Consider the following 144,179-nt stretch of genomic DNA (forward strand, 5'->3'; position numbering starts at 1 on the left):
CTCCATCAACATATTTTGGGACTTCCGGATCTGGCATATTTCTCTGGATCAGTTCATAATCTGATTCCATGTCTTTGTATCTCCCTACCGGGCCAAGTTAATCAAACTTCTCACCAGTAGAGGGAACAAAGGCCTCCCGCACAAAAGGAGCAATTAACAGTGATTGACTCAGTTCCTGGGAAAGGAAGGGGTGAGGAGGAAATCTGCATCTGATAATTAACTTTTCACACTGCATCTGGGCTGTGACAGCCCAAGCCCACTAGAACAAAGGAAGGAGCCCTGATATCTGAAGCTAACACAGAAGGGGTTCGCCCTTGAAGTTTTGGTGGGAAGGGATGGTGCAGTGGTGTCAGCTGTGGTGTCGCTAAGACCTTCAGAGCAGCCCTTAACAGAGGAAATTTGAAGTCACCATCTTGGATTCTTCCAGAATGATATGCAGGATGGTTGGGACAGGGATAGAGGGATATTGTGGTATCATAGGACTGGCAGGGGTGCCTACCCCCTGAAACTTTCCACCCCCCACTTAAACCCCCTGCACAAGGGAGTGACAGTTGAGAACAGTGTGGACCTGGGAGGCAACAAGAATGGAAGGCTGTCCAGCTTGAAAAAGGAGCCACCTGATGTCCAGCAAAGATGGACCAAGGACTTTGACTTCAGCTGATACCCAGGACTAAAATGAGTCTCTCCACGACCAGTGGCACTCTCCCCCTTATGCCTTCAGAGACCAGTTGGAGGAAAGGACCTGGGCTCCTCTGACCCCTGGGTGCCCTTCAAAAGGCCTAGAGGCTCTGAGGACTGGGGATTGTGGCTAAGAGGATGTTTTGCTGGTTGGTTGGTGGAGGGGCTAAGCAGTTGATGCTCTCGTTGTTGTGTTTGAGAGGTGGTTGATTTCAAAATGATGTCTGTGATTGATCTAGATGTAGATGGAGGTTGTCCTTGACTCTAAAAAATGAAATAATGCTCCATCACCCACAGCTACATTTGCGTTGTTGAAAGGCTTGCATGCCTCTATGCTGGTGCTTTCCTTGCAGATGTGTGATGCTTCCAGTTGTCTGGAGCCTGGGTACTCTCAAACAATTTTTGAGGGGCTAAAACGTTTGGTCTGTGATGTGACCAAGGGCCGCATTAATGCCAAAAGGGTGTTGGGGAAACAAGTCTTATACATCTAATTGCTGAATTGAACAATGTGAAATTGGAACACCTGGGATTAATTCAGGCTTCCAAACATTGCCAAACTGTGTGATTCTAATCAATTGTTTTATTTCACTTTCCCTCTTTTTTTCATTATGACATATAAAAAGGCCTTGAAATATATCACTTTAGGATCTACATACTACAAAAAGTACTCCTTTGTTTGATTGACTAAACTGTGATATTGTTCAAAGAGTGCACATAACAGCTGACTTGCTTTTAAATATCTATTGGCTTCGTTTTCAGTGTGGGAGGGGAAAATATCTTAAAAACAGAATGTGATCCTAAAGATAAGCGGGCCAGGACTGCCTAGTTACTTCCTTTCTTTAACACCAACTAAACTTTGAATAAATGCTTGCCTGTTTATGTAACCTCTTATTGTTTGTGCTGAGTGGAGTAAACAGCAGCGCTGTGCTGCTTTTGACCAGTGGGGTGCATGTAAAGGTCCGCAGGGCAGCATGCAGCCCCTGGGCTGCACTTTGAGTATCAGTGTTTCAGAGTTTTTCTTGATCTCCTTTACAAAGCTGCTTAAAGGCAGTTCGGACTGGACTGTTCCCATAAGGCACAGGGTCAGACTGATTTGCATATAGCCATGTCTGAACTGGGGTGGCAGAGTGGGCTAAAGAACGGTGATGGATTAAACCCAGATCTTTTGACTGGGTGTGAGTGTTTGATTGATTCAGATGCTCCGTCCATCACCACCCCCTTTTGTACCGCTTTTGGCCGCCATAAGTGTGGCAGGGTATGCTCAGACGTGAGTCCCTTGCTCACTTTGTCACTGGATTCAAACAAGCCGGGCTGAAGACGGCTGGAATGCCAGAAACTGGTCCTCGGAAGCTTGTTTCTGGTCCAGGGAAGACATGGCTTGGCAGTTCGGGCTGGACTGTTCCCATGAGGCACAGGGTCAGACTGATTTGCATATAGCCATGTCTGAACTGGGGTGGCAGAGTGGGCTAAAGAACAGTGATGGATTAAACCCAGATCTTTTGACTGGGTGTGAGTGTTTGATTGATTCAGATGCTCCGTCCATCACCACCCCCTTTTATACCGCTTAAGAAATAAGGCACAGTACTTAACTTTCCCATGATTTGGGTACAGTGACGTAATGAAATTAGCTTCAGGAGCTCTCTGCACCCTGGTTATCGGGTTGTTTAGTGCCTGAAACTTAATGTTCATTCACAGGATGAATACTGCAATAGTGTTTAAAAGCTTAACCGGCATATCGAGTTTAGATGAATGAAAGTTCATAGCTTCAACGGCTGCCTGTAGTGTGTCCAAAAGAGTGGGCCAAGATTTCGGTTGATTTAAGTTTTCTTTTGCTCAGGTTTTAGAGCCTTTATCAGTGCTAATTACTTGCTCAATGCACGGATCAGGTGTGGACCCGAAAGCACTTAAATATGAGCCTGCAAGTAGCCTGCACATTTTGATTGTGGGCTTGATAGTTGGTAGAGTTGAGAGAAGTTTACTCCTCACTTATGAAGGGACTCTTAGGGCTGTTGGAGACCTTCTCTTGCTGTTTGTTTGCATGCAAGATTTGGGTGAAAATATAGTCATTATTTAACATTTCTATTAGGTATTATAATTTTTTCCCAACTCCATTATTTTAAATGGGAATTTGTTACAGTACCTGTGAGTGGCAATGTGTGTTGCTAGACTTGCTCCAAGTCTAGACTTGAGTAGACCACCTGCTGTTCAGTGACTTTTAGGGCGGAGATAACTTTAGGAGTGTAGTTTGTGAATGCCAATGGTCTTCCTGTTTTGTGAGCTGTGTTTGTATTTACATGCCCCTCCGGAACCTCCCTCTTGTCACTTTCTATACCCCTCATTTTCCTTCTCTAAAACACTCCCATTTAGTAGTAGATATTCACCATTTTCCAACCATTCCCCTTGTTATCTCCTAAATTAAATACTTAGTTGTAAATAAATATGTGCAGGGTTCTCTGCATACAAAGGACAGGTGAGGTGGAGCTCTCCCCATGTCGGATTGTGAATTGTATTTAGTAATAAATAAGTAGAACTACTTTTGTACTACTTTACCTACAACAAACAAATGTTTGTTAATCCCGCTCACCCCCTATATAAATGGGAACTTTAATACGACTACCATAACACAATGTCACTGTAGGCTCTATTTCTGAAGAGGCCTGGACATCACAATAATGACACACTATTCTTGACTTAAACTTAATTATCTTCTTGCACTATCTTTTTTTTACTTTAACTTCCCTATTATCTTTGTGGGAACTTGAAATAGTCACTCCCAATCTTTGTGCTTCTTCACACACTATGAGTTTTTTTTGGAATTCAACATGATTATTTTCACAGACTACCTGTGTTGCGACTCAAACATCTGTTCGCATTACCACTCTGGGGATTTGGCCATGATCATCTTCATATACTATCTATGTGAGACCTTGAATATTATCTTTACACACTATCTCAGTAGGAAATTGAACACCACTGTAGCCACACATTACGTAGAGGCTTAAATGGACCAATAATCACACATTATCTCTCTGGAGACGCGGGTATCATTATCTACATACACTGTCACTGTATGGATATGACCATGAGAGCCGCCATACACTATCTTGATTGGGATTTGAACACCATTGTAATCACACACTATTTGGACGCTTGAATTTGCCTATAATCACATGTTTTTTGTGTGGAGACTTAAACATTATCTTCACACACTATCTTTGTGGCGACTTGAACTTGATCATCTTCAAACACAATCACTGTGAGGTTTTGAACTTTCCTGTAATCACTCTATCTCTATGGGGACTTGAACTTCATTATGTACATGTATTTATATAGCGCAAACCGCCCACATCGCAGGCATCTAAGCGCTTGCTTAGGGAACCCTTCCTGGTATTCCCCTGTGAGATAACCCCGGCAGGGTATTCACAAGGTGAAAGCCAGGCATCCCGCCGCGAGGGGCCGTTGTGGAGATTAAGCAAGCTATTGCCCAGAGTCCCAGAGTGTGAACCCGTGAGTCGAGTAGGCACCGGAGCGAGAATTATCGAGTCCGTGGAATTATTGAGCCCAAGCCCCGTCGAGGGGGGAATTGAACCCTGGTCCAGGGCCGATCTCAGCTTCCGGGTCTGCCGCCTCTAACCCCTGAGCCACACTTCTCCACAATGTATCTGTGTGGAGACTTGGACATCATCTTCATGCACTAACTTTGTGGGAACATGATCATCATTACCTTCTCCCACCATCTCTGTTAGGTCTTGAACCTTCCTATAATCACACACTATCTCTGTGGGGACTTCAACCTCATTATCTTCACATGCAATCATCATAAGACTTGAAAATCTCTATAAACACACACTATGTATGTGCAGATGTGAACATGCCTATAATCATATAGTGTCCCTGTTTGAATGTGAACTTCATTACCATCATCTGTGTGGGGACTTAAAGGTTATATTTAAACACTATTACTGTAGGGACTTGAAGACTATATTATTTGCACACTATCTTTGTGGAAGCTCGAACATCCGAATAAACACACACTAACCTCCTGACAGCTTGTGCATCCCAGTAACCACACACTATGTCTGTGGGAACTTGAACATACCAATAACCACATTAATTGCAGAGAGATTTAAACATTATATTCACATATTATCATTAAAGCGACTTGAACCCGATGATCTTCACACACAATTCGTTTATGGTCTTAAACATTCCTATAGGAACTCCCTATCCCTGTGGGGACCTAAACTAAACACCCTTTACTTCACATGCAATCTTTTTATGACTTAACCATCCTTATTATCACAAGCTATGTAAGTGCACATTTGAAGATGCCTATAGTTCTAGTTTGAATATGAACATCTTTACCATCACACACTATGTGTGTAGGGACAAGAAGATTATATATAAACACTATGGCTGTGATGACTTGATCAACCACATAACCACACACTATCTTTGTGGGGACTTGACAATAACAGTCAATTCTGTATTTAATGTACTTGAAAAAGAAAGAAAACAGTTTACAAATGCTGTCCACTGATCTGATAATGTAGAAAGGGAGACTTCATACTGAATGCACAGATATGCACCTTAAGAAAAAGCAGACCAATACTAGTAGAAACCACATGTGACCACTGACACCGATGGACAATGCTTTGTTTTATGCTTCCTTGGACAGTGTGATTGTGATAAAGTGACCGAGTTGGGGGTTAGGAAATTGTGATGTTAAGATTACTGTAAAAGGCACATTTTATCCCTAATTGCAATTTGTGATCAATGCTAAATGGGAATATTGCCTAGGGAAATACAAAAACTGCAGGAATCAGCTGGTATCCAGTGAGGCATTATCTCCCTAAACAGGCATATTTTTCTAAGAATGGGAGGAAACAGCAATATTGCATATTTGCCCTCATTGCCATCTGCAAGATTCAGAATATTGCATTCTTCCAGCACAAATGTTGCCAGAATTCAGCTGGCAAAACATGTGACATTATATACCTCAGGGCCGGCGGAAATGTAGCCCACAGGGTAAAATTTAAAGCTGGGAGCAACCTCAGGTTTACAGTCAAATGACTGACCATTCTGAATGATGTTCTTAAAAGTTTTGCCGGTGGAATTTCCATTCAGCCATTTAGTAGATGTACATCTTCTCACAAATTAACAGATATAGAAAACTAATGCATCAGAGTTTTGTACACTAAAGTGGCAATCTTTGCGGGCGAGTAACCACTTTGGGGGAAGAGTCTTGTGAAATTACTGTTACTGCTCAGGTCGAATCTCAGACAACTTGGTGGTCCTGGAAATGTACTATCAAAGTGGGGCTACATTGTCAGTACCAACATAACATGTTTACCTAACATATTGGGAGTTAGGGATTCACTGTACATTATGAATGCAATACTCTGGTTTTAGCGAAAGTCATCACCCATTTCATGGCATTCTCACAGCTCAAACTCTAAACATATGTGGGGGATCTGATAATGCAGATGCTGTGGGCGAACCATCACCATCTTTGTCAGAGTTAGTACTGCGCTATGACAGACTATATGGCAAAGGTAGAGGTATCTCGGCCGCCAGGTTATCAGCATGTGCTCCATTTGATTCCAGCAAAAATAACAATTGATGGACAGAATGCAGAACAATGTCATACATTCACCCCAGTACAGAGATCTGGGCCTAAATCCATAGTTTTTTGCACTCCATTTGATTCCAGTGCATCGGTTGAAGCATGCCTCTGTTACACAAGCAGTGCTAGGAATTTTAGAAGAACTGAGCTTTTTAAATCGAATCCTAGCACTAACGCTATTTTTTAAGAGAGAGCCCTGCACTTTTCAAAGTGTTATACCGGACCAGTGTACCTCAACACCCGAATCAGCTTTTACACCACCAGCCGCCAGCTACGCTCCACCGACCATGCCCTCGCCACTGTCCCCCGCATCCGAAGATTGACCGCCGGCATCAGATCATTCTCCCACCTTGCTGCCAAGACATGGAACACCCTCCCCATCCGCCTATGGCAGACCCAAGACCTTCTGACCTTCAGAAGACTCCTCAAGACCTGGCTTTTCGAACAGTAGCAACATTCCCCTATCCCTCACAGGTATGTGGTGCACTTTACAAATGCCTTGATGGATTGATACCCAATAATAAAAAAGGTGAATGCATCAGTAACAGGTTTTAGCATAAATAGAGTAGCAAATCTGTTTTACAGCAACATGGCCAGAACAGAATAACAAAATGTTAATTGCTTCTTAATGAGAGAGAATCATCCTCCTTCGATACATCTACATAAGGGGAGTGACAATTTTGTAATTTATTTCATAAAATGTCATGATATTTAAGAAAGCCTTTGTGAAATTATGCTTTAATGATGATCTAAAGTTTACCATTATCTGACAGGATTTTTATTAAGTGGAAGTTGATTTTGCAGAGAAGTATGAATGCGATGGAGTCAATAGCGAGAAAGGCGGTGAAGTCGATGATGAGGGCTGACAAATGAGGCTCGCGGTCCGGGTGGTCTTCCTTGACTTCCTTCAAGAGTGCCTTGTATGTTTTGTATCATGTGCTGTAAATGCCCCGCCGAACTGTGATCAATCTCTAGAATTGTAGTTTGTTTAGATACAATAACTGCTAGTAGGTAGCAGCTCCTTTTGCATTTTGTTATTTCTAAACAGTTTAAATAACAGTTTTTTCTAGAACCCAATGTAATGGTATTCAGTTATCGACGTCAGAAGATAGAAGGCTGAGTTGGCCTTGCCGGAACTCAAACTGAACAAAACTACCATTCACTGCATAACTCACCCTTGTGCGTATAACTCAGTGACCCACTTTACCAGTAGTACCTGTTTGGTTAAATTCAAACCTTGGGGTTTCAGAGGTGCTTATAGCTAGCTATGCAGCAATGCCTTCACCTTTACAGACATTGAAAGATATCTTCATAGTTCATCTACTATAAATTTTTAGGCAGACACTTAAGATATGTTGAATACCCAGTAATTTGAAGTACATGTTTGTTCATTGCGGTTACTTCAAAAATGGTTTTGGGTTTGTCTGGATAACGTGAATACAGAAATGAAGTTGATGGATATAAATGCTCGTACACTTTACCACCTAAATATTTAGTTTAAAATATTGTGGGCAAATTATTGTCAAGACAAAGACATTAGAAGCCATAATATTGTCGCATCATCGGATTACCATTAGGATAAGTCTTAGGTAAGGTTTAGAATTAGGTTGAGGACAAGGGACAGCTTCACAGTCATTGCAAAGCTTAAGGTCAGGACTATACTTTCCTTCACGATGCTGCACTTAGGCTCCTAGGTTCAGAGCTAGGTTTAATGCTAGAGTTAGATTCAGGGTTACGTAATGTGGTTATATGTGGCTAGAAGGTCAAATTTGTCTTTGGTATGCACACTGGCAGCATAAGCTCTGATCACCCTGAAATGACTTTTACTTTAGTGTCCAAAAAGCAATCGAGAAATGTTAAGATTCATCCTGTAGTACATAGTTTACAGTAATGTTCACTTAAGTTTGCTCAAACAATACTAGGAGTGGCCTCTCTGCAATGGGAGACCTTAATATGGAAAAATACATATTTTCTAAAACAGATTTACAATTCTTAAAAAGTATTAGATCCATATTTTGTTTAGGAGTATTCACTGTCCTGGGTTGGTGCAGTTAAGCAGATGTGTTTGTCTATGTGAGAATTAGGCAGGTAGATTGAATGATGGGTGGCTACAGTAACAGGGCAAGTCTGCCTTTTGCAGGATTCTCTACCAATGGAGCGTCTAGCTGCTTGATTATCACTGCCATAGCAGCTTTAGTACCTGGTTAGGAGTTGTGTGTTAATAAGGAATCGGTTATTAGAGTAAGCACTAAATGTGGAGGAAACCTCCCCTTTGGTAGGTCCTCAACCATATCCACAATTTAGTGGATTGTATTCTACCGGTGATTTTCATCTAAGTTCAGTGCCTTCTCCAAACATTGGCGGATTTCCCACCATGACCCAACCCTAAATAAAACCATTATTTTCTATATTAAGGCTATATTTAATTTCCTGAAGAGATGAGTAGATTGTAGACCAGGAAAGTAATGGGAGATCCCAAACATTGTGATATACGCTTGATTCTTGGACTGTGGAGGGTTTTTGTCATCATAGGTATAAGCATGACAGATGCAAATTTGATGACAGATTTGCAACTGGTTCAATCTTTTCAAATAAAAGAACTTTAACTTCTATGTCATGTATGAATGTAAGAATGTGACTAATATTCCCATAGCTCACACCAAGCCCAAGAGCAGTGGAATGCCTGAACAGGACCAGAAAAAAGCATACAGTCAATAAGTAAGTGGAAAAGAAGCTGGGTTGTTGATGGTTAGGGCATTGTGATGTAGTGTTCTTAAAAGACGTGAGTCTTCAACTCTTCTCTAAATTAAAGCAGCGTTGGGGGAGTCCCGATGGATACACAGATTGTTGCTCCAGATTCTAGGTGCTGAGAAGGAAAAGGCCTAATGTATTGTCTTTTTTTCTTTTTTACAAATGTGATTGTGATCTTGCTAGAGGTATGCCAAGGTTCACCAGAGGTCATGAGCTTGTCTGCAGCATAAGGTTTGATGCTAATCATTAAGAGCAGCCAATGGGGTAGGTTCCATCAGGATGGGGATGATGTGTTCATATTTCTTTATGCCCTGGATGAGACATGCTGCATCAAGTAAACTCACCTAAGGGATGCCATTGTGGAGGTCTGGAGGCCATGCAGTATGGCACTACCACCATGAGACGTTGGTGTATGTGGCGTTGAACAGCAGTACTCAAGTCAATTTCTGGAAGAAATGGGTTAACATTTTATAAAAGAGAGGACTGGCATTAGATGGGCTTCGATTTTTTGGGAAATGTGTTTCCTGGGGGCGAGGTCGGTGTCTAGAGTAAATACAAGTCACTTCGCATTTGATGAAAGTTGCAGTTCGTAGCTGTCAATGTTCATGTCATTGAGTCAGGTTTGTGTTCTATTTTGTTTATTGTTCCTAGCAAATAACCTGAATTCTGTCTTGGTATAGTTGAGCTTTAGGTAGGCTCATTAATCCGGGTCTGGATGATGTGCAAGCAAAGTTTGAGGCATTGGATGTCTAAAGCAGAGGACTGACAAATAATGTTACCACTCAACTCTAAATGAGCCAATGTAGGGTAACTCAAGATCCTTTTTGTGAATTAATTGCTAGAAATAGAAAAATCCACAGGGGGAATTTCCAGATCCAGAGGGGTGGTATGGATAATGCATGAGAATATTAGTGTGAAGTATTCAGCTTTGCTGTTTCCATCATACTATCCATATGCTGTCAAGAAAATCAGCTGGTAGGTTCACCTAAAACATTAGTCCTATAAACAGCAGAAATGTGTGCATTCTCGCAGCTCTAAACCAGATATTTTGTGCAGATTTTCGTTTTTTAATTTTGGCTGATAATGGAAGAAAGTTATACGGCTACCTTTGGAAAATACGCAGCTGATTGTGGAAGCAGCTGCAGAATTACCGAAACATGATTCCAAAGATGGACTTAATCCCATTTACAGATTCTCTGCTGGTAGCCAATCACCAAGGTGCGTATGAACTGAGTCAAAAGAGAACATCGCATATGCGTCTTTGCTGCACTCAACAGCTTTTACCCCCTATGCTTATCCCCTTCATAAGAAAACCCAGCACAAAACATGAACAAAGGTCCTGTTTACAGCAGAGACAAAAAAAGAAAAAATCTAACAAGGTAAAATAACCATTCAAACAGAAATTATATTTATTTGAATTTTTAACATAAAAATGTAACTAGCAATCTAAAACCAGTGTAAAACAAAAGCATAGGTAAAGTAAAAGACCAATAGAAAAAATAAACCACATATCGAGCAACTGTAACGTAACAGACTGTGAAAGGTTTAAAAATAACAGGCCCTTATTGTGCAGCTTATTTATCACTAGTGTAAATGACTGACCTATGCCTCTAAATATATTATGTTATTTCATCTGTGCTAAAATTTAGTTTAAAACGACCTGATTCTTTTTAAAAGAATCCCCGAGGCACTAGCTAGTGTTTCTATCCTGTGCATAGCAAAATAAAAGCACGCCAGGACGTTTCCACTGCCAGCCAAAGAAGTGCAAATGCAGATATCTGCATAACACGGCTCCAAGTAGCAACCTTGGTGATGACAGCTCCAGGCCGTGACTCTTACAGACAGGGGGGGTGGGCTCTCCTGCAGCCTAATGCACACACCTTGGTGAAGGGAGCAGGAAGCCAGGAGTGAACAGCAGCAGGTGTGACTGGCTGAAGGCTGAAGATCTGACAAAGCGTGTTGGGGACTGTGCTCACTGCTTGAACTTGAAAAAAAGTATTGTTTTTAAGTGCAGCAAATGCAGAGCAGCATTATTCCTATGCAGGCCAGAGCAGCTGCTTTTGGAAGTTGTACCTTTGATAAAATCTGGGGCAATTACTTTTTCTCACTCTGCTTTAGAAAGAAAAAAACAGCCATCAATGTAATGCCCTTTGGTCAGGCAACCTCACGAGTTGATGAGAGCTAAGCACCCTGTACCAAGGCATGTATTAAACAGAACAGCAGAGTGACTTCACCGGCACAAGCACAGAAACTTGAATGCTTGTTTTGTTTTATTAAGGAAAAACCCTTTAAATTCATATTTTGGCTGCTAACCATCATTTTTCCCTTGAACATTTCAATCATCACCGTCTTCATTTGGGTCATATTGAGGTGGGATGCGCTTCTGAAAATGAATCGATCCCCTACTTGCAAAAAGCATCGGCTATTTATAAACAAGCATTGGTCTGGCCTAAAGGGGGTCATTTGGCTTTGCCAATCATTTTTAGCCATGTGCAAAAGGCTCAAAGTATAGGAAAAAAAGCTTTTTGACAAACCTAGTGTTGACTGCGTTATAGCTTCTTTTTTTACTTGCAGCTGTGCTGCAGTGTAGCCAGCGCTGTAGTATAATTTGTACTATACCTTCCCCTCAGATGTATAGTCTGGGGACCGCAATAGCACTCCTGACCTTTTAGTGTGGCCCCCTGTTCAATGCGGGCAAGCATTTATTTACAAGAAAATTGATGTGAAAGAAAGCAAGTAACTAGGGAGTCCTGCACTGTTAACTTTTTGGGCCACCTTCATTTTTAAAGCCATTCTGGAACATACTTGTAAAGAAAATTAGAAAAAGTGTCCTACAAATCTTTAAAATGTATGTTATTCACATGCAGAACTGTTTCATCATAGTAGTAGTACTGCACCAGACTAAATCAGTGCTAGTATTTTTAAGAACAGTTTTGATGCATGAATTTTGAAACCTTCATGCTTCCACCCACCCTGACTATTCCAATAGTAAACTGAGAGGCAAGTCAGTTATGTGCACCAATTGGATGGCCTGGGATGCTATTCTACAAGGACATTTTAGTAAAACTAAATGTTGTAGAAATTTTCGTACAGCGCACATTCTAAAGGTATTATTTCAAGATTGTATTATAAGTACTAATGAAGAACAAGCATCGGCAAAGCCTATAGGTTTTGTTTATGCAAAATATATTGTATTTGTCAATAATGTTTTTGCATATTGCAAATGACTATAATAAAGATGTGAAATAACAGAAAGAGCTGCCGAACTGGGGAACTGAGTTCATGTCTCAGTGTCAGCTTAACATTCTTTGATCCTGGTCAAATCATGTAATCTCTCCAGTGCCATAAAAAAGTGTCTTCGTGCAGGACACCTGGTGGTCATATAAAGGGCTGGAATACTTTAAGGAACTTATTAGTGTTTTTTAAAAAAAAGCTGCCCGTAGTGTGAAAAAGGATGATCCATACACTTTTAAGAGGGGGCCAGTATCCTAGGTGAGGAGAAGAGTAAGCCTGCGAAGGAGGAAGCCTGAGAGGGTATAGAGGATGGGTCAGGAAGAGCAGCGGCAGTAGAGAAGGCGGCGGGCGCACTGAGCCACAGGGAGCAATGCAATGGCAGACAGTTAGCAGGGAGCAGGGAGACAGCAGCCAGAGCTGGTTCCGAATTGGGGGTAGTAGTAAAATATGGCAATAATCGGTATTCAGTGGGTTTCCTAGGCTTCTTGGCCCTTGTTCCAGTGCACCTCTTGCACCATTCAAATCATTACACTAGTGCCCACAAGGTAATTGCACTTGTGAATGATTATTTATTAGTAAAATGTGTAATATTCAGTGCATACTGTCTTTCCTAGACCTTTTCCCATGTGTCACTGCACCTGCTGCACCATTAAAATCATGACCCCGGTGCCTGGAAGGGCAAATGACGAAATCGTGCATATGCAGTAATATATGTGTTCCGAAAAATATGCAATTGCAGATGGAATAAACATTTATTGTATAGCTAAACATAAACTCAAGAGGTTTAAAAAAAAGTACCTTCACAATTGAGTTTGGACTTAATGCCAGATCTGTTCCATGACAACATCTTTAATTTTACACGGTTCCACGGGAATACAAATTGTGTATGTCTTAGGGATTGCCTCCCCTCTACACTAGCCTCATTGGGGTTAATGTGTGATTCTCTAACTACAGATACACAAGAACAACCATCTCACCCTGCCAAGCTGAGCCTATTACTTTGGGTGACAACTCCTTTTTCCATCATGTACTACCAGCTCCAGCCTTTCCTCTAGCTAGTCCCTCTCGTCATTTTTTTTGGACAAGGGTGAACATGTAGGTGTATTTACCATAAAAGTTGCATTTATGTTGCCTTCTAGATGATTCTCCGGACTTAGTAGAGGGTTCCCTTGCATATGCCTTGTACGCTCCCTCAAGGGCTATTGTTCCTCCTGTGGGTTCATTCCCATTCTCCTGCCTGGTACCCCTAGAGAGTGAAGGACAAATGACTGTGTCCTAATACCCTCCTGGAAATGTCCTATACCATGTTTTACAAGGGTTCCTGATGCTAGACTCCATAGGGGCATAGGAGCTCTCCCTTGATAATGTGCCCCTAAAACTAGACTGCGTATAATCACTGGATGTAAAAGAAGATGTGTACTCCAGGAGTTTATTTAGACCCGTCACTAGGTCAAGCTGGTGTGAGGGGTACATCCCAGTACTGAACTCTGAACTCGTGACAGTCTGTGGTCCCTTGAAACCTATATGCCCCTTTACTTTTTCCATATGAGTTTATCATCTTAATTTTAACAGTGAGTGAACCCAATTTCCCTCTTAATAGGGAAACTTAATTAATTAATTTGTTTATGAATTCTTGGAGCTGACTTAATTCCCACTGGCATGTGCAAATAGTACCTACATTGTTGTTCCCAAATGCTCTCATAGCTCCTGCTACGGCAGAGCCGCATGTATCAACATTTTCAGTACAAACACTTAAATGTGCTAAAGGATAAAAAAAAATTGTGCATGCAATTTCTGGTGCCACAACTAGGCTCAGAGTATTCACCCCACTCTCATTAGTTGATGTATTGCCTGACAATGCAACAATAGGGTTGCATTCCCCAACATTGCTACCTTCAATATCTGCATGGGCCACAACTTTATTAGCCACAGAGGCTGGAAGCATAGAAGGAGCTTTCCCTAGTGCAGGCGGGTCAGAGGATTTTTCACTTTTTAAAATGTCCAGTATGTTTTGCCCTAAAGCAGTGGGTTTGTAGGAGTTCCTGCTGCTTAGTAAAGTCTCCACCTCTTCAATTAAGTTACCAATATTCAACACACAGTTCCTTGCTATATTGGGTACTTACAATTTGGCCTTGTTTATGGTTCCTTGGGGGCTCCTTTTAGCTTTCCTTTTACCAATGATACGAAAGATGCCTTACCCTGTAGTTTCCTGGGCTTGCCTGTCAGGAGAATGAGGTAGTCAGACCTTGAACACTGGATGGAGGCATAGGCAGTAGATGTTAATAGTGCTGTCCTGCCTCTTCCTGCCTCAGACGGGCCCGTCTGTGTCTGGTCTTTACCCAGGCCCAATCCTGGGGGTGCACCACACTATAGGATAAATCTGGCTTTTTTTAGCCCGTCAGATGATGGTGGGCCCTCCTCTTTCCCTGAGCAAACTGAGGGACGTAGTTCTACTCCAGTTGCAGGGCGGCAAAGCATCTCTGTGTGGTGTGCAGATACAGGGAAACTGCCAATAATCAACACACACTACTGGAGATCTCTGTCTTTTTTTGAGCGTTCCACCTTCTTGTTGCCCTTCCTCTTTACCTGAGGAAGCTAGGGGACCTAGTCCCACCTCTGCTGCAGGGCTGCAAAGATACTTAGAACAGCTATTTTCTACATGAAAGAGTTCTCCTTCATTGCAAAGTTATAAAATTGTGTAATGCCATTTCCTTCCTTGCACTAGGGCCCATGACACATTGCCTACCCTACTGCAGGCATCGTAGCATAAGAACAGGCGCGTAGATTCAGACCGGGGTGTTCGGGTTATTACACTCCCCCTAATACTTGTATTTTGTGAGAAATAGTTGGGTACAGGTGCTTTCAGTCTAGTATTAAGAGGAGTCTGCCGGATTTCACCAGTAATGTTTACACACACAGACTAAATCCGCACACCCACACACACATAACACAGAATGTTGAGAGGGGCTGGGGCAACATGGGCAGCAAAGGGAGGGAGTGAGTGGCCAGAAGGAATCACACAAACAACGGAGGGTGTAAGAGAGTGGCAGAGGTAAGCAAAAACATGGACATCAAACCAAGAAGGCTGGGTCTGGTGGATCAGTGGACTAATACATCCACTTCAGGGGCCTGTGTTCGACCTCATAGTCACAGGTTCAAATCCTTGCGGGTCCACTCAGCCTTTCGTCCAACTGAGGTAAATAAAATGAGTACCATTGGGTTGGGTAACAATAAACATCTGTTATTCAGGGCCAAGATACCCCGTTAGGGGTAAACGTGCGCTTTACAAATACACATGTTATGTTATGCAACAAAACTGTAATCAAGAGATGGAGAGAGCATGGAGCCAAGCAACACAGAGAAGGAAGGGACATTGAGGGAGAGGTACACAAGGGACCCATATGAAAAAGCCACACTCTACGAGTGTGCTTAAGCCAATAAGATAGGGTAAAGATACCTTCAAGGGATTTTAGTAAACAAAAAAGTTTTTAAGTCACTTACAGAATGAAATAATATGGGCTTACTGATTTGATCCCACTAATGCTGGTTATGCAACAACAGATATTTTATTGATTCAAGGCTGTCACTCACTGGTGATCAGTAGAAGGAGAGAGCAAAAAGAAATAAAATAAAAAGCGGGTGTATATAGAAAAGGTATGTATTTAATCTTTTTCAAATCAAATTAAAATATTAGCGGGTACATGATAGACAACAATGACGCAGAAGGGAAAATACATTAATCTATACAACCCTTGCTGCATCAATTGCTCAAGCTTTTGTACCTATTACAAAATCAATTATACATTCAATAGTAGATAAAGCCAAAGTCGACGTTTCGGTCTCTATTCTTTCGTGTAGGACACCATCCTCAGGACATGGAATTCATATCTTGAGTACCCTTATTCATATAAGTGCCTGGACCAGAGACTCAGTTGCCTCGCGCCGCAGATGATTAGTGGATTTGCGTATTTTCGTGTAGTAACCTTGTGGAAGCAAACACGTGTCCCAAAAGGGTAGATTAATTTGCACCGCAAGGGATGAAAAGATTCCCGTAGAGTTACCTGTCCAATAAATCACTTCCAGAGACCGCGGTTTGAAGAGGTCGTCTTTGCATTTGTTGCTGAAGTCAATATAGCGTGAGGACCGGCATTGACCCACTGAATCCAGAGCATACCACTTAATCGAGAAACACTGGCAAGAGGGCGCCGAGATACCTTCTAATTTGAAAGGGAGCCCTCCCCGATAAACGAGGACCTTTTAAAACCGCAAAAAAAATATATATTTTGTTGCGCAATAAGGTACATGTTGTGATAGTATCACTTCAATCTTTTATCCCTTTTCACATGGCAATGCTATTTTGGAATGGATATGACCTTAATAGTACTAGTTTAATACACAAATACAGCAAAAAGCAACAGAAAAATTACTTTTAAACATTTGCAAAGGGCATTCCACTGCGCAGGCCCTGTTTAAAAATGTTTTAGAAACTATTGGTCTAATTGCGCTAGAAACACATTTTCTTTTTTGGGGGGATCTTCAGCTTATGTACCAAATGATAGTTTATGTGGCAAATACGACAAATCTAGAATCATGCAGAAATTGCAGCAACATCACAAAATGATAGTGACCCTAGCCAAAGCACAGCACCAGTGTATAAAAGCAACTAGGCACACAGAACAAAGAATACAAAGATTTAAACGTAGATTCAGCTACAAATAAAAGCAGATGAACAGTATTTCGTAATACCTTTGTAATCATTAATAAACTTCACAGTGCAGATATTCTTGTCTTGTTTATTCTCAATATAATTATTTGCTTCATTCTCTGGGGACAATCTCTCCGCCCGAGTCTAGGAAAAAAATGAAAAACAAAACACGAAATTAGATTACATTTTAAACTTCAATTAAAAACACGCTTTAGCTACATATAAGTTTTCCTCAGCAAATTGTTTGCAACTGTTAATATTTGCAGGTATATTTTATAAAATGAATATATGCTGACATCTCAGCAACTAATTCCTGTTTTAGGCTCGAGCCAGCATTACAAATAACATTGAATTTAACATGGTATAACACTCACCATTGTAAAAGGAGAAGTTGGACTCGTCAATGTCAGATGGGCCTTTTCCTTCAAGACGGCTTCCAGAGATCCTCGAGTTTGGTTTATCCTGTAGCTTGTCCAGGTGATACTGGTTTACAAGTTAGAAGTGGTGTATTTATACACTGCAGGTCGCTAAGGTAGTTTCCCCACATTACCATTTAAAAGGTGAAGTGTTAGGTGTGATTGTCATGGTTCAGGTTGGATGTATGACGTTACAACGCAGGCTATTACAACGCCTGCCTTTACAACGCGGTTTTTACATCGCATACCTTTACAACGCATAGCGCTTAGAGGTTCTGGATAGTGAAAAGTTTAATTTTCTATTCCAACTCCAGTCCCCGTGGACACTAGGGAAGGTGTTGGATAGAAAATTAAACTTATTCCCTATCCTAGAGCGCCCCCAGCGCAATGCGTTGTAATGGTTTGCGTTGTAATGACCGCGTTGTAATGGTAGTGCGTTGTAAAAGTTTTGTTGTAAAGGTTGTATACCTTCAGGTTCACTGAAACAAAGAAGTGATCTTGACAGGAAGTGTGTAAGAATGGCCCTTTTATATCGGAAGCGGCATGCAAACTCACTCTTATAATTATTTGCTACGTTTTCACTGTGCTCGTGTAATGTAGCGAGGAACGTCCTAAAATAAAAGAGAAGGCTAGGATATCTGCAGAACGCTTGCTTTTTGTGAAAAAAGTAAAACCCGATTTCAAGACAAGCTTTCTTGAATTTAACACCGAACTCGCCTTTGGCGCAGACAGCCGCTTGACAAATACCCAAAACACATTATCGGTAAGGTTCCCTGTCTGCCTTTACTCTGCCATTGTAATGCAGCAATTGCTGCCTGCCTTTAAAATGCCAAACTACAACGCTGGCAAAATCCACCTGCTAACCTTTCCTGATCCTCACAATCCTCCCAGTACAACTAAAACTCGTTTCCTAAACTCTTAAAATAATAACATTAACTAAACCCAAATTGAAAGCTGGTCAAATATCACTAGAAACATACTGACACTTTCATTGTTTGAGGATTTAGGAGTTCTATAGAAATGTTATGACTAAAACATTTGACTTCACAATTCCATACGAAAGTAGACTCAGGACTGTGTGCTACAAGGAAGCAGCAGAATGCCCTACCTTCTTTGTATGAGTGTTTTGTTTGGAGGATCGGACTAATATATATAATATGTATGCATGTTTATATATAAAAAGGCATTTTGGTTTCAAATATATTGTGCACCATTTAATGAAGCGCACTAAACCTCAAAGTCAAATTGTACATGTGGTTAGAATTCAGCAACTGAAGTTTCATGCAACTTAGTCTAGGGAAAGTTAAAAGAGTAGGCATAAAATGATGTATTTTTCCATTTTATGGGAAAAGTTGCTCTGCACTACAGAAAGAAATGTGTTATAACATTTGAATGTATTATCTTATAGAACACAGAGGTCAAAGAGCCGTCATTATCTGAAGACAGTGGATCAGAATATAGCCCTTTGTCTGAAGACAGCATGTGTTCCTCTGATGATGTATTCACCACAGATGAAGAGGATGATCCAATTGAACAAAAGGACACAGTCATTAAAAAGTACAAAAGAGAGAATACTTTTGCTTGTGAATCACAAAATAATCGGATAGAACTGAATCAAATTTCTGTGAAAACATGCTAAAGCAGCAATGGAAAACGCAACTATGACAAAAAACATTACTGGTTTTTTTGTGAAAAAGGTTACACTAAAATTGCCAGACACTATGAACAAATGCATCACAAGGAGGCAGAGGTAGCAAAAATATGTAGTTACAAATCTGACTCAAAGGAGCGATTAACATTGTTACAAAGGTTGAGGAACCACGGAGATTTCCAATACAATTCTGAAATTTATAGAACTGGAGACGGATAACTAGTGACAAAGCGTCAGCACTGTGGGCGGACTACTGCAAACAATTATTTGCCATGTGCACATTGTCTTGCACTTTTTGTAAAAAAGAATTTGTGGAGACATGAAAGAAAATGCCTACAAAAGGTGGAAAATAAGAGTGCCGGAAAAAAAAGAGTTCAAGCAGAGGAAGCCTTTATATTACCCACTGGTCTGTTCCTAGAAAAGAGTATGTCAATTGTCATAAGCAAAATGGTAAATGATGGCATTTCAGCAATTGTGCGAAATGACCCTCTAATTGTAAACCTCAGTGAAAGGCTTTATTTACAAAAAGGTGAAGTTTCTCATCAACATGCAGATATCTATCTATTTAAACGAAAATGTCAATGTTCGTTTGTTCAAAATCATAAATCTCTGAAAGTTCTTCACTGATTGCTTTGAAATTTTGACACAACATTGGATTCGACTACGCGTGTATTTTTATATACACAACGTTGTATTCGAATACGCGTGTGACAAATACGCACGTGTTTTTAATCGAAAGCCCGAACAGGCACATAAAAATGTCAATGTTCGTTTGTTCAAAATCTTAATTCTCCGAACGCTCTTCACCGATTGCTTTGAAATTTTGACACAACGTTGGATTCAATTAAGCGCGTGTTTATATATACACAACGTTGGATTCAAATACGCGTGTGTCCAATACGTGCGTGTTTTTAATCGAAAGGCCCAACAGACCCTTTCGATTTGGTTGCTGCTCAACAAAAACAAGGGACGCATAGAGACAATAGTCTACACGTATTAGGATGGACAGTTGGTATCAGGATGGCAGACCGGGAAGTGGGTGGAGGGAGGGGAGAGGAGTTGGTTCACTTTGCAACATTAAGGAAGGACGCATAGAGACAGACAATAGTCTACATAAATTAGGATGGACAGTTGGTGTCAGGATGGCAGACCGGGAAGTGGGTGGAGGAAGGAGTTGGTTCACTTTGCAACATGTTTATATATACACAAAGTTGGATTTGAATACGCGCATGTACAATACACGCGTGGTTTTAATCGAAAGGCCGAACAGATCTTATCGATTTGCTTGCTACGCAACAACTACAAGGGACGCATACAGACAATAGTCACAAAAACATATTGTAGACCTGGCTGTTCGAGCAGTAGCGACCCCCCCTCCCCCCGCCCCCCCAGTGCCTTAAGAGCCTTACGGGTGAGTAGCGCGCTATACAAATCTTGTGATTGATTGATTGATACCCAAAAGCATTGTGAAATTAAATATATTAGAAACGTGTGCTTACTCTTTCTTTCTCTTCCATTTAACCAGACTGAGCCACAGCAATGCGTGACCGGGTACAGCTAGTAAGAAATAAAATGAGAGAACTAGTTTGACTGCTCCTGGAAGTACGTAAAAATGACAACACCATCACTTCTGTTAATGATTTTGTAAATCCCAAAAAGTTTAATGATGTAATTACAGCTGTTAAGTCAATGACTGGCTTCGACGAAGAGAAAAACGAATATACAGTTCCATCAACTGCAATAAAAGTACGGCATACGTTATTAAAGATCACTTCAATAATGGAGTGAATACATAGCTGCTGGCAGGTCCACCATCAGATCACCCTCTAAAAGCTTGATGGCCTCCGTATTTAGGACATCCCTTCTGATGCCATTCTCATTAGCATATTTCCTACCCAGGGTCAGCAGACTGAGCATGGCAGGTTAAGAGAGGAAAACTGCTTAAATATCCCCTATGTGCTGTGAGAGCATTTGGGCTGTGAGAGCTTGTCGGATGAAAATATAAAAGTTGCAAGCAGTCCTGACAGCTATGGTTTGGCAGATCACCTATGATTTTTTTGTTTCCAGAAGTAGTTCAATCAAATTTGACTTAAACAGCATTAGTTTAAAAAAATGCCGATTCATCAGAATTCTCCAAGTAGGGTGGGCGGGTCTAACTCAGCCAACACTACTTCCACCCTATGCCTTTATTTGCATTTGGTTTTATTTGCTTTAGGGGTTTGAGACAAGCCATATTGTGCTATTTTAACAAATCTGCCCTTGTGCCAAATCCTAGGGTGCTTATTGGCTTTTGTCGTTCACACACATTTTTTCATATCTTGGAAGGAGCATGTCCCTTTGTAGCATGAAACAATTTTTTTCCTGCACATGTTGCATGCTTTTTTAACATGCTAGACCGATAACATCATCAGCCAGTGACCTGCTGTAAATCTGACACCATTCAATTTATTGCTGAACACAGCTTTGGTATGGCTTTAGAGCACTACACACAAGATTGGTTAATCTAGGCTTATATGTTTAGTGAACCAACAGAAGCACCCTGAAGCAGAACATGGTTGTGGATGTTGCCCATTTTAGCACAAGGTCACATGCAATATTTTGTGAGAAGTAAATGCCATCAAAGTTAGACAATGTTCTATCCGTAAAGGGCCTTTCCAACATAATATATTCAGTGCAAGCAGAAATACATGTATTTAAATTATTTCTCTCTCTATGTGTTAGCCCAGCAGTGTATATTTAACTGAACATGCAACATATGTCAGAATTGTCAAACTCATGAGTGGCAAGATTTTATTAAGAGGTGTGGTGGAAATTTGCATACAATTCATCTAAATGATAATAAACTACAAAGCCCAAACTTAACTTGGTGAAAATATGGCACACATTAATCCACCCTCTAACTAATGTTGAACAACACTGGCATTAATCAATACAATGGTTAGATAAAGGTTCATGTCATATTAGTCAATGATATGTTACTAGTGTTAAGATATATGATTGTAAATATGAAAATGGGGTTTTCTTTCCATAGAGTGTTGGGCTCATGTCTTGAGTGGAGCTAGTGAACAGCTGTAAATTGGGAGATATGACCACTTTCAGCATATTTTTAGAAATCCTTCTTCTGATCTCAGCTTACTTACAAGACATTAGTACTGAAGATTTGTATTAACTTCTTACTATTTTCTATCACAGGGAAGAATGTAAGACAACCTTGGTCTCACACAGAAAAAGAAGCAGTTGAAACATCCATGTACGCATTCATAAAAGAAATGAAAGTTCCAGGGAAATCTGACTGCGAAAAATGCATTTCTGCATGCCCTCTACTAACAGGCTTTGGAAGAGATTGTAGAGCTGTGTAAAATTATATACACAATCGAATTGTTGCACTCAAAAGAAGACAGCATATGCTTTTTGGCCAGTAGAAGCCACTGGAATCATCTTGAGGAAAGATTTGTCTTAATGGCTTCTTTGTACTCTCTCCTTTTCATTAATGTACTTAATTATTTCAGTAAGTAGTTCTTATAGATAAAATGTGTAAGGCTTAAGTCAAAAGTTTTGATTATGTGATAATAAACTTAGTTTGACTGCATACGACTACCTCCATATAATTATTTCTATAGCATTTTTTAATATTTATAAATGTCACTGAAATACAAATTGTCAAACATATATTGTATGTCTTACTTGATTGTCTACAGCGTTGTTTCATGTTGATACGGCTATCAAGAGGATCACTGTTTTGCCTCCCAATTAGACCTTTGAGTCTTCCCCTTCTTATGCTAAAGCATTTTCTAACTCATTGAAAGCACATTCAGCACTGTTACTGAGGCAATTGCCCATGTATGAATCCATGTTTGTTGGGAAACAGGCAGTCTGGCAATAAAACAATCAAGCTGAAATAAATTATTTTCTATATGGGTGAAAATATATTGCCGCCAATTATCTTCCTATTACTAACTACTACTGTCTTGATCTTCCAATTACTTGATATGGTACAAACTATGGTCAGTTGAAAATATTTTTTTATGAGATGGCCAGTGTAAGGAAAATATAAACATGCTTAAACTCAGTAAACCAAGTTATTACATAAACATTACAGTATATATGGCATGTACTGAGATGCTTCAAAAACAGATTGTGAGTGCAATCCTAATCAACGCAGAAAAATTATGCAAAAGATAATTTGATTATTTAAATATGTTTTTGGCATTTGAAATAGAGCATTGAGATCACATAGGATACTATATGAATAACTCCCTATGTATTTAGAATATAGAACAGGTAACCAATAAATGTAATCATTATTATATGCGGATAACTTAAGCATTCTAATAAATAATAAATTCAAACTTATGAAAACAGATTTAAGATATGAATCCAGTTCACTTAGTAATCAAAACGGAATAATTCAGAAGATCCATGACTCATATAGGTACAAAATGTAATTTTCTTTTTAAATGTCTGTCCAACTTTCCTGATTAATTATTCCAAGACCTAGGTGGTTGGGATGCTTGGATTAAACAACCTTACCTAAGATGGCCTTAATGCAAACCAAACTCCTGCATCAGAATCTACCATAACACATAATAAATGAGTGGTCACCATCCTGATTGAATGAAAGTTTTAGAATAGGACTAATTCTTCTAGGATTCTTTGCAGCCTTCAAAGATCTTTCATCCCTTAACATTCACTGGAACTCATCACAATCTTTTTGCCTCGAACATATACATTAAAGTCAGAAATGGTTATCCTATACCTTAACAAAAACACAGAGACAATATTGAGTCCTGGGAGAATGTATAGTTGTACTGTGGGCTCATGACATCCCGATCGGTATATTTTTTATATTTTGTTCAACTTTTTCTACTATTTTGCACTTTAAATAGATGAATACATGATTTTATATGTTTGCACACCTTCCTGGTCTCTGATCCCTAGCGGTTGCTGCAGTCCCATGGTCGTCCAACTGTCCAACTTGTAATAGGGTGTTCTGACAGGCAGCGCCAGCACCACTAATTGCAGTCATAATTTGGCCTTAGTCATACTTAGACTCTTAGAAAGAATCCACCTAAGGAGTTTGTTGCTTTTGAAAATACCTCTTTTTGGAGATTTATTCATAAGGTGATGATTAGAAAATAATGATGACATAGGCATTTCAATTCAAACATATGAGTGTGAGATCAAACACAGATGAATTGTGGATGCATTAGTCCACTAAGTCACCAGACTAATTATATCTGTTTGGGGGCTTCAGCATAACTGTGATCACCTGCTATGCCAGTAGGATATGGACACAAATTTCATCACACACGTTCTCAGATTTTAACATTATTATAATCACACACTATCACTACAGGGTCTTGAACATCACTATAATATCATACTATCTCTGTTTGGACCTGAGCATCCCTATAGTTACACACTATATATGTGGGGACCGGTGTAACACTATATTCGCACACTATATTTGCGGGGACTTCAAAATCACTATAATCACATACTATCTCTATCTCTATGGGGACTTGAACATCACTATAATAACACACTATCTCTATGGGGACCTGGGTTTCCCTAAAGTCACACGCTGTTGAGCCACGGCCACTGAACCGTGTCTCCTCTGCCGTTGGGTGTTCAAGGCCACTGCCTGCCTCACTGCTAGTGCCTGTTTTGTGTGCGAGCCCTGTCTGTGTCTTGGTATTTGTGCCGTCATTGTCCTGGAATTTGTGCTTTTCATTTTTGTACTTGTCCATTTGTGCATACCATTTTGGTAACTGTCCCCGGTACTGTGCCTTCATTTTTGATTTTGTTATTGCCCCTGTGATTGTGCCTTCAACTTTTTGTGCCTCTCTCCCTGCTTGCTGGTTGCTCTAATACCGGTTTGGTGCCCAGTTTTCCCGCCTGCTACTGCCCAGTTTTCCCGCCTGCTACTGCCCCCGCGGCCCCTGCCAGTTTTCCAGCTCCCGCCTCCCAGCTGCGCTTCCCTCCCTATTTAATAGAGATATTTCCCCTTGTCGTGCCGCCCCTGGAATGGCATAATGTTTTGGTGCATTCCCAGGTTTACCATTTTTGCTAAATCTGGTGATGCCTCAAAAACCATGGGAGTTGCATGGGAACATCCATGCAATGCCTTCCCAGGAGTAACGCAATGCAGCAAATCGCAATTTGCGCTGCTCCAGATTTTTCTAACCACTCAAAGCCATGCAAAGTGACTTTCCATGGATTCAAAAATCTGACTTAGAAGTTTGTGTCATGCATGTACCATGTTGCACGGTGCAAACGCAATGCAACCTTCTCATAAATGTGCCCCATTTGCTTTTAACAGTGCCTTCTGTGCCAGACAAAAACATTTTGCAGGAAGTCTCTTTATCTCCATTGGTGACTGTCCTTATGCTCTGCATGTTCCTATCACATCCTTGTTTCTGCAATAGTCACTACTGGTGCTGCACACATTTTATTGTGTTCAGCATCTCATATTTGAGATGCTCCTGCCAAAATAAAAGTGTTTCCTGTATATTGTCCTGATTTTCTTGAAAATTATAGGTCTGCACTTCATTGAAGACAAAAATAATGCAACGCAGGAAAGCTTCCTTTTGCTGACGTTTTCTATTCAACCACTGCAGATAGACCCATAGGGGAGATCAACAGTCTCTTGGGGATATATGTACAAGAAAGTGGCAGAGTGGGGTGTTAGCTGTCATGGCATAAAGCCTCACTCTTCCACTTCAGAAATGCAAGGCAGCACCATAATTACGAGGATATGGTGCAGCCTGGTATTTCGCACTGTGCTTGCACTAAACTTAACATTGTAGCACCAACGCAGGCAGTCTTGCACAATAGTGCCAGGGTGTCTGCGTGCAGTGAGGATTGTTTATGTGTAGGAAGTTGTCCCTTCCTGCACATAAACAATCCTAAAATGCCATTTTGTCACCTATGTGTGCTGCTTTATGTAGCACACATGAAAGTAACAAAAGTACATTATTTTACTGATTGTTTATGTACAGGAAGGGGGACCTTCTTGTACATAACAATTCATGGCTGTTTGCTTTTTCCATGTGTGCTGCAGAAGGCAGCACACATGGAGAATGCAAAAACGAGGAGAAATGATGCATTTCTCCACGTTTTGCCAAGTTAAGACCAGGTTTTTTATAGTATTTATTTTGGCGCAGCCTCCTATGTACTCTGTCCTTGTACATAGGGGGCAGCGTCAAAATCAATGGGTGTTGTGGTGGAAGGCCCCCCAACACCCACTGCCCAACCCTTTCACACTAAAAATAGCATGAAAAGGGGCCTTATTTACATGGCAGCGTTAAGCCAGGTTAAGTGGCTTAACGCTGACTGGTAAAACAGGCTAAGCCCCTAACGCCACCACAACATCAGAAAAACTGATATTGTGGTGGCGATATTATTTTTGTTAACATTGTGAGAGCCTCCTGTATTTAGGCACATTCTGGGGTTTTTATTCCCCTTGAAAAAGAGAGCTGAAAGTCAGCCAAAGTGACTTTCGGTGCTCTTACATTATGAGCGTACCAGCTCAGTTCAGTGATAAAATTTGTAAGACTCTTGTATATGATTTGCCCTTCAAATAAAAAGACCGTCAATGCTAAGATAGTCTCTTGTAGGTGACATTGGCACTTTTTAGAATGTTTAAGCCTCCTTTAAGAATTTCTATGTTACACTCCAAATATGAACGGCTGAACAAATAGATCTTTCAACTTTGAGAAAGTTTCCCATGTTTCATCTGAGCACATTTTGAGAATGTGTCTTTCCATAAAAGGTGTGATGTACCACTGTCAACTTGATTTTTCTACTCTTGCACCAAAATAAAAATATATGTATACAGGTATTTATAGAGTGTGAGCCTGGTTAGATAGAAAGAGCTCCAAAAGCAGGTAGAAGGAATACTTTGAGAGAAATAAGAGCTTTGTGAGGAGAGGACCATTTCATTCTTGAATTATAGAGACAAAAATTATAAAGATGTACCAGTTCTTAAATCAATTTCTTTATTGTAATAATCCTAAAGTGTCGGAGCAAATCAGTATGGGGAGTTTATTGCAATCAGAAATACAGTTTTACTTTCTTAATGGGGACTAGAGTTGATACAATGGGGGCTACAAAAGAAAATGAGAACTCAGGGCCCGATGTAGGTAAATCCCATTTACCGATTTTGAAATACCGAATTTTACCGATTCGGTATTTCAAAATCGGTAAATGGGATGTAGGTCCCAACATCTGGATTTGTTACCGAATCCTTAACAATTCTTTAATTACCGATTCGGTAAATACCGAATCGGTAATGGCCATTCATTCCTATGGGCTTTGAAGCCCATAGGAATGATTAGGCATTACCGATTCGGTATTTACCCAATCGGTAATTAAAGAATTCACAAGGGTGCAGGGGGTGTCACTTTGACACCCTCTAGCACCCCCAAAACGGGCATGTGTGCAATGTGGCACACAGACATGCCCTAAGGGCACGTCTGTCTGTCACATGGCACATGTGTACATGCACAGATGTGCATGTACACAGGAATCGGTATTTTACCATGGATTTGTATTCCATGGTAAAATACCGATTCTGTAAGCCATGTGCCAATGGAAAATTGGTTACCCACATAGCATTTTCGGTAATTTTACCGAATCGGTAAATATTACCGAATCGGTAAAAATTACCGGTTCGGTAATTATTACCGAATCGGTACTTATTACCGATTCGGTAATAATAACGATTCGGTAAAATTACCGAATATGTGCACCTACATCTCCCTAGCCCTTTACCGATCGGAAACGGCCAAAAATCGGTATTTTCGGCCGATTCCGATCGGTAAAGGGCTACCTACATCTGGCCCTCAGATACTTGGATTTTTAAGGAAGTGTGAACCTTCCTAAATGAACACAGTTTAAATCAGTTAATGCTGCATTTGAAGTGGGATTCATGGATATGGGATAAATCTAGTCCATCTCTGTAAAGAGTGTAACGACCTAAAAAGTATTTTTCTGAATTAGATCTCACGTTTCCCATGGAACTATAGGAATTCCTCTGGGAAAGGTTTCCTTTTGTTTTAAGGACTTGAGGGGCTGTAGCTTTTGTACTTGGGCTCTGGAGTGCAAGTACTCCTAATGATTGGTCCTATAGGTACATCTTGTGGCTTGTAGATTCTGACAAATATACCCAGCTACACATGTTGTTTTGAATTCAAAGGCTTTATTGACATGGATATTGAACATTTAATAGTTTAGCATTATAATGAAGGCTTATGACTGGTAAAATTGTTTCTATTGAATTTAAAGGTGATGCAGGGTTGAGTTATGACAAATGGTTATTGTTCTTAATGTGGTGACCCCTGACAAACCCGGTAGGTCTGCCTTATTTAAAATGACACAGCCTTGTTTTGTGATATTGCATCTGGTATAGGTGGGGAGTATTGTGACTATGGGTTCAAGATCCACTAGGGGTATAATGTGAAATGAGGGTATCATCAAAGGCATTTTCATTGACCTAAATGTAAATGTTTTCACTTTAATGCATAGTATTTTTGTGTGTTTGTATATATGTATATGTGTATATATATATATATATATATATATATATATATATATATATATATATATATATATATATATATATATATATACAATATTTATTCAAACCGGCACTACAAAGCCCATAATGCTATGCGGAATGCACATGCGGCAGAGGATCAACAGGTGTGCCGTGGACAGCATTCATCAAGGGGAGTGACCAGAGTGCATTTCCACCATTAGCCCTGGAAGAAGAGGACATTCTCGAAACGCGTCAGCGTTTTGGTGGGATCTGTGAAAGGAGCAGGTTGGTGTTTTCCTTTCCGCTTAAATAAAGTGTTAGCTTGGAACACTACGGTGATGTTCGAGTGCTTTTCAATTGAACGACCAAACCAAGCACAAGCTTCATGTTATTGGCGGCGGTTGTGCCGTCGAAGAGCACCACTCCGAGAACCTGGGGGCCCCAGAGGTCCGCATTTGCGGGCTTCTGTGTGGGGAGTATCATCGAGGAATTGAGGAGGACATTTGCCTGCCGGAGCTCATTGGGGGCTCCGTAGTCAGCAAGACATTTGGCAGATTTATTTCAAACTGGCACTACAAGGCCCATAATGTTATGCGAAATGCACACGCGGCAGACCATCAACAGGTGTGCCGTGGACAGCATTCATCAAGGGGAGTGACCGGAGTGCATTTCCACCATTAGCCCTGGAAGAAGAGGACATTCTCGAAACGCATCAGCGTTTTGGTGGGATCTGTGAAAGGAGCAGGCTGGTGTTTTCCTTTCCGCTTAAATAAAGTGTTAGCTTGGAACACTACGGTGATGTTCGAGTGCTTTTCAATTGAACGACCAAACCAAGCACGAGCTTCATACATATATAGACGGACCACGTTGATTCAGCATCAGCAAGTTTTTATTCGATGCTCAGAGAGCAGCTAAATTACTGTTTGTTGTTAAGGAACTACTAGTGGCAGTATGTTTTCACTTTTCATTTGTCACATGACACATTACGTCACTGTGAGGGGGAGTTCCCTTCTAACACTGCATTTAAAAGGAGCATTCTGTCTTCTATGCATGGTGCAGCGTGATCAAGGGCATAATTTGCCAGAAACGCCGCGTAGCTGCTCTCTGTGCATCGAATAAAAACTTGCTGATGCTGAATCAACGTGGTCCATCTCCCTTTGTTTGCTGGCGTGCGAGGCTGTGCTGGGTCTGAGACGCCGAGAGATTTGAGGAGGAGTCACGTGGTGTATGTTCAACGGAGGTTGATTTGTCTCCGTAACGGACCCCTTCCCCGTGAAGTGGAAGCTGCCTTCAAATCTACTTTGTGAAATATATATATATATATATATATATATATATATATATATATATATATATATATATATATATATATATATATATATATATATATATATATATATATATATATATATATATATATATATATATATATATATATATATATATATATATATGAAGAAAGCGGTCCAAGTTCCAAACAGTACAGGAACCAGCGGTCGAGACCTCACAACACCTCACAACCAGCAAATCAGTAGAGCCTCAAAGAAGTAGATCCACAATGGAAAGCAGGGAAGACGTATTTTTAATAAGGATATATATATATATATATATATATATATATATATATATATATATATATATATATATATATATATTACCTACTGGCGGTCGCCAGTAGGTAGTTATAGTTAGGATAATTTTCAATGTTAAATCTCAACATTCTATTTTGAATAACTTTGGCGCCGGTTGACGAATCTGCCTGAAATTTTCAGGAAAATGGTCTCATGGCGGTCCGGTCCTTCCCTGAAAGTTTGGGGGGGATTCGTCAAGCGGGGGCCGAGATAAAAGGGGGGTCCCAAAACGCGTTTTCCCCATGTTAATTTCCATAGGGCGGTCGATTTCACTTTTAGCTCGAACGGCTGAATGGATTTCCACCAAACTTGGCAAAATTGTAGGGACTGGTAGCCCGATGTGCCTTTGCTATGTCTCAAGATATGTGCTCCAGTGGATTTTGAGTAATTTAGGTCCAAAAAAATATATATATCTATAGCAGCGCACAGGTGCGCGCACCGGAGTGCGCTCCAGGCGCGACACGCGAGGTGCGCATGGAAAGCTGATTGGCTCTCGGGTGTCTGTAAACATTCCAAACAGTCCAGAGCGGTCGCCATCTTGTGTCTCGGTAAAATCGAGACATAAGAGGTGGCTAAAACAAAGTGGGAACTGACCATAAGGCGTCAGGGATAGACCCCTTTGACCCCCTAGGTTTGATGTGGGGGCTATAAAAGGGCCCCGCGGGGCATTTAAAATATTTTTTTTTTTTTCTTTTTGCGCGGGGGAAGCGCTCGGTGCGCGCACCAGGTAGCGCACCGGGGAGCGTAAAATGAGGGAAAAAGATGACAGAGTTTTAAAAAAATGAAGTTTTCATTTAGAAATTGGAGGTAGTTCTTAAAAGAACTTTTTTTTTTCTTCTTTTTGTTGTTTTATATTTTTTTTGTGTTTTTGGAACTTTTTAAACTTTTTTTGGCTTTTCAAAACAGTTTTATATTTTTTTTGTATTTTTTAGGGGGAGAAACAAAAAAAGGGAATTGAAACTGGCTCAACTGGAGCAAAAAAACAAAAAACCCAAAAAATTATTTCTTTTTGGGGCACTTGTGATTATCACCTGCAAGGACGATGAGCTTAACACTTTGTTCCCCATAGGAGATAAGCTTGCCACAAGCCTTACAAGTAATTTTAAAATCAGCAAATCTTGGCTGAATGGAAGGCATCACCTCAGATGTTTCTGGTTGCGAGGAAGAGGGTTGTTTTCTTTGGGAGGGGGTCCTTGATGACTGGGGGAGGTTACTGGCCAGTTCCCGGAACTCTGCGCGAGAGTAGTTGTTTGGATGCTTTCTTGTCATGTGCCGAATCATGGTATAGTTACCAAAAGAATATTTCTTATTTGGGTTGCCCCGTGAAAGTTCATCATTGCAGATGAGGCAAGTGACTTTGGGCGCATTCACCTTTTTTTGCCCCTCTGGGATTGAAAAAAACTGCCAAATGAAGTGTGGTTTGGGTTTATAAGGTGTGTTTTCTTCAGGCAGCCATCTTCTTCTCCCCTCCTCCTCTTCCTCTTCCTCCTCCTCCTGTTCTTGACCACCAATATAATTTGGAGCTGGTCCTCTTGGTGGTGGTGGTGGTGGTGGTGGCTGAGATGCACCTGCTGCTGCTGCTACTGAAGCCATTTTAAAGTACAAAAAGGTACAGAGAGTTCCAAACAGATCTTCCTCAGTCAAAGGACAAAGTCAGAATAAGGAAAAAAGGTGGGGGCTTTCATCATTTGGAAAACAAAACTGTCCTGAACCAATGAGAAGTGTTATTTTCAGGTCACAAGACCAGGGGCTTCATCATTATGAAACTAAAACTGTTATGAACCAATGAAAAGTGTTATTTTCTGCTCACATGACCCGACGCGCTTACGCTACGCGCACGGGGGCGCGCAGCGTAAGCGCGTCGGAAGTTTACGTTTTGCGATCGTATTCGTTCGAGTACTTCCGGGTGCGCTTACGCCGTGCGTATCACGCGGTCGCGGCTACGCGATACGTCACGATCATGTTTTCGTTTGCGATATTGGCGCTCACGAGACGCTCCCCGGAGCGCGCCCGGGGGCGCTTTTCAGAAATACGCTTTTCGGGGCGCACTCCGGGGCGCGCTCTGGGAGCGCTCCCCCCAAAAATTAAAAAAAAAAAATGGGTTAATTGTAGAGACAGGTAGCCCTATTTTGAAGTGGTTTGTAAAAAAATTAACTTTATAAAAATATGTATTGTGCTACATTGGGCTTAATATATGTTAGAGCCAAAATGTAGCCCAAATGTAGCCCAAAGTAGCCCAATGAAGCCCAAAGATGGCCACCAGAGATCAAAAATTGTAAATGTAGCCCAAAATTCAACTAGATGTAGCACAACTGTAGCCCAATGACAGAATGTACCAGAGTGTTAAAAAGAACAACTAGAGTGCTAACAGTCTTATTTATAAAGTGAAACTTATAGTAAGGAATTAGCATTTAAAAAACCTATGAAATTCACTGAAAAAAACCATAGGTTTCACACCAGTTATAGTTAGGAATTAGCATTTAAAAAACCTATTAAATTCACTGAAAAAAACATAGGTTTCACACCAGTTATAGTTAGCTGGAAATTTTACTGATATAAAACCATTGAAATTCCCACGTTATAGTTAGTCGGACTCACTATAACTTGCGCGTGCAATGCACTGCTGATGACATCACATATTACATCACTCATGACATGGTCAGTGACATCACTCATGACATCACTGATGACACCATCCTTGTGACACAGTGACAGACCTCCTTTCAGTGTAATGTAACCCATGAAACACATATTCAAAAATAGAAACTAATATTTTCAAAAAAGTGGATATACCCATACCAGTTACAACAACCAATTCAGTAATACCACCATCTAATACACATCCACTCATGTGTATGTATATGGGTTATTAGATATTTTTATTAGTATCAGTATGAGTGTCTATATGGTTTGGTGGGGGTATTACTTAGCACATAGATGCATGAGTGACTGACTCTTTGTTTGTATGTGTTTTGAAGACAACATATGTACAGGACTGTATGGGTGGATGAGTGTCTATATGTGTTTGTTAGTGAGTGAATGACTGTCTCACTAGTGTCTTTATCAGTAACTACATATGTTTTAATCTAGTATATATGAATATTGATGTATATAAGTGAGTATATGTGAGAGTAAGAGATTGTAAGAGTTCCTGTTTAAATAAGTATGTGTTTCTATAAGTGATTGTTTAAGAGAATAAATATGTGTAATTTTAAATAGAAGTAAGGTGGAAGTGTGTGTATAACTCTATATTCAAATAAATGGATGTCCAATAGTTTATTTGCACGTGTGAATATGTGTGTGAGTAACTTTTGGATGAATGTCGGTGTGTAACAGGATGTATAGGTGTATCACTTCATATGATGAGTGAGTATATGTATGAGTGACTATATAGAACTGTTGGTGAATGAGTGGATGTGTATATAGATAGTGGAATTACTGAATTGCTTGTTGTAACTGATATAGGTATCTCCATTTTTTAAAAAATTTCAGTTTCTATTTTTGAATATGAGTCTCAAGGGTTACATTATAGTGAAAGGAGGTCTGTCACTATGTCACAAGGATGGTGTCATGAGTGATGTCACTGACCATGTCATGAGTGATGTAATATGTGATGTCATCAGCAGTGCATTGCACGCGCAAGTTATAGTGAGTCCGACTAACTATAACGTGGGAATTTCAATGGTTTTATATCAGTAAAATTTCCAGCTAACTATAACTGGTGTGAAACCTATGTTTTTTTCAGTGAATTTAATAGGTTTTTTAAATGCTAATTCCTAACTATAACTGGTGTGAAACCTATGGTTTTTTTCAGTGAATATATATATATTTATACAATGAAAGTACTTTTTCTTTTTATGATAAAAGACACTGACTGGACAATAAACTTGTTGCATGCCCGGGAATTTGTATTTTTTTATTTTTGTGGGGGAGTTTTATATAGCCCGAACTAGACCCGAAGATACCAGGTATCAGAGCGATTAACATAGCACCAGTTTCGTTACATGAGGACACATTCATATTTTTTGTTAGGCACAGGGAGATTAAGTGATTTGCCCAGAATCACAGTATGTTTAGCGTCGTTGTCTAGACTCGAATCTGGTTCCCCAGCTTCGACGTCGAACGCTCTAGCCATAAGACTACATGCTCTCCCCTAATTCCTAGCTCTAGGACTGCTCTGCCTCGCTACCTTGAGAGAGCCAAAATAGTGTACTAGGCTCCCAGAAAGAAGGCAGATTCATTTATGTTGTGATTAAGCCCATTCAGTTATGTTACTTGTTATTTTTACAAAACACTTTTACGACCGTTTTTTGGTGCTGTAGAAAATGCACAAGGCATTATCAAACAAACATATTAAACAAGTTCAATAAGATTAGTTAAAAAGCAAAGATTCAGTGTCATAGAAAAAGGGAAGAATGATGTGAGTGAGAGAAGTACTGGACGTATAATCAGTTCTATAGCTGCCAGAACTGACAAGGCCTGTCAACAAATGTTACCACTTTTCATAATGCCCATAAGGAGCTGACCAGTAGAGCACAGAGTGCACTATGGATGATGGAACTGAAAATTCGGGGCCACAATATACAGTGAGTTTCCTTGAATAGCCGGGTGGATAGTTACCCATACTCTCATGGAAGTGCCAGTGCAAGAGTTCCAAAATAGGTGAAATGTGGTCATGACAGTGAGAACCCTTTGTAAGCTGTGCTGAAGTATTCTGCATCAGTTGAAGTCATCTCTCGAATTCAGGCGGAAGACCCAGATAGCAAGAGTTGCCATAATCACGACAAAAGTGTACTGAGGCCAAAACAACCGGAGTGTGATAATCTGTGTCAATACAGGGCACATTCTTCTTCAGTAGTTTTAGTTGGCATAAACATGAACTGAACACTTTGGACATGTGATGTTCAAGAGAGAGATCAAATCTAAGTAGATACCCATATTGGAAACTGCTTTGGAAGAGGCTGGGGAGTCCCCATCACCTCAGACCTACTGGTGGAGTTGACACTTTTGCTATTTGTAATAATAATTAGCTTAGATTTTGCAAGGTTACATTTTTAAAATTCAGCCATTCAATGGTGTACTTTTCTTAGGATATTTAAAAGAAAGCTTTGCACTGAAGGTGAGTGCTCTTTGAGGCGGCCCCTAAAACCTTCCATCCCCATTCACTATATATCATCTGCGTGCATATAAAAATGTCTGCATTGTATGGAGGAGGTGGGTCAGTGGTGTCATATAGAAACAAAACACTTTGATGCTGGTTGTTCTCTTCCTTTTTTTCCTGAGATCTTTCCAAGTATCACAGTTTTATCCAGAGAATTTGGACTATTCACTATGAGTACAAACGATGGGAGGTTTAATCTGGCCATCTGTGGTACAAGTACAATTTATATACTAGTAAGGTAAACATTTGCAGAATGAAAGTTGGGAAACTGTTTGGGTGGCAAGGTTTTTCGTCAGTGCACCCCGTTTCAGGGCCACCATCCAGTACGAAAAAGTAAATGATTGTGTTATCTATTAATTAGAGAACAGGTTTTCGATGGATCCTGCTTTACTCTCCATGTAAATAGACATCAATGAGCAGATAAGATAACACCATCCTCAAGTGAGGCGAGGCGAATCTGGGCACTATACAACAGAGTTGTCACAATTGCAATAACAATTTGACTGTTCACCAAGGGCTGTGAGTACAACACAGTTTAATATCATAAACTATAAACATTTAAGGTACAAGTGGAGAAGTCAAAGTGTAGACACTACACATGCCACAATACAATATAAAATGGTAAATTAATGTAGTAGAGTATTACAACAGGGGCCCTTAGTTATGAACACTCTATAATGTTTGCCATTATGTAATGACCACAAATGTAGCACAATTAGGAAAGCAGAAAACACACTACCACAATAATGCAGTTACGAAGACATCTGTAAGAGCTTCAGCAGGGGCCAGCAATTTTGGTCCTAACCAGAAGGTAGCAGGCAACACTCAGCTCTGCATTTTGGAAGCACCAACAGTAGGCTCGTCCATCAGTATATGTTCAGCAAGTGACTGCAAATAGGTTGCTGGACTTGGCATCTGTGTTGGACATTGTGATGAGTTCTAGAGCTGCAGTTGCCACCCAAATGATAAATAGAGAAAAGATGCTGAAAGATGGGCCTGGGCTAAGAGCATAGCATTATATGGTGACGAAAAATATAGGAACTTGAATACTCCTAGTAGTACACATATAAGATGGGGTCATGCTGACCTTTAATGAGCAGAGAAACTAGCAAATGGAATATTAATACACCACTAAGAGTAAAATTGGAAAAACCAGGTCAATGCTTGGCATATAAAATTGCAGATCCGGAAAGTGTTGGCTAGAATAAATGTAAATGTGGGGTACTTGTAAAGCGCACTGTTACTCTAACCGAGTGTCCTGGCGCTGCAGACCGCTGGGGAACCCGTCCTGGCTTTCCCTGTCAGATGGTCCCATTCTGGGTGTCTCCAGGGTGAAACCAGGCATCCCTGGCGTCTGTGGGGGGCCGTTGTAGAGATGAGGCAAGCTTAATGCTCAGAGTTACCGAGTGTGTTCCCTGGTTAGAGTAGTCACTGAGGTGAGAATTACAGAGTCCGTTGACCCTGGTCCACAACCCTGCCGCGTCGGGAATTGAACCCTGGTCCCGGGCTGTTCTCTGCTTACAGGTCTGCCGCCTCTAAACAGTGAGCCACACCTCTCCACTACAGAAGGGCACTAACAGGTGCACACACTGGCATGACTCAAGTTAAAGTTTTGTATTAGATGCACTCCACAATATATAATAATTATAGTTAATTGGAAGGTCTGATGAATGAGGGCAGAACCTGGGGTCTAGTGGTGAGGTACCAGTTATGGTTTTCTTTTTTTTTGTACTATCGCTGATTTACATTAATATGTATAAAGGCCAACACTTTGGACGAGACGTATAATGATTGAAACAGTAAGGTATCCAAATGCCGAAGTATTTAACTGGCATGGATTGTGAATGGCGATAATTGTGCCTCATAATATAAGATGATAATGTTTATGCAAATTAAAAGCTAAAATGATTTAAGAGAAGCTTCTGCTTTTATGAGTAAGTTCAGGGAGTTTGGGAATGATCCACTACCTTTCGAAGTAAGTTCATTCTTCAAGTTCAAATGCTCCAGGCCATTGCCCTGTGGTAGAGTTTCACTCCTTTGAGTGGTTTCCAGGAAGAGCATCCTTGTAGAATGTCTTTCGGTGGTCGTGCCAGACTACCAGGTACTTCGTAAAGAGAGCTGCTCTGGTGGAAAACCGTGTGCAATCCCCCAGACATTTGAAACAAAGACAAAGCTGAGTAAGTGGGGGATGGGATTTTGCACTTGTAAAGAACACCCATCCTCCAACTTGCAAGCATAATGCTTCCACAAATAAATGTTCACAAAGGGATGTTAGCAGGTGCACCTAAAGTGTTTGCAAAGCATTTACCTTGTGCATAGGTACCAATGATCAATGTTGCTCATAATGTTGAGAACATCACACACATACAGAAATAAGAAACACAAATAAAAGCCACCAATGTCCCAAGCTTCAGCTTTTTATTTACATGGAAAGTCAGGAGGCAGCCCTGTTGGTGTAGCTACTGCTTCCCTAAAACTATGGCATACTGTCACCATCCAGGGCTCGGGGCATGGAAGCCACTCTTGGAAGTGGCAATGTGGTGAGACAGATAGTGGTCTCACTTCTCAGGGTGCACAGGATAAGGAGCATGACAAACTATTGACAAAAATCAAAAAGGCAAAGGAACTCTCAGGGACACAAGAAAATTACCAGAATGAAACAGCTGTACAGGTTGTCAGGGACACCCATCCTTTCTCAGTATCTATCTTATTGCATGAAGGCAGGGGGCATCTTTTCCTAGAGAAATCCACATAAAAGCTTCATTGCCTTTAGAACAGTACATTTGCCAGTTAACTGGATACATACAGAATTAATAAAGGTAAGTACTACATATGCACGATTAGCTACTTGTGAGCTGCAGTGCTTTGTTGAAAGTATTGACTAGTGTTGCATTAAAATGTGGGTAAGTTTCAGGTAAAAGTAAATAGGGTGAAAATAAGAACCCTACTTCCTCATACGAAGGGTCTACTTCTGAAATCACAGCCAGGTGTGGTCTAGAGTTTTTGCAAATCCAGGAGACTTGAAATTCTTTACTCTTTTGTGGGAAGGGTAAAAAATCCTGGAGAATCTGCTGTTGCCCTAATCATGAAGGCCAATAAAATCTGATACATCTTTCTCTTGTGCCATAATACACTGCAGATGCAGGAAAAGATCCAATACTGTACACCTGTCTAACATTAGGACGAATTGTCACCCATTTTGGGCATTCTCGGCTAACTTGACCAGCGTTCTCCTTGGATTCATTAACTAGTGCCCATTACCAGGAGCACTACCACAGGTTTTTTTTTGGAAAACATGGGGCATAATATCAAGGGGGTTTATCTCCGCTTTTTTGGCTTTAAAAGCCAAGAAAGCGGAGATAAAATTATCTCCCTATTACCTAGTTGTCGCTAACACCAGTTAGCGACAGCTAGTAGGAGATAGCGACCATCTTGGGCCCCCCTTTGCATGTCAGTGATATTTATCACTAATGACATGCAAAGTGGGCGTGCCAAGATGTTAGCGACTGCTATCTCCTATTACCAAATTTTGGAGATATTTGCGCTAAGCGCGAATATCTCCAAAAGCTAACACCTGCCCTGAGCAGTTCTTAGCCATGTTATCCAATGGGAGGTGGATAACATGGCTAAGAGCATTAGCTCGGTAATGCATGAATATCGCTGACTTTTCAGCAATATTCATGCATTGCAGCCAATTTTTGTCGCATTTGCAATAAACCTTGGTAATACCAAGGTTTATCTGCGATAAAAATCGCTGCAGCTCAGTGGTGAATTTTTGTCTCTTACCAAGCAATAGCGATAATTATCGCTATTGCTTGGTAATATGCCCCCATATTTTTATTGGTCAATTGCAAAAACAGCGTAGAGTTCTGCACACCAGAGTCCTCTGCTGGATCATACCATACATTATCACAGAAGCCGCTGACTTTCATAGGTTGCAGCTAGGAAAAGTACAAGAATACTCAATACAACCAACCCCCCGCCCCCCCCCCAACTCCCCTCACCCACTCCCGACCCCTCCAAGTCACACAATGTTCACACAGTCCTTGCCTCAGCCCGATGTATAGCAACAACTCGGCAGCACAATGACCCACACCTCCCCTGGCCCCTCCCCTACCCCGTTTCCCCATCTCCCTATGTTCATTCAGGTTTATCCTAGTGGACGAGCCTCCACAGCCACTGGCAGCTCTAACCACACGCACTACCAGTTTTGTATGTGGAATGCAACAATTGTGGAGGCAGAGGATGCAATGAGTACATTGGTACTTAAAACATTTTTTGAGCATGTAGAAATCCAATCACACAGGACCCCATCAATTTTGGCAGCTGGTGTATCCATATTTCTGACATATCATTTTTTGCCTCTGCCCCTGACAGCATTGTTTTTGCCTGTGTTCTAAGGGTCAGATGCTACCTACACATGTTTATCAATTACCCTCAGACATTATTATTTGTGGATATTCAGCAACCTTTGTTGGCAGACCACCCAGGAATGTCCACAACCTTGCCAGGAAGTAAATATAAACCCACACACAATCCTATCATACTGTGAAAACTCTGTGTGCAAATTCCTTTTGTAAAGGAAAAATCCCACAATGCTTGGTTCTATCTCTTTGGAAGGCTATTTGGCTTTCATAAATGCTGATACTTGCACACCTAAGGCGAATAACATAATATGTGAACAAATAGCTTAATGAATCAGGCCAATAGACTCTTTGAAATTTAGGGCAGACTTACGAATACCTGAGCTCATATAGAAGGAACTGACTCACAAACTTAGGGGCATATTATCAAGTGGGTTTATCTCCTCTTTTTTGGCTTTAAAAGCCAAGAAAGCGGAGATAAAATTATCTCCCTATTACCTAACTGCCGCTAACACCAGTTAGCGACAGATAGCAAGAGATAGCGACCATCTTGGGCCCCACTTTGCATGTCAGTGATATTTATCTCTAATGACATGCAAAGTGGGCGTGCCAAGATGTTAGCGACTGGAAACAGTGGCTAACATCGCTATCTCATATTACCAACTTTTGGAGATATTCGGGCTAATCGCAAATATCTCCAAAAGCTAACACCTGCCCTGAGCAGTTCTTAGCCATGTTATCCAATGGGAGGTGGATAACATGGCTAAGAGCATTAGCTCGGTAATGCATGAATATCACTGACTTTTCAGCGATATTCTTGAATTGCGGCCGATTTTTATCGCATTTGCGATAAACCTTGGTAATACCAAGTTTATCTGCGATAAAAATCGCCGCAGCTCAGCGGTAAATTTTTGTCTCTAACCAAGCAATAGCGACAATTATCGCTATTGCTTGCTAATATGCCCCTTAATTTTATAGTACGTTTGGTAGTACTGCTCAAGTACTACAAAATGCTATTCATACATCTATGTGCGGAGGCCTCCATTGCTGCCTCTCCTATTTCCTTTGTGAGCATGTGTCCACCATGGTGATGGAGACCTAGACACATGTATGTTTAGTAGTAAATGTAGAATGGACAAGGGAAAGTGGCTGGAAAATGAGGAGGTTTAAGTAATTTTGAGGAGGGGTTTATGGAAGGACATGCTAATGCATACACACCCACGAAAGAGTAAGGCCACAACTATTCACAAACTACACTTCTAAGGCTACTACGACTCTAATTATGTCAAATAAAGTGCAAATGTACTCCTGCCAAGCCCTAGAGTAAGACAAGCACCACACATGGCCTCCCACAGGTATTGCAACATACTCTCATATAAACCGATGTTGGCAGGGAAATAAAATGACACCTCACAGGAACTAATAATGAATGAATAAATTAATGAATATTGGAATTTGTAGAGCGCACTACTACTGCTAGAGTGTCCCGGCGCTGGTCCCAACTATTATTACATTGTCAAAATAATAAAACTATTTAGGCATTTAAATTATATATATAGATTTATTTATTTTATTGTTAACAAATTGAACAAATTATATATAATTATTAAATAACTACACTATTAATTTAAATGTTACCATTTTAAACAAATTATATGTAATTACTAGCTTACCCGTCGCACGTTGCTGCGATCTCAGAAGAAAGGAAATTTAAGGAAACTTGTTATGATAACATTTAATTTACATTGTGTCATTTTTATTGAAACTTATTCATTTTAATATGGAAATATTTTGAAGTGTTGTTTTAATTCTGTTTATTTATTCGAGTGCTTGTGGATACACGGTATTTTTTGTTTTTCCGTCTGGTGCGTACACGAATAAATCAGAAGGTTTTCCGACGCGTGAGCTGGCCACATACAATTGTCCATGTGAGAAGCACAGATTCTCCAAATCTAGTCCACACACTTGCAGCGATTGTCCTTGTGCTTTGTTGATGGTCATTGCAAAAGTGAGTTGCACCGTAAACTGTAAACGTTGAGTATTGGAAAGATTATGAGGGCCCTGGGGGGGGGGCGATATTTAACATTTTTTTTTTTTGCCACAAACCTTCGCGGGAGTGTACTCAACAACTTCCCAAAGTTTTATGCCTATCGGATGAATGGTGTAGTAATGCATAAAGGACAAACAGACATACTTTCGTTTTTATGTATATAAGGGAGTCTTTGTCTTCCTAAAGTTTACAATGTTCCCAGCAGGCAGAGGCGAGGCTTGTCTGTCTCCTGTAGAGATTGTCCTGAACTCGTGTGCAGCTTTAGGTGATGTCTGAGGAGAGTAGGGTTGTGAAGGATGGTGGTGGCATCCTTGCACTTGAGGGTATGGACGAGGAGGCTGCAGAGAGCTTTTAGATCAGGAACCAAGCACAGCAGTGTGATGAGTTTGCAGCTATCAGAAGCTGAGACTCCGTGTTACTTGTCTGAGAACGATTGGCACATGGAAAGATCACTAAATTCATGTTTTGAGCCCTTGGTGGAACAAGATCTTGATCCTGATGGGCACAGGCCCTCCCACCAGGATGTACCCCAGAAACCAGAAATGCACAAGCCTCCTCAATCAGCAGGAGAAACCTTCATCGACTTGACAGCTGATGCTCATATAGTTATTCCCAACAGCAGTGTAAATGATGCTCAGCAGGAACATAACAGTGGACTTATTTTTCTCACGTGGAATATTGATGGCCTGGATGAGTCAAACCTACAAGAAAGGGCTCCAATTTGGCACTATATAGCCCAGATTTCGTTTTTCTGCCTTGTCCACCTAGAGAAGAGAGCAATCACCTACACCATCATTCCAGGACAGAACATAGCTATTTTACTTCATCATGTTGAAGAAATGTAAGGTTAAGTCAAGAATTAACTCATTTCTATTCATTATCCATGATGAGAAACCCCTTTATGTTTCATACAAATGTATCTAGTAGCAACCTGTTTCTAATAGGTTCCAGTAATCATCAATGCATCGTAGTTACAATCATTTAGGAGACTATTTGGCTGGATCATGATACACCCATCTCAATGACAATATAACATAAAAGGGCTCTGGTCTTCGCTGCTTGCATAAACCCTCCCTCTTCCTTCAGAACAACAAATAACCAGAGTTTTTTTGTGATATTTCTTGGTCTACTACAATTATCTTGCATCCCCAAATCAAACTTCTTCCCCTAAACTAACTCCCCTCCCTACCCTCTCCACTGGCGTTTCACTTATGTACAAATTACTGTTTTATGCTCAAGGCTTCGTTTCACTGTTGTCTAGGGGAACATTGTGGGAACGCTCAGTCAGTGAAAGTGGCAATGCGTTGGGGTTGCTATTGGAAAGGCGGGATTTCTACTCTAGAACCAGAATAGCATTTTCTAGAATCCCGTCACAGGTCGACTAGACCTTTTTACCTGTCATAGAGTGTAGAAGGCAATCTGTCTTAACAGTGTAATATCAACTTGAACTATCCCCATTGCTTTGCCCAAAGAACCACTGACATAAGATCGAGTTTAAAGATTTATTATAAAGCCAAAAACAGTTGTGTATATAAACACCTCAGTAAAAGATTCAGAATCTGCTCTGCCTCTCCTTCGGGGTGCTGTCCCTAATACAAAACCCCACAATATGGACGACACGCCCTAAGAACGCCCCTCTCAAAGGTATTAACTTTCAGTAATTTCCATTACGACATCTTCATCCTTGTCCGTTGAAAAATGTCCTTGGGTCCCAGAGTCTTCTTCTCTTGAAGTTGCTTCCCTAAATTCCGCAGCCACTCCTCCATGTCTGGGACTACCATCCTAACGCTCATACACAATGGGCCCTTTTTCTACAATCTCTAGTTAACCTTGCACCTGCAAAAGAACGCACATAAATCAGCTCACAGTTCCATGCTACTTGCAATTAATTTTCTAAAGCAACCTTCTAGGAAAGACATTTCCATGATTTAATGTCGAGTGGAACATTCTCAGTCCGGCCTACACAATCTTTCTTCCCACCTGGGCCTCTGCACGTTTCTAGGTATCACATCCTAACATGAGCAATACATTTTCATTCATTAGGCCTTTATCATTATAGCAAAAATACATTTTCTAAACACATTTACTAACTTAAGCACTTCTATCTCGTTATATGAATACAATATTGAGTTTCTAGTCGAACATCTTAATACATTAATGAATTGGGTAAATACTTCACTGCAAACAATATTTCTAGATTAACATGGCATTAGTACTTTCAAAACACTCTACGTCACTCTATGTAACTTCTGGCACATTATTTCATAGCTCTACCTCACAATTAAACATGATTATAGTCCTTTATATATGTGGGTGCTGATTATTCATGAATATGGTGCACCCCTACAATTTCTAACTCAGTTTTGCGCTCTCTCAGTCGCCCCTTTGATGACCTGTATCATCACCACCAACCCAACATCTCTTAGGGTAAGGACCGAGCTACACAGAACTTGTTGCAAGGTTCCCTCGCTTGAGCATCTCCAATGCTCTTAAACTTCGATATTGATTGTCTTGCAAGTTCTCCATTCTCTGCTCTTGTACTCTCATCGATCTTGCCAACCTGTTTGACCTATACCATTTATACAGTTTCAGCAAGCCCCATAATCCAATCACACATGCCACTATGATGATAAGGGGTTTCAGTAAGTATCCAAGGAAACTCCTTCCCATGCTTGCAAACCAGTTCCCAACCTTTCCAAATCCCTTGCCGACCATTTCCCATGCATTCTCTTGCGTCAGATCCTCAATCTCGTAATGAATTGCAGTAATGTTACGTATATATTTCTTCAGATCCTTGGAATTATCTGGAATATATGTGCAACATTCCTGAACCTTTAAAAGTTTACAGACTCCGCCCTCTTTCGCCAGAAGGACGTCTAGAGCAAGACGGTTCTGCAAAACCATTGTCCTTATCGACAACGTCTCACCCTCAATCAACACCAATGACTTAGCTGTACTCATTGACAATTCATCCACCACAGTTGCCAACCGCCGTATCTTCACGTCATTCAAGATCACTCCCAACATTGGTATTGCAGCTCCAAACACATACCCCACTATCGCACCAGCACTCTCTCCTCGCTTTACCCTCGTCAAGTGTCCACCTTCCAAAAGAGCAAAGTCCTCGGTGTGATATATCTTAGGAAAAATAATCGCCAGGTAGCATGTCCCATACCACTTATCCGGCAACCTCACGTACGCATTTTTCCCACAGACAAAGTACACGGATCACTGACATAATATAGAATGACAAAATATAGACTTACCAAAATATAGTCACCAAAATATAGAATGCCAAAATATCGAATTCATATCTACAATCAGGTAAGTACAAAAATATCGAATCCAAAATATAGTCTGTAAAAAACTATAGTCAGTCAAAATATCGATTTTTTTAAATGTCTTAAAAGTAATTTAAAATTAATGAAATAATAAATATAATTAACTAAAACATACTTATAAATACTCAAATACCATTAAAATTAAGATATAATTAATTTAAGTTATTAATAAAAAATGTACAATATTTTACCGTAGGATAGCAGGAGGGTAACATTTAATATTACCACTCCAGTGAGTGCAACAGTAGGGAAAGCGTTGGATAGCGGAGGGGTAAAAAATACTATTCCCACTCCAGAGTGCAACAGTAGGGAAAGCGTTGGATAGCGTAGGGGTAAAAATTACTATTCCCACTCCAGAGAGTGCATCAGTAGGGAAAGCGTTGGATAGCGTAGGGGTAAAAAATACTATTCCCACTCCAGTGAGTGCAACAGTAGGGAAAGCATTGGATAGCGGGAGGGTAAAAAATACTATTCCCACTCCAGTGAGTGCAACAGTAGGGAAAGCGTTGGATAGCGTAGGGGTAAAAAATACTATTCCCTCTCCAGAGAGTGCAACAGTAGGGAAAGCGTTGGATAGCGTAGGGGTAAAAATTACTATTCCCACTCCAGAGAGTGCAGCAGTAGGGAAAGCGTTGGATAGCATAAGGGTAAAAATTACTATTCCCACTCCAGAGAGTGCAACAGTAGGGAAAGCGTTGGATAGCGGGAGGGTAAAAATTACTATTCCAACTCCAGAGCGTGCAACAGTAGGGAAAGCGTTGGATAGCGTAGGGGTTAGAATTACTATTCCCACTCCAGAGAGTGCAACAGTAGGGAAAGCGTTGGATATTGGAAGGGTAAAAATTACTATTTCCACTCCAGAGAGTACAACAGTAGGGAAAGCATTGGATAGCGTAGGGGTAAAAATTACTATTCCCACTCCAGAGAGTGCAACAGTAGGGAAAGCGTTTGATAGCGTAGGGGTAAAAAATACTATTCCCACTCCAGAGAGTGCAACAGTAGGGAAAGCGTTGGATAGCGGGAGTGTGAAAATTACTATTCCCACTCCAGATAGTGCAACAGTAGGGAAAGCTTTGGATAGCGTAGGGGTAAAAATTACTATTCCCACTCCAGAGAGTGCAACAGTAGAGAAAGCGTTGTATAGCGTAGGGGTATAAAATACTATTCCCACTCCAGAGAGTGCAACAGTAGGGAAAGCGCTGGATAGCGGGAGGGTGAAAATTACTATTCCCACTCCAGTGAGTTTAACAGTAGGGAAAGTAATGATTTAATATATTATTAAAAATAAATTAAATATCAATACCAATACAACATTAATTGAAATTAATAACCAATTTAATATTATGTAATAATTAATTAGAAATACAACTACATATTAGTTATTACAAATTAATAACCTATTCATAATTATTTAACAACTAATTATTTTCAATAACAAAAACTAATTCATAATAAAAATAATACCAATTAAAAATTAACAGTCAAATTAATTATCAATACACAAAAAGTATTTTTAAGAAGTAATTAATTACAATTACATTACTTCCCACCCTATTCCCCTATAAACCCACATCCCACTACAGAAAATACATTAATACAATTATCATAATTATCAAATATTTAATTAATACAAAATAATTACCAATTAATAAAAATTAATTGCCAATTAATAGAAATTAATTACCAATTAAAAATTAATTAACAATACATTTAAAATCAATACCAATAAATGAAAAAAATGATTTACTTAATTACAATTAAATTACTTCCCACCCTATTCCCCTATAAACCCACAAACCGCTACAGAAAATAAATTTAGAAAATTAACATAATTAACAATTAATCAATTAATACAAATTAATTGGCAATTAATAAAAATGAATTACCAATTAAAAAAATAACAATAAATTCCATATAAATACCAATAAATAAATAAAAATATTTAATTAATTACAATTAAATTACTTCCCACCCTATTCCCCTATAAACCCACAACCCGCTACAGAATTAAATTACGCAAAAATTAAATAACATAAAATTCATCACTTAAAATACATTAAACATACATTACAAAAATTAATATACACTTTTCACACATATACTAGTTCAAGTTCAAAACAACTTTATTTCGATTCATAACGAATCATAAAAAGCACATAGACAGAAATACATAATTAAGGGGTGCAATTACATTGGGTTGCAGTCACAGTTAAAATAGAGCAGTTAAAATATTTACAAAATGTTTTTAAAAAAAGCAGCAATTTTTCAGTAATTCCATAGGGTGTTGTCAAGACTATTAAATTATCTATTTCCAGAACGTTTTTTAATGCGGAAAGCAGCTACCAAGAAGTTAGCGACATTAAACATATTTAGTGGTGAGTCTAACTTTTTTAAGTAAAATAGGGCAGGCTTGATTTGGACGAACCCCTTGTTCTTAAGCAATGGGACAATATACTTTTTCCTGGGCAGATCATATATACCACAGAAGAACATAAAATGAGCAGTGTCCTGCAGAGAAAAACCGTCACATTTGCAGGCCGCTAAGTCCTCTGGCTTGGCCCATACCTTAGAGTCATTTAACAGAAAGTGAATCTGGTTAAGTCTTAGTTTGGTTAATAACCAGCAATGTAATGGAATAGACACTACTGTTAAATAAGGTTCAATGGCCGGTGTAGTTTTAGAAATATAGTGCTCCCTCACTGTGGGTTTCGCAAGCTCACAGCTCTCCCGCTCCATTTCTCTCACTTTTAAAAAAGTCGATTTGAACCATTCCAGGTCATTCTTAACGATGCCATGTGGTGTGTGGAAGAGATCTGGGCGGCCCAGGGAAGTTAGTGTTTTATTAATATATGCTAGCCACGGGATATTTTTCATATTGTCCAGGAGTAGGCAGTCTCTCATGATTGTGTGGTTCAGAGTTAAGTTGGAGTTCAGCCATGTTTTTAACCACATCAAGATAGGGGATTGTTTGATGATGTCACTGATGTACCCCTGGCCTAGTTCCATATGGACAGAGAAAGTGGCTGTTGATTGAGGTAATCCTAAAAGCATACGAAAAAATCTGTTCTCTTCCATCTGTATTGCTTCTATGTTGTTCGAGTAACCCCAGATGGAAGCCCCGTACCTTACTACTGATATTGATTTCGCTCTGTAGAGTGCCAGCATTGCTTCCGTGGGCTTACCACCCAGACGTTTTGAGAAGCCGACTATGGCTGCTGCTGTTCTTTTCATGGCATTGGTTTTGACGGATATTTGGGGTGTCCACGTACCCTTATCGTCGTATACTACCCCCAGGTAGGTAAAAGTTCTCACTTTGGAAATAGAAGTGTTAGCACAGTAGAAAGTCTTCAAATCCTTATTTTTTCTGCCGCCTACAGCCATAACATGGGACTTGTCTGAATTGATTTTTAGACCAAGGGAGGTCATAAAAGCATCGAAGGATGTCAATAGTCTTTGTAGCCCATGGGGGGTACGTGCCACGAGCACCGCGTCATCCGCGTAAAGGAGGACCGGGGTGGACAGTCCGCCAAAACGCGGGACGTCGAGTGTTGCCAGCTCCAGTGTAGATTCAAGGTGATTAATATAGAGTGTAAATAACATTGGGGCGAGAATACACCCCTGTCGCACCCCTCTGGTAGACTTGAATCCTGCTGTGCAGGCTCCTTCCTGCGTCATCCTGATGGATGCTTCTAGGTCCCGATGGGCCTCAGCCAGAAAATGAACCAAGGTAGGGTCCATCCCCAGTTCCAGGAGGATGTCCCACAGCCTGGACCTATTCACTAGGTCGAAGGCTGTGGACAGGTCCATGAACCCTAGGTAGATTGATCCGCTGGCTGCCATAGTGTACTTGCCTAGGATCAGATGTAAGTTGAGGCACTGGTCCTCCGTCCCTCTTCCCTTTCGAAACCCGTATTGGGCATTTGATAAGATGTTATTGCTGCCAGCCCACTCGTCAATCCTTGCCAGTATCACTTTCCCTAGGATTTTGAAAGACGAGTCGATAAGTGAGATGGGGCGGTAGCACCTCGGGTCTCCCCTCTGGCCTTTCTTGAAGATTGGAATGATGGTGGCGTGTGACCAGGAAACAGGCAAGCTATGTTTCATGGCGGCGTTGAAGACGTTGGTCAGGATGTTTGCCCAGAAAGAGACATTGGCCTTGAACATGTCGGCTGGAACGCCATCTGGGCCTGGCGCTTTCTTCCCTACTGTGTTGGTTATGGCCTTTTCAACTTCTTCCATGTTAAAGGAGAGTGCTGTCTTGGGGGAGTTAGATTTGAGGATAGTCGGTGTTTCGCATATTTGGTCACTCCCATAGATGATTTTGAAATGAGCTAACCAATCCTCCTCACTGATGTTGGCCTCTAGGATATCGTTAGCTTCTCCGGAAAACAAGGGATTGTTTATAATGGCCCAGAAGCTGGAACTGTCTCTTAAGGTGGCTTTTTCCATTAGTGAGGCCCAGGCATCCTTTTTGAGAGCTACTTTGCGTTCATGAATGATGTTATAATATTCTTTTCTTAGTCTGGCAACTTCCCCTCTGTCCCTGGGTGATTTTTTTAATTCGTTCAGGAGGCAAGTGTGTGCTTTCGAGCAGGCTTTATTGAACCAGCCCTTGGTCGGTCGAGTCTTCTTCCTAGATTTGACTGTGAGTTCATCAGAAATTACAGCGCACAGGGTATCAAAGGCGGTGATTACATCTTCTCCCTGTTTAGAATTGTCTTGGCAAATATCTAATTCTTTGCGGGCTTTGCTACTTAGAGTTTCGAGGAACTCAGATGGGACCACCTTGGACCATTTCAGCCTTCTTCCTTGGTCCGTGGGCCGCACAGCCAGCTCGGGCATTTTGGTTGTTCCCTCCTTAAGTAGGCCCGCAGAGCTGGCAAGCTCGAGGATGACTGGATTATGGTCACTGAACGCAGCTACAACTGCGTTGTAAAAGAAGACCCAGCTTAATATTCCAGGGGAAGCAAAGATATAGTCAATAATGGATTCGGAGTTTCTAGCACTGTAGGTCATGACCCTCTCACTGTAGGTATTGAACCCCGGTTCGTAGAGGTCCACATTTGCTAGGAGGTTTTCTAGTGCCAGTCCTTTAGGGTTGTGTTCAAAGTGTTGGTAGTCGCCTGAGGTAGAGCAGTCAGTGTCTTCAATGTGGCAGGAAAGCCTGCAGAGATGAGTGTTAAAATCCCCCATAATTATAATGTGCAACAAAGTGGTTTGACGTTCTTTAAAATTAATCAAGAAAGACTGTAGAGAACAGAGATGCTCAGTGGAGTGTCCGTCTACTACAGAATTATAAAAATTAATAAGGATGTATTTATGACCATTGGCTAAGCTGATCTCTAGGCACAGGAAGTTGGGGGAGTTAGTAGTTATTTGTTTAACAGTCCCCGCCAGATGGACAGTAGTCAGGATCATAAGGCCCCCTTTGTCCCTCCCACAGGAGGATCTAGTAGCTGGGACAAAGTAAGATGTGAACCCAGGAACCCAGAAATTGCTATTGCAGTCCCAGGTTTCTTGCAGGGCTATGATGTCATGTTGGTTCAGGAGGTTCAGCCAAACACTGTCCTCCCTTTTTGAGCGAAGTCCAGCTATGTTCCAGCTTATGAGTTTAGGCCTTCTGCTGGGGACTCCTAAAGGGGGACAGTTCCCTGTAGATTGTCTGAGCATAGGGGTGTTGTTAACTGGGCGTCAATTTTGTTCAACCGCCCGAGCCAAGGGCATGAATCTATTATGCAAGGATATACTAACATACAAAACACTTTAAAAAAAAATAATATTATTAAAAAATCGATATATTTAATGCCTATATTGTATACTTCGATATTTTGACTTCTATATTTTGAAAATCGATATTACTTACCTTAAATTTGATATTTTTAACCACTATATTGTGTCCATTCGATATTTTGTCCATTCTATATTTTTACTTCGATATTATGTCCATTCTATATTTTGGAATCGATAATATGACTGTTTACCAAAGTACACAGTAGGGATCACTTGTACCACACTCTTCAGGAAATCCTTGGTGTAATACTCCAATGTGAAAGTGTGTTCACAAGTTGTCTGGCCCACATACACATTTTCATAATATGTCTTTGGCCTGTGCAGGCACAACTTCCCTTTCTGTACCTCGTCCAATGCTATTGGACCATAACTTCCCCTTGTCTTATGCAACTTCTCCTCATCCGTCCAATCTACTTTGCCTTGCCCTGATGCCTGCAACTGCTTTTGTTTTTGATACCTATCCTCTACCTGTTCTATGAACTTCTTCTCCACCTCTGCCAATGAGCAGGTCAAATTGTGTCGATGAGCATATGAGGTGTCTAATTCTCGTGTTGGAATGCAAAAGTATCTAAGTCTATCCTCTGACTTATAATAATCCCACTTGTTCAAGTGTTTATAATTAGGGACTTCTGGAAGCACAGCATCATAATTCGAAAAGAAATATTCAAAATGATTTCGCCCATAAAATATGCTAAGCAGCAAACTACATGAAATTCCATATGTCAATGGCAGGTGATGGTATCTAATACCCTCGTCTACTGAAGCCGGCAATTGCATACACACATAACAATCTTTCGCATCCATCGCATCAATATACTCATACAACAACTTTGCATACGCATTCTTTCCAAAGTTTCCTTTAGACAAATCTGCATGTAATCTACGGCTTTCTTCTACTAACAAAGCTTTCTCGGCTCCTATGTTAACCTCTTTCTGGCTAGGAGTGGTAGGTGTAGGCGTTCCCTTGACCTCCACTTCCTGCTCTTGTGCTAAATAAGAAACTAAAACTACTAAAAATATAAAGAATATCACTACCCGTATAAGTGTGCCTATAATACACTTTGCCCTACAAGTCGGGTTCCCAGCCTCCATGGTCTCAAACAGTACGATTCGTTTTCAGCAGCAACACAAAGTCTTTTCTCTTGGCTTTGTGAATCGAACCACACCTAGAAGCAGAAATCCCCTTTCATTTCTTCATTTCCGTCCGCATTCAGGTGACCCTGACCCTTCTCCGTCCTCTAAGGGATGTCCCTACATTTCTTCTTCTTCCACTTGGCTCTAAGTAAATTCAGCAGCTATTTACAAAGTCTTTACTGATCAACGATGATATTTGTTCCAACTGCACATAGCACATAGTCCAAGAGTTCCATTCGAAGGACTATTGATTCATAGGCAGGTATCTCAGGATCAAATGTAGGAAAGATCAGTCTATTCAGGATTAAATCATGTATCTTGCTTAGGTAAGGGGGATTAGGAATTGTGATCGTCAGTATGCCTTCAATTTCCAGTCCAGGTACCAACAGTATCACTTCCAGCTTAACGTTGGGGATCGTACTGGTCACAGTCACTGACCTCACCCTCCCGGACCTCAGTACACCTGGCATTTGTCAAAGGGTAGGTCCACTCCGGGGTGGCGTATCTTCGACACAGTACTATCACCCTCCTTGATCTCCTCAGACCTTTTTCCTCTGACTCTTGGTTTCCCCCTTCCGGGTCTGATTCTTCAGATACAGGTGCAAGATCTCTTTCAGAGGTCAGCCTCACGTTAAGCCTTCTTCGCCTCTCAGGCCAACTTGCCTCTGTGCTGTTCACTCCTCTGCTTCTCGTTGGCACAACCTGCTCATCACTGCCTTCAGCTTGCTCTGGGTTGAGATCACCTTCACAGCAACTTCCCCATTCAGAGGCAGATTCCGTGTCACTGTCACCGTGATCTCCTTCAGCTCGGTCAGATGGATTACCAGCCTCTTCAGACACCCCCACAGCTTGACTTGTCCCCTCTAGTGGATCTTCCTCTACAGCTGGATTTCCATCCACGAGAGGAGCTGTTTCTTCCAGGGGAGCTGGAACTCTTCGGGTGTGAGAAGCATGAATCCAGTTCGGCAACCCACCACACTTCACGGCAGTGTTCGTCACCAGGATAACCTGAAACAGGCCTCGCCAGCGCACATCATGGCAGCTTTTCCTCACGTGCTTCCGCACCAGGACCCAGTCACCTGGACACAGGTCATGACAAAGGTCTCTAGAAGCCGGAATTTCAGCAGTCTGCACCTGAAGAGACACAGAATGGATGACATCAGATAGTCCCTTGCAGTAATCAATAATCAGATCATCTGTGATATTTAACAGGGCTGCTGAAGGGATGGACGGCAATCTCATAGCTCTCCCCATCAACACCTCATGGGGTGAGAGTCCTGTCCTCCTGTCTGGTGTACTACGTAAGCTCATTAGCACCAACTGTAAAGCATCTGGCCATTTCAGGGACGTGGATGAGCACACTTTCGCCATTCGAGCCTTGAGTGTTCCATTTATTTGCTCTACTATGCCAGAAGCCTCTGGTCGATAGCTACAATGCAGTCTCTGGTCAATGTTCAGTGCAGAGCAGAGCATTTTCACAACTTCACTGTTAAAATGCATCCCTCTGTCTGATTCCAAAGAGGTTGGGACCCCGAATCTTGGCACTAACTCCCTCAACAATAATTTTGCTACTGTGAGTGTGTCGCACCTACGAGTTGGGTATGCCTCAACCCACCTGGAAAATACACATACAATCACCAAGACATATCTGAGGCAATTACACCTCGGCATTTCAATGAAATCCAGTTGCGTCCTATTGAAAGGCCCACCAGACCTTCCAACGTGACTCAGTGTGACTGGTGTCCTTTTCCCAACATTCATTTGTTGACACGTAACACACCTCTGACATACTGCTTCCGCAGCCGTTCGAAACTTGGGATTGTACCAAGTCTGCCTGAACACTCGCATCATTGCATCCCTTCCCAAATGCACAGGACCATGTATCTGTCGAGCCATCAGGCTCACCAGCTCATTCGGCAACACAGCTCTCCCATCAGCTGAAATCCACAAGTCCAGTTCCCCTTTGATACAACCAGAGGTCAGCCACACACTTTTCTCGAAGTCTGACACTTGTTCCTGCATCTTTCTCAATTCATCCCAGGTATCAGCCACTTCAAGTATCATGTTCAGCTCGGTCCCTCCCTGCATTCCCTCGATAACTTGATCAGTAAATGAGTAACCTTGTTCTGCACAATAGCGTGCAACTTCATCAGCATAACGATTACCCAAGGACACAAAATCAGCACCTTTGCTGTGTGCTGTACATTTCACCACAGCGATTTCTGCTGGACCCTGCAGAGCCTCCAGCAGTAACCTGACAAATTCTCCATTCCTGATAGGGGAACCTGACGATGTCATGTAACCCCTTTGAGACCACAACTGACCGAAGTCATGAACCACACCAAACCCATATCGGCTGTCGGTGTATATGGTGACTCGAATTTTGTTGGCTGCCAAACAGGCATGCGTCAACGCAATTATCTCAGCCACCTGAGCGGAGTGTACTCCTTCTAGGCAGGCAGCTTCGACTATCCCATGAATCGTGCAAACAGCAAAAGCCGCTCTTAACTGTCCAGCACTGTCTCATATACATGAGCCATCAACAAAGTAAATTTCATCAGGGTCTTCAAATGGCTCATCGACAATGTCTGGTTTAGGTTTGGTGCACAGTTCAGTCACCTCAAGGCCGTCGTGATCTTCACAATCATCATCTAAGACATTTGGCAATGGCATTAACGTAGCAGGGTTCAAAACCGAGCACCTCTTAAGAGTCACATTCTCCGCGGCAAGTATAACCTGCTCGTAGCGTGTGAGCCTATTGTTGGTCAAGTGCTGCGTTTTAGTCCTGGTCATTAGCAGTTCTACTGAGTGTGGAACATGTACCACCAATGGATGTCCCATCACAATGCTTTCACATCTCTCAATGCTGACACCTGTTGCAGCAACGGATTTGAGACATCCGGGCAACGCTGCGGCTACTGGGTCTAAGGTAGCCGAGAAATAAGCAACTGGTCTACGGACACCACCATGATCTTGGGTTAAAACTGCCAACGCGCAACCCTCTCGCTCGCAGCAGAACAATGAAAACAATTTGTTGTAATCAGGCATTCCCAGAGCCAGAGCACGACATAAGTCCTCTCTCAACTCAAGGAAAGCCATCATGCAGTCTGTGTCCCATGGTACCGGATCACTTACGTCCTTGAGCGTCAGTTTCTACAAGGGTTTAGCCTTCAGGGAAAAGTTAGCAATCCACTGGCGACAGTAGCCAACCATACCCAAGAACATTCTAACCTCTCTCTGTGTCGAGGGCACCATCATTTTCATTATGGCCTCTATCCTATCTGGGGATACCTTTCGTTTGCCTTTTTCTATTTTGTGTCCCAGATACTGGACTTCAGACAGACAGTACTGTAGCTTGCTGGGAGATACCATGTGACCATTTTCTGCCAGATGGTTCAACAAAGCGATGGTGTCTATTCTACAGGCATCTTCTGTCTCTGACGCAACAAGGAGGTCGTCTATGTACAGTACGAGAACCGAGTTCTGGGGCAGTACTAGACTCTCGAGATTCCTTTTTAACAATTGGTTAATTGGTTAAAGATCGATGGGCTCTCTGTATACCCTTGAGGGATACGACACCATGTTAACACGCGATCTTCCAGCTTAAATGCAAAAAGAAATTGTCTCTCCTCATGTAATGGTATTGAGAAGAATGCCTGACACAAGTCAATCACTCTGAACCACTCAGCCTGTGCTGGAATCTGAAACAATATCACTGATGGATTCGGTACCACTGGACAGCATGGAACAACTATGTCGTTCACTTTTCGTAAATCCTGCACAATCCTGAACTTCCCACTAGGCTTCTGCAAGCCCATGATCGGAGAGTTACATGGACTGCCCATTACTTCCTTCAGAATTCCCTGTCTAATCATGGATTCAATCACAGGTTTTATTCCTGCAATTGTTTCTGGAGTCAACTTGTACTGGGGTGTTCTTGGAAACTCTGTATTAGGTCTCACTTGAATCTTAACTGGCTCCACTCCTTTGATCAACCCAATCTCCTCTCCTGTAAAGTCCCTTTTCTTTTCGTAGGCTGCCCTGATCCATGCATTCAATGCTTCAAACTGTGTTGGTCTAGGCAAAGGTCGCAAAGAAGCCATAGCCGCTTTTAACTGGTACAACACCTCCAATCTAAACGTTCCATACCTAGGAAAAGTCAATTCCTCATTTCCGTCAGTCATCTTACACCAGTTCTCAAGCCACAATATGGTATGCAATCCCACATTCGTAGCCATGTAATGAGCTGGCGTATCCTCGGGTGGAGCCTTTTCCCCACCCAGAGGTTCTAGCCTCTTTTCTCCCTTAAAACAGCTTCGCAATCCTTTTAGACATTTCATGATGAAACGTTTCCTTGTTTACGGTGCTCGTTTACTTCCTGATGACAATCCACCAATCCCAGCGCGGCTTTACTCTAACCGCCCTATGCCAGCGCGGCTCTCTTCTGACGTCACTCGCTTCTCGCTAACCGCCCAATCTCAGCGCGGCTCCACACTAACCGTCCTATCCCAGCGCGGCTCTTTCTGACGTCACTCGCTTCCGCTTCGCAGCAGTTCCCCTCCTTTCTCCGCTCGTCTCTCGGTCATGCATGCGTCCCAATCATACACTTGAAATGATCACTTCCGACCAAGCAACCACTTCCTTGACTGTACGTCCACAGTCTGACTGCAATTGTCACCGAACTGGCAAATATCTGTCCACTTAACGACCAGACAATCGCCTCTCTGATAGGTTACATACACACGGCAACTTCCGACCAGCGTCTGTTACCCACGCATTCACACATTCGTTCCCCCTATCACGGTCCTGCGGGCGATCAATGGTACCTCATGACCCCCTTACAATGGTCGACAATTACTGTGAGTGTTCGATACACCCGAACCACTTAAACTCTCCTTGAGTCTAAGATTTTCACCAGTTGCGCGCGCTAACAACCTGATCTCCTTTCACACTACAGGCACTCAACTCCGCTAGACAACACAATTCAACGACACAATGCACACCGCAATCTAACACGCATGACCCTTTTCATACTCACTCTCTTACGACCTGCTGCTTTCTGCCGCACCGTCACTCTCCGTCATTTTCCGTGGAACGCCATCCTCCGTCCGCGGTTTTGCGGACGCACATCTCCAGATCTCTATGGGCCTTGGGGAAATCTTAACCTAACCTAGATTACCCTCACTCCAGGAGATAAACCATCCTACTCTGCTACCAACTGGAAAGGCGGGATTTCTACTCTAGAACCAGAATAGCATTTTCTAGAATCCCGTCACAGGTCGACTAGACCTTTTTACCTGTCATAGAGTGTAGAAGGCAATCTGTCTTAACAGTGTAATATCAACTTGAACGATCCCCATTGCTTTGCCCAAAGAACCACTGACATAAGATCGAGTTTAAAGATTTATTATAAAGCCAAAAACAGTTGTGTATATAAACACCTCAGTAAAAGATTCAGAAGATAAACAGGCACTAATACAAACATAATTCTACGGAAAAGTCTTAATCGACTAAGAAACAATACAAGTATCAGTTCCAAAATCATCAAGCTAACAAGAATTGCTATAACCTGGGTTTTAGTAGGCATCGGAAAAGAGAGGAATAAATCCAGATTAATCTGTCCCTACACTATACTAAGTGACATCCCTACTTAACAAAGTTCCTTCCTATCAAAGGTGTCAGCCGTGGTGACTTCCAAAGAAGCACACTCACTTTGTTCAGACTTAGCCTAAGAACCCATCTCGCATAGCAAAGCTCTCTGCCTGACCAACATCTTCCTTCGCCCTCATGCGCATCTGCTCTGCCTCTCCTTCGGGGTGCTGTCCCTAATACAAAACCCCACAATATGGACGATACGCCCTAAGGTACGCCCCTCTCAAAGGTATTAACTTTCAGTAATTTCCATTACGACATCTTCATCCTTGTCCGTTGAAAAACGTCCTTGGGTCCCAGAGTCTTCTTCTCTTGAAGTTGCTTCCCTAAATTCCGCAGCCACTCCTCCATGTCTGGGACTACCATCCTCACGCTCATACACAATGGGCCCTTTTTCTACAATCTCTAGTTAACCTTGCACCTGCAAAAGAACGCACATAAATCGGCTCACAGTTCCATGCTACTTGCAATTAATTTTCTAAAGCAACCTTCTAGGAAAGACATTTCCATGATTTAATGTCGAGTGAAACATTCTCAGTCCGGCCTACACAATCTTTCTTCCCACCTGGGCCTCTGCACGTTTCTAGGTATCACATCCTAACATGAGCAATACATTTTCGTTCATTAGGCCTTCATCATTATAGCAAAAATACATTTTCTAAACACATTTACTAACTTAAGCACTTCTATCTCGTTATATGAATACAATATTGAGTTTCTAGTCAAACATCTTAATACATTAATGAATTGGGTAAATACTTCACTGCAAACAATATTTCTAGATTAACATGGCATTAGTACTTTCAAAACACTCTACGTCACTCTATGTAACTTCTGGCACATTATTTCATAGCTCTACCTCACAATTAAACATGATTATAGTCCTTTATATATGTGGGTGCTGATTATTCATGAATATGGTGCACCCCTACAATTTCTAACTCAGTTTTACGCTCTCTCACTATTCAACTCTCTAGGGCAATAGGTTAGGCGGGGTTACATATTACTTAACCCGTCTCTACCAGCGGTTCTTCTCTCGTTCCTTCATCTTCAGCATCATCTGGGGCTTGGAGCAATCCCACCAAGGTTTCCCAAGCTCTTAGTGCTTCTAGTGCCTTCTCGCTTCCCGTTCGTTTAGCTAGTTGCATCCTAACTACACCTTCACACTCCCCCCACTTTATGAGTTCTTTCTTCCACCTGGCTGTGCTTGGACCGTGTTTTGCTTTCCAATGCAGCATTATATCTCTCTTTGCTACCACTAATCCCATATCTATAAATGTACTTGTGATTTTATTTTTAGATGTATGTGGAAACCAATGTAATAGGCAGTACCCCTAGGGATGCCTCAGCTTCCCTGTCAGTAATATCCGCCAGTAGCGCTGCTACCTCTTCCCAGAAACTACCTAGGTGTGGGCAGGACCAGAACATATGCTTGAAATCCGCTCCGTCCCTATGACATCGTGAACAAGCTGCTGTTTGGGACTCAAAATACCTATTATTCTTCTCTGGGGTAAGGTATGCCCTGTGCAAGATATAGAAATTAACTAATTGGAATCTGGTATTCCTGGTGCTTTTCTAAGCCCTCTCCACTAGCTTTCGCATTGTTTTCTCCAGAATATCCTCGTCTAGGTCTGCTTCTCACTTCAACCTTAGTTCCATTCGGTTCTGCAATGTTTCTCGCATTGTTCGTCTGTATAAACACGTGACTACCTTGATGGTACCTGCTGCCATTACCATATATTGGCATCCTTGTGGAGAAGTGTGGCTCAAGTGGTTGGAGCGGCAGACCCTGATGCAGAGGTCAGGCCCGGACCAGGGTTCAATTCCCCGCCTCGGCGGGTGTTGGGCTCAAAATTTCCCCGGACCTGACAATTCTCGCCTCGGTGCCTATTCCAATCATGGAGTCCCACTCTGTAACTCTGGGCAATAGCTTGCTTAATCTCCACAATGGCCCCTCACAGCGGGATGCCTGGCTTTCACCTTGGGGATGCCCAGTAATGGGTTATCTCGCAGGGGAATACCAGGACGGGATCCCTAAGCAAGCGCTGGGACGCTTTCGGGCCGCCATGCGCTCTACAAATCAAATTTCATTTCATTTCATTTCATCCTAGTGACGTCCGTGGCTCAGTGAGACCCCCTTTCCAATGCTTTTGTATGGCAGCAGTGAGAGCGGAACACAACAGGAAGTCCCCCCTGGGAAAATCATATTGATCCTGCAGATCATTAAACGGGATCATCGCTCCTTCTTCGTATAGATCCTCCATAGTCCCCAGTCCCTGCTTAACCCAAGATGTCAGGCCCCGCCAGCAACCCCCAGGTGGCAAGGACTCACACATGAGTAACGGAATTTCCGGAGCCTGAGGGTATCGGATTTGAGTTCGCTTCAAGCACCTATTCTAGCACAACTGGGCTGTGCGTAACTCCAAAGGGAGAACAATCGATCTGATGGGAATTTTCAATACAATTTGGGATAACACTTTTAGTGTCACTGGTTCCTCCCTCGCCTCTTTCCTCTCTCTGATGTGGCTCGCCACCCTCTTCGTGAGCCATTGCAGTTGTGCTGAGATGTAATAGGCCTCAAAGTCAGGCACTGCCAAGCCTCTCTCCGCTCTCAGGCACATGAGCACACCAAGTGCCACTCTTCACCTGCCATTCCCCCGCAAGAACGCTGAGATTATCAATTCTAGGTGGATAAAGTATCTCATTGGTATCCAGACCGGCAGCATCTCAAAGTAATACAGCAATCTTGGCAGAGTCACCCTCTTAAGCAGAGTCACGCAGCCGGCCACCGACAATGGCAAATAGGCCCAGAAATCAAGATTACTTTTTGTACTTCTAATGGCTCTCCTTATGTTACCCTCCAGCATGTCTCCCTGTGTATGGTATATTTGGGTGCCGAGGTATGTCAGGCTCCTATCTTCCCATCTTACTCCCTCTGTCTCCTGCGGACCTATCCTACCCTCCTTTGTGGAAAATAAACAAGACTTTGCCCAGTTCACCTTCAGCCCCGCCGTTACACTTAAGGCCCTTAACAATTCTTTCGTGCCTCGGAGCGCCTCCCCTGAGCTCGCCAAAAACATCAGCAGATCATCCGCGTAGAGTGCAATGTGGTGTGTTTGCCCAGTTACATTGAGGCCTTGATAGTATTGCCCCGTCCTGGCCCTAGCTGCGAAGGGCTCCATTGCCAGGGCGTACAAAAGAGGAGAGAGTGGGCACCCCGTCGCTTTCCCCGTCCGGCAGTGCAAGCATCCAAAATGAGCCCACCCGTTTTAACTCTGGCAGTAGAGCTGGAATACAGGAGGGCTGTCCAGTTCACAAAGCTATGTCTCAGCCCAACTTTCCTCATCACATGCAATATATAAGGTCATTCCAGGCTATCAAATGCCTTTTCTATATCTACTGAAAAGACTGTTGCCTCATCTTTCCTATGCAAGTCTGCTTCTAGTACCTGTACAAGGCGTCTGACATTGAGGGCTGTGTTCCTGGTGGGTATGAACCCAGATTGGTTGCTATGTATTAGGGTTGTCAAGTGTGGAAGAAGATGAGTAGCAAGTACATGACTAAGTATTTTGTAGTCCGGTTTAAGCATAGAGAGCGGGCGTTAAGCTGCTCTATCCCAGGATGGTTTCCCTGGTTTAGGGAGTGGTATTATGATCGCCTCTCTGGTCGAAACAGGGAGGTGTCCCTCCTGTTTCACATCATTGTACAGCCTTACTAGTCTGGGGGCTAACAAGTCAATGAATGTCAGGTAAAATTCAACCGGCAGGCCATCTGTCCCTGGCGTTTTGTTCTGTGCCATGTTTTTGATAGCTCCCCTAACTTTTCCAGTTCTATATCTCATCCCAGAGTTTCTGCAAGCTCCTCAGCTAAAACTGGTAATTCCTCATCGTCTATGGACTCATCTACGCCTTCTCCTATCTGGGATAATCTACTTTTGTATAGATCAGTATAATACTCTAAAAACAGGTTATTGATGCCTTGCTGGTCATACCACGCTTCTCCAGACGGTTCTCTAATCTCCAGTATGACCGAACCTCTCCAGGCCGGGTTAGCCAACCAAGCTAACAAAGCTCCCAAATTATCTCTCTCCCTATGGGCTCGGGTTATATATTTTTGTAGTCAAAACAGCACAGGCGTTCAACCTGCACCGCCCCGTTTTCTCTAGCCTCTAAAAGTTCCCCCTGCTTATCAGAGTTCTCCGGTCTTTTCCGCCCAAGTTCCCTGAAGTGATGATCAGCCCTCTTTATGTCCTCCAGCAAGGTCTTCCGCATGCCCACTATCCCGGATATACAGCGCCCCTAATGACTGTATTAAAGGCATCCCACTCAACCAAGGAATCAATGCAGAATTAGCATTGTCATGAAAATTATTTTCTATAGCTGTGCCTATTTCCCCTTGGAACACCTGATCCTCTAACACCTCAGGCTGCAGTCGCCACGTGGGTATTTCGGGCCTCGCTCGAGACCACTGTAAGCTTATCAGCTCAGGGTTATGGTCAGAGATCTTCAGAGTGAGGTATTCACTACTGCGTACTCCTTCATGGACGTCGGATGAGCACAGTATGGCATCAAGTCGAACATGAAGGTCGTGTAGTGCCGCGGAAAAGGAGTAATCCCGGGCTTCCGGATGCTGCACCCTCCAGGAATCTACCAATGTCCACCTCTGTTATCAATTCCACCGTGATTCTGCTACTTTATGTGTGGGAGCGTCAGGAAGTGGGGAGTGGGCGTCCAGGGCGTTTTCTGATATGCAATTAAAGTCCCCTCCTAATAGCACTGAACCAGTAAGACTAGAGGCCAATTTCCCAGATAGGTGCCAAAAGAAAGTGGATTGCTCAGTGTTAGGTGCATATATACTTCCCAAACTGATATCTCTGCCATCTAACTTCCCAGAGACCACTACATATCTGCCCTCGGGGTCCAGAATTTGTTTAGTACATTGAAAGGGTACTCCTGCTCTCATCCAGATCAGGGCCAACGTTGCTGCAATGCTGCCCATTCCTTTGCCAGTATGTGGGTCTCTTGGAGCAGTGCAATCTGGACTCCCCTATAGATCAAATAAGTGTGAATTTTATGACGCCGTACCATGGAGTGCATCCCTGTACAGTCCAGGTAATACATTTTAAATCTAGGGAGAGACCCATTCTGTGGGTGAATCTCACCTCTTCCAGATTCTATCATTGTGACACGCCTGAACCCAACTAACATTTAAAAAACAAAACAAAACTCCCAATTCCTCCTCCCCAGGACAGACATCGAAGAACTAGTTATCGATCTGCAATCTTTGTTTTTGGTGCGCCTGTTGTACTATATTGTCTCTGTCTCTAAAATACAGCAGACGCGAGAAGGGGCCCCAGGTTTGGGCAGTTGTGCTGGGACCCAATGGTCTCTCTTCAGGGCATCAAAGGATGACAGTCCCTCTGGGGCTACCTCTGCTTGGAGCCAGTCTACTAAGAAGTGCACTATGTCCACGCTCTCTGCCTTTTCCGGCACTCCAATGACGCGGATATTGTTCCGGCAGGATTTCCCCTCACTATCTTTGGCCCGTACTTCCAGCACTTAGTTTCAAGCTCTGTCAATGACTTCTGCATCACTATTACCTTTTCTGGTAAGCCACCTAGTTCTTTTTCCGAATTCAGTACCCGGTCCTTGAGCTTCCGATGGTCATCCTTTAGCAGATTTAAGTCTGTCCCTATCACATCTATCTTTCCTTCTAAGGCCTCCCTGGATGCTGTGATCACCTGCATAACATCAGTTAGTGTAGGTTTCCTGGGAGCCAAGGTACTGCCTGATTCCTGCACCTCTTCATTTTTGTCCGTCTGAGCATCAGAGGTCTCAACATTAAGAACTGTGTATCCTCTCTTTTTCTGAGTTCTTTCCTTCATCCTGGGGAGGCTCTGCCTACTTTTCTTTGGTTCCCAGGTATTCTATGCAGGATAGGGGAGAATCCTGGTAGATTGCCAGAGAGGACTGACTTTATCTCCACTCCAGCGTTCCCATACTTGTTGTTCCCTCTTATGTCGCTGAACTCAATCTGGGGAGTCACCACTCCAGTGTCGCTGACTGTGCCCCGTGTTATGAGCACCTAGGACGACCCTGGCTGTGTGCACATGTGGTAGCTGCTGGCGGGGTGATTCCAGCTCAGCTGGAGCTAGGGCAGCCTGCGCTGTTGGTACGCCAGATAGACCCCCTTCAGCTCAGGTTCCCTCTGATTTGTTGGTGCTTGTGTCCCTGAGCAGGATTGCCGTCTGCCTGATTCACTCAGGCTCCTCCATGCAGTGGTCACTCCCTGTGTCAAGCTGGTGCCACTTCCCGTCACTCATCAGGTCATTCACTCTCGAGACTTGACACTAACCCCCTAGGATCTCCACTAAGCGTCCGCTCCGGTGTCCGCAGAATCCTGACAGTTGTTGACTCCTGCTGTGGGTAATCAGTCTCACCATTCCTGGCCATGTCTGCCCAGGAATGGTTGCCAGCAGGACTGGCTTGCACGCAGGGCCTTCACATACCCCCTCCGGGGACAGCACTACTCCTGGATCTCAAGGTAATTTTCTGGCACTGAGTCTCTCTGACCTGGGCAAGTGTTGGGCTTGCCTGGGCTTGTGCCTGTCTCTTCTGTGCCCCAAGTCGCAGCCTCCGGATTACTGGGCTGGGTGTACAGTACCCCGGCGCAGGCATCCCCGCCCCACCACCTCCAGCCCGCCTCGCAGTCCAGCAGTTTACTGCTGAGGGCGAATAGTCTCAAGTTCTCCTCGCTCTCTTCCAGTCAGGGCTCCATCGCTGAGGGAAGCGCCCGTCAGTCCCAGGAGGGTACTGTTCTCCTGAATGGCTGCAATAGATTTTCTGGGCAGCACACTTCGCAGGCACTATCTTGCTGACAGTTCCACCGCGTCTCCATAGTCCAGGAGCGGGACCCGGACTGCCCTCCCGCCGGGCTCCTGTCTAGCCCAACACTCCCAGCGCTCTTGAGCTCCCTCTGCTTACCGGAGGCGCTTAGTCTTCGCTTGCGGGGTTGAGGTGTTGCGTGTTTATCTAGGTTCCTGATCGATACTGTGACCTTATGCCCCTATTCGGCTATAAATCCCTTTATTCCCTATATTGGCATAAACCGTTCAAGTGCGATTTTCTGAAAAGTCATCTCTGGCCTCACACGAACAGAGCCACATTCCAGCATGACTCTCTGCTACTTCCTTTGCGACCAATTAGTGCAATGACAGTGCAGCAGTCCCTATCTGATATTCCTAGATAACACTCCGAGTTCTTCAACAAGATAAAAACTTAGCAAACCTGGAAATCCCCGCTTGCTATGTTTTGATTAGTAATGGAACTCTAATGAGCAACTGATAACTATCACTTCCTAATGACATCTTTAATTGACGTCTTATGTCCAGCAAACTTGCGTCAAACCCGGCACCTGTCAGGTATAAATATTACCAACGTTGCCTTAAGCAATGTTCGTTGCCTGTTGCTGATGCCAGCTGCCTGCATGACCCTGTGTTGGTAAATCTAGCACTCTGTCGCTGCAGCCTGCTATCCTGTGGTGGTGAAGCTGCTGATTACCATTATCGCCGCTACAGCGTGAACTATGGTGCAGTACGCTTAAGGAGCTGAACAGCCGTCCTCTGCGAAGACATCCAGCAGATTCCAGCTGCCCGCGGACGCTGTCCCCCCTCCTTCCTCGACGCGCTGAAGAGACCCGCTGCCTTTCTCGTGCAGAGAAATCCAGTCCCGGCGCTTCCGGTTTACCCTCGCGGGTGACTGGGATATCGAGAGAGACCTCTGAAGGAGATACCAATCCTCCATCATTCTATTCAGAGGTATGGTGTTGACTAAACCCTTAGACGAGAATTCTTGAAACAAACCTTGGCAAAACCAACTTAACTTAAAGCTACTTACTTACTCCCCTTCCACGTGTTAGGCTTAGGTCAGGCACACTGGGGTAGGCGTAGTTAGAAGCACCAGTTGAGTATGTTAGCCTAATGTATATATGACTGTATATATGTTTTATTACTTTTAAACCAGTGTATGGCTAAGAAACCATATCAATGCTTTTACAGTTCTATTTCGCAATACTTATCTTACTGTACGTACTTTTTATAATAACAATTATTGCAATTGTGGCAATACATTTCTCTTGTACGAGAAGAAAGACTGTTCAATAAATGTTAACCCTTTATTGACAAACGCCCGTCTCTCTATTCTCTACATCTCGTGAAAGTAAACTGCACTAGACTGACTGAGTGAAATACATGTCTATTGTTTCACACGACCCTAGAGATTGACTCTTGATCTGAGGAGCAAAGTTGTCATGTTGCACGGTTGTTGGAAAACTGAATCCCTTCTTGTCTGTGCCAAGGAAGCTGATCACTTCCGATGCAGAGAAGAAAGTTTCCAGTGACCTCTGAGCTAGTTGGTAACACAACCCAATTAAGTTTAGCATAGTCAGTGGAGGCCTGGAATATCCGCAGTTCCACGTCGATACTACTGTTTATGTTATTCCAATGCGCAGGGCCTAGTGGGAAACTAGGAACTACACTACATGGCGCCCAACCGTTTGGTAAGACGATAAACTAACGCAAGACTTATAGAGTAACTCAGTCGTGCATATTTCACACCCCTTTCTCCCGTAAATACTCCAATAGACGTCTGGAGTGGGTGAAAGGTTAAAATCCGCCCGACCTTAGTAGGAAGAGATTCCTATGTAAAGCTCTGGTTTATTCAACGTTGAAGGATACAGTGTTCCAAAATATTGTGCACCTAATCTTTGTCTCCTTGTAGACCTACTCTGCAAAAACTGCATTTATACAATGTCAGTAGAAAACAACGGCACCACTGGGGCCGCAGCAGATGCAACTCAGCAAGGTCCCGAATACACAGACCCGGATGCAATAATCATCCCGGCACAGTTAAGAAGATCTATAACTTTAAAACTTATAGAAAACGGACTGACACCTCAAGGTGGTACAGTAATTTTCGTGATAGAGGCTCACGAGTATCGGCAGACAGAGGTATTCTATTCATGGATAAACTTTCCAGCGGTAAACGCTAGAACAAAAGAGTTTCACTATTACAAAATAGAGGAACCTCCGGGAGAGTACGCTCCTTTCGAGGAGATTGAAATCCCACTTAAATTTCAAGAGCACCTGCTCTGGTTTAATGGCGCCCTAAAACACAATGATCACATAACTAGGCTCGGTCCACTAGGTAGACCAGGAGCCACGTGGCCGGTTCTAGCCAGCTACACACCACATCCTGACATTGTAAGAATGTCTAGAGAAGAGCTGTTAGTACAGCTAAACACATTAATAAAAATACATAGGCAATTAGTCCAATATGTAATGCGGACTGCAACAGTCCAGCCAGCTGTTAATACACCACAGCTGACCCCTCATCAGGGGAACACAAATAAAATTACACCACAGAACATACAGTCATGTCTTGGTAAAACACCCGTAAAACGGGAACAAATTCCTTTCTGGTTAGCCCAGAAAATCACTCAAATAGAGGCAGTATTTCCTGATACTACCCCTATAGAGAAACACAGAATCTTGACCATCTGCCTTCCTATGGGAATCGCACCACACGTGGAGGACTGCGACACTTGGGGTACAGTCTTTGCTTCCATCTACACAAAAACACACGGTGTTCCGTCTATGGCGGTAATACCAGAAGTGCTAAAACAGATTCAAAATGAATTCGGTCCAGAGCCCGCTTTAAATCTAGGTATGAAATTACTGAAAGACTTCAAGCAGGTCACGGCTATATTATTAGCCAACATAAAGGGAGAAGCAGCATCTGTGGCGATCCGCCAGAAGTTGAAGGAAACAGATATAAAAGATCCTGTTGAGCTTGCAAAAATCATAGAAAAATGCTATGAAGAGTTAGGTAGAGACAGCTTGGGTGGGAAACCGGTAAAACCCCAACTGCTCGAAAATCCTGAAAAATTATTTATTAAAAATAATTTAAATACTCCTAAAAAGGGCTGGGATGGAAATAAACAATCCACTCCCAAGGAAAAAGTTTTCCAGTCCAGAGGAAGGTCTCCTCGACGGAGGGAAAGAACTCCGACTCGAGAACGCCAGTCTCCCCAGAGGGAGCCCTCTGAGAAAAGATATAACCTTAGAAATAGGGATAATCTGAAAAAACCTGATAGATATCAAAGTATTGATACACGTCCCTCTCGATCTTTTCCACAGAATTCGGAAAGAAGAGGACGGTCAGACCCAGGAGAGCACACCAAGTCCAAAGACAAGGAATCTGCTCAAAATAAGAAATCTCAATTTCAGAAAAAGAAGGTAGCCAGTATTAGAGTAATCAACCATGCCGAGAATACTGAGGACACAGTTGAAAAACGGGGAGTGGGCACTGACAATGTTGGACAGTGCAGCAGAAATCAGTATAGCGCGCAAGATCTTGATGAGTCATCTGGAGACAGTGGACACGAATGAATTCATTCAGGTTGAAACTGCCGACGCCAGACTTAGCGAGCCCCATAAAATATACGAAATAACATTGCGTATGGAGGGTGATAAGACTAGGAAAATTAAGGCTCTATTTTGGGATAAGCTCTCAAAAGGCTATGATATTCTGTTAGCTGAAAAAGATTGGCCCCCGGAGTTTGTCAGGGAGTGCCCTCGTGGCGAAGAAGTGATTATGCCTGCCTTCTCGAATCACATTCCGATTCACAAAAAATACACATATGCAAGGAAATGGGCAGTAGCCCAGGCACCTGCATTATATAAAAATCATGTAGGATGGGATGAGGATTCACCACCTCACAAAATCCAATTAAAAAGTGAACCAACTGCCCAACGGCAGTATCCCATAAAGCAAGAAGCTAAAAAACAAGTCAGGGAGATCTTAGATCAACTTGAGTACCAGGGGGTGATTGAAACATGCACCTCTCAAATGAACAATCCTTTGTTTCCTGTCTTCAAGCCAGACAATTCATATCGTCTAGTTTTGGACTACAGACATTTTAATACATGTTGCAAAACTTTTGCAGTACAAAACTCGCATAGTGCAGCCCTAATGAATAATATAGTTAGGAAAAAATATAAAACGACATTAGACATTTCTAATGGTTTCTTTTGTCAAAACATTGCACCAGAAAGCAGATATTTGACCGCTTTCTCTGCATTTGGGTCACAGAAAAATTCTGTCGACTCCCACAGGGGTTCAAGAACAGCCCAGGACTATTCTCAGCTAGGGTAACAGAGTTACTACAAATCTATGATGATGAAGCATTATCTTACGTAGATGATATTTATCTCACAGACGACGACTTGGATACTCACTTGAAAAGAGTGAACACCATTATACTTGGGTTCGCAGCAGAGGGTTACAAATTCAACTTTAAAAAGTCCCGAATTGCCCATCTGACAGTACTGTTTTTAGGGTACGAATTATCAAGTGAAGGGAAAAGCCTAGCGGACAACTTCTTAGAGAAGTGCGCTGTACTCCAAGCTCCAAAAACGCTGAAGAATTTACAATCCATTCTAGGTTTTCTGAATTTCGGAAGAACTTACATTCTAAATTACGCAGAGAGGGTTAAACCTCTCTACGAACTAATAAAACCTGATTTAAAACAAATCAATTGGACTCAAAAACACACAGAAATTTTGAGATCACTGCAAACAGACATGTTAGCAAAAACAAAATTGGATACACGTGACAACACACGTGATCTTGTAATCCGAGTCATCCCAGGAAGATGCGGATTCACATACCTAACCTCTAATGAGGGAGAAAAGGTACCAATAGCTTACAAATCACATTTGTACACAAAGGCTGAAATAAAATTCAGTTCAACTGAGAAAATTCTAACTGCGGTTCAGACTGCTGTAGCGAAAGAAAGGCCCCTAGCACAAGGTAAACGAATAATAATCGTAACACCCATACCGGCTTTAGAAGCGGTAACTAAAGCAAGCATTCCTAATGCTAAAGCTTTGCATCCGAGATGGATTCAGTGGGTTAATTCTCTTGCTGCAACAGACGTAGTTTACGAATTGGATCCTAACTTAAAAACACAGGAATTTTTACAATATGAATACGAATGTCCTCTGCCAATTAAAATCCTGCCTCTCGAAGAATACGGAAGTATTATATATACTGACGGATCAGCACAACCCGCAGTTGGGGGTAAGCAAGCTTACAGTGCTGCGTGCGCGATTGTTAAAGGTCGCTGGCACAAAGGAAAATTTAGACCATTGGTCACTAAAACACAATCTCTAGGAGATTGCTCGGCTCAACGAGCTGAATTAGTAGCATTTAAGATGGCGCTAGAAAATACCGATCGCGAATTCCCCACACTAATAGTGTGCAATTCTTTTTATTGCGTACAATCTTATAATGAATACTTGCAGAATTGGGTGGAAAATGGTTTCAAAGATGCAAAAGGTGGCACAATAAAGCATAAAATGATTTGGGAACAGGTAGTTCTTTTACAGAAAGAACTACAAAAGACTCACGTGATACATACACTGAGTCATCAACGTGATGGCGTTCACGTTGCAGGGAATTCATTGGCTGATGAAGCCGCGAAGGCAGCTGTGCAAACGGCTTCCGTAGCTGCGATAACTCGGTCACAAACAAAAATAGACAGCGATATTCTACAAGCTGTCAGTACGTCAGTAAAAAATGATAAGAAAACACTCCCAAAAGGCTTTCCTAAAAAGTACTTGTACTTAACGGATACAAATAATGTTCCTTTTGCTCGAATCCCTGGAGTGGGGGATAGAGTAATTCCAAACAGGGAACACAGACTAGGACTAATCAAAGCGGCACACGAAGGGCTTGCTTCTGCACACGCTGGCGTTTCCGCAACAGTATCACTATTAAAACAGAGATATTGGTGGCCTCGCTTGAGAATACAAACTAAAAAGTATGTATTAGAATGCGACATATGCCAAAGGATAAAAGTATCAACAGTGAAACGACCAGCGCAGACACCCCTTCTCATCTCGGATAAACCATTTGCATGCGTTTACCTGGACCACTGTGGTCCCCTACAAAGGGACGGTAACTATAGATATATCATGGTAGCAGTGGATTCCTGTACGAGGTTCATATGGATGTGGCCCCAGCGCTCGGCTGACGCTAGAACGGTTATAAAAGATTTGCGAGTCTTTATCGGCACATACGCAATTACCACGTTCCATTCTGACCAGGGTCCTGCTTTTAGCTCTCGAGCTTATAAGGAGGCCATGGCCAGCATGGGAATTGGGTTGCGGTATTCTTGTCCGTCGCACCCCGAAGGGAATAGTGTGGTAGAAAGAAAAAACCGTGACATAAAGCAATCTATAACAGCGAAGGTATTAGGTTCAGGCGCTGGGTGGGTCAAACATTTAATAAGTGTCCAGACTAGTCTTAACAACATGCCAAGAAATTCTCTAAAAGGTTTCAGCCCATACGAACTATTGTTCGGAATTAGAATGCGCGTTCAGGACCTCGATAGTCAGATGTCAGTGGTACAAGAAGAAACAACGCACTTTGATGTAAAAGATCGTTTGGCTGTTTTACAGGAACAGAATGAAACAAGAAAATCATTAAGCAACATAAAGTTAAAGCAACAGCCAAGTACCACTGACAAGGCACCACCCGCAACAGCCCCAGCAAGGCCTGTCTGGATTCCAAAGATTGGGGATCTAGTTGAGGAAAATTAAATTTTGGCCATGTTGTGTTCCCTAGCGCGTACCCCACCGACTCCATGTACCAGCTTAAAGTGCATGTAACTTCCCTCCTGTGCCAGCTATGAAGACGCAAATACATTTGCGTCCACCGTTAACTTGTCCTCTTTCAGATCCACCATGAATGGATTGTGTAGTCCGTTCCTAAGTATGCTATGCCACCGTCTTTTTGTAGTACACTTTTCATGTATTCCTGCTCTAGCAAGAGTAGGCCCTGAATTCCTGCCATCTGAACCTCTTTTGTGGCTCCTGACTCTGCCCAGGCTACCTCTGTACCCGTGAACTCTGTCCTACTTTCAGCGCGGCCCCTCGCGCTCAGCTCAGCCTGCTTTCTGCCAAGACTGACTATAACCTTCGAGTTATCTGTTCCGCTCCCCGAGAATACATTCCTGCCTACTAGATCCTGTAAACATCCTCTCCAGCTGCAGAGCCAAAAGGCCGACCTGTCTTAATGCAAGTAATTCATAGCCTCTGTTGCCATGCTTCCATGGAAGGCCCCGTGCCCAACGCTTCACATGTAGACACTCAGGCGCTTATACACGCATCCACAGTTAGCATAGAACAGCTTCTGCCCTAGAGACCTTTCCGCCCAGATAGTATAGTTCCTAAACACCAGATATCAGATATGATAGAAGTACAAGTTGATCTGACATGCCAGACTTCTGTCTCTTTCCGTCAGTGTAAATGTCAAGTCCCCTGCACCCCGTCAATCACACGTCATGCAGCTGCGCGCGCATCCAAGCTTCCGATTTCTGCTGACGTTGCAACATTCTGTTAGCACCACCCCTTGGTGCCACCCACTTACGTCACTTATCAGTGACGTTTCTAGCACACACCTCTGGTTCACGCCTAGTTTACGCCTCTTGATGATGTATTAGTACCACGTGTATACTGTTATCTTGTCTTCTCTCAGCTGTTACGCCTCTTACATTGACTCTTATGTATTGATTCAAGTATATAAGCTATGTACTGTCAATAAACAGCAGCGCGCTCATCTATCCCTTCTGATACCCCTGTGGTGGTCAGAACATGATATCCTGATTCCTTTATGAGGAATAAAACCCTTAGAAACTCTAACACCACGGACTCTGTCTTCTTTCATTCCGATTGAGTTATTATTGATTAAGTACTTACCTGCATAGAAATTAAGAGAGTAAATTAATTATTTACGTCATTTTGGCGCCCGAACAGGGACCCCTCCCCCACCTCACGCGCCGGTTGGCGCGTTGCAAGCTGTGTCCCCTGCCATCAGTTAGATGGAATACACGTGTACTGGCAGGATTTCCTGCATCTCCCTCTGACCCACGGAGGTGACGAAGACTGCGATCAGTGCCCAGACGAGGCGGTGAGGAGTGCGGAGGATCCCGACCAGAGCCTAGCCGAAAGAAGCAAGGTCCGAGGTGTGAAGAGGCCCACCAGTTTTCCGAAGTTTTCCGAAGTTTTCCGAAGTTTTCCGAAGTTTTCCGAAGTTCCGAGTCGAGTCCAGTCGAGTTTTCCGAGGCCTTCTGTTTCCGTGCTTCCCGGTGAGTACCATTGCTGGGTCGTATCTAGACGGGTTTGGGTACGCAAGTCCGGTCTGCACTGTTCTTAGGCAGTGTATCTGTACTGTTTAGCAGTATATCAAGTATTCCGAATTTTTGCACTGTTACACCAGTGTATCCGTACTGTTGAGCAGTACATCTAGTATAAGGGGGTAGTCATCTATGTCTTCAATGTTTTTTATGTGATTAATGTTGTGGTATGAATGTGACTGTTTAAACGTGTATTATTGTGTTTCTCGTATAATCTAGCTGTCAAGAGTATTAAGGAATAAGGATCTAGCATTCAGTAATAAGTAAGCAAGATGCCGTTCTTCAACAAGTTAAAACAGATAGGAACTAGGAAAGGGTTACTGGAGGAAGAAATTCCTATCCCCCCTAGGGACACTCCAGGCAATTTTATGTACCAAAAGCATGGCATAGATGCCATATTATATCTAGACTTATGGGCCGATTACACCAAACATCTAGACGAAAGACACAGATGGCCTGTTACCGGAACGTGGGATGCCGAGTGCATCATGAGGGTAGAAGAAGCATTATGGAAAAAGAAAGCTAGACAATCTCAGAAGGACGCCATAGAATTTTGGCGTAAGGAATCACGTAAGCGTGCTGACAAAGCACTCCGTAGAGAAGACAGACTTAAAGAATCAGATAAAGACCAAGAAAACGAATTAGTTACTGAAGGGATCCGAGTAAAAACAGAACAAATAGACCGTGCCCGAAATAATCTTGTAAACGGTATGTATCTTGCAGCAGATGGCACATCTGAATCTGAATCAGAGATACCGAAAAACTTACCGATACCATTAGTTCCAACTAAAGTAATGCATAAAACTACTAAAGACATATTCCTAAATTCATATCTAGAGGATGTAGCACCAGCTTATACCAATCTGCCTGTTCGTGCCCTGCCTACTGACAGGGATGGGGGTGGCACTGCGCCCCCAGATAATGTTCCGCCGGTACCACGACAGACCTCCCCTGTTCCGCTAGCTCCGCCACTTCCCGCACTTAAAATAGACCTACCGAAACCAGTCCTACCTGATCTTACTAAACGACAAACTCAGATGCAGATCCAGACTCCGCGGAGAGATAATGCCCAAGCATCCGCCTCAGGAGGTGCGACAGCGGGTCTACAGACCCCGCCACCGACACACAGATTAAATTTAAGGGACACGCAGAATCCTTTTCAGTCTCCCCACTTATCCCGGCTTGACGCATTTAAAGAGAAGATGTCAGTTTGCAGATATGATCCAGTACCCGGAAAAGACGATTTAATGATATTAGCATCACTCCGATTAAGATCTGCCACCGATAACTTGCTATGCTATGTAGGAATGCAGGAACTTCTCGACAGACTATATAAGTTTATACAGACAGGGAAAGACCCCGACAGTGTCAAAAATGCCATGCATAAACAGAAAGTTGACATTCAAGCACAGATATTACGATTTTTCATAAATTGTGTAATAAGAGAACGAGACAGGCCCGGGACAGATCAAAGTGAATTAGACGCATTAAACAAGTGGGGTCAAAATATAGCCGAAGGAAAACATGATAGAGGGAATTGCATAGCCAGTATGTCCCAGAAAATTAGAAAGGCAGTATTGACTGCACACCAGGAAGAGAATGATAAAGCTTCCTCCGAGGAGGAAGAAGACCATGAAGCACCAGGAAGGTCTACAGATACTATAGCGTACGTAGGTAAGGGAAATTACCTTAGGAAAGGCATCCGTCCGGAGAGCAAGAGAGTTCTTTTCTCTGCTTTAACAAATCCGAATTCTTCTGAACATCAGTTCCAGGAAACTGATAAAAGGCTTCGAGACCGAGTGGGGTACCATGTACTGAATTCTATGGATGAACAGGAACTAGCCCGGTCAGCCGTGTTATGGGCCGAAAACCCAGACATGTATAATGATGACACATTAGTACAGACATTCTTGAACCTTTCCCCGGAAGAGCAGAAAATAGCAGGTGTATACATGATTCAGCACCTCCTCATCAAGTTCAGAAACCATCATTCTGATCCAGGTCCCTTACACGAGACATTAGAAGCATTACTCATGGATAGATGGAGAGGTTTTAGTACCAAATTAATACAAATAATTCTAGAACAACGACATAAATATAACACCTTCATAAGTCCCGAATATGTTCCCGCCCCGCCTCCAGAAAGGAAAACGTACCACATGCAATGCGGTGGCGGCATTGAAAGTCAGAACCCCTTACGAGAAGTACACCCAGTTATGGGTACGGACCAACGCTTGAAGCGTGTGTATGTTCACACACCACTGACTAAGTTAGAACTGTTAGAAATGAAGAAATTAGTTCCGTGCCATGATAAAGATCCTGCAGGTTTTCATAGAGAGCTTAAAGATATGTTACTGATGGGAGATTACACGTATGATGATATTATGAAAATGTTAAAAGTACTGTTGCCCACGGGCATTTACGAGAAATTAAAGGAAAAGGATTGGGAGGTGGGAGAGTCAAAGATAGCATGGACAGAAATAGAAGACGAAGAAAGCACGCGAGTCCCAGGGGTAGGCCTTGGGGACAAGACTAAAGCATTACCAGGTTTAATAGTACAGGTTTTACCAAGATTATTGACAACTAGAAAGGAAGATTGGGACGCAATCTCGTCCTGTAAACAGAAACAAGATGAAGATACTAGTGACTTTTATTCAAGATTCGAGAAATGTTTCATCATAAATAGTGGCCTAAAAGTTAGCAGTGAGTCATATCCGCACCTTTTTGTAACAAAATTAGTAGAGAATGCCCTACCATTAGTCAAAAATAGAGTATACAAAGTTGAAAGTACTTGGCAAGCAAATACGCCATCCCAGATGTTACAAATGTTACAATATCACCAGAATAGAATTAGGGAAGAACAAGATCAGGAACAGAAACGTATGAAAGACACGAAAATGAAAATGTTAGTAGCTCAGACGATTCCAGCCGACGGTCATAGAAAAGGTGGGGCCCAGACCAATCATTCTGCCGCTCCCGTTAAAGGGACATGTAATTATTGCAAGCAGCCAGGTCACTACGTACATGAATGTCCAGTCCTGAAACACAACATCGAGACAGGTAAAACTAAAGAAAGACCGCGTCCGCCTAGACATGAACAGGGTCATCAACAGACCTCACAGAACGAACAGCCAATGCAGAATACACAGCACATGCATGATCAGTCCCACACAGTACAGACAGTAGCAGTACCGCAGCCACAACATGCCCAGACACAGCCTATTGCCGCAACTCGGCAAGTATCACAACAGATGTACCAGTATGCCCAGTCGGCATATCCAGATTATCCGCGTTATACATGAAACAGCCTAGGGAGGGAACGTGATTTGCCTCTTATTGAAATTCCTGTAGATCAAGAAGGTCCTTATGTACACAGTCACGTATTAGGAAAAGACAGAAAATTTTTAATTGACACAGGGGCAAGTCGCACTACAATAAGTCACAATGAAGTCCCAGGGGCACCCCTCTCAGGCTCACAGAATGTTTCCCTTGGTTTTTCAGGACAGCCTATTATAAATGAAGTATCAGAACCAGTACCACTAGCTGTGGGTCCATTATCTCGAGTTACAGATTTGTTACTTACGAAATCATGTCCAGAAAATCTGTTAGGAATTAAAACACTGAAAGCTCTAGGAGCTATAATATGCTGTTCCCCGGAGGGAGTCAGACTCTTTCTACGGGATTTCAAGGGTCATTATGTTCTACGTGATTTTGATGTCAGATTGAAAAATGTACCAGATCACTTATGGGCAAAAGGCCCAGCTGATGTAGGTTGTATGCATATCACTCCATATCGTGTCACACTCAAGACAGGAGTTGTTTTACCCAGAATCAGACAATACAAGTTACCACCCGATGCTGTAGTGGCTTTACTGAAAATCATTGAAGAGCTTATTGCCCAGGGAGTGGTCGTAGAGACCGACTCCAATATCTGTAATTCACCCATCATTCCAATTCTTAAACGTACAGACCGCAATGCACCGCCAGTATATCGGCTGGTGATTGATCTTCGAGAGCTGAATAAATGTATTGTACCACAGTATCCTGTGGTCCCCGATATCTCCTCCCTATTGACTGCTATTGATTCAGAAGCAACGTTCTTTACTGTAATCGATCTCAAGAACGCTTTCTTCAGTGTACCTATTGACCCGGAGAGCCAATATCTCTTCGGATTCAGTTTAAATGGACGAAGTTTCAAATTTTCCCGCGCACCTCAAGGATTTACAGAAAGCCCCAGCATCTATAGTCAAGCACTGAAAAGACAACTAGATTGTATCCAATTGCCAGTTAACACCGCTTTACTGCAATACGTCGATGATCTACTGATCACCGCACGAAGTGAGCCCGAATGTGAACAAGCATCTCTGACAGTTTTGCATTTCCTGGCCGACAAGGGACACAAGGTGTCTCCTTCGAAGCTACAATTCTGTGTTCAGCAAGTTGTGTACTTGGGTCACTTGCTGTCCAAAGTGGGGAGACAGCTCACTCCCGATCGCATTCAGTTAATTATAAATATGCCGCGACCCCAGACACAAAAGGAAGTGCGGGCCTTCATAGGCCTCACCTCGTACTGCAGACAATGGATTCCTCAATATGCATTTCTAGCTAAACCACTCATCCAGTTAACGACACAGGAGGCTGCAACTTCCATTGCCCTCCCTTGGACTCAGGAACACACACAAGCCTTTGAGGAATTAAAGAAAGCTTTATGCCAAGCACCAGTTTTAGCGACACCATGTTACAGCAAACCGTTTACACTTTTTGTTACAGAACGTGACGGTACAGCATTGTCTGTCCTCACTCAAGATCAAGCAGGTTCACATAAGCCTTGCGCTTATTTTTCAAGTACATTGGATTCAGTAGCACAGGCACTCCCTGCATGTTTAAAGTCAGTAGCAGCAACAGCGTTAGCAATCAGACAAAGCGACTCAATTGTTTTAGGTCATCAGTTAACAGTACAAGTTCCACATTCTGTAGAGGTTCTGTTAAACAGAACCCAGACTCAGCACTTGACTATAGCCCGACTTACAGGTTACGAATTGACATTATTCCAGCCACACATAGAAATCAGACGCTGCAGTATCCTGAACCCAGCAACACTGTTACCTACAGTTATGACAGATCCAGCTCCACATGATTGTATAGAGATCATTAATGCAGTAACAAAGCCCAGACGAGATTTAACAGATGTTCCATTGACAAATCCAGACCTGACACTTTATGTAGATGGTTCATGCATGAGAACAAGTACAGGAGAGTTAGTGGCCGCGTATGCCGTGACCACTGAAACCGAAGTTAAAGAAACACATCGTATTGATACACTGTCTGCTCAAGCGGCAGAGTTCATCGCTCTGACCCGAGCCTGTATTCTAGCCAAGAACAGAAATGTTAACATATACACAGATTCCCGTTATGCGTTCGGAGTCGTACACGACTTCGGCATGCTGTGGCAAGAAAGAGGTTTTCTGACCTCTCATGGTACAAAGATACAACATGGTCCTCTCATTCAAGCACTGTTAGAAGCAATACATCTGCCTTCAGCCATATCAGTCATGAAGTGTAAAGCACATACTAAAGCCACAGATTCTGTTTCCCAGGGTAACGACCTGGCAGATCAGACAGCAAAACATACAGCACTGACCGACACTCAGATAAATGATACGACAAAAGCAACAGATCCGACAAACTGTATGACAGTCAGGGATCCCACACTAGATGTTATCGACATTCAGACACATGCTACTCCAGAAGAAATAAAGAAATGGATCGAACTAGGAGGGATCCAGACAGATCAAGGTTGGATGACGAAGGGAAAATCTACATGGTTTCTCCCTGACTCTATGGTTCAAGTCATGATAAATACAGCACATAGTCCTGCCCATCTAGGAGAGAAAGCAATGCTAGACAGTTTACAAAATCTCTGGAACAATAAACACTTACGTGCAGCCGCAAAACAGAAAGTGCGTACTTGCATGATCTGTTGTCAGTTCAATCCAGGTAAAAGCGTCCCTGTAGAGCAAGGTGGATTTCATCCTCCCGATCACCCTTTTGAAGTCCTCCAGATGGATTATATCCAGATGGACCGTTGTCGAGGATTTAAATATGTTCTCGTAGTTGTCTGTGCTCTGTCCCGCTGGACCGAAGCATACCCAGTCTCAGATTACACTGCTCCGACCACTGCCAAGCAGCTGGTTCGTGAATTTTTCCCACGATACGGCTTGCCTCGTGTCGTGTACTCAGATAACGGTCAGCCATTCTCGTCTGCCTTAATGAAAGAAGTTTCCTTATTACTGGGATACCAGTGGAAGTTCCATTGTGTCCGACACCCAGAAGCCGCAGGCCTTGTTGAGAGGCATAACCAGACATTAAAGATCCGCCTTGCCAAAATATGTCAGGAAAAAGGGGTCGACTGGATAGTCGCCCTGCCAGTGGCACTATTCTATATGAGAATGGTCGCCCATTCGAGATCAGGGCTATCTCCGTACGAGGTGGTCTTTGGAAGACCACCGAATATGTGGGGGACGCCCATTCCTAAAAAGATCACTGATGTTGATTCTAATATGTTGACAGATTACCTTGCCTCCTTGATGTCTGCACTCCAATCATGTCGTTCACAGGTTGCCGCAGCCTTCCCTGACAACACTGATGTTAAGCCACATGACGTCCGTCCCGGTGATACTGTCCTCGTCCGCAACTTCGACAGGAAAAGTCCGTTGGAGCCCCGCTGGAAGTCTCCGAAGACCGTTCTTCTAACAACAAGGACGGCGGTGAAAATCGAGGGAAGAAAGGGGTGGGTACACACGAGTCATATTAAGAAATTTGCTGGACTGAAACCTGACCCAGACTCGTCCACCCCCACCAAAGACTGTGTTACCAAAGACTTTACCGAATCGCAACGAGAAAAGACTCCTCAAGAACAATATCGCATGAAATTACGATCTAGCAAGTCAGACAGTTTAATTGTTTAAGTCCTCCCCTAGGTGAATCGGTTAAATAGTTTCTGACATGTATCCCCTAGATCGAGATAGAGAGAGAGAAGCAAAGAAACGTACATATTGCAAATCACTTCGTAGTCACTGCATAGTGACACTAATAATTATGTTTATTCTCAGTGTTTTTATTATTATTGCTAGCATCTTGTTACCTATCTACTATCCTATTTTCAAGCGTGAACAATCTGTTTACAATGTCTCTGCTGAACACACTTTTAGTGAGTTACCTCCTCATGAGCTTTCCTACAGACTTGCGCTGCGCAACAATACATTCATTAGTATGTTACATCATTCTCATCAAACTAACAATGCTACAAATTGCTGGATATGTGGCCGACTCCCTCCCTACCAGAATTACAAGGGAGCTCTGCCTCTCTTTCCGTATCCGTTCTCTCACAATGGCTCCTGCGGAGCATGGTTTAAAATAATTAATTCTTTAGATCCCGACATTGCTGTTTTCGATGGGGGTTGGGTTTGGGGAAACCTGAACTTGGTCCTAATAGACGTCTGTTACCCAGATAAGGAGGGACTTCCCACTAGAATAGGAACTGATCTAGAAAATGAAGTATATGGATTAGGTAATTATACAATTAGCCTTATGATTCTTACTGTCGAATCCGAAGCCACGCCAGTTCTACCTATTATGTCAGTACTGCCAGTCACTGGTGAATTATGTATCAAGAAGAAAGGTTCAGTACACTTAGGTCATAGTAAATGCACCACTGTGGTCGAATTCAGTGATGATGGAAAATCGTCTTTCAAAGCTATCAGTCATTCTTACTTTGTTTGTGGCCATACCGCATACATACGTCTACCTCCAGATTGGGATGGTACCTGTTACATTGCCTTCCTTCTGCCACCAGTTTTTCTAGCTCCTCCTGATTACCATAGAAATAGCAATCTAGTAAAGAATAGACCCAGAAGAGATGTCCCACTTGTCGACTACACAGAAACGGCATGGGAACAGTACACCGACTTTAATAAAGGATTCTTTTTCTTTTTAGGACCTGTCCAGAATAGTAAATTGATACGCAGATTAACTAGAACACTTGAAGCAGTAGTAAATGAAACTGCCTCCGCCTTAGGTAACTTAACAGAAGAGCAGTCCGCTATGCGGGTTGTTGTCCTTCAGAATCGTCTTGTAATTGACGTCATCTTGGCAGATAGAGGTGGAGCCTGTAAGGTCATCGGGTCAAGTTGCTGTGTTTTCATACCTCAAAACGCACCATCAGTATATCAAGCTATTACCCGTCTTCATAATATTGCAAATCAGATACATCAGAATCCAGGCACCTGGACTTGGTCCGGTTGGTTCTGGACAACGTTAACAGCTTGGGGATGGAAGATCCTATCCTTCCTAGGCATTGGCCTAGTCCTTGTATTCAGTTGCTGCCTGTGCCTACAGTGTGGGCCAGCGATTTGTGGACTGTGTGCCACTTCTTGTATTGAACATTCCAGTTTTCACTCAAAACGTAACCGAAAGAAAGAAGAACAAATGATGTTACAAGAACAGACTGATCGATTCATGAGGATCGATATTTCATGAAGGGTCCGTAGGGAACAAGGAGGGAATGAGGAAAATTAAATTTTGGCCATGTTGTGTTCCCTAGCGCGTACCCCACCGACTCCATGTACCAGCTTAAAGTGCATGTAACTTCCCTCCTGTGCCAGCTATGAAGACGCAAATACATTTGCGTCCACCGTTAACTTGTCCTCTTTCAGATCCACCATGAATGGATTGTGTAGTCCGTTCCTAAGTATGCTATGCCACCGTCTTTTTGTAGTACACTTTTCATGTATTCCTGCTCTAGCAAGAGTAGGCCCTGAATTCCTGCCATCTGAACCTCTTTTGTGGCTCCTGACTCTGCCCAGGCTACCTCTGTACCCGTGAACTCTGTCCTACTTTCAGCGCGGCCCCTCGCGCTCAGCTCAGCCTGCTTTCTGCCAAGACTGACTATAACCTTCGAGTTATCTGTTCCGCTCCCCGAGAATACATTCCTGCCTACTAGATCCTGTAAACATCCTCTCCAGCTGCAGAGCCAAAAGGCCGACCTGTCTTAATGCAAGTAATTCATAGCCTCTGTTGCCATGCTTCCATGGAAGGCCCCGTGCCCAACGCTTCACATGTAGACACTCAGGCGCTTATACACGCATCCACAGTTAGCATAGAACAGCTTCTGCCCTAGAGACCTTTCCGCCCAGATAGTATAGTTCCTAAACAGACAACTACGAGAACATATTTAAATCCTCGACAACGGTCCATCTGGATATAATCCATCTGGAGGACTTCAAAAGGGTGATCGGGAGGATGAAATCCACCTTGCTCTACAGGGACGCTTTTACCTGGATTGAACTGACAACAGATCATGCAAGTACGCACTTTCTGTTTTGCGGCTGCACGTAAGTGTTTATTGTTCCAGAGATTTTGTAAACTGTCTAGCATTGCTTTCTCTCCTAGATGGGCAGGACTATGTGCTGTATTTATCATGACTTGAACCATAGAGTCAGGGAGAAACCATGTAGATTTTCCCTTCGTCATCCAACCTTGATCTGTCTGGATCCCTCCTAGTTCGATCCATTTCTTTATTTCTTCTGGAGTAGCATGTGTCTGAATGTCGATAACATCTAGTGTGGGATCCCTGACTGTCATACAGTTTGTCGGATCTGTTGCTTTTGTCGTATCATTTATCTGAGTGTCGGTCAGTGCTGTATGTTTTGCTGTCTGATCTGCCAGGTCGTTACCCTGGGAAACAGAATCTGTGGCTTTAGTATGTGCTTTACACTTCATGACTGATATGGCTGAAGGCAGATGTATTGCTTCTAACAGTGCTTGAATGAGAGGACCATGTTGTATCTTTGTACCATGAGAGGTCAGAAAACCTCTTTCTTGCCACAGCATGCCGAAGTCGTGTACGACTCCGAACGCATAACGGGAATCTGTGTATATGTTAACATTTCTGTTCTTGGCTAGAATACAGGCTCGGGTCAGAGCGATGAGCTCTGCCGCTTGAGCAGACAGTGTATCAATACGATGTGTTTCTTTAACTTCGGTTAAGTTAAAACAGATAGGAACTAGGAAAGGGTTACTGGAGGAAGAAATTCCTATCCCCCCTCGGAAGAGTCAATGTAAGAGGCGTAACAGCTGAGAGAAGACAAGATAACAGTATACACGTGGTACTAATACATCATCAAGAGGCGTAAACTAGGCGTGAACCAGAGGTGTGTACTAGAAACGTCACTGATAAGTGACGTAAGTGGGTGGCACCAAGGGGTGGTGCTAACAGAATGTTGCAACTTAAAGTGCATGTAACTTCCCTCCTGTGCCAGCTATGAAGACGCAAATACATTTGCGTCCACCGTTAACTTGTCCTCTTTCAGATCCACCATGAATGGATTGTGTAGTCCGTTCCTAAGTATGCTATGCCACCGTCTTTTGTAGTACACTTTTCATGTATTCCTGCTCTAGCAAGAGTAGGCCCTGAATTCCTGCCATCTGAACCTCTTTTGTGGCTCCTGACTCTGCCCAGGCTACCTCTGTACCCGTGAACTCTGTCCTACTTTCAGCGCGGCCCCTCGCGCTCAGCTCATCATGCTTTCTGCCAAGACTGACTATAACCTTCGAGTTATCTGTTCCGCTCCCCGAGAATACATTCCTGCCTACTAGATCCTGTAAACATCCTCTCCAGCTGCAGAGCCAAAAGGCCGACCTGTCTTAATGCAAGTAATTCATAGCCTCTGTTGCCATGCTTCCATGGAAGGCCCCGTGCCCAACGCTTCACATGTAGACACTCAGGCGCTTATACACGCATCCACAGTTAGCATAGAACAGCTTCTGCCCTAGAGACCTTTCCGCCCAGATAGTATAGTTCCTAAACACCAGATATCAGATATGATAGAAGTACAAGTTGATCTGACATGCCAGACTTCTGTCTCTTTCCGTCAGTGTAAATGTCAAGTCCCCTGCACCCCGTCAATCACACGTCATGCAGCTGCGCGCGCATCCAAGCTTCCGATTTCTGCTGACGTTGCAACATTCTGTTAGCACCACCCCTTGGTGCCACCCACTTACGTCACTTATCAGTGACGTTTCTAGCACACACCTCTGGTTCACGCCTAGTTTACGCCTCTTGATGATGTATTAGTACCACGTGTATACTGTTATCTTGTCTTCTCTCAGCTGTTACGCCTCTTACATTGACTCTTATGTATTGATTCAAGTATATAAGCTATGTACTGTCAATAAACAGCAGCGCGCTCATCTATCCCTTCTGATACCCCTGTGGTGGTCAGAACATGATATCCTGATTCCTTTATGAGGAATAAAACCCTTAGAAACTCTAACACCACGGACTCTGTCTTCTTTCATTCCGATTGAGTTATTATTGATTAAGTACTTACCTGCATAGAAATTAAGAGAGTAAATTAATTATTTACGTCATTTTGGCGCCCGAACAGGATACTGCAGCGTCTGATTTCTATGTGTGGCTGGAATAATGTCAATTCGTAACCTGTAAGTCGGGCTATAGTCAAGTGCTGAGTCTGGGTTCTGTTTAACAGAACCTCTACAGAATGTGGAACTTGTACTGTTAACTGATGACCTAAACCAATTGAGTCGCTTTGTCTGATTGCTAACGCTGTTGCTGCTACTGACTTTAAACATGCAGGGAGTGCCTGTGCTACTGAATCCAATGTACTTGAAAAATAAGCGCAAGGCTTATGTGAACCTGCTTGATCTTGAGTGAGGACAGACAATGCTGTACCGTCACGTTCTGTAACAAAAAGTGTAAACGGTTTGCTGTAACATGGTGTCGCTAAAACTGGTGCTTGGCATAAAGCTTTCTTTAATTCCTCAAAGGCTTGTGTGTGTTCCTGAGTCCAAGGGAGGGCAATGGAAGTTGCAGCCTCCTGTGTCGTTAACTGGATGAGTGGTTTAGCTAGAAATGCATATTGAGGAATCCATTGTCTGCAGTACGAGGTGAGGCCTATGAAGGCCCGCACTTCCTTTTGTGTCTGGGGTCGCGGCATATTTATAATTAACTGAATGCGATCGGGAGTGAGCTGTCTCCCCACTTTGGACAGCAAGTGACCCAAGTACACAACTTGCTGAACACAGAATTGTAGCTTCGAAGGAGACACCTTGTGTCCCTTGTCGGCCAGGAAATGCAAAACTGTCAGAGATGCTTGTTCACATTCGGGCTCACTTCGTGCGGTGATCAGTAGATCATCGACGTATTGCAGTAAAGCGGTGTTAACTGGCAATTGGATACAATCTAGTTGTCTTTTCAGTGCTTGACTATAGATGCTGGGGCTTTCTGTAAATCCTTGAGGTGCGCGGGAAAATTTGAAACTTCGTCCATTTAAACTGAATCCGAAGAGATATTGGCTCTCCGGGTCAATAGGTACACTGAAGAAAGCGTTCTTGAGATCGATTACAGTAAAGAACGTTGCTTCTGAATCAATAGCAGTCAATAGGGAGGAGATATCGGGGACCACAGGATACTGTGGTACAATACATTTATTCAGCTCTCGAAGATCAATCACCAGCCGATATACTGGCGGTGCATTGCGGTCTGTACGTTTAAGAATTGGAATGATGGGTGAATTACAGATATTGGAGTCGGTCTCTACGACCACTCCCTGGGCAATAAGCTCTTCAATGATTTTCAGTAAAGCCACTACAGCATCGGGTGGTAACTTGTATTGTCTGATTCTGGGTAAAACAACTCCTGTCTTGAGTGTGACACGATATGGAGTGATATGCATACAACCTACATCAGCTGGGCCTTTTGCCCATAAGTGATCTGGTACATTTTTCAATCTGACATCAAAATCACGTAGAACATAATGACCCTTGAAATCCCGTAGAAAGAGTCTGACTCCCTCCGGGGAACAGCATATTATAGCTCCTAGAGCTTTCAGTGTTTTAATTCCTAACAGATTTTCTGGACATGATTTCGTAAGTAACAAATCTGTAACTCGAGATAATGGACCCACAGCTAGTGGTACTGGTTCTGATACTTCATTTAAAATAGGCTGTCCTGAAAAACCAAGGGAAACATTCTGTGAGCCTGAGAGGGGTGCCCCTGGGACTTCATTGTGACTTATTGTAGTGCGACTTGCCCCTGTGTCAATTAAAAATTTTCTGTCTTTTCCTAATACGTGACTGTGTACATAAGGACCTTCTTGATCTACAGGAATTTCAATAAGAGGCAAATCACTTTCCCTCCCTAGGCTGTTTCATGTATAACGCGGATAATCTGGATATGCCGACTGGGCATACTGGTACATCTGTTGTGATACTTGCCGAGTTGCGGCAATAGGCTGTGTCTGGGCATGTTGTGGCTGCGGTACTGCTACTGTCTGTACTGTGTGGGACTGATCATGCATGTGCTGTGTATTCTGCATTGGCTGTTCGTTCTGTGAGGTCTGTTGATGACCCTGTTCATGTCTAGGCGGACGCGGTCTTTCTTTAGTTTTACCTGTCTCGATGTTGTGTTTCAGGACTGGACATTCATGTACGTAGTGACCTGGCTGCTTGCAATAATTACATGTCCCTTTAACGGGAGCGGCAGAATGATTGGTCTGGGCCCCACCTTTTCTATGACCGTCGGCTGGAATCGTCTGAGCTACTAACATTTTCATTTTCGTGTCTTTCATACGTTTCTGTTCCTGATCTTGTTCTTCCCTAATTCTATTCTGGTGATATTGTAACATTTGTAACATCTGGGATGGCGTATTTGCTTGCCAAGTACTTTCAACTTTGTATACTCTATTTTTGACTAATGGTAGGGCATTCTCTACTAATTTTGTTACAAAAAGGTGCGGATATGACTCACTGCTAACTTTTAGGCCACTATTTATGATGAAACATTTCTCGAATCTTGAATAAAAGTCACTAGTATCTTCATCTTGTTTCTGTTTACAGGACGAGATTGCGTCCCAATCTTCCTTTCTAGTTGTCAATAATCTTGGTAAAACCTGTACTATTAAACCTGGTAATGCTTTAGTCTTGTCCCCAAGGCCTACCCCTGGGACTCGCGTGCTTTCTTCGTCTTCTATTTCTGTCCATGCTATCTTTGACTCTCCCACCTCCCAATCCTTTTCCTTTAATTTCTCGTAAATGCCCGTGGGCAACAGTACTTTTAACATTTTCATAATATCATCATACGTGTAATCTCCCATCAGTAACATATCTTTAAGCTCTCTATGAAAACCTGCAGGATCTTTATCATGGCACGGAACTAATTTCTTCATTTCTAACAGTTCTAACTTAGTCAGTGGTGTGTGAACATACACACGCTTCAAGCGTTGGTCCGTACCCATAACTGGGTGTACTTCTCGTAAGGGGTTCTGACTTTCAATGCCGCCACCGCATTGCATGTGGTACGTTTTCCTTTCTGGAGGCGGGGCGGGAACATATTCGGGACTTATGAAGGTGTTATATTTATGTCGTTGTTCTAGAATTATTTGTATTAATTTGGTACTAAAACCTCTCCATCTATCCATGAGTAATGCTTCTAATGTCTCGTGTAAGGGACCTGGATCAGAATGATGGTTTCTGAACTTGATGAGGAGGTGCTGAATCATGTATACACCTGCTATTTTCTGCTCTTCCGGGGAAAGGTTCAAGAATGTCTGTACTAATGTGTCATCATTATACATGTCTGGGTTTTCGGCCCATAACACGGCTGACCGGGCTAGTTCCTGTTCATCCATAGAATTCAGTACATGGTACCCCACTCGGTCTCGAAGCCTTTTATCAGTTTCCTGGAACTGATGTTCAGAAGAATTCGGATTTGTTAAAGCAGAGAAAAGAACTCTCTTGCTCTCCGGACGGATGCCTTTCCTAAGGTAATTTCCCTTACCTACGTACGCTATAGTATCTGTAGACCTTCCTGGTGCTTCATGGTCTTCTTCCTCCTCGGAGGAAGCTTTATCATTCTCTTCCTGGTGTGCAGTCAATACTGCCTTTCTAATTTTCTGGGACATACTGGCTATGCAATTCCCTCTATCATGTTTTCCTTCGGCTATATTTTGACCCCACTTGTTTAATGCGTCTAATTCACTTTGATCTGTCCCGGGCCTGTCTCGTTCTCTTATTACACAATTTATGAAAAATCGTAATATCTGTGCTTGAATGTCAACTTTCTGTTTATGCATGGCATTTTTGACACTGTCGGGGTCTTTCCCTGTCTGTATAAACTTATATAGTCTGTCGAGAAGTTCCTGCATTCCTACATAGCATAGCAAGTTATCGGTGGCAGATCTTAATCGGAGTGATGCTAATATCATTAAATCGTCTTTTCCGGGTACTGGATCATATCTGCAAACTGACATCTTCTCTTTAAATGCGTCAAGCCGGGATAAGTGGGGAGACTGAAAAGGATTCTGCGTGTCCCTTAAATTTAATCTGTGTGTCGGTGGCGGGGTCTGTAGACCCGCTGTCGCACCTCCTGAGGCGGATGCTTGGGCATTATCTCTCCGCGGAGTCTGGATCTGCATCTGAGTTTGTCGTTTAGTAAGATCAGGTAGGACTGGTTTCGGTAGGTCTATTTTAAGTGCGGGAAGTGGCGGAGCTAGCGGAACAGGGGAGGTCTGTCGTGGTACCGGCGGAACATTATCTGGGGGCGCAGTGCCACCCCCATCCCTGTCAGTAGGCAGGGCACGAACAGGCAGATTGGTATAAGCTGGTGCTACATCCTCTAGATATGAATTTAGGAATATGTCTTTAGTAGTTTTATGCATTACTTTAGTTGGAACTAATGGTATCGGTAAGTTTTTCGGTATCTCTGATTCAGATTCAGATGTGCCATCTGCTGCAAGATACATACCGTTTACAAGATTATTTCGGGCACGGTCTATTTGTTCTGTTTTTACTCGGATCCCTTCAGTAACTAATTCGTTTTCTTGGTCTTTATCTGATTCTTTAAGTCTGTCTTCTCTACGGAGTGCTTTGTCAGCACGCTTACGTGATTCCTTACGCCAAAATTCTATGGCGTCCTTCTGAGATTGTCTAGCTTTCTTTTTCCATAATGCTTCTTCTACCCTCATGATGCACTCGGCATCCCACGTTCCGGTAACAGGCCATCTGTGTCTTTCGTCTAGATGTTTGGTGTAATCGGCCCATAAGTCTAGATATAATATGGCATCTATGCCATGCTTTTGGTACATAAAATTGCCTGGAGTGTCCCTAGGGGGGATAGGAATTTCTTCCTCCAGTAACCCTTTCCTAGTTCCTATCTGTTTTAACTTGTTGAAGAACGGCATCTTGCTTACTTATTACTGAATGCTAGATCCTTATTCCTTAATACTCTTGACAGCTAGATTATACGAGAAACACAATAATACACGTTTAAACAGTCACATTCATACCACAACATTAATCACATAAAAAACATTGAAGACATAGATGACTACCCCCTTATACTAGATGTACTGCTCAACAGTACGGATACACTGGTGTAACAGTGCAAAAATTCGGAATACTTGATATACTGCTAAACAGTACAGATACACTGCCTAAGAACAGTGCAGACCGGACTTGCGTACCCAAACCCGTCTAGATACGACCCAGCAATGGTACTCACCGGGAAGCACGGAAACAGAAGGCCTCGGAAAACTCGACTGGACTCGACTCGGAACTTCGGAAAACTTCGGAAAACTTCGGAAAACTTCGGAAAACTTCGGAAAACTTCGGAAAACTGGTGGGCCTCTTCACACCTCGGACCTTGCTTCTTTCGGCTAGGCTCTGGTCGGGATCCTCCGCACTCCTCACCGCCTCGTCTGGGCACTGATCGCAGTCTTCGTCACCTCCGTGGGTCAGAGGGAGATGCAGGAAATCCTGCCAGTACACGTGTATTCCATCTAACTGATGGCAGGGGACACAGCTTGCAACGCGCCAACCGGCGCGTGAGGTGGGGGAGGGGTCCCTGTTCGGGCGTCCGGAGAGCAAGAGAGTTCTTTTCTCTGCTTTAACAAATCCGAATTCTTCTGAACATCAGTTCCAGGAAACTGATAAAAGGCTTCGAGACCGAGTGGGGTACCATGTACTGAATTCTATGGATGAACAGGAACTAGCCCGGTCAGCCGTGTTATGGGCCGAAAACCCAGACATGTATAATGATGACACATTAGTACAGACATTCTTGAACGTTTCCCCGGAAGAGCAGAAAATAGCAGGTGTATACATGATTCAGCACCTCCTCATCAAGTTCAGAAACCATCATTCTGATCCAGGTCCCTTACACGAGACATTAGAAGCATTACTCATGGATAGATGGAGAGGTTTTAGTACCAAATTAATACAAATAATTCTAGAACAACGACATAAATATAACACCTTCATAAGTCCCGAATATGTTCCCGCCCCGCCTCCAGAAACAGATACTTGAATCAATACATAAGAGTCAATGTAAGAGGCGTAACAGCTGAGAGAAGACAAGATAACAGTATACACGTGGTACTAATACATCATCAAGAGGCGTAAACTAGGCGTGAACCAGAGGTGTGTGCTAGAAACGTCACTGATAAGTGACGTAAGTGGGTGGCACCAAGGGGTGGTGCTAACAGAATGTTGCAACGTCAGCAGAAATCGGAAGCTTGGATGCGCGCGCAGCTGCATGACGTGTGATTGACGGGGTGCAGGGGACTTGACATTTACACTGACGGAAAGAGACAGAAGTCTGGCATGTCAGATCAACTTGTACTTCTATCATATCTGATATCTGGTGTTTAGGAACTATACTATCTGGGCGGAAAGGTCTCTAGGGCAGAAGCTGTTCTATGCTAACTGTGGATGCGTGTATAAGCGCCTGAGTGTCTACATGTGAAGCGTTGGGCACGGGGCCTTCCATGGAAGCATGGCAACAGAGGCTATGAATTACTTGCATTAAGACAGGTCGGCCTTTTGGCTCTGCAGCTGGAGAGGATGTTTACAGGATCTAGTAGGCAGGAATGTATTCTCGGGGAGCGGAACAGATAACTCGAAGGTTATAGTCAGTCTTGGCAGAAAGCAGGCTGAGCTGAGCGCGAGGGGCCGCGCTGAAAGTAGGACAGAGTTCACGGGTACAGAGGTAGCCTGGGCAGAGTCAGGAGCCACAAAAGATGTTCAGATGGCAGGAATTCAGGGCCTACTCTTGCTAGAGCAGGAATACATGAAAAGTGTACTACAAAAAGACGGTGGCATAGCATACTTAGGAACGGACTACACAATCCATTCATGGTGGATCTGAAAGAGGACAAGTTAACGGTGGACGCAAATGTATTTGCGTCTTCATAGCTGGCACAGGAGGGAAGTTACATGCACTTTAAGCTGCTACATGGAGTCGGTGGGGTACGCGCTAGGGAACACAACATGGCCAAAATTTAATTTTCCTCATTCCCTCCTTGTTCCCTACGGACCCTTCATGAAATATCGATCCTCATGAATCGATCAGTCTGTTCTTGTAACATCATTTGTTCTTCTTTCTTTCGGTTACGTTTTGAGTGAAAACTGGAATGTTCAATACAAGAAGTGGCACACAGTCCACAAATCGCTGGCCCACACTGTAGGCACAGGCAGCAACTGAATACAAGGACTAGGCCAATGCCTAGGAAGGATAGGATCTTCCATCCCCAAGCTGTTAACGTTGTCCAGAACCAACCGGACCAAGTCCAGGTGCCTGGATTCTGATGTATCTGATTTGCAATATTATGAAGACGGGTAATAGCTTGATATACTGATGGTGCGTTTTGAGGTATGAAAACACAGCAACTTGACCCGATGACCTTACAGGCTCCACCTCTATCTGCCAAGATGACGTCAATTACAAGACGATTCTGAAGGACAACAACCCGCATAGCGGACTGCTCTTCTGTTAAGTTACCTAAGGCGGAGGCAGTTTCATTTACTACTGCTTCAAGTGTTCTAGTTAATCTGCGTATCAATTTACTATTCTGGACAGGTCCTAAAAAGAAAAAGAATCCTTTATTAAAGTCGGTGTACTGTTCCCATGCCGTTTCTGTGTAGTCGACAAGTGGGACATCTCTTCTGGGTCTATTCTTTACTAGATTGCTATTTCTATGGTAATCAGGAGGAGCTAGAAAAACTGGTGGCAGAAGGAAGGCAATGTAACAGGTACCATCCCAATCTGGAGGTAGACGTATGTATGCGGTATGGCCACAAACAAAGTAAGAATGACTGATAGCTTTTAAAGACGATTTTCCATCATCACTGAATTCGACCACAGTGGTGCATTTACTATGACCTAAGTGTACTGAACCTTTCTTCTTGATACATAATTCACCAGTGACTGGCAGTACTGACATAATAGGTAGAACTGGCGTGGCTTCGGATTCGACAGTAAGAATCATAAGGCTAATTGTATAATTACCTAATCCATATACTTCATTTTCTAGATCAGTTCCTATTCTAGTGGGAAGTCCCTCCTTATCTGGGTAACAGACGTCTATTAGGACCAAGTTCAAGTTTCCCCAAACCCAACCCCCATCGAAAACAGCAATGTCGGGATCTAAAGAATTAATTATTTTAAACCATGCTCCGCAGGAGCCATTGTGAGAGAACGGATACGGAAAGAGAGGCAGAGCTCCCTTGTAATTCTGGTAGGGAGGGAGTCGGCCACATATCCAGCAATTTGTAGCATTGTTAGTTTGATGAGAATGATGTAACATACTAATGAATGTATTGTTGCGCAGCGCAAGTCTGTAGGAAAGCTCATGAGGAGGTAACTCACTAAAAGTGTGTTCAGCAGAGACATTGTAAACAGATTGTTCACGCTTGAAAATAGGATAGTAGATAGGTAACAAGATGCTAGCAATAATAATAAAAACACTGAGAATAAACATAATTATTAGTGTCACTATGCAGTGACTACGAAGTGATTTGCAATATGTACGTTTCTTTGCTTCTCTCTCTCTATCTCGATCTAGGGGATACATGTCAGAAACTATTTAACCGATTCACCTAGGGGAGGACTTAAACAATTAAACTGTCTGACTTGCTAGATCGTAATTTCATGCGATATTGTTCTTGAGGAGTCTTTTCTCGTTGCGATTCGGTAAAGTCTTTGGTAACACAGTCTTTGGTGGGGGTGGACGAGTCTGGGTCAGGTTTCAGTCCAGCAAATTTCTTAATATGACTCGTGTGTACCCACCCCTTTCTTCCCTCGATTTTCACCGCCGTCCTTGTTGTTAGAAGAACGGTCTTCGGAGACTTCCAGCGGGGCTCCAACGGACTTTTCCTGTCGAAGTTGCGGACGAGGACAGTATCACCGGGACGGACGTCATGTGGCTTAACATCAGTGTTGTCAGGGAAGGCTGCGGCAACCTGTGAACGACATGATTGGAGTGCAGACATCAAGGAGGCAAGGTAATCTGTCAACATATTAGAATCAACATCAGTGATCTTTTTAGGAATGGGCGTCCCCCACATATTCGGTGGTCTTCCAAAGACCACCTCGTACGGAGATAGCCCTGATCTCGAATGGGCGACCATTCTCATATAGAATAGTGCCACTGGCAGGGCGACTATCCAGTCGACCCCTTTTTCCTGACATATTTTGGCAAGGCGGATCTTTAATGTCTGGTTATGCCTCTCAACAAGGCCTGCGGCTTCTGGGTGTCGGACACAATGGAACTTCCACTGGTATCCCAGTAATAAGGAAACTTCTTTCATTAAGGCAGACGAGAATGGCTGACCGTTATCTGAGTACACGACACGAGGCAAGCCGTATCGTGGGAAAAATTCACGAACCAGCTGCTTGGCAGTGGTCGGAGCAGTGTAATCTGAGACTGGGTATGCTTCGGTCCAGCGGGACAGAGCACAGACAACTACGAGAACATATTTAAATCCTCGACAACGGTCCATCTGGATATAATCCATCTGGAGGACTTCAAAAGGGTGATCGGGAGGATGAAATCCACCTTGCTCTACAGGGACGCTTTTACCTGGATTGAACTGACAACAGATCATGCAAGTACGCACTTTCTGTTTTGCGGCTGCACGTAAGTGTTTATTGTTCCAGAGATTTTGTAAACTGTCTAGCATTGCTTTCTCTCCTAGATGGGCAGGACTATGTGCTGTATTTATCATGACTTGAACCATAGAGTCAGGGAGAAACCATGTAGATTTTCCCTTCGTCATCCAACCTTGATCTGTCTGGATCCCTCCTAGTTCGATCCATTTCTTTATTTCTTCTGGAGTAGCATGTGTCTGAATGTCGATAACATCTAGTGTGGGATCCCTGACTGTCATACAGTTTGTCGGATCTGTTGCTTTTGTCGTATCATTTATCTGAGTGTCGGTCAGTGCTGTATGTTTTGCTGTCTGATCTGCCAGGTCGTTACCCTGGGAAACAGAATCTGTGGCTTTAGTATGTGCTTTACACTTCATGACTGATATGGCTGAAGGCAGATGTATTGCTTCTAACAGTGCTTGAATGAGAGGACCATGTTGTATCTTTGTACCATGAGAGGTCAGAAAACCTCTTTCTTGCCACAGCATGCCGAAGTCGTGTACGACTCCGAACGCATAACGGGAATCTGTGTATATGTTAACATTTCTGTTCTTGGCTAGAATACAGGCTCGGGTCAGAGCGATGAGCTCTGCCGCTTGAGCAGACAGTGTATCAATACGATGTGTTTCTTTAACTTCTGTTTCAGTGGTCACGGCATACGCGGCCACTAACTCTCCTGTACTTGTTCTCATGCATGAACCATCTACATAAAGTGTCAGGTCTGGATTTGTCAATGGAACATCTGTTAAATCTCGTCTGGGCTTTGTTACTGCATTAATGATCTCTATACAATCATGTGGAGCTGGATCTGTCATAACTGTAGGTAACAGTGTTGCTGGGTTCAGGATACTGCAGCGTCTGATTTCTATGTGTGGCTGGAATAATGTCAATTCGTAACCTGTAAGTCGGGCTATAGTCAAGTGCTGAGTCTGGGTTCTGTTTAACAGAACCTCTACAGAATGTGGAACTTGTACTGTTAACTGATGACCTAAAACAATTGAGTCGCTTTGTCTGATTGCTAACGCTGTTGCTGCTACTGACTTTAAACATGCAGGGAGTGCCTGTGCTACTGAATCCAATGTACTTGAAAAATAAGCGCAAGGCTTATGTGAACCTGCTTGATCTTGAGTGAGGACAGACAATGCTGTACCGTCACGTTCTGTAACAAAAAGTGTAAACGGTTTGCTGTAACATGGTGTCGCTAAAACTGGTGCTTGGCATAAAGCTTTCTTTAATTCCTCAAAGGCTTGTGTGTGTTCCTGAGTCCAAGGGAGGGCAATGGAAGTTGCAGCCTCCTGTGTCGTTAACTGGATGAGTGGTTTAGCTAGAAATGCATATTGAGGAATCCATTGTCTGCAGTACGAGGTGAGGCCTATGAAGGCCCGCACTTCCTTTTGTGTCTGGGGTCGCGGCATATTTATAATTAACTGAATGCGATCGGGAGTGAGCTGTCTCCCCACTTTGGACAGCAAGTGACCCAAGTACACAACTTGCTGAACACAGAATTGTAGCTTCGAAGGAGACACCTTGTGTCCCTTGTCGGCCAGGAAATGCAAAACTGTCAGAGATGCTTGTTCACATTCGGGCTCACTTCGTGCGGTGATCAGTAGATCATCGACGTATTGCAGTAAAGCGGTGTTAACTGGCAATTGGATACAATCTAGTTGTCTTTTCAGTGCTTGACTATAGATGCTGGGGCTTTCTGTAAATCCTTGAGGTGCGCGGGAAAATTTGAAACTTCGTCCATTTAAACTGAATCCGAAGAGATATTGGCTCTCCGGGTCAATAGGTACACTGAAGAAAGCGTTCTTGAGATCGATTACAGTAAAGAACGTTGCTTCTGAATCAATAGCAGTCAATAGGGAGGAGATATCGGGGACCACAGGATACTGTGGTACAATACATTTATTCAGCTCTCGAAGATCAATCACCAGCCGATATACTGGCGGTGCATTGCGGTCTGTACGTTTAAGAATTGGAATGATGGGTGAATTACAGATATTGGAGTCGGTCTCTACGACCACTCCCTGGGCAATAAGCTCTTCAATGATTTTCAGTAAAGCCACTACAGCATCGGGTGGTAACTTGTATTGTCTGATTCTGGGTAAAACAACTCCTGTCTTGAGTGTGACACGATATGGAGTGATATGCATACATTTTGGCGCCCGAACAGGGACCCCTCCCCCACCTCAGGCGCCGGTTGGCGCGTTGCAAGCTGTGTCCCCTGCCATCAGTTAGATGGAATACACGTGTACTGGCAGGATTTCCTGCATCTCCCTCTGACCCACGGAGGTGACGAAGACTGCGATCAGTGCCCAGACGAGGCGGTGAGGAGTGCGGAGGATCCCGACCAGAGCCTAGCCGAAAGAAGCAAGGTCCGAGGTGTGAAGAGGCCCACCAGTTTTCCGAAGTTTTCCGAAGTTTTCCGAAGTTTTCCGAAGTTTTCCGAAGTTTTCCGAAGTTTTCCGAAGTTCCGAGTCGAGTCCAGTCGAGTTTTCCGAGGCCTTCTGTTTCCGTGCTTCCCGGTGAGTACCATTGCTGGGTCGTATCTAGACGGGTTTGGGTACGCAAGTCCGGTCTGCACTGTTCTTAGGCAGTGTATCTGTACTGTTTAGCAGTATATCAAGTATTCCGAATTTTTGCACTGTTACACCAGTGTATCCGTACTGTTGAGCAGTACATCTAGTATAAGGGGGTAGTCATCTATGTCTTCAATGTTTTTTATGTGATTAATGTTGTGGTATGAATGTGACTGTTTAAACGTGTATTATTGTGTTTCTCGTATAATCTAGCTGTCAAGAGTATTAAGGAATAAGGATCTAGCATTCAGTAATAAGTAAGCAAGATGCCGTTCTTCAACAAGTTAAAACAGATAGGAACTAGGAAAGGGTTACTGGAGGAAGAAATTCCTATCCCCCCTAGGGACACTCCAGGCAATTTTATGTACCAAAAGCATGGCATAGATGCCATATTATATCTAGACTTATGGGCCGATTACACCAAACATCTAGACGAAAGACACAGATGGCCTGTTACCGGAACGTGGGATGCCGAGTGCATCATGAGGGTAGAAGAAGCATTATGGAAAAAGAAAGCTAGACAATCTCAGAAGGACGCCATAGAATTTTGGCGTAAGGAATCACGTAAGCGTGCTGACAAAGCACTCCGTAGAGAAGACAGACTTAAAGAATCAGATAAAGACCAAGAAAACGAATTAGTTACTGAAGGGATCCGAGTAAAAACAGAACAAATAGACCGTGCCCGAAATAATCTTGTAAACGGTATGTATCTTGCAGCAGATGGCACATCTGAATCTGAATCAGAGATACCGAAAAACTTACCGATACCATTAGTTCCAACTAAAGTAATGCATAAAACTACTAAAGACATATTCCTAAATTCATATCTAGAGGATGTAGCACCAGCTTATACCAATCTGCCTGTTCGTGCCCTGCCTACTGACAGGGATGGGGGTGGCACTGCGCCCCCAGATAATGTTCCGCCGGTACCACGACAGACCTCCCCTGTTCCGCTAGCTCCGCCACTTCCCGCACTTAAAATAGACCTACCGAAACCAGTCCTACCTGATCTTACTAAACGACAAACTCAGATGCAGATCCAGACTCCGCGGAGAGATAATGCCCAAGCATCCGCCTCAGGAGGTGCGACAGCGGGTCTACAGACCCCGCCACCGACACACAGATTAAATTTAAGGGACACGCAGAATCCTTTTCAGTCTCCCCACTTATCCCGGCTTGACGCATTTAAAGAGAAGATGTCAGTTTGCAGATATGATCCAGTACCCGGAAAAGACGATTTAATGATATTAGCATCACTCCGATTAAGATCTGCCACCGATAACTTGCTATGCTATGTAGGAATGCAGGAACTTCTCGACAGACTATATAAGTTTATACAGACAGGGAAAGACCCCGACAGTGTCAAAAATGCCATGCATAAACAGAAAGTTGACATTCAAGCACAGATATTACGATTTTTCATAAATTGTGTAATAAGAGAACGAGACAGGCCCGGGACAGATCAAAGTGAATTAGACGCATTAAACAAGTGGGGTCAAAATATAGCCGAAGGAAAACATGATAGAGGGAATTGCATAGCCAGTATGTCCCAGAAAATTAGAAAGGCAGTATTGACTGCACACCAGGAAGAGAATGATAAAGCTTCCTCCGAGGAGGAAGAAGACCATGAAGCACCAGGAAGGTCTACAGATACTATAGCGTACGTAGGTAAGGGAAATTACCTTAGGAAAGGCATCCGTCCGGAGAGCAAGAGAGTTCTTTTCTCTGCTTTAACAAATCCGAATTCTTCTGAACATCAGTTCCAGGAAACTGATAAAAGGCTTCGAGACCGAGTGGGGTACCATGTACTGAATTCTATGGATGAACAGGAACTAGCCCGGTCAGCCGTGTTATGGGCCGAAAACCCAGACATGTATAATGATGACACATTAGTACAGACATTCTTGAACGTTTCCCCGGAAGAGCAGAAAATAGCAGGTGTATACATGATTCAGCACCTCCTCATCAAGTTCAGAAACCATCATTCTGATCCAGGTCCCTTACACGAGACATTAGAAGCATTACTCATGGATAGATGGAGAGGTTTTAGTACCAAATTAATACAAATAATTCTAGAACAACGACATAAATATAACACCTTCATAAGTCCCGAATATGTTCCCGCCCCGCCTCCAGAAAGGAAAACGTACCACATGCAATGCGGTGGCGGCATTGAAAGTCAGAACCCCTTACGAGAAGTACACCCAGTTATGGGTACGGACCAACGCTTGAAGCGTGTGTATGTTCACACACCACTGACTAAGTTAGAACTGTTAGAAATGAAGAAATTAGTTCCGTGCCATGATAAAGATCCTGCAGGTTTTCATAGAGAGCTTAAAGATATGTTACTGATGGGAGATTACACGTATGATGATATTATGAAAATGTTAAAAGTACTGTTGCCCACGGGCATTTACGAGAAATTAAAGGAAAAGGATTGGGAGGTGGGAGAGTCAAAGATAGCATGGACAGAAATAGAAGACGAAGAAAGCACGCGAGTCCCAGGGGTAGGCCTTGGGGACAAGACTAAAGCATTACCAGGTTTAATAGTACAGGTTTTACCAAGATTATTGACAACTAGAAAGGAAGATTGGGACGCAATCTCGTCCTGTAAACAGAAACAAGATGAAGATACTAGTGACTTTTATTCAAGATTCGAGAAATGTTTCATCATAAATAGTGGCCTAAAAGTTAGCAGTGAGTCATATCCGCATCTTTTTGTAACAAAATTAGTAGAGAATGCCCTACCATTAGTCAAAAATAGAGCCAGACTTACACAGACTTCTGTCTCTTTCCGTCAGTGTAAATGTCAAGTCCCCTGCACCCCGTCAATCACACGTCATGCAGCTGCGCGCGCATCCAAGCTTCCGATTTCTGCTGACGTTGCAACATTCTGTTAGCACCACCCCTTGGTGCCACCCACTTACGTCACTTATCAGTGACGTTTCTAGCACACACCTCTGGTTCACGCCTAGTTTACGCCTCTTGATGATGTATTAGTACCACGTGTATACTGTTATCTTGTCTTCTCTCAGCTGTTACGCCTCTTACATTGACTCTTATGTATTGATTCAAGTATATAAGCTATGTACTGTCAATAAACAGCAGCGCGCTCATCTATCCCTTCTGATACCCCTGTGGTGGTCAGAACATGATATCCTGATTCCTTTATGAGGAATAAAACCCTTAGAAACTCTAACACCACGGACTCTGTCTTCTTTCATTCCGATTGAGTTATTATTGATTAAGTACTTACCTGCATAGAAATTAATGCGTCTAATTCACTTTGATCTGTCCCGGGCCTGTCTCGTTCTCTTATTACACAATTTATGAAAAATCGTAATATCTGTGCTTGAATGTCAACTTTCTGTTTATGCATGGCATTTTTGACACTGTCGGGGTCTTTCCCTGTCTGTATAAACTTATATAGTCTGTCGAGAAGTTCCTGCATTCCTACATAGCATAGCAAGTTATCGGTGGCAGATCTTAATCGGAGTGATGCTAATATCATTAAATCGTCTTTTCCGGGTACTGGATCATATCTGCAAACTGACATCTTCTCTTTAAATGCGTCAAGCCGGGATAAGTGGGGAGACTGAAAAGGATTCTGCGTGTCCCTTAAATTTAATCTGTGTGTCGGTGGCGGGGTCTGTAGACCCGCTGTCGCACCTCCTGAGGCGGATGCTTGGGCATTATCTCTCCGCGGAGTCTGGATCTGCATCTGAGTTTGTCGTTTAGTAAGATCAGGTAGGACTGGTTTCGGTAGGTCTATTTTAAGTGCGGGAAGTGGCGGAGCTAGCGGAACAGGGGAGGTCTGTCGTGGTACCGGCGGAACATTATCTGGGGGCGCAGTGCCACCCCCATCCCTGTCAGTAGGCAGGGCACGAACAGGCAGATTGGTATAAGCTGGTGCTACATCCTCTAGATATGAATTTAGGAATATGTATTTAGTAGTTTTATGCATTACTTTAGTTGGAACTAATGGTATCGGTAAGTTTTTCGGTATCTCTGATTCAGATTCAGATGTGCCATCTGCTGCAAGATACATACCGTTTACAAGATTATTTCGGGCACGGTCTATTTGTTCTGTTTTTACTCGGATCCCTTCAGTAACTAATTCGTTTTCTTGGTCTTTATCTGATTCTTTAAGTCTGTCTTCTCTACGGAGTGCTTTGTCAGCACGCTTACGTGATTCCTTACGCCAAAATTCTATGGCGTCCTTCTGAGATTGTCTAGCTTTCTTTTTCCATAATGCTTCTTCTACCCTCATGATGCACTCGGCATCCCACGTTCCGGTAACAGGCCATCTGTGTCTTTCGTCTAGATGTTTGGTGTAATCGGCCCATAAGTCTAGATATAATATGGCATCTATGCCATGCTTTTGGTACATAAAATTGCCTGGAGTGTCCCTAGGGGGGATAGGAATTTCTTCCTCCAGTAACCCTTTCCTAGTTCCTATCTGTTTTAACTTGTTGAAGAACGGCATCTTGCTTACTTATTACTGAATGCTAGATCCTTATTCCTTAATACTCTTGACAGCTAGATTATACGAGAAACACAATAATACACGTTTAAACAGTCACATTCATACCACAACATTAATCACATAAAAAACATTGAAGACATAGATGACTACCCCCTTATACTAGATGTACTGCTCAACAGTACGGATACACTGGTGTAACAGTGCAAAAATTCGGAATACTTGATATACTGCTAAACAGTACAGATACACTGCCTAAGAACAGTGCAGACCGGACTTGCGTACCCAAACCCGTCTAGATACGACCCAGCAATGGTACTCACCGGGAAGCACGGAAACAGAAGGCCTCGGAAAACTCGACTGGACTCGACTCGGAACTTCGGAAAACTTCGGAAAACTTCGGAAAACTTCGGAAAACTTCGGAAAACTTCGGAAAACTGGTGGGCCTCTTCACACCTCGGACCTTGCTTCTTTCGGCTAGGCTCTGGTCGGGATCCTCCGCACTCCTCACCGCCTCGTCTGGGCACTGATCGCAGTCTTCGTCACCTCCGTGGGTCAGAGGGAGATGCAGGAAATCCTGCCAGTACACGTGTATTCCATCTAACTGATGGCAGGGGACACAGCTTGCAACGCGCCAACCGGCGCGTGAGGTGGGGGAGGGGTACCTGTTCGGGCGCCAAAATGACGTAAATAATCCTGCCTCTCGAAGAATACGGAAGTATTATATATACTGACGGATCAGCACAACCCGCAGTTGGGGGTAAGCAAGCTTACAGTGCTGCGTGCGCGATTGTTAAAGGTCGCTGGCACAAAGGAAAATTTAGACCATTGGTCACTAAAACACAATCTCTAGGAGATTGCTCGGCTCAACGAGCTGAATTAGTAGCATTTAAGATGGCGCTAGAAAATACCGATCGCGAATTCCCCACACTAATAGTGTGCAATTCTTTTTATTGCGTACAATCTTATAATGAATACTTGCAGAATTGGGTGGAAAATGGTTTCAAAGATGCAAAAGGTGGCACAATAAAGCATAAAATGATTTGGGAACAGGTAGTTCTTTTACAGAAAGAACTACAAAAGACTCACGTGATACATACACTGAGTCATCAACGTGATGGCGTTCACGTTGCAGGGAATTCATTGGCTGATGAAGCCGCGAAGGCAGCTGTGCAAACGGCTTCCGTAGCTGCGATAACTCGGTCACAAACAAAAATAGACAGCGATATTCTACAAGCTGTCAGTACGTCAGTAAAAAATGATAAGAAAACACTCCCAAAAGGCTTTCCTAAAAAGTACTTGTACTTAACGGATACAAATAATGTTCCTTTTGCTCGAATCCCTGGAGTGGGGGATAGAGTAATTCCAAACAGGGAACACAGACTAGGACTAATCAAAGCGGCACACGAAGGGCTTGCTTCTGCACACGCTGGCGTTTCCGCAACAGTATCACTATTAAAACAGAGATATTGGTGGCCTCGCTTGAGAATACAAACTAAAAAGTATGTATTAGAATGCGACATATGCCAAAGGATAAAAGTATCAACAGTGAAACGACCAGCGCAGACACCCCTTCTCATCTCGGATAAACCATTTGCATGCGTTTACCTGGACCACTGTGGTCCCCTACAAAGGGACGGTAACTATAGATATATCATGGTAGCAGTGGATTCCTGTACGAGGTTCATATGGATGTGGCCCCAGCGCTCGGCTGACGCTAGAACGGTTATAAAAGATTTGCGAGTCTTTATCGGCACATACGCAATTACCACGTTCCATTCTGACCAGGGTCCTGCTTTTAGCTCTCGAGCTTATAAGGAGGCCATGGCCAGCATGGGAATTGGGTTGCGGTATTCTTGTCCGTCGCACCCCGAAGGGAATAGTGTGGTAGAAAGAAAAAACCGTGACATAAAGCAATCTATAACAGCGAAGGTATTAGGTTCAGGCACTGGGTGGGTCAAACATTTAATAAGTGTCCAGACTAGTCTTAACAACATGCCAAGAAATTCTCTAAAAGGTTTCAGCCCATACGAACTATTGTTCGGAATTAGAATGCGCGTTCAGGACCTCGATAGTCAGATGTCAGTGGTACAAGAAGAAACAACGCACTTTGATGTAAAAGATCGTTTGGCTGTTTTACAGGAACAGAATGAAACAAGAAAATCATTAAGCAACATAAAGTTAAAGCAACAGCCAAGTACCACTGACAAGGCACCACCCGCAACAGCCCCAGCAAGGCCTGTCTGGATTCCAAAGATTGGGGATCTAGTCAGAGAAAAGATCGCGGTTAAGAAGGAATTTGGGCCTTCTTACAGAAAAGCAGTACCTGTCTTAGCAGTCACCGGAACAAGATCAGTTGTGCTACCGCCCCTTGCTGGTAAAAAGGAGAACAGAGTTGTGTCTATCGATCTGGTAAAACCACAAGCATGTGGCCTGCCTCTCGAAGAATACGGAAGTATTATATATACTGACGGATCAGCACAACCCGCAGTTGGGGGTAAGCAAGCTTACAGTGCTGCGTGCGCGATTGTTAAAGGTCGCTGGCACAAAGGAAAATTTAGACCATTGGTCACTAAAACACAATCTCTAGGAGATTGCTCGGCTCAACGAGCTGAATTAGTAGCATTTAAGATGGCGCTAGAAAATACCGATCGCGAATTCCCCACACTAATAGTGTGCAATTCTTTTTATTGCGTACAATCTTATAATGAATACTTGCAGAATTGGGTGGAAAATGGTTTCAAAGATGCAAAAGGTGGCACAATAAAGCATAAAATGATTTGGGAACAGGTAGTTCTTTTACAGAAAGAACTACAAAAGACTCACGTGATACATACACTGAGTCATCAACGTGATGGCGTTCACGTTGCAGGGAATTCATTGGCTGATGAAGCCGCGAAGGCAGCTGTGCAAACGGCTTCCGTAGCTGCGATAACTCGGTCACAAACAAAAATAGACAGCGATATTCTACAAGCTGTCAGTACGTCAGTAAAAAATGATAAGAAAACACTCCCAAAAGGCTTTCCTAAAAAGTACTTGTACTTAACGGATACAAATAATGTTCCTTTTGCTCGAATCCCTGGAGTGGGGGATAGAGTAATTCCAAACAGGGAACACAGACTAGGACTAATCAAAGCGGCACACGAAGGGCTTGCTTCTGCACACGCTGGCGTTTCCGCAACAGTATCACTATTAAAACAGAGATATTGGTGGCCTCGCTTGAGAATACAAACTAAAAAGTATGTATTAGAATGCGACATATGCCAAAGGATAAAAGTATCAACAGTGAAACGACCAGCGCAGACACCCCTTCTCATCTCGGATAAACCATTTGCATGCGTTTACCTGGACCACTGTGGTCCCCTACAAAGGGACGGTAACTATAGATATATCATGGTAGCAGTGGATTCCTGTACGAGGTTCATATGGATGTGGCCCCAGCGCTCGGCTGACGCTAGAACGGTTATAAAAGATTTGCGAGTCTTTATCGGCACATACGCAATTACCACGTTCCATTCTGACCAGGGTCCTGCTTTTAGCTCTCGAGCTTATAAGGAGGCCATGGCCAGCATGGGAATTGGGTTGCGGTATTCTTGTCCGTCGCACCCCGAAGGGAATAGTGTGGTAGAAAGAAAAAACCGTGACATAAAGCAATCTATAACAGCGAAGGTATTAGGTTCAGGCGCTGGGTGGGTCAAACATTTAATAAGTGTCCAGACTAGTCTTAACAACATGCCAAGAAATTCTCTAAAAGGTTTCAGCCCATACGAACTATTGTTTGGAATTAGAATGCGCGTTCAGGACCTCGATAGTCAGATGTCAGTGGTACAAGAAGAAACAACGCACTTTGATGTAAAAGATCGTTTGGCTGTTTTACAGGAACAGAATGAAACAAGAAAATCATTAAGCAACATAAAGTTAAAGCAACAGCCAAGTACCACTGACAAGGCACCACCCGCAACAGCCCCAGCAAGGCCTGTCTGGATTCCAAAGATTGGGGATCTAGTCAGAGAAAAGATCGCGGTTAAGAAGGAATTTGGGCCTTCTTACAGAAAAGCAGTACCTGTCTTAGCAGTCACCGGAACAAGATCAGTTGTGCTACCGCCCCTTGCTGGTAAAAAGGAGAACAGAGTTGTGTCTATCGATCTGGTAAAACCACAAGCATGTGGCCTATAATCAACAGTAGGCCCAGTGGACTCCCAAGAAACAACAGAATACCCAAACTTGCAACAATCCAAGAGGTTCAAACTGAAAGACTAATCACATTCGATCAGCCTGCAGTGCACAATGAAGGACTATGCAATAATGCCATGGAACTCGTGCCTCTTGAAACACAGATTGAAACAGTTCGTCAAGAAACAACACCAGTCTACAATGATGTGGCATCAGAAAGTGCTACCGAGAGACAGATTGAAAGAACAATCCCATCAATTGACAGAACTGCCTCTGGTTATTTCATCATCTTCGACAACTTCTCTGAAGATCAAAATGAGCCCGAAGTGATGCCAGAAACAAAAAAGTATTCTAAAGAAAATACAACAGGACTCCTTCAACAAATCAAAGAACTATATCTGGATTCACCGTTGATTGAGCATTGGATTATCTCAGGGGTATTCATACTCCTACTCTGCCTAATTTTAGTTTTAATTTTAGGAAAGTTCATTACAATTGAATGGACACAGCAAGTCAGAACATCAACCTAGTCCTGAAGCCACACAGATCATCCCACGTGAAGAAAAGAGAACTGTCAACAGTAAATGTCACAGCAATTCCAATACCTCGTGGGGTAGTATGGGAGAAAACAGACTATGAGATCTATGGTCCGGTCGAAATCCTGAAGTATACTCATCAACTAAAGGTTTCCTTAAGTGACTTTGTGACACCAAGTACATTCTCTGATGATTGGGACTTTAACAGTATTAATGACATGATGTCTGATTTAGTAATGTCAGCTAGATTCACAGATCATGATTATTTACAAGGTTCATCTAGTTATGAGCAGTTATTCTGTTACACCCACTATGGGGATCATTACTTGCATAAATCTGCACAGCCTAGAAATGTTTTTATGTATAATCAATGGGAACATTGTTCTACACCAACTAAAAGCAGTTCTAAAGCATTTTTTGAGAAATTCAAATACTTCTCAGGGTTTAACACCAGTGATGCAGAAACGTTTTATTATAAACTGTTAGATAAAACAGGAATGAAAACAATGCTGACAAATTCTAAATTGATATATTCAGAAGCATTTTATGACAAAATGATGACATTTGGTTTTGATTATTGGAAAAATAATATTGAAACGAAAACAATTTGGGGTACAAAAGATTGGCAGGTGCAAGGCATTGAAGCACTATTTAGAACCTGCATGATACCAGAACAAATGTTATTTTTAAATGACACAATACACCAAACATCTTGTCTTGGCCTAGCTAAGATCAAAGACCTTAAAACACCGTCTATACCGAAGCCAATACCAGAAAATGCAACCACAGATATTGAGTTAGACGTGTCACACATTTTACATTTCAACAGAACACATCCTGATTGGAAAAAGTGGTTAATCTGGCCTACAGACACAAATAGCTGTCAAGATAGATTCCTGAACAAAACACAGGGGTTAAAAATGACCAGATTAGACCCTAGATATTCCCAGAGACAACATCCAGGGATTATAACAACATACAGTGTAGGGAAACTCTGCCTAGAATGGCTAACTACATCCACACTGGCTGAAATTAAGCAACACTTGTCTTTACTAAAAGATGGTGCTGATTTGCGCGATTTCATTCTTGGACCACGCAAACAGCGTCAATAACCTGTTCCATAGCGACCAGTATCTATGCTGCTTACAACAAGGCTTGGAAAGTAAAGCAAATTGAAACTGCTGAAAAAATACGAGAAATTGATCGTATTAATTTGGAGAAATCACTTTCTGTGGTAGACAATAGGTTAATGACTCTGTCTTCCAGAATATATTCTTTGGACAATATTGTATCCTCTGCCTTTGATGTGATAGACAGAGATTTGCTAATGTTACAACATGGCCAGTCTCAATTACGCTCTATTATAGAACTAGGCTAGACGCTGCAAAATCTTCGTTCAGGCTATGTGCCTTGGCGTTTAATCAACACAACGTCATTATTTTCCAGTTTTAACCTTACTGATAAACAGATCAGTTTGGCACAGAAAGGAGCAGACTATACAATCCTGAGCATCGAAAAACTCGAGAGATTACCATTGGCAATGTCAGAGAGTCCTGTCATTGAATGGATAATACACGGAATTATCACAATTCCGATTACAACTTTCCGATTTAAAAAGTGCCTTGAGTACATACCTGCTGGCCAATATGAACAATTGGGTAAAGGATATGTAAAATCCGAATGAAAATTACCATACACTCATTCTTGCTATAGTGACAGCGACAAAAATGTATTTCTTAGTGGTGACAACTGTAAACACTCACTAAGCGGTATACTTTTGTGTCAGGGTATTAATTTACACTGAGCATGTGATGGAAATTCAAACAACCTTTCATGCCACCAGCTAGTCACACCTGCAACTCAGATAGAACCCTTCTTTATGCAACTCGCAAACGGGAGTTACATTCTTAGAACGGATCACAGATGTTGTGGCCTGACGCCAGGGAAAAGTTATCTAGTACAAGTTACGTCCATGGTCAAATGTTGTATGCAAGCATTGTTCCCGAGCGGGCCTCCTGACATAGTGACTCCCCTCTGGCCTCGTCTGAATCTCTATTCTATACGAATTGATACATTAAGCAAAATGAAATCTGTACTTTTACAGACAACAGTGCCTATAACGTCATCTAAAGAGACGTATGATCTTCTAGTCGCAAGGACGGCTACTGAGGTTCATGACCTTTTATCAACAAATTGCCCCGTGCATTTCGTAGAAATGTTCAGCCAACTCCTTAACATGTCTAGTGCAACAAGCATCCCAGGCATATTTAAGACAGTCTTTACGGGACTGCTAACACCCTTCCAGGCAATTTTGGGAATCTTTCCTAATTTTGTGCACTCCATTTTTGGCGGCATACCACTATTTTTGGGACTCATCGCAGGGATTCTATTTTTGACCCTCCTGCTTCGTTATGGCAAGCCTCGGCTCAGACATAGCTCCCATGGGAATGGAAGAGACAATCCTAGCAATGCGCTACAGGGACAGGATAACTAACGTCCTCGGATTGGCCAGGCTGAGAGATCTAAACATGACCTGGTTCCTTTCATTCAGACAGATATGGCAAAATTGCATTTTACCTGTGCTACGGTGTATGCTTTGCGGCGATGAATGCGTGTTGGACATCTGTCTTTCACTTCCATCAGCAGTACCAATGGACGTCGATACTTTGCTCAGTCCAATAACGGCTCACGCATTGTGTTGTCCCCAGCGGCTACCAATCCTGATGACGGCATTCGTGGAGACTCCTGTACTACAGCCAAGTGGTAACAGTGGAGCGAGTGACAAAAGCAACATCATCCAGGTACAACGTTCTGTGAGCATTGCTGGTCCTGACTTCGATGACAGCAATCATTCTCACACCTGCCAAGTTACAGCGCTATCTAATTTGGTTGAACTGTCACCTGAATTTGTAGACCAATTCTTTGAGAGCCTGTCTGATACAATGTTCTCACCCGTAGAGAAACAATAACTTTTGAGAAGCTTTCCGACACACAGCGTTCCCATGAACTCTGAATTCGGCCTTCAGTTTTGATCAACAAAAACTGCCAGGAGCTTTGGAAATCTATTTTTCTTTGAATTGGACAATTTTTCTAATATTGACCCTTTTTGGCACGAACAATTCTTTGCTTAACGTAAAAACTATTCTTAGAGAACAGAAGCTTCACACTTCTATTTCTAAACACATCTAGAGACATAACAACATGACACCAGCCTCTAGCACACATGTTATTACAATGCATTTTTATGTGATGATTTATCTCGCATTTCTTCTGTCAGAGATACTTCATGTGTAATTCCTTTTGCATAATCGTTCATTGATTTCATATGCAATAATTTTTTGAATGATTACTATGCTTTAAAAAACGTACAATACCTAAATTCCATGTATTACAAGTACGCCTATTTCGAATGCATTTATGTATTTTGGGGTGGGCAATGTTACACATGCATCTTATTGCTTAGTTTTAGTAATTTTGATGGACATTACCCGTGGAGTGGGTGTTGCGTGTTTATCTAGGTTCCTGATCGATACTGTGACCTTATGCCCCTATTCGGCTATAAATCCCTTTATTCCCTATATTGGCATAAACCGTTCAAGTGCGATTTTCTGAAAAGTCATCTCTGGCCTCACACGAACAGAGCCACATTCCAGCATGACTCTCTGCTACTTCCTTTGCGACCAATTAGTGCAATGACAGTGCAGCAGTCCCTATCTGATATTCCTAGATAACACTCCGAGTTCTTCAACAAGATAAAAACTTGGCAAACCTGGAAATCCCCGCTTGCTATGTTTTGATTAGTAATGGAACTCTAATGAGCAACTGATAACTATCACTTCCTAGTGACATCTTTAATTGACGTCTTATGTCCAGCAAACTTGCGTCAAACCCGGCACCTGTCAGGTATAAATATTACCAACGTTGCCTTAAGCAATGTTCGTTGCCTGTTGCTGATGCCAGCTGCCTGCATGACCCTGTGTTGGTAAATCTAGCACTCTGTCGCTGCAGCCTGCTATCCTGTGGTGGTGAAGCTGCTGATTACCATTATCGCCGCTACAGCGCGAACTATGGTGCAGTACGCTTAAGGAGCTGAACAGCCGTCCTCTGCGAAGACATCCAGCAGATTCCAGCTGCCCGCGGACGCTGTCCCCCCTCCTTCCTCGACGCGCTGAAGAGACCCGCTGCCTTTCTCGTGCAGAGAAATCCAGTCCCGGCGCTTCCGGTTTACCCTCGCGGGTGACTGGGATATCGAGAGAGACCCCTGAAGGAGATACCAATCCTCCATCATTCTATTCAGAGGTATGGTGTTGACTAAACCCTTAGACGAGAATTCTTGAAACAAACCTTGGCAAAACCAACTTAACTTAAAGCTACTTACTTACTCCCCATCCACGTGTTAGGCTTAGGTCAGGCACACTGGGGTAGGTGTAGTTAGAAGCACCAGTTGAGTATGTTAGCCTAATGTATATATGACTGTATATATGTTTTATTACTTTTAAACCATTGTATGGCTAAGAAACCATATCAATGCTTTTACAGTTCTATTTCGCAATACTTATCTTACTGTACGTACTTTTTATAATAACAATTATTGCAATTGTGGCAATACATTTCTCTTGTACGAGAAGAAAGACTGTTCAATAAATGTTAACCCTTTATTGACAAACGCCCGTCTCTCTATTCTCTACATCTCGTGAAAGTAAACTGCACTAGACTGACTGAGTGAAATACATGTCTATTGTTTCACACGACCCTAGAGATTGACTCTTGATCTGAGGAGCAAAGTTGTCATGTTGCACGGTTGTTGGAAAACTGAATCCCTTCTTGTCTGTGCCAAGGAAGCTGATCACTTCCGATGCAGAGAAGAAAGTTTCCAGTGACCTCTGAGCTAGTTGGTAACACAACCCAATTAAGTTTAGCATAGTCAGTGGAGGCCTGGAATATCCGCAGTTCCACGTCGATACTACTGTTTATGTTATACCAATGCGCAGGGCCTAGTGGGAAACTAGGAACTACACTACAGTGGCACTCCAGGGTCGATTCCCGCTCGGCCAGTCTGGTTAGTAGTTGAGGGGGCTCTAGTGTCCGGATGCTATTTTGAGGCTGATGCCGCTCCCAGCTCGCTGCAATCTCTACAGATTTTGGTCGCTTCTGAGGCAATACACGGCTCGCCTCGCCGCTCCTTAAACGCACCAGGGTCTCCGGTATGCAGAACTATTTTCAGGATTTACTATTTGGGGACAACGGCAGGCAGAGCTCCGCAATCCGCGTCCTCCTACATCGACTTCAAGCCATACCCCAACCTGTGCCTTATGATGCCTCATCTGGAGAGCACAAAGGAACATGCTAAGGAACGCTTAACCCCATCGCCGTGGGGCTAATTTCCCTGCGGCGCGGGGGTAGAGGGGCAGCGCGGCGCCGCGATGCTGATGACGAGCTCGGCTCATCATGCAGCACGGTGCCACTGTTCTGATGACGAGCTGAGCTCGTCATGTCCCCGCCCGCTCAATGGAACGCCCAGCACAGAGGGGTAATTATCCCCGCGAGGGCATTCCGCAGAGGCCATGACGAGCTCATCAGCACAGCGCCACCGTGCTGCATGACGAGCTCAGCTCGTCATCACCATGGAAAAGGCTAAACCAACTCAACATTGTGTTACAGAAAATAAATAAAGCTCTAGAGTCTTTAACAGTCATATTTTCTGGGGGTACCAATCCCAGAGATTAATTGGTATCTAAAATAGAAGGCTGTTGTGTACACATGACAAACACAATTTCCAAGTTTACAACTTCTTTATTGTCTGGAGCCACAGTGAATGTGTCCTGGTATCTCCTAGTCCAGTACCTAACTACCGTGACCACATTCCAATCTAGAACAACATAACATTGCCTGGCAACTGCAACAAGAAGGAACACAACACATCCCTTTCTTTACCCAATATAGAAAACCAAAGGAAACTTATAACTATATAAAAAATCTAAAGGTTAACAATACTACATTTCGAAATATATCACAATTACCTTCTCTAATAAAGAATTATTTAGAGCTTTGAGCATTTATTCTTTCATGTACATAACCTTCCAACCATTTTGTTGGTCTACTCATCCTCAACATATTACCTTCCTTACCTTCCTTACCATTTGTATATACTTTCTGTAGTCTGTGTAATTGTAGCAGATGTAGGGGGAAATTCACAAAGAAGTGACGGAGTGTGGAGTTAGCCTTCTTGGCTTAATGCCATGCTCTGCGGCTTCTGAAACGCAGGGGTGAACCCTATTTACAACAATACGGTCTAGCCCTGCATTTTCACCTGTGCTGGCGCTAATTTCAGCTGCCTAGCACCAACCCAGGCCCCCTTGCACCATAGTGAAAGGGGGCCTGAGTTGTGGGGAATGAATATTTATATGCAGGAAGGGATACCCTTCTGTACATAAACAATCTTATGGCGTTTTGCTGTTTTTATGTGTGCTGCACACATGAAAACAGCAAAAACAAGGAGAAATAAAGCATTTCTCCGCATTTCTCCGTGTTAACACCAGGTTTTCCCTGCCTCAAATTTACACCACCCTTGTAAATATGGGGCAGTGTCAAAGTCAATAGGTTTTGCACCACCACACACATTGCCCACTCCTTTCAGTCTAAGTATAGCGTGAAAGGGTGCCTTATTTACAAGGCTAATTATAATAGAAAATGGCCAGCAAGGGGTTTTGTTTGTTCTGTGAATTTTCAGCACTGTTAGGACTTGTTTAAGAACAATCAAAGTACCTAAACCTGAAATTAATCAGTGGCTGTTCTATTTAATTCAAAAGAAAGAAGTTAGCAAACCTTGATCGGACTGATTTGTCGTTCCGTGGCCAAAGACTCCAAACAATTCCGAGCGATTTGAAAAGCGACACAAATTGGATTAACCGCCAGAACCTGTCTACTACATCACTATATTCACTACGAGGTAAATTCTTGTAACCTACGCTGACCTTATGAGTACGCCAAAAGTCACGCCTCGCATTGTAGTGGGATGATAGTTACATACCACTTTCATTTCTTACAGTGTATCCTACGCACAATTGATTTATTTCTTTGCCCGACTTCTACGCCATAATTGAAGGTGCTGGTGCCGTCAAGAATTCCTAACTGACGTGCTTTTGATTCAAAAAAGGGTCATCAATTGTATATACCACTATTTTGTCCTGATGATGGTCTTAAGAAAATTCGAAAAAAGACCGAAACGTCGACTTGTTTAGTCCAATTCTGCGTATTTTGTCTCATATCATCTTTTGATTTTCTTCTGATTTTTAGTTGAAATCAATTAATTACTGTGACTTAGCAGTCTGGACTCAATTTTTGGATATGTCAAAGGAAAAGCAACCAACACCTTGAATATCCATATTATATCCATGTATGTACCCTACCCTATGTGAATGTTCACTTTTTTGTACAGAAATTTATATCTTTTGCCTTGAACTTAAATAATAATTTTCAGACAAACAAAAATCCTGGTTTCATGTTTTATTAATCATTCATTGTACATCTGATGTTAGTGTGGTAACATCTTGTGTTCCTTTTTTTAGGAACTTCTTTCTTTTGAATTAAATAGAACAGCCACTGATTAATTTCAGGTTTAGGCACTTTGATTGTTCTTAAACAAGTCCTAACAGTGCTGAAAATTCACAGAACAAACAAAACCCCTTGCTGGCCATTTTCTATTATAATAAACTCTGCCCGAGCCCGCAAGGGTATATTGGGTTGCTCACCTTCCTACACATTATTTACAAGGCAGCACTGAGCCAGGTTAAGTAAATAAGGTGAAGCCCATATCGCCATCATAAAGTCAAAAAAGTGACCCTCTGGTGTTCGATAGGGGCTTGTAAATATTTCCTTAATCATAAATAGCACATTTGCTGTATTAAAAAACTGGAGAGATGGCATTGGCATGGCCATGCAAAGAGCACTGCGTTGTTTCTGACACATGATCATTTCAAAGAGGCAAATTACAGAATGGGAAAAAGGGATTTCTCTGATTAATTATCGCTGAGTAGGCATGATTAGGCGTTCTAGATAACAACACAAACAATAAGAGCAAAGCTTGAGTTGTTTGAGGTGTCCCTTAAAATGTTGAGATGGATAACTCCCTGGCATCCTTATTGCTCATGCCCCCCACAAGCACTCTCCATATAAGCTGCTCCCATGTGCCAACTCTGCTGGGGAGAGGAGTCACAGCATGGCTTTTGGCTGCCACCCACATCTCCCCAGGCTCTGAAAACTTTTTGGAAAGTGAAAATAAATACTTGTCATCCCATCACCCTCTCCCATGTGCTTCTTATTTCCCACCAATATCCCTAAATCCTGTTTAAAATCGCACCCACTTTTTATAAGCTCACAATTCCCATACATATAAATGTTACCTGGCATGCTGCCACCTTCCTTTAGCGTTCTCTGCACTCCCTTCCTGTGGGCCTGCTCTCTAGTCTCTGTAAATATGGAGAGAGTGTGTGCCTAGGTTGGTAGCCTGTCTGTCAAAGTGTCAAGGGCCAGATGTATCAAGATACACTTTTGCGATTGTCAAATAGCGATTTTTAAGGAATCGCTTTTTGAGAATTGCAAAATGGTATGTATGTAGAAATTCGCAATTTTTTAGCAATTTCTTAAAATTCCTTAATTGCGTTTAGCAAATTGCTAATTGCAATTAAGGAATAATTTCCCATTCATTTCTATGGGACAGGAGGCCCATAGGAATTAATGTGAAATTATTCTCAATTTGTGATTCGCAATTTGCTAATCGCAAATTGAGAATAATTTCAAGGGTGCAACGGTGTCCAAAGGACACCCTGTTGCATCCCTGAAATAAGCATGGGTGCACATGTGGTGCACATACATGCCCTAAGGGCATGTATGTGCATCACATGACACTTTGAAAAATGCAAAAATTTGCATTTTTCAAGAAATTCGCAAATTACCACCGACTTGAAGTTGGTAGTAATTTGCGATTCCTTAGGGACAATTAGCAAAATTATTTTTGCATCATACAATGCATTTAAGGAATCGCAAATTTTGTGATTCCTTACATGCAATCGCAAAATAAGGAATTGCAAATTTGCGATTCCTTATTTTGCACTGAAATTTGCTACATACATACCATTTTGCTCAAATGAGTTTGCAAACGCATTTCGGCGTTTGCGAACCTATTTGAGCTTCATACATCTGGCCCCAAGTGAGGCCAGTCGAGATCCACTGCCTCCTGCTGGTCTCTACAGACTGGTGGCAGACGTGAACACAGTGTGGTGATGGATGGAAGAATGTGAACCCTCATTTCACTGATTCTGTCAGTTCTGAGATCATCCATGCTAGAAAGGAAAACACATGAGAACTTGTGACTTCCGACTACAGTGAATAGAAGGCAATTACATTTCCAATTGACGATCAAAGCTCCCATCAAAGTCCCACTCGACATACAGGACCGTTCATGGAAAAGTGTAATGTGTTTTTTAGTGGGGTTCAGTGACATCATAGACAATGAGAATGAAGTTCAAATTACCTTTGATGCTACTTTGAACCTATGTCAGCATTAACCCTTAAATGGTACCTACCCACTTAAAATGTAGGAACCCCCTCCCTGTGTCCCTTTATCCACCAGACTCTGATGGTGCCCATAGATCAGCTCTATAGAGGGGTAGGAGAGAAGTCATGAGCTCCCACACAAATTCTGCTCTGTTTCTTTACCATCATTCAAATATGTTCAATGGAATCTTTTTGACACTGGTCTAAGGATGTTTTGTATGAATTCAGACCTTGCAAAGAAGGACAACTTTTAAGACCTAGTGTTGACAGTGCACCAAACTGAAAATGTTATGTTCATTGGATATACTTGTTTGCATTTCTCAAACAATAACATTTAGAATGGGACCTTACTGTAGGGGACATGTAAACAAAACATATAATTTAGTTTTCCTCTGATCCCCAAAACATGAACATTTCTCTCAGTATTGCCTTGCCTCCACAGTCCAAGGCCTCCCTCACTTCCTCTATAGATTTAATTAAGGCCAGCTCGGTGCTGGGTTCCTCTCTAAACCCATATTGAGATGGGTCGAGTAGATTGTTGGTTCGGAGAAATACACTGAGCTGAGTATTCATAGCTTTTTTGGCAATTTTTGCAGGAAGCGGAAGCTGTGAAATTGGCCAATAGTTACTTGGGTCCTTAGGATCCAACTTCGTCTTTTTTTAGTAGGGGGAGGTAGAGGCCTCTTCCAATCCCTGGGAAATATGCAGGTGGTGAATATGGTGTTGAACAAAGGGATAAGAGCTGACCCTATGACTTCTGGGATTAGTTTCAGTACAAACGCCTGACATGGGTCCATGGGAGACCCTGATCGAATAGCGTTCAAAAGTTTGATTGAATATGAAGTTTCTAGCAGTGAGAATTCATCTAAGACCGGTGTAGGGCAGGGTCTGTTAGGTTCTATTGTAGGTGGCTGCCCTATTTCCCCTTTTAGGGCTAAAGTGAAAGTAGAAAAAATATATTTCACCTTTTGTTGGAAAAAAGTAGCCAATTTTTCGCACAATACAGGACTACTTAAGATCTTGGGGACCATTTATTTTGTATTTATTTTTAGAGTTTTATATAGCGCTAGCTAGACCCGGAGGTATCAGAGCGCTTTACATAAGGAAACAGCGTGTTATCAGTTACAGAAATTTCACATTAATTACAGAAAAATTACAAATTCAATACAGTTATTGGCAAGTCGAGTGTCAGGATTCAAAAAGAACAGGAGTAGCTGGCAGTCAATAGGAAGGAGGTAGCAGCGGAGAAAAAGGCGAGACATATGTCCGAAGTCCGGCTCGGTAGGTGATGGCCAAAGCGGTGTGCCAGGGCCAATCTCCCCTATATGGTGCGGCACGTTTGGTAATAGTTTTAAAGAGTTCTTTGGGATTAGATTTGGCATGAGAAATTTGTTCTGTAAAGAACTTCTTTTTTGTTTCCAACAATAGTTCCTTATAGATTCTGAGGCTGAGGCTACAGTAAGTTCATAGACTATTCTGATGGGAACCTATCCTAGTGAGAGCGCAGATCCTATCCTTAAAGAGTGTTTTGGTGTTTTCCAAATCTTCGAGGCAGAATAGTCCCAATTGCTGTTTCAAATTTTACATTAAGGCTTGATGTAGGCGAGAGAGACACATATTTTGCAGGTCGAGTCCAACTTATAGAAGAGGGGTTTATCTTAGTTCTTTAAAAGAAAAGTCTTTAGGGCAAATTCACAAAGGGCCTCTGCACTCATGGAGGAATCGCCCCCTAGTGTATTGCTTGAATATGTATACTTTTAATAGTTTTAAAAGGCAGCTGTATTTATTATGAAATGTATGCTTGACTTCTTTTTTAAATGTATTGTTGCATGATTTGCATCTTTGTATTATGTATACGTACAGTCAATGTATTCTTTGGTTGATCTAAATGAACATATTTTTACTTGACTACATAAAAGCATACTGTTCATAAGCACTGCCTATTTCATTAGTAGCGTGTAAGCGCTGGTAAAACAAGGTACACTTAGACAACTAGCACAGTAAGCACTTTCAGGCATTTTTTGAGAAAGGTGTGTGAGCCATATAAGTCCATGGCTAATGATAACACTGTCAAAACAGTGCTCTTCTTTCTAAAGTGATTGATCACATAAAAGAAGATATCACCAATTAAAATCATAACATAAAGATAGTTGGGCATTTGAAAAAGGCAAGGAACTGTGAAGCCAATCTAAATAAGATATCATATATATAGGAAATCTATATTTAACAATGTAAAAGAAATTAAATCAATGTGTAGCTGTTGGACATGGTCCTTCTTTGTAGGATTTCTCTAACAAGTTTTACTTTTTGTCATCCTGGTTTTTGCAGACTCTCTTTTCCTGACCTTAGGACTCTGGACACTTTCCCACTATACTGTAGTGGGAAAGTGCGCTTGCCCTTCCTACACATTCCAGGAACAGGTGCTTACTTGTTTGGTTTAGGTGTCGTACCTGTGAGTTCCCTGTAAAAAGGTACACCACATACCCAGGGGGAGGTGGGGGGGTTCACACTCGCTAGTAGAGGGATGCTGCCCTGATTTTGCCAGCCACTGCAAACATGTATCCTGCCTAGGTTGGCCTTTCTTACTTGTTAGCCAACCTGAGGGGGTACCTTTCACTACCACCAGAGTGGCCCTATGATACGTCCTTAGGGGTGAATCTCTGGGTAGGTGAGTGGCTTGGTAGGTACACATGCGTGTTTGCTGCCCCGGTAGGGAAGAACCCTGATGTGGGTTATCCCTACCTAGGGGATCGACTCTCCCAGGCTTTGCTGATTGTCTAGTTGTGGCCTTAGGGCTTGGGGCACTTTCCCACTGTAAATGCAGTTTTAAGGTGCACACACTCTTCCTACCCATGTTAGGAATTGGTGCTTACCTGATGTTTGTAAAACTGGTCACAGCCTGCCATTGCAGGCCAGTGTGCGCGCTGACACCAATAATGTGCTTAAACATATGTCCAGCCTGCCACTGCAGGACCGTCTGTAAACTTGCACCCATGATGTGCTTAACATGTGTCCAGCCTGGCATCGCAGGCCAGTGTGTGCACTTGCACCTATGATGTTTTAAAACATGAGTCCAGCCTGCCATTGCAGGCCAGTCTGCACACTTGCACCAATGATGTTCTTGTACATGTGTCCAGTCTGCCATTGCAGGCCGGTCTGCACACTTGCACCAATGATGTCCTTGTACATGTGTCTAGTCTGCCATTGCAGGCCCGTCTGCACACTTGCACCAATGATGTTCTTGTACATGTGTCTAGTCTGCCATTGCAGGCCGGTCTGCACTCTTGCACCAATGATGTGCTTGAACGTGTGTCTAGCTTGTCATTGCAGGCCTGTGAGCACACTTCTCCTAAGGTGGTTCGAAACATGTGTCCAGCCTGCCATTACAGATATGTGTGTGTGCAATTGGGCTTCTGCTCAGGCTGGCTTTTCTAAATCACTAGCCATTCTGAGAGGACCTTTCACTACCACTAGAGCAACTCCAGGGTCAGTCTTAAGGGGTGAAGCGAGTGGTAGGTGAAAGGCAGGGTAGGTAGTGAGGAATACCCACATGTGTTTTTACTACCTATGAGGTTTGCTCTTCCCGTAGGCTGACATTACTTCAGACTGCAATAGTGGATTGCAGTAGAGCAGCCTCATCATGTTTCATATCATTGGATTCACAAAGATGAACCCTTCTCTGTGGTAAAGGAGGTTTTGACTATACTAGCTTAAAAATGCCTCTCTTAGAAAGTGGTAATTTCTCTGCTCTAAAACTCTTTTTGTCCCTTTGTTCCTTGACTCCAGTCCACACTGGAGGCTGGGGGAGAACATCTGGGCATTCCCCAGCAACAGCTATAAAACATTGGGCATGCAACTGGAACAACAGACGTCTGCCATTTGAGGGCCTGGCAGGATAGATTGGAGGAAGAGGTTTTGACACTTGGCCTCTGGGAGGCAGATCATGACCCCACTAAAGATTAATTTTTGCATTCTGCTGTCCCATGGCAGACAGAACTGAAATTTTGGGGAGAAATCTGTGGTTCAAAGGAAGACCCTCTGAATTACGCCCACTTCAAGGCACACTATAGAATAACTAATGGTGCTATACTCCAACAGGGCAGAGATACACTTGTGGGGGATGTGGTGCTGGAGAACCTGGAAGTGTGGGGTGCACACTTCCAGAGGATTGTGTTGTGCACAAGGAGTATTAGTGGCATTAAAAGGGACTGTGCACCCTTCCTGAATAGTGGCTGGCCTTGGCCTACTACCTGCTGCTGTGTGGCACCCTGAAGTGTGCTTTCCTAGGGCTTTCTGGATTGCCCCCTGTTCTTTCTGAGGTCTCAGGGACATGAACGATCTTCTATGAGGGTCGCACACCATCTACTTGTGATACCTGGAGAGCGGCGCCCTTTTAAGTGCACACAACACCTGCTGGATGCCAACTGGTGGCCGGGCATGAGCATGGAACTAGGAATTGTGCCTGGAGTCCGGAATGTCTTGTGCGGAGCCCCAGAAGTCTTGCCCACATCTAAGGCATCGTGAGTTCCTCAGCACGCATAAGCGGCTTGTTGGTGGGGAGTGGATTCACCAGTTGCGGGATACAACATGGCCCTCTTTGTCGATCGTGCTGGATCTCTCTCATGAGACACAGCGACTCCATGCTCTTATTATGTTCGGTGTCCGATTCACAGGTTGTGACCCTCAGAGGTGTGGGCATAACCATAGTAGTGGCTCATTCTACCTTGTGTGGCATTGATGAACTTGCACCTGTGTTTGTGACCAGAATTGATTGGTGCGACCAATATCAATGTGCCCCAAGAATTTCCCCTCCTTTCCAGGGAGTTAGGGACATTGTGTATGACCAGAATGGTCTGGTGCGACCCATATCAACGTGCACCAGACGTTGTGCCCAGATTCCCTGGGTGGGACTCTGATCGACGTGTACTTGATGGGGTGCCTCCTTCTTCCAAGATGCTCCCCTGATTCATTCCCCATTCATCGATTATTCCCTTTTTGGCCCTCAGTGTGGCGGACCAACTGTCCTCTCCTCATCCAGTTCCCGATGGAATCATGTTGGCAGGTAGTATAGCCCGGCTCAGTTAGGTAGAGTGATTGACTGGGCTGAAGGAACTCTTCAGAGAGTGATCAAAAGTGGGTCAAGAGACTGCCTCATCCCCCTGTACTTTTCAGAACTGGGCTGGTGCCAATAGGTCCTTGTGGAACCCTTTTGAATGACCAGCCATTACCCTCAGTGCACTTCTGCTCCACATCCTATTGGTGAACTTCCAGAGTGGCTGTCAAACCCCCATTTGACGACTGTCTCCTAATTAGTCCTGCTATCTACCCTCACCTGCTTCCCTTTGGACACTAAGTGTGACTTTGGCTGCGTGTGGCCTAGTATCCGGAGGGAGGGCTGGTTATCTTCCATCTGGGGGCATAGAATAGTCGGAGTTAGCTGGAGGATGGAGGAAGGCTTGGGCCACAGGGTCTGCAGTGAGCTATCAATAGATCTGGTGGGTATTAGTTGTACCACATTACGGTGCTGAGTGCGTTTGTGTGCGAGCGCATTCTGTACAGACCTGCCTGATATCCATTGCATCGCATATTGGTGTAGAGTGAGTGCATGTGTGTGGGTGACAGTTTGTGGACCACCTGTGATTCATGACACTGGCCGGCAGTTTTGCCTTTCACATTGATTTTTTGCCAGAAGAACACTACAGTTGGCATTGGTTTGACCCATGCAGCCTCGGCCTGAAGTGCTGCTAAAAAGTGTCAGAATTCTTTGTATGTACATATTTCTGATATTGTTGTGGCCTGTGGTGCACCATATAACTGTGTGGTATTGAACTATAAGAATTGCTAGGGTGGGCTTAGGGTTAACAACATATTGAACTGCATAAGGGTGCAAGGGGGGTTAGGATAGGATCTTTCTCAAGTATTGTGATATTGTTGTGATCTGGGGTGCACCATATAACTGTGTGGTATTGAACTATATGAATTGGTAGGGTGGGCCTAGGGTTGACAGCGTATTCCACCACATAAGGGTACAAGGGGGAGAGAATAGCATCTTTCCCAAGTGTGCATATTATTGATGTCATCTCAACATGGTTGAGCCTAGTACAGCTAATAATATTTCCACGTCTTATTTATGACCTAAGAACACATGTGTATTGAATACAAATGTTATTTACGTTCTTTACATGTGAAGTCTCTTTTGTGATGCTCAGTGTATTTTATTGCGAGTGAGTGCTGTGCCAATCCTTTACACATTGCGTCTGTGATAAGCCTGACTGCTCAGTGCCAAGCTAACCAAGGGTAAGTGCAGGTTATACAGTGTGTAATCATCTGCTCCTGATGGGAGTGGTAGGTTCTGCCAGGCTAGGGCAGCGCCTCAGCCAACCGGAAAATGCCAGTTTCAACAGTAATAATAATAAAATTCCTTTATTCGATTTGACACATTGGCAAACCATAAAAGCACATTTAAAAAAAAAAAATACAAGCTAAAAAATATAAAATCTACTTATTCATATAGATATTTGATTCAGAATAAGTCAATACGTTTTAAAGGACTAGAGAAGATTAATTCATTATAGTTTCTAGGGCCACAATCAAGCTATGTTATTTAAAGATTTTTTCTGTGCCTTATGACACATTTCAAAAAATTCACAACATGGTAACAGGCAGATTCAGATTCCAACATTTGTAGGCGGAACATTGCAGGACGGCATTGCCTCAAACCCCATTGTCTCAACAGTGGCAATAACCATATTTTCCGATGTGGGGTATAAAATCTACAAAACAAAATGGTGTGTAAGTTAGTCTGTTTTGAATTCTCATCACACGGACATACAGGAAGGGTTTGTTCCCACCTTTTTTTTGCATAAAAGGCTACCAGCCTGTAAAAAAGATCTAGCCTAAATCTTGTTAGCAGCATTTTTTCGTAAGAACTAATTTCTAGTGTTAGGTAAGGCTGGATGCTTTCTGTGGCCTGAACCATATTAGCATGGAGGACCGAGGGTTTTTGGGATTCAGCAGCCAGCCTTAGTGACTCTAGATGACTTAGAGCCAGTTGTTTTAATGTTTTCTTCGGTATGTCAATAATATTTTGGGGTTGGAGATAATAAATCTCCTTTCCTAGATCTTTCAGAAAATTTCTGACATACCGGAGCCATAGGATGTTATCTGCTCTATCAAGAGTCATCAACTCTGCTACAATTGACTGTGTGAATAGGTTTTTTTCGGAGGTCCAAAGACGCCTCCACAACAGTAATGGCTGGATCTTTATGAGGTCTTCTAGATAAGAGACACCAAGTTCCATGTGGATTGCGTATTTGGAAGTTGAACTTGGTATTGCTAGGAGAAATCTAAAGAAAGAATTTTCTACAACCTGCAGGGTAGTTGTGTCAGCATAGCCCCAGAGACCGGCCCCATATAGTGCAATTGACTGACATTTTGCGCTATAAATTTTTAGTAGCTCTACTGGGGCCCTTTTCCCTAATCTCTGTGAAAAACGAATCAGCGCCGCTGTGGCTCTTTTGAATAAATGACACCTTGCCTCCACTGCTGCCCGCCAGTTCTGTTTCCTATCGATCATAATGCCCAAGTACGGATATTTATCAGCGATCTCAAGTTTTTGATTGCTAAGGTGGATGCTCCTAACTTGTTTTTTCTTACTCCCTGCTACCATGACAAATGTTTTTTTTACGTTCACGTGCAAATCCAGTTTGGTCATGTAGTCCGTATATCTGTTCAGGGACTTCTGCAGTTCACGCGGGGTGCGTGCCAAGATGACGGCGTCGTCTGCGTAGAGCAGAGCGGGAATCAGGCGCTTTTTTACCTGTGGGAGGTCCTGTGCCCCCCTCAGCATCTCCTCCTCGAGACCGTTAGTGTACAGAGAGAATAGGAAGGGGGCCAGGACACAACCCTGTCTGACTCCACGCTCCACCCCAAACGACTCCGTCAGCTCCCCCTTCAGACTAAAACGCACTCTCGCAGTCGCTGTTGAGTATAGTTCTCTCACAAAATCTAGGAGAGTAGCGTCCACTTCCATTTCCCTCAAAACTGTCCAGAGTTTTACGTGGGAAACGCAGTCAAATGCTGCGGACAGGTCCACATATACCATGTAGACCATGCCCTTTTTTGCTTGGGTGTACTTGCTAATTAGAAGGCTAAAGTTAAGAGCTTGCTCCACTGTACCGAAGCCTTCTCGGAATCCGAACTGAAGGCCGGAAATTATGCCTTTCGCCTCGGCCCACTGCTGGAGTCTCTGAAGGATTACCCTACCAGCGACTTTACCCAGAGAGTCCAGCAGTGAGATGGGGCGATAGCATGTGGGATCCTGGCGGTCCCCTTTCTTGAAGATTGGGACCATGATAGATCTCGACCAGGATTCTATCAGGCCCACTTTTGCTGCTGCACTACATACTCTGGTGAGGATAGGGGCCCAAAGATCTAAGGGCCCGATGTAGGTAAATCCCATTTACCGAATTTGAAATACCGAATTTTACCGATTCGGTATTTCAAAATCGGTAAATGGGATGTAGGTCCCAACATCTGGAATCGTTACCGATTCCTTACAAATTCGGTATTTACCGATTCGGTAAATACCGAATCGGTATTTGCTATTGAATCCTATGGGCCTTTGAAGCCCATAGGATTAAAGTCAAATACCGAATCGGTATTTACCGAATCGGTAAATACCGAATTTGGCAAGGGTGCAGGGGGTGTCACTTTGACACCCTCTAGCACCCCCAAAACGGGCATGTGTGCAATATGGCACACAGACATGCCCTAAGGGCACGTCTGTCTGTCACATGGCACATGTGTACATGCACAGATGTGCATGTACACAGGAATCAGTATTTTACCATGGATTTGTATTCCATGGTAAAATACCGATTCTGTAAGCCATGTGCTGATGGAACATTGCCTACCTACATTGCATTTTCGGTAATTTTACCGAATCGTTATCATTACCGAATCGGTAAATATTACCGATTCGGTAAATTTACCGATTCGGTAATGATAACGATTCGGTAAAATTACCGAAAATGTGCCCCTACATCTCGATAGCCCTTTACCCATCGGAAACGGCCGAAAATCTGTATTTTCGGCCGATTCCGATCGGTAAAGGGCTACCTACATCGGGCCCTAAATTATGTTTAAAGAGGTCCACCGGAACCCCATCTGGGCCCGGTGCCTTCCCGTTCTTACTAGCACCCAATGCAACTATTAGCTCAGAGATATCAAACTGTAGGGAAATTGGGCATTCAACCTTTGTCAGTGTATTTTCAGTCCTCCCTGGTGTTGTTGGGTTTTTGAAGATTTTTGAGAAGTGAGCCACCCATATGTCTTCCTCTATGGCCACTTCTATTTTGGGACTTTTATCGTCTACAAGGTAGGGTGATCTAAGGGTACGCCAACATTTCTCACTATTTCTAGAGAGAGCACTGATTTGGAGATCATTCCAGAGTTTTTGCTTAAGTTCTTCTATTCTTGTTTTGCGTGCCCTATTGTATTGTTTTCTATAGAGTTGGATCTGAGTCTGATCTCTGGGAGTAGTTTTTAGGGCTAGTTTTAAGTTTGTAAGGGCTGCTGTACAGCTGTGGTTAAACCATCCTCTAACAGTCGTATTTTGGGTTTTAGAGTTAGAGGCAAGGAGACACTTTGTTTTCTCCAGTATTTGGATGAAATTACTTAGAACAGTCTCATCTGTTTCTTGTAAGTCTAAGCATTTGATTATATTTGGGTATGCCATTTTTACCAGCTTACCGGTAATTTCTGTTGGGTTTACCTTTTGCCATTTTAATGTACATCCATTTTGTTTTCCCAGCTCCAACCGGTTTTGGGCAAGCGTTTTTTCTATAATTGTAGTTATCGTTTTGGCCTGATTTATCTGGAAATCCGTTTTCAAGGCAGAATGATCACTTAATGAGTTATGTCTAACCTCAAAAGTTTTAAGTCTACATGCCAGTCCGGGAGAAAGGAGGATATAATCAACTGTTGTTCGAGATCCTCTGCCAACATAAGTTGGCTGCATATAATCTGTGTCTGCACTTATGGTATTGGCTATTTCCAAATCTAACTCTGATAAAATATTGTTCATGGCCTCCCCTATTTTGGTGTGTTCAAAATGGATCAAAGGGGAGTCTACCTCATCTGTTATACCACATTGGATGGTCTTTCCTCGTGGGCATGGGTGTATGTTGAAGTCCCCTCCCCAAAGGAGGTGGATTGCCCCTTTGCCTATCCTAGTTTTGTAAAACGGGGTTATTTTTTCATGAATATTTGCAAGAAGGGTCAAAAATTGTCCATCTTCCAAATTATTGTAAAGATTAATTAGAAGGATTAAATCCTTTTTCTTAAAGGTGAAACGTAATATTTGGTAATTTGGGTCAGAATGGACTGACATTACTTTTAGATTCAGAGTGTTAGCTACATAAGTGGTAATCTCCCCTTTTGGTCTGCCCGCGTTACAAGTGAGGGCTGGGATAAAGTAAGTTTTATAACCTGGGAGATGAAGTTCCACTATGGACCACGTCTCCTGTAGGCAGACTATTTTACCCTGCTCCAGGAAGTGCAGGGCCGTCCCATCTTCTATTTTAGGGCGGAGACCCGCCACATTCCAAAAGAAAATGGAGAGAAGAGGTGTGTCTAAATTTTCTTCTACTAAGCCTTGTTCTGGGGAAGATGGAAAATTTACTACTTTGGGTGAGATAGAATTATTTTGTCCAGTCGCCTCCAATGGTCAATCGACCATTTCAAGGCCACTAAATCTGTTCCTAGTTGGAATATTGTACCAAGAGTCCCAGCGTGGTTGTTCGTTATAAGTTGTTCTTTGCGAGTATGGACCTTGATCGTCCCACCCCCTTCGCCTGTAGCGTGATCCTACTGTTTGCCAGGGCTTCTCATAATTCTGATAGCGCGGGATCACTGGATGTCTTATGTTGCCATAATCAAAGTGGCGTGAAGTTGTAAATTTCCAAGGAGTTTCATGATTGTTGTGGAAGTCATTGTGTTGTCTTGCTGGGTAAAAGAAGGAGATAGGTTTGGTGTTTATGCCCGCATTTCCACCCGAGGGCTCCCATGAGCAGATATAGTCTACAACTCTGGGGTCCTCGAATGTAATGATGATGCAATCTCCCGGAATAGTCTTTCTACCATTTCCCACACAGGTTGTTCTGCGAACCGCTAAAATCCTTGATGGCCAGGTTGGTGGGATTGGGCGATTATTGTTTAACCAGTGCTGAGCTTTGTTTTGTAATGACCATGTGGGTTCCAGGTTATGATCTGCTAATTCTGGGACTCCAGTCATTACCACCACGAAAGGGGAAGCTTCTGGAGGCATCTCAACAGGAAGTCTCCCTGCGGGCGGTCCTCTACGACCTGTTCTATTTACTGTTGTAATCGGGTTCTTTTGTGGGTATGATTTGGAAACCGGAGTTTTAGCCACTGGTGTTTTAGTTGCCATGGTTGTTGGCGCGGGTTTTTTGGGGACTGGTGTCTTCGGGTCCGGTGTTTTGGGGATTACTACTGGTGACGTCAAGGGATTACTTTGTGAAGTAGTTATGGCGGCATTAGTGAGTAGTTTTGGTCTGGTTTTATTTATCTTTTCAGGAGCTGATTTGGTTGTTGTGTTTGACAATGTAGGGAGATTATCTTGGATATTTTTTTGGTTTGGCAATAACTGCTTGCTATTCTTATTTCCCCCCCTTTTTTTGTTCCGCCGAGGCATGTACCGGTTTTACAAGCTTTACTAGGTTAGCTAGCTGATTCTCTATCCTCGCTAGTCTTACCTCTACTGGGGCGAATAGGGATTTCACCGTGTCTTTGATGATGTCTAAGAACTGTACGTTGTTACTAGGCGTTCTGTCGTTACTATTTGGTATAAGGACTGGGGGTTCTGAGGAGATTAGACTAAATGAGTCATGCACGAGTTGGTTTACTACTGCCGTGACCAGTATATGTTCTGGCCTAGGAGATACGGAATGAACCCTAATAGATGTATCTCCAATGGGGTTATCAGGGATCTCAGTAGTATTAGTGGTTGTTTGGGAAATTTTTCTCTTCCTTACTGCGCCCTCCCTCCTCCCTCTAGCTTGTCTTATTTCATCAGGGGTGGTTTGAACAGGGAGGTCTGGAGTCCTTTCCAAGTCTAGAATAGATTGGTCTATTGAAAGCTGGAAGTCTGAAAGCTGGGAGACCGAGAGGTCAATAGTATTTGGTAGACTGGGTCTACCCTCACAGCGACTTCCTTCTCCTGAGTTACCATCTATTACAGGAGATCTTGCCTTCGCTAAGTGACCCATAGAGGATCTCTTGGCGTGTTCTAAGTCCAGCGACACCCTGCCTTCTATCAAAGTAATACTTTGATCAATGAACAGATTAGCCTTGGTGATAAAGTCGTCCATTGGGCCTAACAGTTTGTCCCCACAACCATTAGTCTTGCTTTTACCCTTATTTCCCCTGGTTGATACCATTGTTCATAAAGAGCCAGTCCACAAATCTAGTTTTTATGAAATTATAACTTGTGGGAGCCCAGTAAGTAAACAGTGCTTTTCAATAAAATGTTTCAGGAGATATAGTTAGTGGGTTAGCCCGGTCCGGTCTCTCCGGTCCTCGAACGGCCTTGCCCCGAGCTCCGTCCCGTGCGCGTCCCACGACGCGGTGGAGCTGCGCCGATAAAATACGTGAATGCAAGGGGCGTGACCGCCGGGGGAAGAGGCACCAGCTGCGCAGAATGGAGAATGCTGGGCCTCGCAGTCCCCCGGTAGGTTCCTCTCGCTATGCACACACTAGAGTCCTCGACCTGGGCGGTACCAGACTGGGAGCGATTTTGAATTCCGCCGACTGCGGAGAGCGCTCACACCAGCTGGCGTGCCTCAGGGAACAGGCAAAAATAACAGGAAGCAGACGCCCAAGTTATGGAGCAATCCTCGGTGGCAAGCAGGTAGGTCAATCCGTGAGCTTGTTAGAGTTGTTAGTTAGCCCTTGGTCGGCTCGGCTAGGACAGCTTGTGCCCAAAGTCCTCAGGGTCAATGTCCTTGGCAAAAACAGAGAAGTCCCAGCAAAAGCTTTTCACGATGAAAAACAGCTGTCTCTCGCGGCGCTGGCCACGCCCAAAGCACCACTCATGGCAGCTACCTTGTCCAGCAGGGGCTTGCGCCTCTGGCCGCACCAGAAACGGCCCTTGCGGTTGTTGCCGCGTCCAGCAGGCGTCCAGCAGGTAGGTGCACGCGGCTCAGGCCGCGCCCAAAAACACCACTTGCGGCAGGTTCAGCAGTCTCTCGCGGCTTTGGCACCCAAAGCGTCACTCTCGGCAGTGCCAAGTTCAGGGGGGGAGGCTTGTGGCTCCGGCCGCACCAAAAACACCAACAGCAGGGCTCGCGGCAGGGCTCGCGGCTCCAAGCGCACCCCACACGTCACTCACGGCTGTTACCGCGTCTGGCTCCAGCCGCAGCCTGTCTCCCAAATGCGGTAAATTACTCGTTCTCGCCACTCCCGGGACACTCCCGGGACACAGAACTGCACAGGTCACTACTGTACTCGGGATATTTTTCCGGCAATCAGCAGGAGATTGCCGCAGTCGGCGTCTTCCTCAGCGTCTTCCTCGCAGGCTTGCTCGTTTGCTCTGCACTCCTTCAGTCCCGACAGTACCTTTATGCGTATATTTTCATCTACGAGATACCATGATGCAAAGAATATGGACAAAATTAGATTTGCAGCTCTCGTTTTCTCCCTGTATGCTGCACACCATGTTCTTTATTCTGGGCCTTCATTTAACCCCTTCGCTGCGGCGGCTATTCCGCCGCAGAGCTAATAGGTTGGGGGGCCGCGCGGCGCACCCATGCTGGTGGCAGAACCGCTCCGTTACCAGCCTCGGTTGAGCTGTGCTCATGTCAGAGAGGTTCCGTCATGGCCCCGCCCGCTCAATAAAACGCGCCACGCAGGCGCGTTGAGCGGGCCATGACGGAACCGCTCCGTCATCAGCACAGCGCTACCGCGGCTGATGATGGAGCGGTTCCGTCATCTGCGCGGAAGCGGTTAACAAGTACATGCATTCTGAGAGTGCAGTCTTCATTTGCTTCTAGTAAACAACATATTTGATAGCAATGATTTTTCAATGACTGAGTGCACAATGTTTGATGTAGATGGTGTGATCTTGCAAATCTATGTGTCATAGAGTATTTTAGTACAAAGTTCAGCGAAGGGTTATGAGAGTGTTCAGAAATGTGGAGGCGCTCAACAGATAGTGGTCATTGGGTAGTATGTGAAGTTAGGTGGTTGGTGCTTCTTGATCTGAGATAACCCTTGTCTCAGAGAAAAGAAGGGGAGAAGATCTCAACCTTCTGTGTACATGAATGCAATGTCAAGCACACACAACCTGCATCAGTATATCAATTAAGTTTGGTAGTCATTCAATGAAAAGGATAAGATCCAACTCCAATGTTTTCAACTTATAAAGTGTTTATTCATCCAATGTAAGTATTCACAAGAAAAACCAGCCGACACGTGTTTCGTAAAAACCGGGGTAAACCTGTGACTCTTCAGGGCTGAGGAGTGAAATGCTGAGAGCTGTGTCGTCGGACCGGTGATATTTCCAACCCGGTCCTAATCGGGTGTATACAAAGAAAGACGCATAGGGGAGGTGCTTCTAGCGCGTCTGGGTGGTGTAGGGAGGTGGAAAAAAACCACCGCCGGATGAGCGGTCGGAGGGAGCAGGGAAGCAAATCCGCTTGCCCTCGCTTATGAGCTTCCGATCGTTGTATCGAGGTGAGAGGAAGTCCGTGAATGTTCGGGTTTCTAAGACCTAAGAGTCTCCTCTACGCGTTTTGCATGTCCTGATAGTGGCGAACTAAGCATGGGCGAATTTTGCGAATCTCGCGTTCGTGAATTTTGCGGATTTGCGAAGTTGAACTGGGAAGCCACGAACTCACGCGAACAGTGCGAGCAAGCCATAAAATCCGCTGCTCGCGGATTTGCGGATTTTGCGGGAAATTCGCGAATCTCGCGGATTGCGAATTTACCGAAAATCCGCAAAATCCGCGAGCGTAACGGATTTTCCGCCCATGCTTATGGCGAACACCCAGCTTAGTTTTTCCACTACTGTGAGGCCTACTCCTCTCATAGGCTAGCATTGGGAATTCCTTAATACACATCTGAGCTGTAATTCCTGATTAGAAAGGAGTAGCTGCATCATGTTTCATATCTTTCAAATTGTGAAGATATATCTTCTTTACTGGTAAAGTTGGATTTAACATTACTATTTTAGAAATGCAACTTTTAGAAAGTGAACATTTCTCTTCTCTTACTGCTCTGTGTGCCTTGCAGCCTGTCTCCCCAATACACGTCTACGGGGGTAACAGCTACACTTTGTGCATTCCCTCTTGATAGCCACAAATACATGAAGGGTGGGTGTGACAGTGAACTCATCTACATTCATCTGCATTCTGATAGCTCTTCCTGGACAGGAAGCAAGTGGGGAGCCGACACTTACACCTGAATCGACAGTGTCCTGTTTCCCCCACAAATGGCTGAATACCCTCAACTGATACTCTGGAGCCAGGGCTGGGAAGAAAGGGGGACCTGCGCACTTCAAGGGCCTGCTTTGAAGTCACCCCCATCACAAAGGCACAACAAGTCAAGTCAGAAAATTTATATAGCACGCTACATACCCAGAGGGTCTCAAGGCGCTTGAAGAAGGATGGGGAATTACTTGTCAAATATCCACGTTTTAAGTTGCTTTCTAAATGCTAGGTGGTTCTGAGTAAGGCGAAGGTGAGTGGGAAGTGAGTTCCAGGTTTTAGCTGCTAGGTAGGAGAAGGATCTACCTCCCATGGTGGCTTTGTTGATTCGAGGTACAGTGGCAAGGGCTTGGTTGGAGGATCGTAGCTGGCGAGGGGGGGTGTAGAAGGACAGACGTGTGTTGAGGCATTCAGGTCCGGTTTCGTAGAGTGCTTTGTGTGCGTGGGTAAGGAGCCGGAAAGTAATCCTCTTATTGACGGGGAGCCAGTGGAGGTTTTTCAGGTGACCAGAGATGTGTTCTTTACGCGGGATGTCTAATATGAGCCTGGCTGAAGCGTTCTGGATGCGTTGGAGTTTTTTCTGGAGTTTTGCGGTGGTACCGGCGTAGAGGGTGTTTCCGTAGTCCAGTCGGCTCGTGACTGGGCATACGTACTAGGCCTCTGACCCTACAAAGACATTACACTACTGGACCTGTGAAGAACTGCCAGGCATAAAGACTGCTATCCTCCTAAGATTGCAATTCTGCTTCACTGCTTCTCTGGAAGAACTGCGTTCCTGCTTTGCTGCGTTGACCTGCTGCCTGCTGAGCTCTGCCCTGCAGAGGACAAGAACAGGACCCATTTCACTCAAACACAGAGTGACTCCAAGGGCTCGCTCCATGTTCTGAAGTGTCAGGACCTTCAAAGACTTCCTTCAGCTCTGCAACAGCACCTGGATTCTGCCATCTGTAACTATCACCCTGTCTAGTGGTGCCTATCTAGTCCTGGGCCCTTGAAATTGAGCTTCTGCTGTGGAGAACCATCAAAATTGACTCAGTGACGCTTCTGCGCCGATAGGAACCAACACATTGCCCTTCAAGCCCAACGCAGGAGCTGATCAACGACATTGCTTTGACGAACTGCCTGGCTTGACAACGATGGACAGTGCGGCTCAACGAAGATGCAGTGCCTTCATCATAAAGCGGTTCATCCACGAAGCCTTCATAATCTGTGCGAAACAGAACTGACAATCTTTGAAGTTTGATGCATCCTCCATACAAGGTACTTTTTCAGTGGGATCTGTATGAGTCCTGCCCTCCATCCTAGCTGACCTGAACTTTGGATTTACCCTTGTTAAGCGCGACCTCAAGTAACTCCTAAGCGCTATTTGCTTCTGAACACTACATTTTGATTTCATCTTTAAGAAATAATAATTCCAGTTCTACTTATTGAACTTTTGTTGTTTTGGTCCTGTTTTACTCATAAAACTATAATATAATTTTCTAACCCTGTGTGAAGTATTTTTGTGGTGCATTCATTGTGTTACTGTGTGTGTGGTGCACAAATACTTTACACATTCCCTCTTTAGATATGCATGTCTGTCTATGCCAAGCTACCTGAGGGTGAGCACAGGTTATCTTTTAGTGTGTATCCAGTTTACCCTGACTAGATTGGTGGTTCCTGCTTGGGCAGGGTTCATACCTCTGCCAACCAAAAACCCCATTTCTAAAAGTAGGTTACTCAATTTTTTCATCAGTTTGCTGCTCTTTTTGATGACTTTACTCACGTTCACCTCCGACTTGACATCTAAATTGCTCATTACCTGAACCCTGAGAAACCTTAATACTCCCTTCTTTTCTCTCCTTTCCCAGCCCAGCCACAGTTCCATGTCATTACTACCCGAATAAGCCCCAAAAACGTCTACTTCTTTCTTAACCACTGATATTGTTTGTGTGGGAACTGTGCGGCATGTGGGACGGCTGTGGAAGGGAAGGAATTTCAACACGGTAATACCAAGTGGAAACATTTGAGTTTTTCCAATTGTAAGACACGCAATGTAGTGTATGTAATTATCTGTCCCTGCGCAAAAATTTACATAGGGAAAACTACACAGCAAGTAAATATGCGCATAACCCAACACAAATCAAGACTGAAAAATAAGGTGCTAACCGCCCCAATGGTGGAGCACTTTATTGAAAACAACCACACAGAAAATGACCTTAAATGGTCAGTCTTGTTTGTATTGCAACAATCTCGACCTATGGACCCAGATAAAATTCTATTGCAGAAAGAAGCCTACTTAATACTTAAATTTAACAGTGCACTAACTGGCTTGAATTCGCTATCTGAAGTATCAAGACTGCAGACATAGAATTACATTTCACTCTCAATAATGGCTCTAACATGTTGTTTCACAAAATAATAAGATCGACCGTGCAGTGGAGAAACAAGTGAGTACAAAGGAACAGTTCTCTTAAATACAAAGGCATATTCACCTTCTTTTGCACTAAACATATCCACTGTCGTAAATAAACCCACTACAAGATGGCCGCTCCACTAATGCCTTATCGAAAAACTTTAAAACCCGTTCCAACATGGCCGCCGCACCCAGAGACTGAGAGCCAGTCGCCGGTCAGCCACAAACACAAGTAAGTCGAGCAATACTGTACTAAGGAGTGTTTTACATAGTTTGACTGGCAGGGCAGTTAAAATACACGTATCATCACTGCAGGGTGACGACTGATAAGCTGAAATCGGAATGCGCCCGTAGCGAAAGAGAAGAATAAATAGCTGCATCCAGAGACTGAGGGTCTTCCGCCGTCAGCCGAAAACACATGTAAGCCGAGTGAGATTTCATTAAGTAGTGCCCCATACAGCTTCAACCGACAGGGTAACTAAAACATACATATAATTACTGTAGGGTGACGACTGACAAGGCGAAATCAGATTGCACATCGTTTGCGCTCACCACTAACGAGAAGAGCAAACAGCCGAAGCAGAAAACAAATAGGAACAGGTACGCCTTGATGAGCAGTTTACGCTCCCTCTCTTTTTTCTGTGCAAATAAAGGTTTACATAAAATCCTTTACCAATTGCAGGCTGTAATCAACCTACAATACCGGAAAGGAATACTGACGTACCAGAGGGAACAAGGATTCGATCCCGAAAGGTATGTCTTAGAGATGTGTGCCCCATATAGTCCTATTAGCTAAGCAAGAAAAGTGATAATACCTTTATTTACTTGTAGATATAGAGCTAAGAACCACAGTCTAAAACTACACTCTTCCTGCGGACCGGCAACTGCTGCTGTACAGGTAAGAGGAGTGACATTGAAACTGCGTAGGTGGTAGCAAAGGATTTCTAAATGAAGAAGTTAAAAAAAGCTTTGTTTTATACACTTTTCAGATACGTTCTTTAAAGGCAGAGCCCTTAAGAGAATCCGTTGAGTGGACATACCGGATTCGAAACGCGTTGGCATAAAAGAGATTAGACAGTAGTTTGTCGATAGACTAAAGAAATTTACTTGTGGTCTATGGTTGCAAAATGAATTGCGAACCATAGTAAGTTGTTTCTATTAATTTTTTCTGACTTTCAATAATAGTCTATTTGAAATCTCGAACCCATATCAATCGCAACTCTGGTCTTTTGTAAGTATTTTTGTGTATATATCAAAGTGAATTAGCGTGTATATACAATTAGGTATTTGTATGTCTCAAAATGTTTTGTGTTGTGAATAATTGTCTTTTGATGTGACCAAAAAAACAAAAAAGTGTTCTTTTCATACATGAAATAGAAAATTTGAAAACAATAAAAAGAAAAAGGGTAAAAGTACGATACCCAGATAAACCCAGGAGTTTCACTTGGTTTCTTCCTCAAAAAAAGAGGATCTAAAGTAATTGTGTGGTTGGCACTCTGTTTTTTACAAAACCAAGTAAAATCATAACATAAAGATAGTTGGGCATATGAAAAAGGCAAGGAAATGTGAAGCCAATCTAAATAAGATATTATATATAGGAAATCTATATCTAACAAAGTAAAAGAAATTAAATCAATGTGTACCTGTTGGACATGGTCCTTCTTTGTAGGATTTCCCTAACACGTTTTACTTTTTGTCCTCCTGGTTTTTGTGGACTCTCTTTTCCTGACCTTAGGACTCTGGACACTTTCCCAATGTACTGTAGTGGGAAAGTGCACTTGCCCTCCCTACACATGCCAGGAACAGGTGCTTATTTGTTTGGTTTAGGTGTCGTACCTGTGAGTTCCCTGTAAAAAGTTACACTGTAGTGTAGTTCCGATATTCCCAATAGGCTCTGCGAATTGGAATAACATAAACGATAGTGCAGACGTAGGACTGAGGTCGACTGGGTCTCTATTGAATATGTTAGACTTAATTATGAATGCCAGCTAGCTCAGAGGTCACTAGAAACTTTCTCGAGTGAACAGGAAGGTATTAACTTTCCTGAATAGACAAGAAGGGATTAGTTTCTGACAACCGCATAAACATGACAACTTTGCTCCCCCAGATAAGGAGTATATCTCCAGAGTCGCGGAAACAATGGATAGCTATTTCACTCAGTCAATCGTGCATGCTTAGTTTCACCAGAAGTGCAGAGAAATAGAGAGACAGGCGTTTTCAATAAAAGTGGTTATTTATTGAGCAGTCTACTTTCTCATGCAAGAGAAGTGAATTGCTACAATTGCAATACTTGTCATAAAGTAAAGTGCGTACAGTAAAATGAGTATTATGAAATAATACTGTAAAAGCATTTATATGGTTTCTAAGCCATAAGATACTTAAAATGAATAAAATACATGCAACGATAAAATAATGACTAAACGAACTCAACTGGTGTTTCTAAGATACGCCTACCCCAGTGTACCTAACCTAAGCCTAGTACAGGGAAGGAGTAGATGAGTTTTTGCCAAGAATCTGAATCAAGAATTCTCTGTGGGTCTAATCAGCTCTGTACCTTGGTTATAGAATGAAGGCGGACTTGTATCTCTTTCTCAGGACTCGATTCCCCACCAACCCGCAAGGGTGACCAGAAAACACTGGAGCTGGATTTCTCGGCAGGAGAAAAGACAGCGTCTCTCTCAGTGCGTCAATGGGAGGGTCAGCTTCCTACGGCACTTGCATCAGCAGGACGTCTGGCAAGTAGATAGCCGATCTGCTCCAAACTACCGTGTGTTGCTTAAGGCAGATGCTGGTATATTTATACCTGAAAGGTGCCGAGTTTGACGTAAGGTTGGACTTAAGACGTCACTAAGAACTCGCAGTTCTTTCAGGACTCCAGGAGTTCTAGAACAAATCAATACAGAAGCAGGGGGAATTCCCGGGCTGCTGGAGGCTTGGTTTGTTTAAGAACACGTTCTGCTTTCTAGGAGTCTATGGGAGTAGCCTTGCCGTATTTGGACTGCATTGTTTATGTTTATGTTTATGTTTATTAAATTTGTATTGCGCACAAATACCCGAAGGTGTCTCGGCGCAGAGGATTATACCATGACGGAAATAATGAAAAATGAATTTATTGATCAAAGAGCCCCGTTTTCAGCTGTTTTCGGAAAATTAAAAGGGTTGGACTGGTCTTGATGGAGAGAGGGAGAGTATTCCAAAGCCTCGCCGTAGCTACCATAAAGCGTATGTCTCCCCTTAGCAACTGTTCTGGTGCGAGGAAGAGGAAGAAGCTAGTTGGATGCCGAGCGGAGAGACCTGCTGGGGGGTATAAATCCTAAAAGCATTTATTAAAAATTGAGGACCTGAGTTGTGGATGGCCTTATATGCAATACAGATGGCCTTGAATTTTATGCGGCTTCTGACTCTGAGCCAGTGCAGTTGACGTATGGCCGCCGAAACGGATTCATATTTGGGAATGGAAAGAAGTGCCCTAGCTGCCGCATTGTGGACCGATTGCAGTTTATCCACTACCTGCTGTTGGGCATTTAGCAGGAGGGCATAGCAATAGTCCAGTTTTGAAAATATTAGAGTGGTTATCAATGTTATTCCTGCAGCTGGAGGTAAGTAGGGAAGTAGTTTTTTGATTTTTCTGAGGGTGAAGAAAGAGGATGAAGTCACAGTATTAACATGATGGGCAAATGTTAATTTAGTGTCGAATATAACCCCAAGGTTCCTGACCTTGGCAACCGGTGCCGGTGGGGGGCCGAAGTCAGTGGGCCACCAAATGTTAGACCATACCGGGGACAGGTTGCCAAAGGTCATCACCTCTGTCTTATCCGAATTTAGTTTTAGGCAGTTCATCAGCATCCAGGAGCCTATGGCTAGCATAGCCTCCTGGAATCTTGATGCAACTGCCAAACTATTCTTATGGACCGCCAACACCAATTTGGTGTCGTCTGCATAGGTAGTCAAACTCAGCCCATAAGCTTTTATGACCCTCGCCAAGTCCGACTCATAGATGTTAAATAGTGTCAGACTTAGCGATGATCCCTGGGGTACTCCACGGGGTAATGTGGATGTGGGCGAGTAGAAGGTACCAAGTTTCACAGATTGGGAGCGGTTGGCCAGAAAGGAGGCTATAAGGTCTCTGGCTAGATGGTTAACCCCCAGTGCTGAGACACGGTCGATCAAGATGGAGTGATCGATCGTGTCAAAGGCGGCAGAGAGATCAAGCAAAATGAGAGCAGCCGCCCCATTGTGATCTAAAATTGTTCTGATCTCATCAGCCGCCTTTATCAGTGCTGTTTCTGTCCCATGGCCTTTTCTAAATCCTAATTGGATATCATCCAGCAAATGATGTTGATCTATGAGTTCATGAGAGCTTCAAAGATTTTTGCTGGGAAAGGAAGGCAGGCTATGGGTCTGTAACTGGCTGGTTCTAGAGGGTGCAGTGAAGGTTTTTTTAACAGAGGTTTAATTATTGTTTGCTTCCATATCTGTGGGTACTCACCCGTAAGGAACATAGAATTGCAAATCTCGGTAAGGGGAGGTGTGATGTTTCCACTGAGTAAATTAAGTACCGATGGAAGGCACGGGTCAAGCGGTGAGCCTGAGGTAATGGTTGCTGTATATTTATTGATTGTCTCAGCACAAGGACAGGATGAAACAGAGAAAGAGTAGGACCAGAAACCGGTGTTGAAATAGGTCGAGAGTCAGAGCCTTTGGAATGGGCTAATGAGGAAAAGGTGGCATAGATATTAGTGACTTTGCTAGTAAAGTAATCAGCTAAGGAGTTACAGAGGTCATGGGATGGTTCAATTGCAGAAACAGATGGAGGGGTGGATAAAATGTTAACTGTTTGAAACAGTTTTCTAGAGGAATTTTGTGCGAGCTCTATTTGGGATAGGTAATAAGCCCTTTTATGAGAGATTATGGCACGCTTGTAAATGGCTATGGCAGCTTTATAGCTTTGTTTATCGTGAAGATTATAGTGTTTTCGCCAATGTCTCTCAGGGTTCCTGCAGTGCTGCCTCTGCAGTCTAAGTTCCTCTGAGAACCATCTAGCAGATTTAGTAGAACGGTTTGAAAAAATTAACTTGGTGGGCACCGCCAAGTTAAGTGCGTCCAGGAGCCAATCATGATATTTGATAGACACCTGAATAGGGTTGGCAGAAGTCTCAAAAGGGGAAGTAGTGAGCAATTGGGTAAACAGGGAGAGATCTAAGTTTTTCCAGTTGCGGATACTATGCGCAGTTTGTGATTTAGATTGTGCTGGATTCGGGTTATGTGCTTTAATACTAAAAATGACTGCATCATGGTCTGACCAAGTCAGAGGTAGCACCTTAGTTAGTGATATAGCAGAGTTGTTGGTGAACAGCCCATCCAAGGTGTGACCAGCTTGATGGGTCGGGACTGTGACTAGTTGGTGTAGTCCTAGTGCTTCCAGATCGGCAATGAGTTGAATCGTATCTTTGTCCATGGGAGATTCAAGATGGAAATTAAAATCTCCCAGGACTGTGTAATCCGATGATTCTGTGCACGGTTGTAATATCTCGCCAAGATTGGAGAGAAAGTGAGTGTGTGGGCCTGGAGGTCGATAAAGAAGACTGCCTTTAAAGACTTGGTTGTTGTTAAGTATAATGGAGAACTTAAGAACCTCACTGGTCAGAGCGAGCATTGGTTTGGTTTTTAGGCGAAACTTAGCTTTATGGACTATGGCAAGTCCCTCGCCCCTACCTAAGGGTATGTCCAGTTTGGATACAAGAAAGCCCTCAGGAGTGGCTGAGCAAAAGTCTCGTCCCAAGGCTGCATCACCCCAAGTTTCTGTGATAAACAGAATATCCAGGTCTAAGTTAGTAATTAATTCCCGGATTTCTAAGTTATGCCTAGGTAAAGATCGGGCATTAATAAGGACAGCAGAATAAGGGGGCCTTAATTTTGAACGGGTGGGCTGAGTAGGTGGGCAGAGATCTGGGAGTGAAAAAAGACATGTGGGGCAAGGAGTGCTGGGAAGCGTAGATAGTGACACACAAGACATAGGAGAGCAATGGTGTGGAAAGACATTGGCTATGTCTTAATATGGGTATGATTCTTATGCCTGTATAAGGGTATGATTTGATAACCACATAAGGGCATAAAATCGGGAATATTTACTAGAGTCCTAGAATCATCTACAACACCCACTCCACGTATAATGTCCATCATTACTAAATACTAAGCAATGTATAAGCATATCTAAGCATGTGTTTACCATCCCACCCCAAAATACAGAAAATGCATTTGAAATGGTATATACACGAAAAATGAGTATTATACTGTACGTTTTCAAGCAGTGGTATCATTCAGATAATGCATATATTGTACATTTAGAATGTTTGACTGAATGAATCACAAAATTTACATTTATGAAATGGCTCTTAATACAGAAAAGAAGGTCGAGACCATTTCATCACATAGTTATACAAGACTGTACATGTGCTAGAGACTAAGTATAAATATTGTCTCTAGAGTTTCTAAAAATAGAAATCTTGTTCTCTAAGAATAGTTCTACTTTAAGCAGATTATCATGTGCCAAAAAGGTAAATATTTTGGGAACTGGAAAAAAATCTATTTTACTCTTCGGGGTAAAAAATAGTTCCAAACTTTTTTAGGTTCTGTTTGCCAAAACTGAAGGCCGAATTCAGAGTTCAGGGAACGATGTGTGCTCATTTTTTCAAACGTTATTCTCGTTGTTAGGAGAGAACATTAATTCAGATAGGCTGGCAAAAAATTTGTCTACAACAGTAGGTGAAAGTTGGACCAAATCCGAAAAAGTGGAAATAGTGCATATGTGAGATGCATTACCGTCAGCGTTATCTGGATCAGCAATGTTCACAGAAGGTTGTACCTGTGTGCCGCTTTCATATCGTACCTCACCGCCACCTAATCGTAATGGTGAGGTCTCAACGAATGCCTTCATCAGAATGGGTAACCACTGGGGACAACACTTTGCATGAGCCGTTACCGAACCAAGCAAAGTATCGACATTCATAGGTACTGCTGATGGAAGTGTGAGACAGACATCTGACACGCATTATTCTCCGCATAGCAGGCATCGTAGAACAGGTAAGACGCAATCTTGCCAGATTGGTCTGAATGAAAGAAACCAAGTAGTACTCAGATCTCTTAGCCGAGCCAAACCGAGGACTTTACTAATCCGCTTTCGGTATTGTATTGCTAGGATCGTGTCTTCCATTGTAGCCTGAGTTTTGTCTGTGACTTGACTTGCCATATCGGAGCTGAAGGAACAAAAATAAGATTCCTGCTACGAGTCCCAAGATGAGAGGCAGGCCGCCGAACACAGAGTGCACGAAATTCAGGAAGATGCTCAGGACTGCTTTAAAGGGTGCTAACAGTCCCGAAAAAATTGTCTTAAATACATGAGCGATGCCACTGGTATCACACATGTTTAAGATTTGGCTTAACATTTCTACGAAATGTACGGGGCAATTTGTTGATAATAATGTATGTATCTCTGCTGCTGTCCTTGCCACTTGCAGGTCATACGTTTCTCTAGACGAGGTTAAAGGCAAAGTTGTTTGTAAAAGAATAGACTTCATTCTGCTTAAAGTATCAATTTGAATAGAAGAGATATTCAAAGAAGGCCATATTGCTGCCTCCATGTCTAGCTTGTTGTTTGGATACAATACTTGCATACAACAAGTGACCCTGGAAGTAACGCTCACGAGATAGGCCGTTCCTGGCACCATGCCACAACAGCTGTGGTCACTTATTAGAACGTGGCTGCCGTTGGAAAGCTGTCTGAAAAAAGGCTCTATCTGTGTAGCAGGGGTGCTGTGCAGGTGGCATGAAAGGTTATTTGATGAACCTTCGCAGGCTCCATGTAAGTTAATTCCTTGACACAGAAGTGTACCGCTTAGTGAATTTTTACAGTTGTTACCACTAAGGAATACCTCTTTCTTGCCCCTCTCCAACATCTATGTGTGTAAGGTAAGTTCCAGGTTGACTTGATGTACCCTTTACCCAACCTTTCATACAGGCTTGCTGGTATATACTTTTGGCAATATTGAAACTGAAAAGTCGTTATCAGAATTGTAATGGTGCCATGTATTATCCATTCAATGACAGGTCTTTCGGTGACTGTCAATGGTAATCTTTCTAGTTTTTCAATGCTCAGCACCGTATAGTCTGCCCCTCTTTGTGCCAAAGAGATTTGTTTATCAGTAAGGTTATAGATAGAAAATAATGACGTTGTGTTTCTCAGACGCCATGGCACGTAGCCTGAACTCAGATTTTGTTACGTCCAGCCTAACTGTACAATAGAACGTAATTGGGACTGGCCATGTTGTAACATTAGCATATCCTGTTCTATTATATCAATAGCAGATGATACAATGCTGTCCAGTGAATAAATTCTGGAGGACAGAGTCGTTAACCCATTGTCCACTACAGAAAGGGATTTTTCCAAATTAATACGATCAATTTCTCGTATTTTTTCTGCAGTTTCAATTTGTGTTATTTTCCAAGCTTCATTGTAAGCTGCGTATATACCAGCGTATATGAAACGTTTTTGACGCTGTTTGCGAGGTCCCTGTATGAAATCTCGCAAGTCAGCACCTTCTTTAAGTAACGTCAAGTGTTGCTTAATTTCAGGTAGGGTGGATTTCTGTAGCCATTCGAGGCATAGTTTTCCTACACTATATGTTGTAATTATCCCTGGATGTTGTCTCTGGGAATATCTTGGGTTTGGCCTATTCTGTTTGAACCCCTGTACTTTGTTCAGGAATCTATCTTGACAGTTATTAGTGTCTGTGGGCCAGATCAACCATTTGTTCCAATTAGGATTAGTTCTGTTTTGTTTTAAAATATAGGACACGTCTAGCCCCTCATCTGTAGTGTTATTTCTATCAGGCATCGGCTTTGGTATAGACGGGTTGTTTAAATCTTTTATCTTGGCTAGGCCAAGACAGGTTGTTTGTTGAATGGTGTCATTCAGGAACATTATTTGTTCTGGGATCATGCAGGCTCTGCACAATGGTTTTAAACCTTGTACCTGCCATTCTTTTGTACCCCAAACTGTTTTTGTCTCAATGTTGTTTTTCCAAAATTTAAAACCAAATGTAGACATTTGTCCATAAAATTTTTCTGAATAAATCAGTTTAGTATTTGTCAACATGTTTTTCATTCCTGTCTTATTCATAATTTCAAAATAAAACGTTTCTGGATCAGTGATATTAAATCCTGAAAAGTATGGGAATTTTTCATAAAATGTTTTTGAGCTACCTTTTGGCGGAGTTGGACAATGTTCCCATTGATTATACATTAAAACATTTCTAGGATTCGCTGTTTTATGCAAATAATGATGCCCATAACAATTATAGCAATACATTTCTTCATAATTTGATGAACCTTGTAAATATTCATGTTCTGTATATTTAGCTGACATTTCTAAATCTGACATCATATTGTTAATATTTTCCATGTCCCATTCATCAGAGAAAGTACTAGGTGATACAAAGTCACTTAAAGAAATCTTGAATTGATATGGATATTTCAAGAGTTCAACCGGGCCATAGATGTCATAATCAGTAGAGTCCCACGCTACACCACCAGGTATAGGAATGGCTGTGATGTTCAATGATGATAGTTCTCTTTTTTCTATGTGAGATGACCTGTGAGGTTTTAGAACCAAGTTGATGTTCTGACTTGCTGTGTCCATTGTACTATATTTTCCATTAATCATTCTTCCCAAGCTTAGAACCAAAATGACCAGAGCAGGAGGAAAAGTACACCTAACACAATCCACAATTCAATCCACGGTGAAATCAGATATGTTTCCCCAAGTTGATGAAAGAGTTCTGTAAATTTGTCTTTGAAAGTTTTGTTTGCTGGCTTGTCTTCATGTTCACTTGGATCATCAGAAAAGTCATCAAAATTGATGAAGTAGCCAGATGCAGTTCTGTCAATTGTTTGGATGGCATCAGGATTGTTATTAATCTTTGTAGTTGCTTCTTCCTTTTTCATATCAGCATAGTCCGAGGCTACATCATTGTAGACAGGCGTTTCTTGACGAACTGTTGCAATTTGGGTTTCAAGAGGAACAAGTTCCATGGCTTTGTTGCATAGTTCTTTTTTATTCACTGCAGGTTTATCAAATGTGATTAGTCTCTCAGTTTGAACCTCTTGGATTGTAGCAAGGTTTGGTCTTCTGCTACTTCTTGGGAGTCCCCTGGGCCTACTACTTATTATTGGCCACATGGTTGTGGTTTTACCAGGTCGATTGATACAACTCTGTTTTCCCTTTTAACAGCAAGGGGCGGTAGTACGACTGATCTTGTTCCACTGATAGCTAAGACAGGTACTGCTTTTCTGTAAGAAGGCCCAAATTCCTTCTTTACCGCAATCTTTTATCTCACCAGATCCCCAATCTTTGGAATCCAGACAGGTCTTGCTGGGACAGGTGGTTTTTCTTCAGTGGCCGTTGGTTTTAGCTTTGTGTTACTTAGACTTCTTCTTGTTTCATTCAAGTCCTGTAAAACAGCCAAACGATCTTTGATATCAAACGCTTTTTGTTCCACCACTGAAGTCTGACAATCAAGATCTTCGATTATCATTCTTGTACCAAACAAAAGTTTATACGGAGTGATTCCACCCAGAGAATTTCTTGGCAGATTATTAAGACTATGCTGGACACTTATTAGATGTTTGACCCACCCATCACCCGAACCTAATACCCTCGCTGTTATAGATTGCTTTATGTCACGGTTTTTTCTTTCCACTACCGCATTTCCCTCAGGATGGAATGGACTAGAGTACCGCAATGCAATGCCCAAACTGGTCATGGCCTCCTTATAAGCTCGAGAGCTAAACACAGGACCCTGGTCAGAATGTAGCATGCGTATGTGCCGATAAAGACTCGCAAATCTTTTATAACAGTTCTGGCATCAGCCGAGCGCTGGGGCCACATCCAAATGAATCTCGTGCAGG

The 144,179-nt window shown here is 43.0% G+C and overlaps 1 pseudogene; it reads left to right on the forward strand.

Annotated features, from left to right (window-relative positions):
- Nucleotides 1–42,076: 42,076 nt before the first annotated feature.
- Nucleotides 42,077–111,641, forward strand: LOC147659604 (tyrosyl-DNA phosphodiesterase 2-like; annotated as a pseudogene).
- Nucleotides 111,642–144,179: the final 32,538 nt, after the last annotated feature.

Source organism: Lissotriton vulgaris, unplaced genomic scaffold (genome assembly GCF_964263255.1).
Source record: "Lissotriton vulgaris unplaced genomic scaffold, aLisVul1.2 SCAFFOLD_478, whole genome shotgun sequence".
NCBI classification, from domain to species: domain Eukaryota; kingdom Metazoa; phylum Chordata; class Amphibia; order Caudata; family Salamandridae; genus Lissotriton; species Lissotriton vulgaris.